This window comes from Diadema antillarum, unplaced genomic scaffold (genome assembly GCF_040938485.1).
Source record: "Diadema antillarum isolate AM-2024a unplaced genomic scaffold, OU_Dant_1.0 scf00000066, whole genome shotgun sequence".
Lineage (NCBI taxonomy): Eukaryota > Metazoa > Echinodermata > Echinoidea > Diadematoida > Diadematidae > Diadema > Diadema antillarum.
The window spans coordinates 1021035-1161696 of record NW_027270955.1 but is presented as its reverse complement, the minus strand read 5'-3'; the positions used below and the strand labels follow the sequence as shown (position 1 = coordinate 1161696).

General features: G+C 36.9%; 2 protein-coding genes across 2 annotated transcripts; one reads left to right on the top strand and one right to left on the bottom strand.

Moving 5' to 3' along the window:
* The first annotated feature begins 18982 nt into the window (after window positions 1-18982).
* LOC139716500 (MAM domain-containing glycosylphosphatidylinositol anchor protein 1-like) lies at window positions 18983-81128 on the top strand. The gene is made up of 13 exons (XM_071628041.1): window positions 18983-19049; window positions 36138-36290; window positions 43920-43943; window positions 45836-45976; window positions 46935-47123; window positions 51861-52061; window positions 69387-69509; window positions 70073-70229; window positions 74331-74431; window positions 75311-75468; window positions 76618-76816; window positions 79305-79358; window positions 80998-81128. The coding sequence occupies exons 1-13, from the start codon at window positions 18983-18985 to the stop codon at window positions 81126-81128; spliced, it is 1698 nt and encodes a 565-aa protein (XP_071484142.1).
* A 10681-nt stretch (window positions 81129-91809) lies between these two features.
* Window positions 91810-118821, bottom strand: LOC139716498 (neuronal growth regulator 1-like). Its single transcript, XM_071628040.1, has 4 exons — window positions 118659-118821; window positions 100998-101180; window positions 99462-99593; window positions 91810-91964 (listed from the first exon to the last, which is right to left on the bottom strand). The coding sequence occupies exons 1-4, from the start codon at window positions 118819-118821 to the stop codon at window positions 91810-91812; spliced, it is 633 nt and encodes a 210-aa protein (XP_071484141.1).
* Between the last annotated feature and the right edge of the window lie 21841 nt (window positions 118822-140662).

Below are 140662 nucleotides of genomic sequence, written 5' to 3'. Positions count from 1 at the left end.
TTATGTGAAAACTATTTCATGTCTGTTTAACATACTGTGATTACAAGCCAAACTAATGTATGTACTTGTAGTATGTTTATGCGACTTACTGACTAAATGGGCTGTGTTTAATAGGTTTTCATGTAATGAAGTCAAAGTTAACATTTGTAACATCTATATTTTCCTTCTTGAACACCTTGATTTGATTCCATCCGTGCCTAATTTTATTCATGTATATTTCGTTATATGCAAGGAAAGGTAGAATATTTCAGTAATATATGGAATGTTTCATGTACCACACTACCCATAAAAAACACGAATCTTCATATTTCTTTTATACCCTTTGTTGCTTGTTTTTGGTAGGACTGAAAATCGTAAATGAAGACTGGACTTAATAAAGAGCAGTGATTGTGCGCTACAACTTTTTGCGCTGAACATAGTTTGAGATTCCGAGACATAGGCAGTTGCAACTATTGCAAACAGATTCTGCTACTGTTTACCACTCATTATGTGGTGTCCACTAGGGTAGTCTTACATTCTGCTGTCTCCCAGGTAAAAGAAGTAGTGGTCAATTTGTATGCTTGTGGGGGCAGTGAGTCAATGCAAAAGTATACAATTGAATGCATTGTTATGTGGCTGTTGGTTAAATAAAGCTCTCCTGTGTGCCAGACTGGTTGGCTATGTGACCCACAGTAAATCACCCTGTAAGCCCAACAAACCTCAAATCCTGTTGATATTATGTATACAAACATGTTGCTAAAATGAGACTGAACGAGTTAGATAACCACCTTGACATGCATCAGCAGTTAGGAATATGTATGTGTGTATTTGGGGAGAAAAAGGAGATATCTTTTAATACCGAGGCTGTTTTATTTGATAGAGCAAAATGCCATTCTTATGTTTTGCAGTGAGATAAAATTTGCTGAGCGTGTAGCAATCGGATTGATCCTATCACCTTGATGTTTTAGATTACAATTTGCATGCAAATTACTGGTTGAATTGGAGCATGCCTTCCTCTCCTTGTGTACTTAACATCATCTTCAGGTTTCAACTAAATCTTCAGCGTGTATTCTACAAATGAGGTACTATTTGTGACTGTGACTGTACTGTATATTTATCTCTTTCTGTGTATGAGGGGAAAATGGTGTACAAGAAACTTGTAGTTTAAGCATTACTGTACTAGTTCACATATATTTTCCCCAGAATGCAGTATTGCTTCTGTCGGAATGAAGTAGCATTGCATTTTTATTCCATATCTTATATTTTTGGCTGTTCTGCGTAGCAATGGTGGAGGGAAAAATGTGGATGGGCTACAGCTATGGAAAGCGTTCAAGATTCGTAGAAAAATTGCGCCATTCTGTGGAACGTGCATTTGTAAACTGCATAATTCTATTTCTTCAGTGTCTTTAATTTTATGGGCAGCCTAGAGATAGCTATACTTAGTGAGCATGTACAGTCAAACCTGTCTGTAGCGGCCACCCAAGGGAGATGAGAAAATCGCAATATGTAGCCCAAATGACTTTTAGTTCAACTGAGGCTGTTTTGTTAGTTGTGTCTGTGTCAGTTGCATACACTGTATGAGGACACGACAGTAGGCCTATGCTGTTGTGCAGATTACTATTGTATGTCTGACAGGAGAAAATGCAGAAGACGTTTACTGCCTTTTAACCTAGCTGTACAAGTTCAAAAAAAAAAAAAAGCCTCACATCCAAATCACTAGTAGCAAATTTAGAGGGAAATGCAACTTGCGAGTGCTTTGTTTCCAATGAACTATGGAATGTGTCATTTGGGCCAGATCAATTACAAGCGATCCATCGGCCTTATTGTATCGCATGTACAAGTATTTGTACATGTGCTTATTGTACCAGAGAGGTGAGAGGTTCACAGTAGATGACGTGAGCACTACTAGAAACAAAAGAGGGCGTGTTACTTCAAATTGTAGCGCGGTGTTGAAAGCGTCGAATGAATAACAGTCAGTCCGCAGCGCGAGCGAAAACGCACGTATTTATTCAAGTCGTATGCACGGCTGAGCGGTGCTTGCATACGTAATGAGCAGATACATGGTCATGAATAAATCCGTGTAGAACGAGTATTTCTCGTCAGTTTTCGACACTTTTAGTATCGACTGAAAGAGAAAACATAAGCAAATATGCTCATGATCAAAATAAACGGAAAAGAAGAATATAGAATATCAAAATCCCTCTCGAAGTTCGGTATTGTATTCAAAAATATTCCTTCACGTTTGACACCAAAAAACTAACCTGAAATCTTTCATGCCCCTCTAAAATATGGTAAAGACTATGTCCGCTAAAGTATATAGTATCACAATAAGGGCACGTTTTCCCATCTTCATTTCAATACGGGTCAGGAACTAGCAAAATTCAGAGACATGTCTAGCGTCGAGTTTAAAAAGATTATCCTCGCATTCGCACCGGAATTCCGGGTCTCTGATTGGTCGAAATCTGTCGCAAGACGCGGCGTGTCGCATTGCGTAGTATCCATTGGCTGCTGACTCAATGCTGTGAGTTTTAAATGTTAGGTTCCAGATTGTGATCGAATTTTCACTCTCTATACAAAACTTGAACTTTACACAGGAACCAATGATGTGTATGTGAGTGTGCACTTACAATGACCCTGAACAATGGACCTGGCTGCCACCTGTCCCGAGCTCTGCTGCAAGGCACATGAATGCTTAATCAATTATTCATGTGGATTGCCCCGAGCACTGCTAGTCTGAATTCTTGACACAGGGTAAAATGCATGCACATGAAAGAAGTAAGCACATGTTTCCATGTGCTTGCACACACCACATTTCAGAATGAACAAAGACTAGCTGCGATAGTGGAATTCCTCATGAAACATTCCAATCCTGGCCATTGTCCACGACCATTGTCTGGGTATCAACAACACATTCCACACGTGTTCATTCACTATACCCCACTTCCAGTAAGAAAACATAATTTGCCTTGTTTTCAACAGGAAAATTCACAACCTTAAAAATGGTGCCCCTCTTCGTTTTTTAATTGATCATACTCGCTCAAGTTTCACGATTGTGAAATCGAAGAAATTACGGAGATCTATTTTCAATACCAGTCAGGAACTAGCAAAACATCAAACTATGATCTAAAAGCTTCTTGAACATTGGCAAAATAATCGTTTACTTTGATGCTAAAATGGACTACTATATTGACATCAAAAGTAGGGAAATTAGGTATCAAATTAATGAGCATAATCAGCTCTATAACTTAACTAACCATCCTGGGTCAAACAATGCACTGCGAAAGCTATGAAAGCTGTTGTTACGACCTCTGCAAAAACTCTCTCAAAGTATCGCGAAATCTCGTCAGTCTCAAGGGCACAAACTGCGTAAACGTGATTCTGAATAAAATTGTCGTTCGTGCCTCATTATCGCACACGCTGCGGACTGACTGATAACGGTGACATACTGGTAGTAGACTGTCTATTGCCTTCTGCAATAAATGAAAAGGCCCGTCCAGTGTGATTGTGTGTTTTGATTTACCTTTATTATTATTATTATTATTTGTTATTATCATCGTAATTGTCATCATTGTTATTATTGAAGTTTGTTATTGTATTATTATTAGTATTATTATTGTTATTATTATTGTTATTATTATTATTATTATTATTACTACTACTACTACTACTATTGTCTACTACTGCTATTATTACTATTATTGATAGGGGCAGAATTTATTTCATTTATTTATTTATTTATTTATTTATTTATTCATATCTAGTAATTGTCATTTGACTTGCTTGAGTTGTGTCAAATCAATTTAAGGCTTGTTCATGCGCAGTGGTTGTAGTAGACGGATTGCTTCAACAAAATAATTTATTTTTATGTCACAAAGTTCAATGTACATTGCGAGCGAGAAGTTCCAACATTTTGAATAATAATTCTCAACGTCAGTTCAAAGCGTTTAAGAGAAGAACATACCGTTACCATGGTTACGTCATACTTTTCTGTGTGTTCTATTGTAGACTGAATGTTTTAACCTGTTCATACCCTCCAAACACCTGGTGAACGTTTGCTATACATTGTATGATTTTTAGTGGCAGCTTGGTGTGATCTCTTTCAGTACTAGTACAGACAGACTTACAAATTTTTGATTTTTCTGTTATATTTTTGAAGAAACCTTTGCTGTTCTGCATTTGAAGGTGTCATAGATTCTTCCATCATGATAAAGTCGTTTCCTACGATGTAATTTGACAGAAAAGTTGGAATATAGTGGAACCTCTATATAACAAGAACCTAAAACCATGACAATGACCCTTATATCAAATATCTCACCATATCTGGGAACGGGGGGGGGGGGTATAAAAAATGAGCTTGCCAGATCGGCCCATTATATAAAGAGGGTTTTGCTTTATCCGAACTCTTTTTAACGAAGTTCCACTGCAATATAGATTGAGGTCTCAAACCCCATTTAGGTTCAAGTTTAGCGAATATCTAGGGACCCTTTGGACACCCAAAAGATTTCGCAAAATTCGTAATCTTGTTTCATAGGCCTTATGTCCCGGGCTGATATTGCTACAATCAATTGTATTTTCTATGCTACGTTGTAATCGAAATCTCTACGTTGCCGTCCAGTGACACCGTACTTTGTTATTTGTTCATTTTCATGCAAGAGCTTGTATTCTCTTAGTTTTGATGCATGGCATGTCTGTAGGACAAAATGGAAATGTAAGTGAATAATCGTGTTCGTACTCTATCAATAATGCGTCGTGTCGGGTTTCGATATCACACACGTCATACAAACGTGACCTGTATTGCCTTAACAAGGCATCATACGGCTTACGTTGTCAGAATGTTGGCCATTGTGACGCTATTTGTGCATAGTTTGTGAATATTTTACAGACGTTGTTTTGCTTTGTTGACGTAGGTACATTTAGTTATGATTCGATCATTGCTAACACTCAATCCTCATGGAATCGGTGATAACCAGACCTTATCTATTTCGACGGCAATATTGTAAATAAATCGGCTTAATCATTTTGTGTGAATCACAGAACTCTGCGGTAGTCTGCAAATCTTTTTTAAAGAATTTATTGCGTGCATGCATGGTGCATGAATTATATATACGCTGATTTATTTGCTGGGCCTGTTGATGACGTATGCGTGTGGAATGCGTGTTTTAAAAGAATACGAAGAATGTTTTGATGAATAACGCGTTTTGAGCGAGAATTTTTTTTTTCTGAAAATGAGTGACCTTTTGATGACGAGTTTAATGATGCAATTTACAATGTGTTCATAGAATGTATCCATATTTTATTTTCTCACCTTTTGCATGTAATAGATCATCAATATAAACTGGAATGTTGCTCTCTATCTATGGATGGGATAAACCTCCGGTTTTCAAGCATAGCGGTGCAGAAATGTACATGCGATCTATACTACAGAAAGAGCGGTCTTTAAGGAAACATTACTAGAAAAGTTTAATCATGCACTCGACTCTAAAATATGTATTTTAAACTGAATTGTATACAAAATTTTGTATGCTCTTCATCTATATTTAAATATAATTATATTCCTTTTACTTTCCGTTTTACCATATATACAACACTATTAATCGAACAGTAAAATTATTTCACAAACATTCAAGATCATCTAACCTTTCTACTTCCTATACAGACGCAATACACATCTCTACATATAAAATTAAGACATCAGTCACCTCGACACATTAATAGGAAAAGAGAGACTATAAAAGCAAAAAAACAAATGTTATTTCTAATTTTCCTCTTTTCTTTGTCAAACGAAGAATTCATTTCAGATTTGGATATTTCTGGATTTCTTTTTTCCTGCTGACCTGTTCTGTATGTGTGTAAACATAATAGTTCAGACTGTATGTATATAAGGGCTCGACACTAACGGAGGCCCGGTGGCCCGGGGCTACCAAAAATGAAAGTCGGGCCACCAAATTTCAAAAAAGGCAAATTTGGTGGCCCGCCTCGGGCCACCAAATTTTTTTGAAAAGTATGTCAATAAATTCGTAGCTTTTTGCGCCGGAAATTAGCAGTTAAATTTGTTTAAAGGATGGACGAATAGGACTTAATGAGTGCCTGAGAGTGAGTGTTGCAAGTTTGTTGAAGTTCATGTATGAGTAGATATGTCAAACTTCTAATTCTTACTATCATAAAACTTAAATATTTGACTCATTAAAAAAAAAAGGACTTTTAATGTTTTTTATTGTTTGTTTTTTTTTTCGGGCCACGAAATGTTTCTCTCGGGCCACCAAAAATTTGAAATTTAGGATTTTGGTGGCCCCATCGGGACACCAAACAAAAAAGTTAGTGTCGAGCCATGATATATATATATATATATATATTAATATATGTATATATATATATATTATATATATATTATATATATATCATATATATATATATAATATATATATGTATATATATATATATATATATATATATATATAATATATATATATATATAAACAATTGATTATAAATTGGATCCAAAATGACTAACTAATTGAGCTTCTCCTATCTGGGAAATGAATTCCAAATTGAATTTCTTCCCAGCTTCAAACTGAAAGAAGTACTGCAGCTTTCTCCTACTTTCCTTGAAAATTCGTATGCATTCATAATGTTTAATAGTCTTTTCTACTCTTTATGAAAGACATGAATATCATTCTATACGTTCAGACTTGTATGAATGATAATTTTGCATACACTATTCTTTGCAGTAATCTAAATTGAAAATCCCTCAAGGTGGAACCCAAAGTACTACTTCTATATCTACTGAAGATCGATATCATGTCTGCTTTTAGAAAAAATCATGAAAAACGTTAATTTCTCATCTTTTTTTTTTCATTCTCCAATAAATCATCACGTATTATCTTCACTATTAATCCAAAGTAAAAAGACATCTTTGGAGGTAATCTTACCTAAAGAGATTTTCAAGTCGTTTCTCAGAAAAATCATTTCATCATCAGTTTTATCTTTATCTCTCTATCTATCTATCTATCTGTCTATCTCTCTATCTATCTCTCTATCTATCTATCTATCTATCTATCTGTCTGTCTATCTTTCTATCTATCCATCTATTTATCTATCTGTCTATTCGTTCTATCTATCTATCTATCTATCTATCTATCTATCTGTCTATCTCTATTTTTATTTATCTATTTATCTCTATCCTCCTTTTCCTCTCAGAGGGAAGTGCATCATATATTTTTCTAATACTCAAATCATCTCAATAATTCATACATTTTTCATAAAAATGAGTCATAGATTTTAAATCCCCTTTCATATCAAGTATGTCTTTCAATCTTAAGCATTTTTTTCAACTGCAAAATTTTCATCATTAATCAATATTCCGTCAACTCGAATCATTATTCTAAAGAACCTCATCCAATACGTAATTACAATCATTCTCGTGTTTTTGCCAAGGTTACGAGCATATTCATATTAAATTTTGGAAAGGATAACTTAAATATTTGGAAAAAAATAGAACAATATCAAACAATATCGACGCTCGACTGCTCATCACGCAACAAAACCAAAGTACATGTACCATGCGTTACACGCTAATGCTGTTGAGCATGCAAGTTTTGTCGTGCAGGCACGTAAAAGATCAACTCTTCATTCATCCATCGCAAAGTGCATGGTGCATAACCCGATGAAGTGGTCCCGCCTCACATCCAACTTGACCCCATGGAAGAACAGCTAGTAGGCCTACAGCTGAATATGGGTTACATCTTCTTAAAAGTGAAAAATGAAGCAAACCAATAAACAAAACATGCCCTACAGCGACGTAAATAAGGTAAAAAATGTTGTCGCTGCTACGTTATTGTGTAATGAGTAAAGTTTATTAGTTGATGCATGGAGCTAGATTTTCGCATTCGGTGAATATGAGGCACTCCATTCTTGGTTCTTGGTAAACAGCAAGGAAATCGTCGAATTTGTCACAAATGTCTCTAAAATGAAAAAAAAAATAATAACAATAATGATAATGATGATGATAATGATAATTATAATGTAAATGATAATAATGATAATAATGATAATAATAATAATAATAACAATGATATCAATAATAATAATGATAATAATGATGATGATGATGGTAATAGTGCTAATGATAATAATAATAATAATCATAATAATAATAATCATAATCATAATCATAGTAATAATAATATCAATGATAATGATATCAATTTATAAAGCGCAAAACCTATAGACATATATATTCTTTTGCACTGCAAAAGCTTCTGATGTACTTGATGACAATAAACAGTTAAATGAAAAGATGTGTTTTGAGTCGTGATTTTAAAAATGCTACAGTTGGGGATTTGCTTGTCGGTCATTCCAGAGTTTGGGAGCTGCACAGGCAAATGCTCTGTCTCCCAATATTAAAATGCATGGAATAGAATAAAATGGGAATAAAATAAAGTTAGCCAGTATCAGCATAGGACAAGCGTGGAACAAATCAAGTGATTATCTAAAAAAAAAAAAATAGAATTAGATATATATACATATAAATGCGTATATATATATATATATATATATACATATATATTCATTTATTTATGTATTATGTATATATAATATATGTATTAATTCTTCCGTTGCTTGAAGTCAAATTTGAAATTATGTTTCTTTAGGTATTTTCGATTAAACGCTGTGTTGATATAGATTAGCTGTCAAGTATGGTAAGACTTGATAGTCTCCTCGTACACAAACCACAAAGTTATACTTCTATACTCATTTTGTATTGTTTGTGTGTAATTTGTTTTTGATATAATTATTTTGATTCCCTCTTATGTTGTGACATTCTTCTTTATGCTGTTTGTGCACGAACTCTCTTGAACATGCCTAGTATTTGATCTTCAGTACCAATCAAGGAAAACTCGCTACATCGACCCATCAAAAACCATGGCAATTACCTTATATCAGGTTTCTCACTTTGCTAGTAAACAGACGCAAAGAAACATAAATAGCTGGGCCTACAAGATGGCCTTCTTTTAAGAAGACTTTGTTATAACAGACCTCTTTACAACGAGGTTCTATATACTGTATTGGTTTCCCGAGACAAAGTAGCTTACGCAAAGTCATAATCCAAACACATAAAATCGTAACACTCCCGGCAACGTCATAAAAAGTTCAGTACTACAAAAGAAAAAAAGCACTTCATCACTACTGTCATAATTGTCTCATATGTCACAATGAATAATTCGAAATGAAAACTGATGGAAGAGAAAGGGGGGGGGAGGGAGATACCTAAACATCCAACGAACAGGTGACGAAAGTCGATAAAACTCTTCGAGGGTCGTTGCAGAAAGTAGCACCTGTACGCCGCATAAATTTGCACGCCGGGCCGTAAGAATCAGTTCAATTTTCACGTCCCAGGCGTCAACGAGATAGACTAGTCATTAATCAAACTTTCTCAAGTCTTAGGTTAGTTGGTTGGATGCGGGATAGGGTGGGGGGGGGGGGGAGGGGGTGAAGAGAAGAATAAAGGGAAAAGGATAAGAAAGTTATCGTTTTCCGCATAATCTGACAATCTAATGAGCTCTGAATCATTTAGGGCACGTGCTTGCCGAAGCTCGGCGACATTTCACTCTTATTTCTTCTCTCTCCCCTCCCTCTCTCACACACAACTCACACACACACACACACACACACACACACGCATACAAATGCACACACCGTCTCTTTCTGCTTCTCTCTCTTCGCCTCTCTCTCTCCAAGCTTGGGCGCGAAACTCCAGAGAACAGACTTTCGCAGCGAGAGACACAAGTCGTCTGGAATAATCTCAGCTCATGGTGTGTGCAGCCCATACCAAACGAGATACACTTCCTGTTACTATCCTCACTAATAAATAGATAGATAGATAGATAGATACAAGTAAATTCACTCTTACTGAAATCAAGCAAATGAACATTCCATTGTATATGTGTGTTTGTGTCATTCTATTTACATAATTATCAAATATAACTATAATACATTACCTCTAGTCAAAATCAAAAGTAGACAAAGTAGCCAAGAAAATTGTGCGTTTATTGTATTCGACGTCACAGTGGTGTAGAGACTCTACGAATGCCTTACCATTATATCAGGCATCGACTGACCGTGACTGAGGGTGAGAAATAAGGATGCATGACATATATATATATGTATATATATATATATATATATATATATATATATATATATATACGGGAGGGCGGGGAAAACAAACACACATAAAGCAAACACAAAATCTTTCAAAACGTGAGATCGATATGTTTAGAATTTATGTGGCATTATGAGGCCAATAAGGAAAGCTGAAGTTAGACAAGATATTTAACTTCGGTTTAGGATGCTATAGTAATTCATCATGTTATGGGGAGAATATTCTTCCAACATAATGTCCAATGAAGTAAATTTTAGTAATTCACAGTGTTTCTATCAAAATATAGAATAAAGCAAAGTAACATGTTGTGCAGAGAAAATACAATTTTTCTCCTTATAGATACAACTTTATTGATACTATGTAATAGGGAACACATAATACTATTCATTATGAAAATCTCAATAACATTCAGCCATAGCAAACATAATTATGAAGCTTTCTTTACAATTTGCATGAAATTCACTTTATATTCCTGCAAGTTATCTGATCTATAATATGGGTTGTCATTTCATATTTGCGCAGGATGAAGTACTATTAGAAATTGTTCAAATTTATTAAAATTCTTCCGTCGAGGTGTTTTTATTGTAACTGATTGACAAATTGCCCTACATCGACGTAAATAAGCACTGAATTGATCAGTGTTTTAGAAGTAGCCATGATAAAAAATCATGGGCGTACATACTCGAGCAGGATTCGAACCCACGACCTCCTGATCTCCGGACAGGCGTCATCTCCACTATATAGACCATCGAGCTTTTGCCCGACAACAAGTGTTGGTTCTAATCTTTATAGCATGCAGCTACTACTAAAACACTGATCAATTCAATGCTTATTTACGTCGATGTAAACAGGGCAATTTGTCAATCATTTGCGATAAAAACAATGCGACGGAAGAATTTCATGAATTTGTACGCAGTGCCCGCTGAATTCTATAAGAATTAGAACCAACACTAGTCGGGCGGAAGTTCGGTGGTCTTGTGGAGATGATGCCTGTCAGGAAATCAGGAGGTCGTAGGTTCGAATCCTGCTCGATTACGTATACGCCCATGATTATTAGAAATTGTCTATACACAAAATATTTGTTTGTTTAAGATATAATCAAACATCTTAACATTCGAAAGAATACATAAGAAATAACCTTTATGGTTTGCCATCAATTTTATTTTCGTTTCAACTACGCAGTAACTGTCAGGCTTGCAGGAAACTATCAGGTTAAAGACTACAAGCCAGTTCAAAGCACAATTTTAACACCAATAATAAAAGCCTGCAAAGCTTTCACAGTCAAATAGTCACATATATTTGATAACATTCGAGCAGGGGGTATAACTACCATAGTGAAATTTTAACTTTTGAACAAATATTAACTTTCTCCTTTTTTTTTCAGCCAAATATAATGTATTTAGATGTTTGTTAGTTCAGTCGTCTACGACTTGACTAGAGAAAACGTGCTCACTGTTCTATTTGATTAAACAGACACACACTATGCATAATAAGGAAGAGTGCAAATGCATTTTTTTTTTGTCAGTATAAGATGTTTGAGATTTTAGCTGAAGAGAAACACAACAAAAAAGGGAAAATTATAGTATAATAATGATTTCAATGCTATCTTAAAGAATATTTCTTGCCTTGTGACGAGTGCAGTATTTTAAAGACTTGTTTTTTTTTTCTATTTGATGATGACCTTGTTCAAAAACACACACATGAAAAACTTTGAAATGCGTTTATGCATTCATTTTCATACAATATGTGTGTGACATAATTCATGTGACGCTGTTGTGTAAAATATTTCATTTGTGGTGTTTTTAAGCAGATGTTACTCATAAGCTTTAATCAAGTAGTTATGTCGCCTGTGCATTAGGTTGACTTTCCCACCATAATACTGCACAGATGCGTACAAGCAGCTGTGTGCTGAAATGATGATATGTATCTGTGTCGTCGACCCAGGATGTCACGTGACTCACTAAATTTTCAATGGCGATGACAATCCTTCAAGCCTTGATCATGGCATGGATGCCGAGACATTACTATCTCGAAATAGGAAGAATTGTTTATCAAGAATGGACAGGGATCACAATATCTCAAAATCTAATAGCGTATTCATATACTTAGTCTGCATGGAGAATAATCATATTGTTTCGAAGTATTTTTTGTCTTCATTTCATCATATAATACGAGGCAAGTCATGTTTTACTATTGATTTAAGCGGATACGATTATCCGAACGCTTACATGTCCATTGAATGCACTAATAATGATACAAGCAAAAACATGATAGTAACACTCAGTAATGATAATAGTTAAGAAGTGTAGCGTTGTCCATTTAAAATGGAGACAGGGGCGCCACGTTCAAGATGTCGTAAGATATCATTTTCAGACATGAATAAGACGTTGACGAACACTTACTGTGATGATAGTAAAATACAATGTGCCTTTGTATTCTTATACATGGTCGTCTTTGATCATTGCTGGATGTTCCGCCCAGCACTCCAAGAGTTAAGATCCGTGTTACCACGTCGTCAACGTAGAGCCATTTAAGACACTGCAGCGGGCCATGCGTGACTCCGGCACGTTCGCGGCATGCAGCGCCCCAGTCGCTTTCCCCCGCGTGTCGCCACGAAACGCCGATAAATACTTGATAACTAACTGCTGCTAAATTATTGATGCGCTTAACGCTAGCAGACTAAGGCGAGAAGCCTCGGGATCAGCCTCCGTTGGATGAAGAAGATCGGGCAGTGCGTGGGTTCCCCCTTTTTTTCCCTGCATGACCTTTGATATAGGACTCAACACAGATGATTAATTACTGCTCAGATCACTTCACAAATGAAAGTAATGACACTAGAAGGGATCTTAAGGCCGAGGGATGTTATAAAGCTATCATAGTTCCTTATGAGCCATCGTCATGAGCAGATTAAGAAAACGCCCTGCCGTTATCGCTTTGGTGTCAATGTAAAGGTTTGCTAATTGCTTTCACTATTTTTTTTGCTGAAATGTGTTCATTTATTGTATACTTTTTGCTTGTTTGTTTGTCTTTTTATCTGCTCGTTCTTACCACCGTGACATGGGAAACCTTTTTACCTTCTGTTTACCAAGTGAAATATCAATGTGCCAAGTGTTGTTTTGGATTCAGTTGGTTTTAGAGTCTGAATAACTGGCCAAAAGTAGAATGCGTCATGTAGGTAATAACACCATCCGGTGAACTCTAGAACTAGCAAATATGTAAACTCCTGAATCATAAAGATTTCATTTTTTTAATCTCCTTAAGAAAACAAATTAATGACTTACATAAGTTTCTGATAATGACAGACGTCAAAAAAAATGAGCAAGTGAATGGCTGCGATGCTATTACACGTATTATACGATATAAGTTGACATCAACAACGATCAACTCATCCTATGGCATCTATAACCCTTCAATATTCTTTTAGCTTGTTTCTGTGTGTGTTTGTGTGCGTGCTTGTGTGTTTGTGTGTGTGTGTGTGTGTCTGTCTGTGCATTATAAACCAGAATCGACACAAATGACATCGATTCTTATCTTGACTTGTTCGCCTTTTGTTATGAGTTCCAGGAATTCTGGTCAGAGAGAGTGAATTTAAATGAGACAGAGAACAACAACAACAACAACAACAAAAGAAATCAATCGGTGAACAGATATGTGAAACAAACACAGACGAAATCAATTCTAGTTTTATGTGACATGCATGCAAAAATAAATGTAGAAAAGAATACATGAACGGAACAATAACAGCAAAAACAAAAAGAAAAATCATCACATTTGCAATCCCCTTGAGATGGCTCAGTTGATATATTTCCTAGAAGATTACGTCTGTTACGTTAAAAAATAAAAATAAAAATGACTGAATATCCTTCTTCCTCGAATTCATACATAAAATTCATCTGAAAAGGAAATACAATCACAATGCCGAAACAAGTGAAAGAACAACAACAAAGCACTTTAATTGTGTTTCTGGTGATATGTCATGAAAACGGACTTACTGATTGAAATGAGATCTTAAAAAGCTAACTGTGCAAAAGGTCTTGATAAAAGGTAAATCACAAAGAAATCAAAAAGTATTATTCTTGCCTCCTATTTTTCCACAAAGAGCATATAATAACACGCCAATTTCAAACTACAACTGAACTAACAAAACGCGTGTGATTAGTAGGTATTGAGTATAATTTCCGTTTTAAAACACCCCTCAAAATTGCAAACTAAACGTCAACTCAAGGTAAGGTAGCACTGATGCTGAAACAGATACGTCCGGCTGATGGTATACTTGTACAACACAGCTTTGAGTAAACGGATTTGACACTTATATTGATGACAAAAATACTAAAATAAAATCGACAAATTCAATTGAATTCCCTTTCTTTTCGGAAACAACAGACCTTTTCTTCTTCTTTTTCTTCTTCTTCTTCTTCTTCTTCTTCTTCTTCTTCTCCTCCTCCTCCTCCTTCTCCTCCTTCTTCTTCTTTTTTCTGCACATCACGTGTAAGAATCCCACACATTTAACCCGCACTCGCACACATCACCAGGTCTGGCATAAACTCAATGTATACAGCATGGCTCGTATGATAACCATGCACTCTTTCCAGGAAATATTTACGGAATATTAACAAACTAAGTGGAAATCCGAAAATGTCCTCAACCTTTGAACACTCACAGGTGGCCTATCTGTATTTTAAGTTGAGAGCAAAACAACGCCAACAATACCCTAACCTAACCCTAACCCTAACCTTCACCCTAACACAAAAACAAACAAACAAACAAACAAACAAACAAACAAAACAAAACAAAACAAAATAAAACAAACAAACAAAAGCAAAAGAAAACAAAATCCCCCAAATGTGCAGTATTGCATGGGGAAGTGTCTTGGTCGTGGAGATGTCGTATGTCTTGGTCGAAACGTGGTCTGAAGTATTGCACCTTTTGCTCTCAATCTGAGAGTCCAGGGTTCGAATCACGCCAAGATATTTGAGCCCTGGAAAAACTTTTAAAGATGAAATCCACCTCAAATTGTATCAATAATTGTATCAATTTGTTAAGAAAGAGAAAATAAATTCCTTTGGAACCATGCAAACGTGACCAAAATTGGATAAGAAATAAGGAAGTTATGACATTTTAAAGTTTCTTTTTTTTTCGGAACACACTTCTTGACCAGTCGCTATGAATATTCAAATCAACAAGTTGATGACATCATGCTCTCACAATTTCTAATTCATTATGTTCATATACAGAAATGACAAAAAACTCACATTTCAGCTGTATAAACAAAGGTAAAACTTGTCTTAAAACCACCCAAAATAAAACAGAGCAAATGTGAGCTCTGATATGTTTTGGTATGGGAATATGATTTTACTAGTAGTAGCTTCGAAATAACTATTTTTCCCGAATTTCATAATCCATGTAAGATAGGCCTACATGAAGAATTGTGAGGGCATGACATCATCAACTCGCTAATTTGAATATTCATAAAGACCATGGTCAAGAAATGTTTTCCGAAGAAATGCGGAGTTTCAAAATGTCATTTATACCTTCCTTATTTCTTATTCTATTTTGCCTTTTTTGGAACGTTCTGTTGGGATTTTTTATTTTCTTCTAGAGTTTGCTTTTGGGCTGGATTTCGTCTTTAAGTTTCTGTAAACACAAAAAGATAACGGGGGGGGGGGGAGAGTTCGGCGGAGGCAATATGACCATTTGAATTTTTATAACCAAAAACCTGACTTGCAGTCCATCGCTCACATTGAAATAATCATCAACATTTGTGGCTTTAAAGCGTTTTTGGCTGCAACTTATGGCCGTCTTTCTTTTGCCCTTTAAAAATATGTATACCCAAAACATTAAGGGGTTTTCAATTATCAAGGACCTTCTGAGCATTATGGGTAGAATTCTATCTCACAAAGTATAACCATGTAGTTCATTATGACATCATAGTCACGAGTCAATTTGAACGCTTCTTCATTGCTTAATGCTTGCAAACTATCACGTACGCATCGTTTTGAATTCATTCATTTTCCCCCAAGACCCATTCCCCAAGTAAGTGATTTTGTCTTTTTCAAAATGCCACGTATATATCATAAGTCATAGATCATTTTGATTTCACATATTTATTATTCCCTTATGTCTCACTTGAAAGGGTTAAGATTTTTTTTTTTTTTTTTTTTTTTTGCTTTCTCGGAATTACCTTTGACCGATGGCCAAAACAGCGTTGTCAGATAATGGTGTGCGATATTTGTATTCTACTTTTGTCTGATATTCAGTAGTCTGAGTGGCAGTGTTATAATGCAGGCGCAAAGGTACCCCTGAGTCTTTATGATGAAACCCCGCAGTTGCTTGAATGCAGTTTCAATGTCAGGTATTCTGGAGAGAGGCGTCGAAGTAATATTCTCTGTCGCTAACCACATCATCTAAGATGCCTCTCTTGTGTGCGCATCCGTCAGCTCCTAAGTTTCTTCCTTTCTGTAACCTTGCCCATTAGTCTTGCTCGCAGTCGACTCGTACGCCCGATTCCAACAGACGTGTCACGCGCGCGTACGCTGGCTGCAGATTGGTGTCTACATGCGCACGTTTCGCTGCGCAGTCGACCCAGCCGGTCTTGTTTATCCTCACTTTGCCGTAGCGCGCAAGAGGAAGAAACATAAGCGAACTGTTACAAAGTGACATGTGGTCAAGCGGCAAACGATAACCGGCTTTTAATGAGACTAGCCTCTGGTGGTATCAATTCGTCTCCCCTTGGAGTTACACGCTCACGCTGGTCGGTCTCCTGCTCTGTTCTTCTCCATACAGCCACCCGATAAACTCTGCTTACGAGGTTTGCATTTTGCCTCTCGCTGGTAGTTGCTAAACTGGCTTTCCATCACGGTCAGCCCTCCGATCATAACAATAAGCTACGTGTAACCTTGGCGTGAAGCGATGAGAGGAAAACTCCCTTGAATTCGTTGTGTGCCTGAGAAGGATCTTTTGGAGGACTCTTTATCCAGTGGGTTCCTAACATAGTAAGCAGGCAGTTTGGCCCTGGTGAACTAACGTTGGAGTTGAAAAATCGGGAGAGCTTCTAAGGTGCATCGGAGAAGTAAGTGGTATGTTTGTATTGCGATAGAAATTAGCTCTCAAAAAAAAAACCAGCAAAAAAAACAACAACAACAACAACAACTAAAATTAACAAGTTTTGTCTTTTTGATTACTATTTTACCGTCAAGTAGGAGCCTGCTTGTCCTACAATATCCAGTTTAAACAAACAGAAATGCGGGACCTAATAGTACATCGATCCTCGTCATGACTTTGAGAAGGATATCTAACATTTTCTGTAGAATCTTATCATTATGTGCAATTTCCTCTTATGTTGAGAGTGCTGAACAGGAACATACATGTACGTGTTGCCAGATTCGCAAGTGCCTTTTTTGGCTGTTGCCGTGGTAACGAATAATGATTAAAAAGAAATATTAGTATATGTTTCCAATTATACAGTATAAAAATTTGATTAAAATGACTAAATTTATGATTCAGAGTTGACCGTTCTATTGGATTCAAATTCCTAGTCATTCGAAGTCGCGATGATATACTCAGAAATGATCGCTTGCATATCATCCAGAAACTAACATGTATTAACAATGATACAATGTGAAAACACAATAGTATAATCTGGGTTTGTCTGTTTTTAAGTTAAAACTTTGTTTGCCATCAAAATCCTGGTTAGGAATGTCATCAAGTCATAGACCTGTTATCTCAGAACACGGTTGTTGCTTTGGCAACGACTTCGTATAAATTGCACTGTGGGGAAATTTTTTGAGCATTACTGTGTTAAAACACAACATCAATGACTAAGTACACAAAGTTCTAAACTGACGCTTTACAATAATATTCTAGATGTATGTTTTTAAGGTCGCGGTCATATCTCTAGGGCAGCTGTATATTTCAAAGTCACAGTGGAAACTTATAGGTATGCTTGGTTTACGAAATCCATATTAACTGCATGTGCTAATGCATTTATAATGTACCCCATCATCTTTGACACGATATCATCCGATATGTTCTCTTTGGTTTCAGTTCGTTATTCCGATAATTCATTATTCCGAAGGTTTGTTAATCATAAAATGATGTAAGATTCGTTATTTTAACAATTCGTTAATCCAGAAATGAAATAAGGTTCGTTTGTACGCGTCTCGCTGTTTCCTATTTTCGGATTAATGAGCCATCGGAATAACGAACTTCATCCATCCTTTTTAACCTAGGTGGTATTGATATCCTCATCTGTCTGTCTGTTCTCAAACTGTAAAGCTATCATGGTGGTAGGTAAATATCTCAAAGACGTTGTCATTGTAGCAAATCTGTTTAAGTAATGAAATTCTTCAAAGCAAAAGGGAAACATAAGTGTGTTTGTGTGAAATTTAACAACATGAAAGCACACTGGCAATGTCTAAACACAGTGGTAAGTGTCCAATTTTATTTCATTTTTTTCAATTTAAGCGTCTGATTGCAATACAAATCTCATTAATGGGGAACTATGGTTACACTCGAAATTGGTAACTGCCTTCGTAATATCTCAATCCTCAGAAAATAAGGTGAAATAATTTTATCAAGATAAACCAAAATGAAATAGTAGTACCTAGATATTTCTATTTCATTCTGAGAGCTTGCTCTCCTGATTCTTTAAAGTTCCATTTTCATTGCATGAATTTTACATTGCTATGTTTTGGAAACAATGAACATGACATTCACTCTCTCGCATCTCCCAACAGACACCTCAATACCTTCGTGACTCAAGAATAATAAGAAGAAGGAAAACGGAGGAAACGACAGCATCGAAAACGAAACAACGCTGAAAAAAAGAAGAAATCAGACACAATGAATGTGTGGATTCTAGATTGGGCATACCTCTGCCTGTGCCTCGCATTTTATCGCGCTGTTGCAGGTAAGTCCATACATGCATTCATTGTAAAACGCTTTTTGCATAATAATGTTTCATGTCAATGCATCATTTATATAATACCCAGTCGTTCATTCAGTCATTCATTCATTCCTTTTTTTTTCATTTTCATTTCCAAGCAATGTACAGTATGTCCCCCCCCCCCAAAAAAAAAAATATATATATATATAAATAAAAAAATAAAAAAAATAACAACCAGATTTTTGCATTGAAAACTTCCAATATGATTAGACTGTCTAAATGCTGCTTCAGGGTCTTGAGATATAACATCTGAGCTATATTTTGCAGAAAACCCCATTCAATTTGGTTAAGTTGTCACAGAGAAATGTGCATAGATCTTTGTAAAGCATGTCATGGGTCTGATTCTTCCAAATTTAGCACTCACGGATGCTCTAGGTAGAGCATAATGTGTGAATACAATTGACAGAACTTGGAGGGAAGGGATTCCTGACATGCTCTACAAAACTCCTCATTTCTCTTTGACCACTGAAGCGAATTGGATGGGGTTTTCAGTAAGATGTGGGTAATGAGTTATATATTCCATACCTTGAAATTTTATTTGGATTGATTCACTATTTCTAAAGTTACCATTGCGGAGGGTCCCATTGTATTTTTTATTGGGGGGGGGGGGACTTACGGTACATAGATATATAATATAACATTTCATGTAACTTTGTATCACAAAAGGGGAATGATTCCAAGTGGTATAAACTAATCTTGGGATACTTTGATTAAAACTTTCTTTAACCTTGTGTATATTACGCATAACATTGATATTGTGAGTATTTGCTGTAAAATAAGAAACTTTAACAGAGACATGGTAGAGAGAATGTTGTTTTTATTTCACAAAAAAAACTGATGATATTATTTGTAAACATTCTATACAATACGAGTATGGGTCCTACGAGCATGACGAGTATTATACAGCTGCAAGAGAGACGGAGTCGGTATGGTAACTGGTAGTCAGTGCTTTTAATCATTATGTAGACATTCATGATAAACAGGACTATTTATCACATCTTCTTCATTATCAATTCCACAGCATGGTGTGTACCATACAATGAATCAGCAATGCGTTTAATTCGTTGTTGATTTTTTTTCTTCTTCAATTCCTTGTTAAGCTAGTTTGCAATGTCAAACTGATTTATAAATTTCCATATAAAGCCCAACGTCACTAACCACACGACAGTCATCAATAAGTATCATGTTACCACTAATTACATATTCGACGATGATATTACAGGTATACGAAGCTTGATATTATGAGTTGTATTATGTAGTGATATGCATCGTTATGTTGTTGATGATTATTATGTTACCAATTAAACATGCGTTATGAAGTCCACTTCATTTTAGTTGGAATATTCTTGCCGAAACGGGAAACACTCATACTAGGTGTGTTAAATGCAAGAGAATGCACGTTTTGTTTTTTTTTCATGAAACCTATAGGATCATACTTGCTACAATCAAAAGCTTGCCATATTGTGTTACGTGTAAATACCAAGGTCGAAAAGTTGTTGTTCAAAGATTTGATTACTTTTGCTTTGTAATGATTTTACTGTATTCTATAGTATGGTGGGCAAAATGGTCTTGGCTAATTTCGAAAGGCTGAAACAGGTTTACCTTGATGTTCTGAAACTATAATTTGTTACTGTCTTTCATCAACGGAACAATCAAGACACTGCAATTCTTTTCCCTATTCATCCTGATTAAAGGGTAGGATGTATAAACGATGTTAGAAACATAATGTATTATAAAATGGGTTCAAGAATGTAGCCAATAGGAAGCGCTGAAATGAGTCACGTGTGCTTTGGTTATTCTAGTCGCATCATCCTATTAGACAGGGCAGAGCCAGGCAAAAACTGCCTTTTTTTCCAGTCAAGGTTTTCTCACTTGATTCTGGTACTTTAGACCATACTTAACAAAATAAGCTTCTGCGCCATCTTGAAATCTGTTCCAAATCCAAGATGGCCGCCAAATATCCAAAATGGCCGCCAGAGGACCTAAAAAGTGCCTTCTGTGGTTAAGATTTGTCTGGGGATGGGCTTTTTTTACTGTATTTGATGATAAATGGTAAAAGGAATAAGATTCAGTGAATTAAAATTTAAATCAGTTTCTTTTTTATTGCGAAAATCCAACATGGCCGCCAGACGCAGCTCCCGAAATTAATAAATGTCATAATAACCGGAGGGTCAAACCCTAAAAACTTGCTTACTTAACGAGTGAGTTCCACTCTCTCTACAAACTAAGTAGACCATACTTATTTTCAAATTTTTATTGTAACAAACAACATTCCACTGGTCTACCTCAAAAAATTTGTTGAGAAAGCCTCCAAATCCAAAATGGCGTCCAAGATGGCCGCCATATTTACTGAATTTGCTATTTGAAAGATAGAATTTGATAGAAACATCAGATTTCAACAAATGTGATGTCATATGAAAGAGAATAAAATTTCCTACAAGTTGATACCATTTTGTGGGCGATTGTGGTAACTGAATTGAGATATAAAGGAAAAATACTCATTTTTTATATTTTTCTGAAAAAAGGAAAATCATGAAAATGCTTGATTCAGCATAAATCAGAAAAAGACTGAAGGATTATCTTGAAACGTTTTTAAGAATTTTGCTTCACATATAATCAATATTTGGAGAAAATTAGGAGTCAGTACCATTTGCGGTTCAGGAGTTATAATTTCTCAAACTTGAAAACTCACTATGTAAAAATTTCCACTTTAGCTGTGACAAGACCTTGTTGGTCGTGAAGAGAGTCTGCACGCGCCAAGACTACTACACGCACCACTGGCACTGGCGCTTGTAGCAGTGCCAGTGGTGCGTGTAGTAGTCTTAGCAAACGCAGACTTTTTCTTTGACAAACAATGGTTTGTGCCTGCAAACTAACTTTTCATACCAAGTGGTAGATCAGGTGATGCTGATTGCTATTATTTCAAAGTAGTTTGTTCTGAAGCAGATGAGATGAAGCAAAAAAATATCTTTCAAATAGAGGTAGAAGCTTGAAACAACCATGCTATAGAAAGTTTAAAACAAAATTTGGATCAATCACTCAAAAAATTCAAGATTGCAGGCCATCAAAGCTGACATAGTTTATTGCGCCAAATTAAATGTATTATCTTAATTTTGGTACAATTTTGTCTGTTGTGCTATCTATTTATCGTTTTTATATATTTTGAACATTGTAGTGCTATTTCAAACCGTCATGGGTTTTTATGGAGATATTTTTAAAACCAGTGATATTCTACTCCGAAAAAGAAAAAAAATCGAGTGGAAGTTTCATTTTTGAAGGAGTTAATAACGGAAATCAGTAAATTTAAAGTACAATTTGAGTGAATTTTGAGTGAAAATTTTCATTTTCACTCATTTCAGAGTGACCTTAGGGATCACTTGTCACTCTTTGAGTGATCCCTGAGATCACTCTAAAAGGAATGAAAATGAACATTTCCACTCTCGAGTGATCCTGATATCTAAAATGTGAAAGCATCTACCAATGGCATTAGTTCAATTCAATTTTGACACTATAACCCACATGAAATCAGCTTAAAACGATGTAAGACAAATCTATTCACAGTGAATACACTTTCAGCATGCTTATTTGTCAATTCAATTCAATTCAATTCAATTCAATTCAATGTTTTATTTCATTTTTTTCGACAAGAACATATAAACATCACTTCTTCTTTTTGGGTAACAGAAAATCAGGTGCTCAAAACTATGTAGGATGAAAAGAATACAATCATTGTAACACCTTACAATCATTACAGATTATCATAAAACTCGAGTGATTTGAAGTAAGTAAACATTGTGGATAATTCGAAAAATGGAGGGACCCACTAAAAAGACAAGTCTTGTAGAATGTGGGCCCCTCAGAAATGTGAATATACAGCATGAATAATAATTTTGGACGGTGTAATTTGAACAATATACTGAAAAGTAATTTCGCACAACACATTTAAAAGCAACTTTGAGAAATTTCAAAGTAGATTGTTCTGATATGTTTTTATGCCTCCGCCAACGAAGTGGCCGGAGGCATTATGTTTTCGGGTCGTCCGTCCGTCCGTCCGTCCGTACGTCCGGACGTCCGTCCCGTTTTGTTTTTTGTCGATATCTCAAGAACCGTGTGGTGGTTTTACATCAAACTTGGTATGAGGGTATATCCTGGGGGATAATACTTTGTTTGGAATTTAGGGTCATGGGGTCAAAGGTCAAAGGTCACAGGTTATTTTGTGAAAAAAAGTTGACATTTCATGTTTTTCTCCATATCTCGCATATGGTTAAAGGTATCTTCATGGAACTTAGTATATATATGCTTGTACCGATGGGCAGTGATTATCTAGAAAAGTTGGGGGTCATGGGTGAAAGGTCGGGGGGGGGGGGGTCAAAGGTCAAGGTCAACTCCTCAAAATATCACTACTTATATTTATGCAATGCCTGAAGGTTTGCTTTTTTAACTTGATGTATGCATGTATATCTGTGGGAAGTTTTTGCCAAAAGGTCAAAAGTCAAAAGGTCAAAGGTCAAGTGAAAGTGCTTAATTGCACTTTTTCCTCCATATCTCGAAAGTAACTCAAGGTATCATCATGAAACTTACATATTTATGCATGTTCTACCTGACAGTGATTCTCTTTGGAACTGTGAGGTCAAAGGTCAAAGGCCAGGTTTAGATAATGCCAATTTACCTTTTGATACTGAAATTAAACTTTTTCTCAATACCTTGAAAATTACTCAATGCATAAACTTATAAAAGGGTCAAAAGTCAAGTAAAAATCATCAGTTCCCGAAATACCTGCACTCTGACCTTTTAATCATTCATCCAATTGAACCTAGTTCTAGGAAAGTGAACATTCAGCACATTTGTGGCAAACCTGTCATTTTGATATTTTGCCAATTGTGTGAAACTGTCATCACACATTGTCAAGACATTGTACTATAGGAGAACCATGCATTATGGCGGAGGCATACCAGTCGCCGTAACGACATTTCTAGTTTTTTATACTACTAGTATGCTGTCAACAGTTATCAATGTTATGGTTTCTTGAAAAGAAATGGTGATATCTCCGTATGTCTTAGGCTTCATTATATATATATATATATATATATATATATATATATATTTACATGGTAGAATGTTTTGTGATACAACTAATCTGCACATATAAATCGAATGTGATATCTCTTCCAATGGTAAACGATACCTTTAGTGTGTTGCGTCAGAGTCAAATCTTGATTAATTATTTGATATGTTTTTAGAATTTCTTGTATTGCTTTAAACCATATTGAGGGTTTATTTTATTTTTTGGGGGGAGGGGGGGGGGGTGGAGCTCATTTTAGTGTTTGGGTAAGGCCCGATCTTTGATTTTAAAAAGAAATGCCTCTGTATCAAAGATATGCTTTTGTACTTGTACTCTGCTGTTGTAGAAACGTGAATGATGATGGCATATGTGTAATAATATCTGATCCGTACATGTCCATGAAAGCCCTTCTGATCCGAGCACCCCCCCCCCCCCCCCACGAAAAATCCGACATGGCGGCAATTTCTCAAAGTTGCTTTTAAATGTGTTGTGCGAAATTACTTTTCAGTATATTGTTCAAATTACACCGTCCAAAATTATTATTCATGCTGTATATTCACATTTCTGAGGGGCCCACATTCTACAAGACTTGTCTTTTTAGTGGGTCCCTCCATTTTTCGAATTATCCACAATGTTTACTTACTTCAAATCACTCGAGTTTTATGATAATCTGTAATGATTGTAAGGTGTTACAATGATTGTATTCATTTCATCCTACATAGTTTTGAGCACCTGATTTTCTGTTACCCAAAAAGAAGAAGTGATGTTTATATGTTCTTGTCGAAAAAAATGAAATAAAACATTGAATTGAATTGAATTGAATTGAATTGAATTGAATTGAATTGAATTGAATTGAATTGAATTGACAAATAAGCATGCTGAAAGTGTATTCACTGTGAATAGATTTGTCTTACATCGTTTTAAGCTGATTTCATGTGGGTTATAGTGTCAAAATTGAATTGAACTAATGCCATTGGTAGATGCTTTCACATTTTAGATATCAGGATCACTCGAGAGTGGAAATGTTCATTTTCATTCCTTTTAGAGTGATCTCAGGGATCACTCAAAGAGTGACGAGTGATCCCTAAGGTCACTCTGAAATGAGTGAAAATGAAAATTTTCACTCAAAATTCACTCAAATTGTACTTTAAATTTACTGATTTCCGTTATTAACTCCTTCAAAAATGAAACTTCCACTCGATTTTTTTTCTTTTTCGGAGTAGAATATCACTGGTTTTAAAAATATCTCCATAAAAACCCATGACGGTTTGAAATAGCACTACAATGTTCAAAATATATAAAAACGATAAATAGATAGCACAACAGACAAAATTGTACCAAAATTAAGATAATACATTTAATTTGGCGCAATAAACTATGTCAGCTTTGATGGCCTGCAATCTTGAATTTTTTGAGTGATTGATCCAAATTTTGTTTTAAACTTTCTATAGCATGGTTGTTTCAAGCTTCTACCTCTATTTGAAAGATATTTTTTTGCTTCATCTCATCTGCTTCAGAACAAACTACTTTGAAATAATAGCAATCAGCATCACCTGATCTACCACTTGGTATGAAAAGTTAGTTTGCAGGCACAAACCATTGTTTGTCAAAGAAAAAGTCTGCGTTTGCTAAGACTACTACACGCACCACTGGCACTGCTACAAGCGCCAGTGCCAGTGGTGCGTGTAGTAGTCTTGGCGCGTGCAGACTCTCTTCACGACCAACAAGGTCTTGTCACAGCTAAAGTGGAAATTTTTACATAGTGAGTTTTCAAGTTTGAGACATTATAACTCCTGAACCGCAAATGGTACTGACCCCTAATTTTCTCCAAATATTAATTATATGTTAAACAAAATTCTTTAAAACGTTTCAAGATAATCCTTCAGTCTTTTTTCTGATTTATGCTGAATCAAGCATTTTCATGATTTTCCTTTTTTCAGAAAAATATCAAAAAATGAGTATTTTTCCTTAAAATCTCAATCCAGTTATCACAATCTCCCACAAAAATGGTATCAACTTGTAGGAAATTTTATTCTCTTTCATATGACATCACATTTGTTGAAATCTGATGTTTCTATCAAATTCTATCTTTCAAATAGCAAATTCAGTAAACATGGCGGCCATCTTGGACGCCATTTTGGATTTGGAGGCTTTCGCAACATTTTTTTTTTTTTAGGTAGACCAGTGGTATGTTGTTTATTACAATAGAAATTTGAAAATAAGCATGGTCTACTTAGTTTGTAGAGAGAGTGGAACTCACTCGTTAAGTAAGCGAGTTTTTAGGGTTTGACCCTCCGGTTATTATAACATTTATTAATTTCGGGAGCTGCGTCTGGCGGCCATGTTGGATTTTCGCAATAAAAAAGAAACTGATTCTAATTCTAATCCACTGAATCTTATTTCTCTTACCATTCATCATCAAATAGAGTAAAAAAAATCCCATCCCCAGACAAATCTTAACCACAGAAGGCACTTTTTAGGTCCTCTAGCGGCCATTTTGGATTTTTGGCGGCCATCTTGGATTTGGGACAGATTTCAAGATGGCGCAGAAGCTTATTTTGTTAAGTATGGTCTAAAGTACCAGAATCAAGTGAGAAAACCTTGACTGGAAAAAAAGGCAGTTTTTGCCTGGCTCTGCCCTGTCTATATTGCAGATCGTCTGTGCGCGCGGCGGCTCCTTTGAATTACATGCATACATACAGTACGCGCTGTCAATCCTGTAAACAACTTCTAGTTCGGGCTGCCGGCCGGCCGGCCGGCCTTTCTTCCCTTGTGCATCTAAACATGATTGTGTGGCGTACGTATACTCTTATATACGTACACTTTGTACAGTACAGTAGACCAAGCGTTGTGGGACCGGACGCGTACATGGAGTCACTTTGAAGGGCAAATCCAACGATTTAGCAGGTTAATTCTCACGCCGTTTTCAGAGTATGTTGCCTAGTAGGCCTATATGAGGAGTCTATATCAAGTCTTTAAGGTAAAGGGTGCATATTCTATGTAAAATAAGTAAGTTTTCATGCGGGAACTTAAGTGTCCGGAAACCCAACCCCCCATCATACTTATACTGGTATGTGCGGGATTTCCGAGTGCGACGTGCGTAAATGTTTGGGACGAACATCTTCGGACGTCTTGACCCACAAAGGTACGTGAAAAACGCTAAAAAATGCTGTTAGTTTTCGAATTTTCGACCCATTTTATAAAACAAATGATGCACAGGATTATTTCGTGGCGTTAGTGGAGGCGTAGCTCACTCTCGGGTATTTACAATGTAGTGCAACATGCACTCGGCTTCGCCTCGTGCATGTTTCACAATTGTAAATACCCTCGAGTGCACTACCAGTATACGCCTCCACTAACGCACTCTATCCTGTGCATCATTTGTATACAATCGTTTAACCTAACCCTGCCGCCAAGAAATTATTGCTGTTTGAAGGCCAATTGATTTCTATTCTCCTTCGTCACCGCTCATCAATGGATATCACTTCATTTTGTTCTCAGACATCCTAATTATCTGTAACATGGCTAAAGTGAGGCCCCTGTAGTCGAATTAGGGAATCATTTGGAATGTTGTTTTTTAATGCGTACGACAAAAGAAAATTAATGCACTATAAAAATAGTGACCATGGCACAGTGCATTAACCAATAGAATGTTCTTCATATACACACACAAGGAAATACACAGCAAATAAACTTCGTACGTACATGACACCACACACCATACATGCACACACACACACACACACACACTCAAACAAACTAACAAACACATTCATATGACTATGTATACACATAATATCACGTTATATTCATGTTGGTTAACTATCCCGTCGGCCATTGGTTTCTTTTCGTGCCACGACGCTTTTAGGGACTCGACCTAAGTAACATTCATTGTGTTACATTATCTTCATGTTCAGATGATGTTATTAATAGTGGTCGAGTCCCGTTCGGATCCGAGCGCGACCCGATTGTGGTCGTATAGCTTGAAATAGCTCTAGTATCCGAAATGTTGGTGTTTTTACCTCAGAAAATAATTATGTTTCTCTTTACTAGGTATATATCGGCGCAGAGAAGGCAACTTAGATAGGATATCACAAATGTTGACGTTTGTACATCAGAATGCCTTTACTATAGGTAACCGTGCGCCGCGAGAAGGCAATTTAGATAGGATTGGACAAAGACATGGCCATGATAATGTGGCATGTAATAGAACACTCATTTGGTGCTTCAAACCTCCCACCCTTTCGGCAGAATATCCGGCGGCATCTATGACACTGTATCATCCTGTGCAATCACCAAATCCTTCCTTGACACAGACATAGCAATAGACAGGAACACGCGGCAGGGAGATAGCTAGAGAAGAAGAGAATAATATGCAAAAGACACTGCTGTCTATTACCATAATGCAGCCACGGGGATTTGGAGGGATAAAAGGAGCACAGATAATGTTACCTGACTTGAAGGTGGATGATTCCCTGCCCAATCCGATGTCACTTCTCCTCCTATAGTCTCTACTGTGAATATAGCCATAAAGACTGACACGGATTTTTTTTTTTTTTTTTAGATCAATTGAAGGGTAACTTTACCGCGATTGAAGGCAGGAAATATTTAAATCGAGGAAATATCCACCCCCTTTAAATTTCAAAGGATGATTTTTCCACCTTTATAATATACATTGCTCCCTAAATAATAAATGGAAAGTAAAGCGTTACTGTCAGTTAAAGGGATGATAACATATTATTGGTGGAGATGAGGATTGAACTTTTAACCTTTTGCTAGAAACCAATAAACCACCTATGGGATAATACAGAGCATATAACATTCAAGAGGAATTCAAAGTTTATTTGATGAAAATCGGTTTTGGAATGGTGAGACATCAAAAAACAAAGTAAAACAAAGCGATCGTAATAAAAGATGGGTCCCACTTTTTATTAGGATTACTCTGTTTTGGGTATCTCAGCCATTTCAAAACCAATTTTCATCAAATAAATTTTGAATTGCTCTTGGAATTACACGCTCTTTCATATTTCATAAGAGCTTTCTCATTATCTTACCAAAAAAAAATGTAAAAAATCTGAAGTTACGTCTCAACCAATTTTTCTAAAATCCTATGTTTAATTATTTTGCCGTAATCATTTGAAAATTTCTGCATACTCAAATGATGCCTCGCTCGGATGACTTCAGTAGTTTGATCAACTTGCTACTTTTCTTAGCATTTATACCTTAGGTTTAATCAAAAACATCAGACTATACTTTGTACATTCCGTGAACTTTATAATATTCTCGATATCTTGTATTTTTGCATGTTACGCCACTTTTTGACATTGATATAATGTACTGAAAGTCTATGTTATATTTTTGGAACCCACATCCTACTAGCTTTGCTTTTTAGTGGGTTCCTCATAGTACACGCCAATTATACGTCCTTATACATTTGTGCAATTTTGGTTGAAACTGACCATTGTGTGTTAAAAACATTTCTTTTTCAAAATCAAATGGAATATAAAACTTGTATGAAATGTGGAATATGGAACATAGATTAAAAAACAAACAAACAAACAAACTATACGATCCCTTTGATTTGCTGAAGAAATTGACTCATGACAAGTCCCTTGTTCGCGTATCTATAGGAAAATATTTTGACAACTTAACAATAACATAGATTAATTTTTTTTCGGATTTTGGAAACAGAATGCACTGAATGCGCATTATCGGGTGACGTGGTATGGAGGGGGACTCTTCTCTCTCTCTTAGTAAGACTGCTGAGGAGAAAATAAAAAGCAGATTTTGTGTTAGATACGTATACGGTTTAATGCAAAATTGAGGACAGTCATGGGGACGTCATGATAGCTTAACACCGCTATTTTGAGATGATGATCAAGCACCACAGTACATTATGATGTTGACCTTTAGATGTCCATGATCTTTACGAAGGCGATGTTCTTACATGCTGACGTTTGACTTGCCATTAACTTTCTTGTTTCACCTTGATTCATTCAAGAATTTACTTATTTTTGTTATCACCGTTGAAATAATAATAATTTTTAAAAAGTCTGTTGGATTTGCAAAGCATATTAAAGAAGGACCACGCATATACATCCCGAATATTCACTCTCTCTCTCTCTCTCTCTCTCTCTCTCTATCTATCTATCTATCTATCTATATATATATATATATATATATATAGAGAGAGAGAGAGAGAGAGAGAGAGGGAGATACATGTCGTCACACATAAATAAGAAATTTTGGTTTGTTAACTGAAACATGTAATAAGAAAATGTACGAAAGAAAAGTGACTATACCTGGAAAATTACTGTGACAAAAAAAAATGTGCATTACGAAATGATTTAATCACCGAATGAAAGCAGTGAATTCCAATCAGTATGAAAATTTGCATTTGACACTGTCCCCAACTTTTTCCGAACAAATTAATTGCCCGATGAATTAGGTGAGAGCATATATAGTGTCACTCAGGGGAAATCAGAAATCACGAGTTGAATTCCGTGTTAAATCCTCTGCTTGCCACATTTTGACCTCTTGTCCATCCTGTCCATATATATAGGTATATGTGGGTGAATTTTGGGCATGCTTGACTCCTTGGTACAGAAATGGTTAATCGAGCTGACAGCATGTTTTAAGTCAGCAAACAGTCTATAAAAAGGTCATGGAAGGTTGTGACCGATTTCCATTTAAACCCTAGCAATGGCGGTACAGTCAGTTGATACTAAAAAGATGAATAGAAGAGATGCAACTGCGAAACCTACAGGGCAACAGTTATCTGCCTCTGTTTTGGGTGTTTTTACCCTTTTTTTAGGGAATGAGAGCAAGTAATCATGAAGCTTTCATAATGTATCATAATCATAAGGTAAATATCGACGTTTCACCCAAATTGGCTCTGATGATTGCGTCGCATTGGCCGTTTTTTTTTTTTTCGTCGAGCAACCGTGAAACCAGAGTTCGTTATATCATCATAAACACAACGGTCCACAACGGAATCTGTTTATTCACCATTAATTGGCGCCGTGGATATTGTTCTACTGGTATTCATCAGCAAAGAGGAATATGGCGTACATTGAGACTTTTCACTCAAATTAGTAATGGAAATAGTGATAGCGTGTTTCCTTGAGGAAAAAAAAGTATCTGACAATGGCAGCTTTCCTCTCTGATAACGTAAACTTCTACTTAATCACAGGTGTCTTTCTCAATATGGTTAATAACCTGAAATAGCCGGCAATGATTTGTTATTGTAATGTAATATCGCTGAAAGGACGGTGACTGTGTAGTGCCAATGAGGGTGTAGTGAATCTATAAAACGTTTTGTGTCTTGTATGAAAATGTTTTTATGATTATGATAATTTGTGAAATTAACCATTTTATTGTGTGACCAAAAGGAGAGGAAGAGGAAGGAAAGCAGATACATGATTCAGAGAAAAAGGCCAACAAAAGGAGTGTAGTTCCTAGATATTATATTTCTCTTATTTTCTAGATGCTTATACTTCGCTTTGTGTATAATCCATTGAAAGATTATACAAATACTCTTAAATTTTGTAGAAATCCTCGGGTGGAGCTGCTTACACAATGCAAAACTCAAGATGTGACATTAGTGCATTAATTTTGTGGTGTCTATGTACAAATTATATGTCTTGTGAAAGTGCCACAGGAAATGCACGAGTCAATCCTCGTAAACAGAGCTTTTACTTGCCTGGGATTGGGGCATCCGTCAGCCTCCATAATTCTATTCTTTTTTAACAGTTTAAAGGCGATAAAGTGAGGTGTAATGCATTCTGAAACAATTACCTTGTACTTTGCCTTTACACCTCTCCTTACACTGCAAAACGCAGCTCGCTTCTCATAGGAGAATATTTCATTATCGCCTTTTTGGGCAGGAAATTGCAGGAAGATCTGCACATGCGCAAAGCATATCTGCCGAGCTCGTTGGCACGGAACTTATAACCGTGTACCCCTTTTTTTGCCACCTGCAAGAAACCAGTGGTATTCTGAGGTTCTTCCGCGGTCTCGGCGGCGTCACTGGGACAATTTTAACAATTCATAGAATACCTTTACGTGTTGACCACGGGTGATATGCTCGTAAGCCAAAGTTGTCCTCGAGGTAAGGCATTCTCCATCATTCACACGGCAAAGGGGCAACCATGGGGATGCCAGGAGGGAAAAATACGATATTCCAAATTCTTAACTCATTGCCTTCAATAATCTGTTGTGCAGTGTGCACGGTTTACTGCTAATGCAAACTTACCATCTCTGGGAAGAAATGGGTTAAAGTTTTACACCTGCAGACGGAGAACTGACATCGTCCCTCTAACGATATACTGTCACATCTGTAATACTGACTTTTTCTCACGATGTACGCTCACAATATCTTTTATTTAACTCACTTTTAAATGTGAGAAATGAATGTGAAGCAATCAGCCCACGTTATCAGCGTCCCAAGAAAATGAAACGTGACAGTCCTTTAATGATATATTTGAAATTTAACATGGTAAATCTTCCAACTCGAAATTAAAGCACGTTATTACAAAGGTATCTATCTGTCTGTCTATCTATCTATCTATCTATCCATCTATCTATCTATCTATCTTTCCATCTCTCTTGTCCTACATTGAAATAATAATTATTCTTTACTTCCTAAGGAAAACAGGCTATGCAATTGAATAATGTATTCATTAAATCTACACATCGGCACTCCTTTTTTACGTATATTGAGTCTTCTGATTTTGAATTAGAGCACGTTATTAAAAGATTAAAGATTACTGTCCATCCATCTATCTATCTATCTATCTATCTATCTATCTATCTCTCTTGTCCTCCATTGAAATAATAATCATTCTTTACTTCCCAAGGAGAGCAGGCTATGCAATTGAATAATGTATTCATTGAAGCTATACACCGCACTCTTTTTTTTTATGTTGAGTCTTCCGACTTAGAATTAGAGCACGTTATAAAAGGATTATCTATCTATCTATCTATCTATCTATCTTTCTTTCTTTCTTTCTTTCTTTCTCTTATGTCCTACATTGAAATGATTATTTACCTCCCAAGGAGAACAGGCTATGCAATTACATAATGCATTCATTAAAGCTTCACATTTGTACTCTTTTTTTATCACGTACATCAAAAAGTAAGGTTAACAAGGAGACCATTACATTTTTCTTTTGGTTGCTTTTGTACGAGATTGACTCGCAGATTTAAAAGCGACAACAAAAATTGAAACAATCAAGTGGACAAAAGAGGAGATGAGAGTTGAAACAAGAGAGACAAGATAGAATGTCTACAACAAAGAAATATTAAAGAAGGGGTCATTGTTCTTTTAGTGTGATTGTGTATATTGCGTAGGAGTTGCGTATCAAACGAACACTTCTTGGGGTTTTTTTTCCAAGAATTATATATGCACTTTCACTGAAAATGTCTTACAAAGTTTCCCATGCCGACAGACTTTATCGTTCCGCTGTTCCCATGGTACTTGTTTTCTCCGCCTTATGCCATTTCATCCTGATGATTTTTTTTTAATGATACTAGTAAATCATGCTGTTTCGTTGAAATCAAAGTGACAGCGCATAACATCGTTAAATGCATTATGGATTAAACGTATCAACACTTATAATCATTATATCATAATGCATGCAGTCGAACTGCCATCTAAGTTCTATACAACAACTTACAACTATATTGGGTGAAAAATGATGTGTTTAAGGGATGGTATGGTTTTGGTTTAGATGACCGGGTTCAGGTTTCCAACTTTTTTTTTTTGTGAGATAATGAGAAAGCTTTAATGAAATATGAAAAAGCATACAAATCTAAGAGGAATTCTAAGTTTATTTGATGAAAATTGGTTTTGAAATCGCTGAGATATCAAAACACAAAGCAGTCTTAATAAGTGGGACCAACCTTATATTAGGATCGTTTATCGCTTTGATAAATTTACTTTGCTTTTGGATATCGCAGCTATTTCAAAGCCGATTTTCATCAAATGAATTTTAAATTCCTTTTTAAAATTGTATACTCTTTAATATTTCATAAGTGGTTTTGTAGGTTTTGTAATTATCTCGCAAAAAGTTAAAAGCTGAATACCCTTCTCAACCAAAACTATACCACCCTTTACAGACCATGCATAAAGTTTAAGACATGCATGGCAACGACTGTGTTGACCCCGGGTAATTTTTTTTTTTTCACTGCCTATTTCGGTCAGTGTAAACACCTGTCTGCATTTTAATCGTTACTACTAATTCTACAAGAGTTCGCATCTCGTATAACGGCTTCTGCAAAACTAAATTGATATTCCGAAATAAAACCCGAAGTAAAAGAGGACTATAACAATGCATTGTGATAACATTCATTCCTCATGCATGACCGTGCCCTGCAAATAAAACCAATGAATGAAAATGTCATTTGCTGTCATTTAACTACAAAACATATCAATTGCAAATAATTTCCCCTTTATAATGTGTAAATAGATATGTATTTTTATCATTACTATCTCTATACGAATATCATGATTTTCATTATTTCATGTATTAATGTGTGTGTGTGTGTGTGTGTGTGTGTGTGTGTGTACGTGAAGAGAAGAACAAAGCGTATAGAAGACAGTGGACTAAACAAGACTACGGTCTTTGTAAATCCAGCATAAGATTTTATGTGAATTGCCTCTTCTTCATAAATATTCTTTGAGGTTAGCCGAACGTAGTGCCAATGGCATGGATTTTACTGTTTGTGTTGAAGTATAGATGAAGAGAAATCGCAAAATTACATGACCAAAGATCTTCCGGCCTGTGTAAGGTGAGGCACCGACAGCAATGAGAAAATGCAATCATTACTTTAAAGGGATCGTATAGTTTTGGTTGAGACTTAACTTCAGGTTTTTATCATTTTTTGGTGAGATAGTGAGAAACCCCTTATGAAATATTAAAGAACATGTAATTCCAAGAGGGATTCAATGTTTATTTGATGAAAATTGGTTTTGAAATGGCCGAGATATCCAAAACAGAGTGATCCTAATAAAGTATGGGACCCACATTTTATTACGATCGTTTGTTTTTACTTTGTTTTTGGATGTTTCAGCTATTCCAAACACGATTTTCATCAAATAAACTTTGAATTCCTCTTAAAATGGTATGTTCTGTACTACTTCATAAGTGTTTTCTTGGTATCTCGTAAAAAAGTAAAAACCAAATTTTCATCTCCACCAATACTGTACCATCCCTTTAAATCGTCATCCATTTGCTGAAAAGGTTTCACAAAAAGAAAGCTCACACAATATAGAGTTTCACGTTTGTTTGTTTATTTGATCTTGGTTGGTCGAATTTTGCAAGAGACAGCAAGTTCTGGACAGGTACTTTACCATGTGAGTTCTCTCTGGGTAGAAGTGCGTGTATGTGTGTATGCGTGTGTGCGTACGTGTGTGTGTATGTGTGTATGTGTGTATGTACGTGAGGCTGTAATGGATGTATTTTCTGATCGGACTGGCATCATAAAGTTCTTTGTACTTTAATATTATCTGTCACAAATAAATGACTCGGTAGCTCAAAACATAGGCTAGAACTGTGTGAGGAAATAGTTTTGTGACACTCACATGAACTAGTTTGTTTTCTCACTTAAGTGCACTCGGCAAAGGAAATACATGGTATGTTATCATACGCGAACAATAATATTGCAGGAGATGAAGTACTTTTTTTGTCGCTGACGGAATCATCGAAGGATAAAGCTGCGTATACCATGTCCTTGTTTGATGCAAAACCCAGACATTGATTAATCAACACATTATGTTGTTTTTCCACAACCTAAACCTCGACTCAATCCCTGCAAACCGATCCTATTATACCGTTTTCGACCCCCACCTATTATGTCTTTTATCCATCCCACCCCTACTTTGATAACTCCTCCCTCCCCCCCCACTCTTTCTATTGCATCCCTTTTAACCCCACCACCACCACCACCACCCCTACTGGATTCTCCCATATCCCTCCCAACTTTGTCAGACCAGTTTAAGGGACGAATCATTATCGGCTCCACGGCTTTTACCGAGCCGATAAGCAACAGCAAGTGCGCCAATGTGGTCGCGATCTCCGACACCAACATGCCGGGATCCATGTACAGAAACTGTACGAACGCCCCGAAGTCCACGCCTCCAGGTAGGTACCAGCAGATCGCCCGATTCTCCGGCGGTCCTCCCCCAATGCAAACCCCTTAAACCCTCCTAGTCTGGCTCTTCACGATTTGTTTTGAAGACAGTGACATTGAATCAGAAGCTGTGAGAACTAGACATAAATAGATGCACAAAACAAACCGAAAAAGATTAATTGACTGAAGAAAGCCATAAAGATGACACACCCTTACGAAATTCAGATAATGCAGCTTTAATGATAATATAAATAACAAGGTTCTTTTCTAAGAAGAAAAATGAAAGCTATTAAATGATCTGACAAGCCCTATCCACTTCATTCTCGATTTTTCTCTGAAATGTATACCGTGGGAAAAAAATATCATCGAAACCTAAAAGCATTCTAAAACTTAAGGAATTCATGAGAAAGTCTTAAACATTCCGTAATTATATGTATGTTTATTGTTCTGTTTCATGTTTGTGTACTAGCATGTGGTTACTATTTGGCTGACAATGAAAACAAAGTCATGTAGAATAGTGCATCTATGCGACTGAAATATTCTTGTCGCTCTTACAGAGGTGCATATTTCCTCATTTGAAGTGACAAAAAGGATGCTGCGACTACATCCCCCAACTTACATATCCGGCGTGTGTGCTGTCTTTGTGCTGTGTGGGGTGAAATCTTAGATGCTTAGATAATCAAATACGAACTCTTTCATATTGCACGCAAACAGAAAAAAACCTCTTTATTTCTGTCATCGTTAAAACTGAGAGACCATCGTCGTGTTTTATTTGTTATTGAGTGAGTTTTGGATCGTTAGCTCTTGTCAAGTGTATGCATTTTATAACTACGGAGGGCATGTTTATGAAACCATATACAGTTTGTGTGTGTGATTTTTTTGTTTTAGTTTTCACGTACCATATAAAAGGACATCGGTTGCAGTAACGCAGTGTATGTTCATGATTGTCTTAAATTTCTTTTTTTTTTGTATAAATGATACCATAACAATTTAGCAAATGCCATCCATGACCGAAGTTTTTCTTTTCGTTTTTTGCGCAAGTGTGTTTTAGCACTGTTTAGAATACTTTCCACAGATGAACAAGAGCTTGTCTTTTCATGTTTTAGTTACTATGGTCATGATGATTCAGTCAACAAAATATTTTATTGTATCTTTCCACATATTCGAGCAAATAAAACGCTTTCCTTTGATTCAAACTTTTCAGTGATAAAGGGAGACAAAACTGCCGTCACTATGCAATTTTTACTCACGATCCGTTTGAAATTCATTTCTCACTTATACCTAAACACCATCCATCAAAATATCATCAATATAACTTTCGGATATATTCAAGGATCATTATCATTTTGAATAGATTTTGAATCTTGGAATAAATGTCATATTTTTCAATTCCGAAAGAATCTTTAACTTTCAACTTTATTTTTTTTTTATTTCCATTAAATAAACAGGGAAAATTATGTACGGTGTATTAACAGAACATATTTGTAAAAATTTCAAAAACGTAAATTAACAAAATCTTGAATAGCATTCCTACTTTTGCAAAGTATACATGGTCCTTCTGTTGTCTCTTCTTTAACAAACTTTCATTAGGATGTGTATGAGGAGATAAATTGGAATTATTCATCACACAAACAAACAAATAAGTAAAATGAAAAAGAAACATCTGGTCATTCAGAATCTGTCGCAGCATTGATTGGGGTTTGAGGTTGCAAACTTCTTTTCAAGATGAATCTTATCGTAGGCGATTATTGCGAGATCCGGTAATGAATTTCAAATTGCATGAATAGATACATGATGAGAAACAGTTAAATGCGAACATCATTTCCGATCTCTAAGGGCAAGTTCCGCTATTATTCATCACACAAACACCAACTTATTTACACATCATAACTTTCTTTTGATAATATTGAAATATCTGATATATGAAATTTTGATAGAAAAAAAAATCTACACATTTTTCTTTAACTTTGTTCAGTAAAGATGGTTAAAATTATACAAGTTTCATGATATGTTTATATAGATATAATTATGTATTCTGTATTTTTTCATAAAGAAGGTCTCTGACACTTACCGCATAACCGTTATGGCAAAATAATTAATTTAACTGTTTATCTTTCATAATTAACTTTCTTTCGATGATATTAAGATATTCGATATATGAATTTTTTGTTTAAAAAATCACAGAACTTTAGCTTCGCTCAGCAAATGTGATTAAAATTATATAAGTTTCATGATATGTTTTTATAGACATATTGTATCATATATTATGTCTTATAAAGAAGGTTTCTGAAACAGGCCGCATAACCGCTATGGCAAAACAATTAACTTAATAACCGTGCCTCTCAGTGTTATTGGATGCTCTGTATCCATGTGTGTGTTCGATATGTTAAACAGGAAACCATTATACCGGGAAGGAATACCCCTTGGGGGTCTTCAATTGTCGATTAGTTCGAACGGAAGGCGCGACCAACACGCCCGTTACAAATGATCCTCTCTCAAACATTGATGACTCACTTAAAGTCATCGTATTAAACCAAATTTGAAGATATTCAAATTTAACCGTAAAACCAACTCGGAAAAATAAAAGGTTTAACAAATAGAAAATCCTGTTTTCGTGTGCCTTGGAAAAAAGTGTAATTTATGTCGATCGCATCATGAGAGGACCAAGTAATGGAGAGGAATATGGCAAAGGTGTCCTACTAGTATGTCTTGACTTTCGGTGTATAGGAACAGAAGCACTGCCTGACAGTATTTTGCGACGAAGGCCAAGGAAAGGAAATATACACTTAAATTTTGGAGCGTCCCTAGAGTGCTGTAGCGGGCCCAGTTTCCCATACATTGTTAACTCCCGCCACCATTTTCCATAGTTACTAAACATGACGAAAAAAGAGAGAAGGTTAGAGAGAGAGAGAGAGAGAGAGAGAGGTGGAGAGTGGAAGATAACTCTCAAAGGAGTTTGCCTTGCTTCTTTTCGCCCCTCACCGGATCTTCACCTTCAAGAGCCGGTGAATTATGCATGCGAAGAGGTTAATACGTTTGACGGTTCTTGCACTTTCGCCGCGGAAGCGTCAAATTCATTACGTCGAGTTGCGTCGGTAATTAATGCTTGGGGTGAAGAAGTAGAAAATGTGTTGCCTAGTTGACTGACAAAATGTTTTGCTTACTTTTGAATAATATCAACGCCACACTCTGCAATGCAGACATACGATTATATTTGCCCAGCAAATCTTTGTCAGAGAATGGTGCAATGTAGCAATATTTTGTGACACCTGACTATCGAAATTTGTCATGAATTTATGGTATATGCATTTAAGATTTCTTAATGCCATAGTTTATTTGTTTTTTCATCCATTTCTTATAAGTAATAACTACTTTAAAGGTAGTTTTACTTTTTTATATAATTATTTGATTTGACATGTGAACATTTAATATTCTGTTCCACAGCACCATGAGAATCGATCTTTTTTTTTTTGCCAGAATGAGCATTTTATGAGAATTTCTCTATCGTTATAATAATTGTTATAATTATCATTATTGTTATTATAGTTAGTAGTAGTATTGCTATTATCATTATCATCATCATTATCATTTTTATCTCATTATTATTATTTTATGGCGCATATCATCAGACTGTATTTGAACTAGCCCTTGAAAATCCCATTTCGGATGTGTATATTTCCTTCATTGTTTCGATTGCTCGTCTTCGCTCCAGTAAAGATGAAAGAAAACATTGACAAAACTCACCTTTACTATAAGGAACTCTATAGGATCCCACTTTGTGCCCTTGTCCTTACCGCGGGGGGCAATTCTAATGAAGACGGTGATTGTTTTTTAACAAACTCATTAACTGCCAGGTCTCATGGTCACTAATGGAAATGAGCACCTTCCCCTTCCTACGTCAATACGTGACTGGTGAATTTTTTTGTTGAATTTCAATCCCCTTTTCCAGGTACATCAAGTTCATGCTACAAATTTAGATGATATTTCAATTTGGATTTTTTTTTTCTATGGTGTTTCTTTATACTGTTGTGTTATATCCTCCAAGGTGGTTTGGAGAAGTTATATGATTTCTGTGAACTTCCTTCCTTGCAACATCCAAGGTAATTAATCTACAATGGATGGCGAAGACAGAATACTGGTTAAAAGGGAAAGTGTCCCCAAATATACATGTGGATTGAGTAAGTACATTGTACAACTATATTAGTAGACCACATCAGTGAAAATCTGGGGAAAATTTGATAATCCCTTCCAAAGTTATGAATTTTTAAAGTTTTAGTGCCTCTTCAGCTCGATGAGAAGAACACAACTGTTTTTGTATCACTGTATAGAACAAAAAGAAAACGATGTAAAAGAAAATGTCACTAAATTAGATTTCTTATGAAAAGTACTTCATTATTCGACTTGTTGTTGACATAATGAATTAAGAGTAATATTATTCCACCTGCTCTCTAAAAGAGGTAGGACAATTATTGCTCTTTCGATATGGTAGAAAAATGAACTTTTGTGGAATTCTCTTTATATCTTCTTCATATCGTTGTTCTGCAGTAATGTCATCCAATGCTGTAGTTCTCCCATCCAGCACTAGCAGCTTCAGAATTAGTTTTGAACGGATTGTCCGATTTTCCTCAAACTTTCGCTGAAGTGCTCTACTGATGTTGCTGCATTCACTGAATCTACATGTGTATTTGTGTAATGTAATGTGTAATGTCATTTGGGCAAAGCATATAGCTCCTGGGAACTCTGCCCAGCAATACTACATCGAAAGACAAAATACTTCTAGTTGTCTTTGTAACTGGATTATACTTCTAGTTGTCTTTGTAACTGGATTTTTTGGCGGTCAAAAGGCATGATAACGGATATTATGCCTACATAGCATTTTTTTTTCCGCCGGAGGTTTGTCATTGAAATTGATGTCATTTATAAGTAAAGTTTATTTTCAGGTTTATTCCTGTTTCTGTGCAGTTACGAGTACTCACACAATGAGTACAGATAATGCAACGATATCATTTAGAGTGCACAAATGGGTACAACTGCTACTGTTAGTGAAAGTTTAGAAATTGTGTGATAAGAAAACCACGAGAATGTTACATTTTGAAAGCTGTCGAAAGGTATTTGGTAATGTAATATCGCGTCATCAAACTTGTGCAAAACGCGTATACACGTATGAACTAAGTAGGCCCAGTACGGGTGCACATCACGAGATCGACACCTACGAGTCATACAGCCCACGAGTCATACAGCCCACGAGTCATACAGCCAACGAGTCATACAGAACATGGATCACACAACCCATGAGTTCGTCACTAAGCAAACATGGCCCACGAGGATATAAATGTCGACTCGTGGGCTGCTGGCTGTACGTTTTACCTATAAGTGTCGAACTCGTGGGCGCTATTTGCGTCGTGTCGAATTCATGGGCTGTATGACTCGTGGGCAGTAATGACTCCTGGGTGTCGGCCACGTGGGATGACCCCGACCCTACAAATGGCAATACAACATGGTCGTCTCATCTGAAATAATCATAGTTAAGCAAATCAGTTGCATCTCTGAATTTGTAGGAGGGAATTAAAAGGAGTAGGAGAAAAATCGACGAAAAAGGGCAAATGTTTTATGTATACGACAGAGGAAGCACATTTTTTTTTTTCATTTGAGTTGCATGCTATTCATATGAATGTCGTCTTGCTAGACGTTGAGATTGTTGGTATTCGGGATGGCGTTTCCGTACCCCCTCGTGAACCACATATTAATAACAACGATAAATACCCTCCTGCAAAAGAACATGTTTACAATTGGGTGTATATTATATCAGTAATAGTAGGCTGCCTATTAATCTGTTGATACGACTTACACAGTGGCAGAAAAGTGGTCTGATTCTTTGATTGCTCAGGGTATACTTATTATGTTGCCATGCCATCATTTTGTGTTTATGAAACAAACAAATGTGAGTCAATGCAGATGAACCATGTAATTTACTCATATAAGAGCAGGAAATGAAACGGAATCAATATCATGTCTATATATATCTTCCGGGGCACTTGCAGCAGCAATGTACAGCGGATCTACTTATGGGGTCTTAAATTTTCGGCGCTGTTTAAGAAATTGCAAATGATAATACACCCTTGCTTACTGACTATGAAATGTCCAGCCGTAGATTGTTTGCATGACAAGAATACCAATAACCCCGAAAAATAAGGGGCTTTGTTTATGTTAGACTAAACGCAATGATGATCTCCCTGAAATTAAAGATAATTGAATGTGGGCGTCGTTTATAGGAAGGACACATTTTCTTTGATAATGGGACAGTGTTACCGACGTCAAATGCTCCAAGAAAGAGGTGCTGGGAGTTGGATGATAGAAACGCAGCATGATAGGTGAAATTGTTGTCCCTTGATGACGTCATTTTAGACATTTTTTTAACAATCTAGAATGTGGATGTTAATGCGTTCATTATTATTCTCAGCACCAAATATCATGGGAATGATTGCGTAACACTGACCAGATCAACTCAAACCAAAAACTGCCAGTATTGCTTCTCCAGCAAAGATGATCGTTAAAATGCAATACTGGAATAATTTGATTTAATTACTCAAAAACTTTTTCACTGCGAAAGTTTTTAAGTGACCCAGGCTGTACTCATTATAAGAATAATAAAAGACCCAATAACTTTTCGAAGACATAGAAAAAAATCAACTTTTTTGTATCATTCATGTGACAGATATAGTTTTGCAGGTTTTGATTTCTTTTCTTTTTTCATAACTCTTTTGGATTACCCTTGAAGGGCACGTACCCTGTAAAGGAAGGATTTTGCCATGCCTACATTTATTTAAAAAATTGACAGTCTTTTTACATATTTTGATAAGGAGGTGTGTCCAAAGGGAGATATGCATTACCTATACGTGCAACACTTTTTATGTATAAATTGTTAAATCTTGTTAAGAGAATCTTTTGCTGATTTCTTCTTTCGAGGTTTATCGTGTTTTTTACCTTTTTTACAAGCTTTATTTCTTCAGAAATAAAAATATGACGACTTTTCAAATTTGTGATAACATAGCTCTCCTCACGCAAAAAACAATGCACAAATTTCACCGAGAAATCCAACTGACCGCCCAGCAAATTGGTATTACGTCGAGACCACATTGTGAGTACATCCTCCGCTACTACTATTGACGCGATAGAGACGCTTTTGGCTTTTTTTTTCCTACCTGATCTTCTGTCTTTCCATCTTTTCGCACAGAGTCGAAATTGATTTCCTTTATACAAGTCGGGAAATAAATCTTATACTGAAACTGAAAAAAGATACGTTAAAGGAAAATAATTTGACTAAAGAAAGCAATTGAATGGCAATATGTGCAAACTTCATTCATTTTTTATTTGTTCTTTGTTTTTGTTTTTTGCATGCTTGGTGTTTGTGTGCCCTCTTTCCCTTTCCTTTACGTTTCTGAAGTGATTTCGAAGGAGACAAAAAACTCTTTTCGCTCTGCATGAAAAACACATTTTGAAATCTGATTATCTGCACGATAAGTTTGCTGTTTATATTCGAATTTTGAACCTCACCAGATTTTTCAATATTTGATCATTACCTCTTTGTTTTGCACCTTTTACCCCCTCAAACACTTGTCAAAACACATAAATCTCCACAGCCCCAATAATTCGTCGTTACTCGGGTAAGATGTCCACAAACTTCGAAGACGTGTCTTATTATCAGTTACTACAACGTGTTGACCGTGCCTTATCTTATTTTACTCTCGCATATCTTCTGCTCGGACGCACTCTTGTTCAAAATGCTTCTTTCTTATCAAATTTGCATTCTTTGACGTGTATGCAAGAAGATGTTGTATTTCATTGTGAATAGGCTGGAATATTACTGCGATTTTACCAAGAGGATTTAGGTTAGCCGTTAAGTGTGAATTAGACCTCTAGATTCCGCAGACTAAAGCAACTGCAACTGCATTCCTCAGCAAGCTCTTTATTTTTTTTTGTCTCTCTCTCTCACATTATAACTAAAGTTCTTCATTTGTTTAGGAATCACAGGTTGTGCTCTAAGTTATTTAGCATGGAAACTATTACAATCTTGCAATGTATTCAGTATGATGTTTTGCATTATACAGAAATGCTATATTTTGTAGTATAGTCTCTGTTTGCAGTAGTCTGAATGATGTTTCTATATACATTCTGCATGCAGTGAATTGCAATACCTTTCTTAGGTAAGGGAAGATTAAGTTAAAGCATATAATAGTAGTAATGAAAATAATAATAAAAAAATATTGCAAGACTTGAATTTTTTTCAAATCCATTCGTGAGTACACGTGTTATTAAACAACGTGAAAGTACATCCTTTCAAAATGCCCATCTGGGCAACACGGTTTTTATATCTAAAGTTGATTTGGCACTGATCTAAAAATGATTTATCTATCATCAGCTCAAATAAAGTTAATTAGTGTCAAACATCGGTGAACTCCTGGTAAGTATCACAAAAGACTCATTTTCTAATGTATGCAGAAGTTGGTCTCCTCATCTTCACTTGTCCTGGTTTCTTGTTCATCTTCGATCAGAACATATCATGAGAACTAACTGTGCTGTTGTGTCATGGAATAGTTTTTTTTTTTTTTGAAAGCACGATCTCGTCCCAAAGTTAGAAGTAATCAACTTTGTGATATATATATATATATATATATATATATATATATATATATATGTAGAACATTTTGTACTATCTGAGGCGCCACTTTGTGATATTTAAGTCAATACTTAATGAAAGAGAGGTGATTACAAACGGAAGTTACAACAAGAAATAAGTAATCATGTCCTATATATATTATATATACATGTATAAATATGTATCAAGGAAATTTGTTACTGGATGTGTAATAAGAGTAACAACATCAATTATCTGAGACAGAAAAGGAGATATCACGTTAAAAAAAAAATTATTGATTTGTTGTCATTCTGGTCCACCCTAGGTGAAAATGAAATTTATCTGGAAATGTCGACAAACTTTGTCTGTTTGTGTTGCTCCAAAGTCTTAAAAGACTTATCCTATTATTGGAACATGAGAATCAGTTTAGAGTAAGATGACCCTAGCATTCTGATGTGACATTTGCGTTTATGAGTGTATACATTTGTTAACAGTAACCATGCATTATTTTTCAAATACCGAGATCAGAGATACAAAAATTAATGTGATGTGCTCTTTGATATGTAGTTTGTACATGTAGAATGTGTCAATAGCAACAACATAAAAGGAACATTTACGCAGAGGAATTTCTGATACATTTTCGCGATTATATCCAATTTTCTGCTTCCATACGTAACCAGGACACCATTCTGAAAGTGTAACAAGCTCAAAACACCGGTTCGCTTTCAAAGGCTAATGACAAGAGGTGATCAATAATTTGATACATACGACCAATCAACAGCTAGGTGACAACATATCAGAGGTGATAAATATAGATACAGCACAGGGGACCAACGGTAGACTCTACGACGCCATGACCTAACGCTAGAAAAGTGTGCATCCCCCCCCCCCCTTTTTCCCCTCCCTACTTTTTTTTCGCAGCTCCCGGAATGCCGTACTTCATCACGCACAACGTCCAGGTCATGATACGGGTCAACGAAGGGGCCAACGCCCTGCTGAAGTGCCGAGTGGCTGACGTGGGGGATAATCCTGTAATTTGGTACAAACACAACAACGGAAGACGTAAGACACTTGGCATACGTACTTTCTTCAACATGGCCAATTCCAAATTTCTCCCAATGTTTCTGTCTGACTCTTTACCTGTCTTTCTTTCTCTCTGCTCAACTTTTTCTCTCTTCTTTTTTCACAAAGCAGTGTTATCAATCAAACTTTAGGAAATGCTTCCATCAGAGTGATTCGTCAATCGAAATGTTAGATACAGACTTTCGTAGGCATTCCAGATTCATTATGATTATCTATCTATAGGGAAGGTGATCATGACCTTTAATTGCCATAATGTTATATAATCCATTGGACCCCCATGACCTATCCCATACTCACACCCTACCTTGACAACAAACATGAACATGTGCAAACAACAACGGTAGCTGTTCGAGAGTCATGATGGGCAGTGTGGCCTTGCTTGATTGTTTTTTCCTATTGCGAGAGGCATATATCATTACCTCCGGCTAGCCTCCATTTTTCCCTAAAGAGAAGACGAGAAAAACAAAATGTATTACAAACAAACAAGATCCACAAGCGTGAGAACTCAATGAGCTTGCGATCACAAGAGGTACCATCCCGATTTCCTCGTGTTATATCGATTTGATGATATAATAAAGAGAATCTCCGATCAGTATCCGTGTTAAAAAAGAGAACACCAGAAATTTGATTTGGAAATGACAATCCCCTGTGAAGCTGTTTCATCTCAAATTGATGATGTAATCACGAGTTAAATAACTTTCGCGATTCTGGGTATCTTACAATGTCACTGGAAGATGACAGTCATAAGGAAGAATTATCTGCATGTAAACTGCAGTAATCAACGTATTTGACATAATTGCAATACAGTATATATCCATTCCTGATAAAAATCTAGGTCACTGTTTGTTATGGCGCCCAAATCAAACTCTGTCAATCAATGATAATGTTCTGTATTTATTATTGACAATGCGTTTGACGTACTTTTGCATATTTCCAGGAAGGGTTCTTTCAGTGGGGGACCAGCTGTTGGACCAATCCGGGCGTATATTCAAAGATGGAGACTTCTTCAACTCGAGCTTCGATCTGAGGCTAATCAGCGTGCAGCGATCGGATGAGGACATGTACACGTGCACAATCAACACATCTCCAAGCCCAACAGAGCTGAACTTCACGCTCAATGTATCGTGTAAGTGCGCGCTCGCATAATATTCATAACCCGACTCGCGTTACGCATGATTTCGCCAACCGTCACGGACTCGTGAGGTGAAGCTAGGGCGGACTGGGTGTGAATGTTTGCATGCGTAGCTGTCCGCCGCATGTTTTATTGTGTGCGCGATATCTGTAAGTGATATTTCTGTTTGGTCCTATGTATATTCATTGACTTCGTAATAGATATCTGAGCGGTTTGCAAGTGTTGATAGACCCAAATATAAATCTTCTAGTGAAGTGTGGCGCCTTCAAGAAAACACTAGTTTCATATCTATCTTAGATGAAGTCATGTCTCTACTACACGCAACATAGTATATAGGGACTATTGCCTCCGCCGACAGACAGAAGACAAAACAATCATGTCCTTATTTTCTGGATGAATTATTCATGACAATCGTCCAGTCAGAGCGTATATCGAGAGTTGAGGATTGGGTGCAGTTTGACAGGCATTTTAAACATTTTAGATCGGTACTCGCGAAGATTATGGCGAACATTAATGTGATGCCTTGAGAAGTGCCAGTGCTACTGCAAGTTACCAAGGCAAATGGAATGCTGTGAGGGCCACCACAATCCAATTGCTCTCCACTGGCTGATGACTATTGTATCTTATAATTTTAGTGTATAAAAGTGACCGTCTATATCTTAGGAAAAAGAAATACAGACTCAAAAGCATTTCATTACATAAGTGTGCATATGACAATATACATTGTGAATACACGCAGTATTTTGCATCAGCCCTTGATTACGCATTAGTTGGTTCAGGAAATACAGTAATGCATGTAACATGATACTGTATTATTACTTTAACATTTGATATATCATATATACAGTATGTGCAACAACTACACATAAACATTATCTATATAGAAGATAGCAGAAAGATAGAGGAAGAGAGAAAAAAACAACAACCTGCGAATCATAATTTACCCTCGTTGCATACTTTATGTACGCTGGCAACAAACGACATGCGGCGTGTGGGTATAAAGCTGACGTCACAAAGTCGCCCCCGTCTCAGTTGCCTCTTTCGGAGGGCAGGCCTTTAATGAACTTCACCCTTAACACCTCCGTGGGGACTACTTTTCGTCAGGGATGCCCCATTTGATGCTAGAATCCATACCCAGTGAATATCACCTTTGCGAAACCATCTCAGATAAGTCAGCCTCATACTGACAGCCTTGGTGAGATCTGCATAAAGGTAGCTGTGTGACCGCTGCTATATGGCAAGAAAAAAAACGGAAGCAAAAGAAGGCAAGTTACATAGGCGAAAAGCATTGTATTTGTTGCTAATATTCTGTCAAACCTGTCAAATTCATCTTTTGCAGAGTAAACAAACAAAAATAATATTTGAAAGAAAGATATTATTGAGAGGGGTGAAGGTTCAGGTGTGAAACTCACACCTGAAAAATAATATTCATGATTATAATTCCGGTGAAGCGGTCTAGTCTATGCTCCAGTATTGAATGTAATGCCAATTAAAAGATAATGCGAAAAAATATATATATATTGTAATTATAATATCTAATCCAGAGCTGAAAACTAATGATGATGAAATATATCAGGTTATGGTAATAATTTTATCTTACAAATTCGTCGGATTTTCTCATTCATTGAATCGTATTAAATGTCCATGGTAAACAGGTAAACGAGACAGAAAACTGATTCCTTACAACGTCATGATATCATAGAAAAATGTTAAAGACAGAAGCATTCCAATGACAATTTCTAAAGATAAAAACCACTACGAAAAAAAGATAAATGAATGAAGTTGACCTGAATAAGCTTCCGTTATTTTTTTCTCCAAATGGCAGGGGCTATTAGTGTGATGCCTCCATCGTAGCTGTAATTGGTATATCCATATATAGGCAAAAGAATGTCAAACAAAAGGCACGTACTTTCCCTGTGATACTGTACCCCCCCCCCCCCCCCACCCACCCACCTTTCAAAGGCAAATTCACGTTCGTTGCGTGCCAAGTGTTCTGGAACCGACTTGTGATTATATTGATATCTCCAAGGCTGACCGTTGTCTTTCACCATTCAGTGAATGGGCTCTTAGTATGAGAAGGTTGTTATAGTAGACTAATGCTAATTGCACGCCCCGGCTGATATTGGTTGAGTTCCACTGACGCTTAATGATAATTACGCAAAAGCACAAAAATGTATTATACTACTTAAACGTATGATAATCGACAAAGATAAACTATAAGAGACATAAATATGTAAGTACACATGTAATGCATATGACCTACACTTATCATACACACACGCACGCACACACACACACATATTATATAAAACTGATATCATATACATGTATGTATGTATCATATAAACATATATACATATATATATATATATATATATATATATATATATATATATATATATTTAGATAAAAGAGAGAGAGGGAGAGAGAGTGAGTGTGAGAGGGAGCAAAATTGCCTAACTATATTACATAAGGCCCTCACACGAAAATTACATGTATATTTCACAGATTAAGTCAATCTAACACTCGAAATGACAGAGTCCTTTACATGATTCCGTTTAAACCCACATTTTATCTTCTATTCCATTCAAGCGCATTATAACATATTGAAATACGAAGTGCGAACTTAAAGATCTCATATGCATGTGACCCTGCATAGGAACTGCACACACACACACATACACAGACAGGCGCAAGAGGCGATTTTCCTGTAGGGCTTATAATGTGCTTGATCGGGTCAACTCTACAACTCTTTGGTGCTCCCGATGTCCTGTCACAGAGTTGCCAATTTTCTTTCTAAATTTGATATTTCGAAGCATAAAGTGTTGTTATAAGTGTCTATTAACATGATAAAGGGTTTTGTAGATTATTAAATGCTGTCACAAGTTTGCATATCTCGACTTTCCATCCACGAGGCATTTAAGAAAGCTCGCATGAAAACCTTGAAAGTACTTTTTTTTTGCCAATCGAATTTGCATCTTGTAGTTTAGCATGTTAAGTGTGATTGGTTATGAACATTCGATTTTAGATGAGTTATAGAATTCTCCCCTTCACTGCAAGCAATTAAATGCAGTCTTTTTCTGCTGTTTATGATGTCGGGTATCATTATATCATATATTATGTATGTGTGTGAGTATATATATATACATATATATTATTATTATTATTATTATGTGTGTGTGTGTTTATGTTTGTGTATGTATACATATACCCAATAGAATTTAAATATGTATATAATGATGTATACAAATATATGACGTACGTGTTGTGTACAAAAACGTAAGCAACAAAGAAAAAGCAAGAAGAAAACGAAGCAGAAATTGTCGAGAGTCTTGAGTTGAATGAGAAGAACTGACAGGCAGAAGCAGCCTAATATGGCGCCGTCAATATCTATCCCTGTTGGTTACACCTGCCGTACCTATCCAGCGTCAACAAAACACGACGTGCTGTATCTAGGACAATTACGCTCCTGTTGTTTCTTTACGAGCGTCATGCATTTTGGCTCTACGTGCTTTTAGCTCCTCGCGCATCCATTACAGTGTTATGCAACTCTCTTGGTACAAAATAAAACTAAAAAGAATATAAGTAGAAGAAAACGAGAGAATTATAATCGAGGGAGTATGCTCTACGCCGATTAATTTTATCGTTTATTGTTCTTCAAGGGTTGGGAGACGCACTTCGTTAGTTCTTTTGATCTTATATTAAAGCATGGCATCCAATATGATGTATAGAGAAAGCTGGTACAACTTTTAAGCTCGTTGTAATGCAGTATCTAGCCTGTATTATATCTAATTCTTGCAAACCTGAATAAATATATTGTATATAACGTACGTGCCTTTGCTTCTAGTAAATATAGTACGTATCTAACATGTGCCTGTAGATATGCATAAAGAAATGGATATAGAATAGCATAATATAGAATAAAACTTGCATCCGTACTTGTCTTCCATATTCTCTACATGTATGTCTCTATCTACCTTATGATGAATATAGGTATACCCTATTTTAGATATCAAAAATTATGAAAATATGCATGGTGTCGTGGAAAATCATGTTTTATGCCTTTGTTCCATAATAAATGCATTAAACTTAGTGAACTTAGTTACAGTCTGCGCCATTTTAAGCCCGTGAACATACCTGCAAATTTTCGCATAATTATCAAGCTTTACATTCATTTTAATATTTTATCAAATGATTTCATTTCCTAATGTTTTTTTTCCCTTTTAGTCACAGTACATGGTATTTGACACTCTTTGTTGTACCTTCGAATTTTCACATAATTATCGTGATTTGATTTTATCAATTCAATGTTTTATCAAATGATTGATCTTTTATGCTTTTCTCTATTTTCATCAGGCCACCAAACTTCATTATCGGGCCACTCAAAAAAAAAAAAGAAAAAAGGGCAATTTGATGATTTGGGTAGCCCGAACGGGCCGCCGAACGAAAAAATTAATGTCGAGTCGTGTTGTAACAGATATTGTGTGCGTGTGTGTGTGTGTGTGTGTGTGCGCGTGTTTATTAAATGATTGGCACTGACAATCATGTGAATTCATATGAATTATCAACATACACGTGTGTGCGACAGTGGCAAAGCAAAGCATGTTGTTGTGTAGACGTCTGGAATTTATGTCTAATCTCTTCAGTATTCTAGTCTAGTCTAACTGTATTCTAAATCTAGCCTAAATCTAGTCTAAATAACTATGTGTATTATATTTCCTTACGGTTCAGATCCAGCACTGGTCAGCAGGATTCTTCCCGATCAAGCCCCCTTCCGGCTGCCGGCGGAGCCGAACAAGGTCTTCTTCAATGAGTCGTCAAACGCCACACTGACCTGCCGAAGCAACGGGTCGCCACGCCCCACTGTCACGTGGTGGAAAAAGGACAGACCTACCAGGAACTCCAGAGTTTCCTCGCTGGTCAGGGCGATTGGTGAGTCTTCCATCCGACTCCTGCTTAATTTCAGCAGTTTAATTCAATTCAATTATTTTCCAATTCCATTATTCACTTCAACTTTATTTTCATTTCCATTAAATAAACAGGGAAAATTAATGTATATACAATGCATTAACAGAACATATTTGTAATAATTTCAAAAACGTAAATTAACAAAATACATGTGAGCATGAGTAACAACATAATTGCATTTTTTAAGGTATATGCATATGCATATAGTACAAGGATGGGAATGGAAATGGAGAGTCCCACTAAAAAGCAAAGCTTGTACGATATGGGACCCTCAGAAATACATAAGAGAACGAATAATGACTTAATGAAACTACAAACAGATATATGAAACATAATCAAAGAAACCAATGTCAACTGACATAGAATTCAGTCAATTCAATAGAATTAGAAGTCATTCAATTCATTTCATTTATTTTCATTCTTTTTTCAACAAAACATAACACAGCATAAATCAGGAATCACATCATAGGTATACATTTAACTGTGCAAAGGATAATTAATGATAGCTAAACAAGTGAAGATAATTCATGCATACCAGCAAAATACAAAGTTATGTTTCGAGAAAAATAGAATAAAGACGTCCATTAAAAAGCATTTCTGTATATTGTGAACCACTCAATTATGTAACATCTTACACTACACAGGAACTATATTTTGTGTTATCTCGTTCAAAGCATGTGTGACTATGTAAACTTCATAAAAATGAACTATAGATGGCTGATATTAATAGTCCTCAACCTTCATCCATGTTTTGTATCACTTAATGTAATTGCGTCAATTGAAATAACTGTTATGTTTAAATATTTTTGAACTTTGTTTGGAGTATAATGTATATTATGTACTATGCATAACCGTATTTGCAATACAGTAATTTTATCACATTTTACTTGAATAAGTTATAAAGTAGAGGAAATATCCGTAAAAAACAGAATTCTACTTTTTTCCCGCATTTCAAGAATGTAGATTTTCATCAATATGTTCGTCAAATAACAAACACATCCGCTTAGTCCCAGATATGACTTTACCTGTCGGGGATAGCAATATGTGCTGAAGCCAAATCATCTTTTCCTCCAACCACCCCCCCCCCCCCCCCCCACACACACCCTCTTTTACCCTCTTATCTCTGGTCATCCAAAATTAAAGAGGCAATGAAGGGGAAGTGAAGTGCTAATAGGAAGATAGAGAGAACGAGGAAAAGAACAGAGAGGTAGATAGATAGATAGAGAGAGAGAGAGAGAGAGAGGGAGAGAGAGAACGCATATAAAGTAAGAGAGAGAGAGAAAGAGAGAGAGAAAAATATATAAAGTAAGAGAGAAAGAAGCATATAAAATAAGACAGATGAACACAGAGTGTGTCAGGGGAAGTATATAGCCGCGGGGAAGTCTTGAAAGTTAATGATACGGAGAGATTGGGAATCTCATCTGAAGCAAAGCATGAAAGATGGACCATTCATTTCAGGCAAAACCCTCTGTCACCATTAAATACTATAATTATCATGTTTTATGAACCTTTTCAGATTTAGGAAACTATGAAGGGGTATAGAATAAAACCTGCTTTAATCGCAGAAAATAAGCGACAGCTTTTCTTACCACGAGTTTTATCCAGTCGAGATGCAACTTTTTCTATATGCCTGATGAAGTGTTTGCATGCAAAAACCGATAAACTCATTTTGATCAGTTTCAGGTATCTGAGATTGAAGCTGAAAAAAAGAAAATAGTAGAAATACATACATACATATATATATATATCAATTTCGATATCTTCAAAAATATTTCCTGTAATGTCACGATTGTAATATCATTGAAAGTATCATAGATTTTATTTTTTATATAACAAAACAGAGAAAAAATAAATCAGTCCTAGGTTAAAGTCAGGAAATGATCAAACTTTGATGATAACGTCACTAAAAAAGATTTGAAAATAGCATCAATCTGTCTGGGATTCAAACTCTTTATGTCATTTGCATATATGCTGGTAAAGTAATTGATGAACTGTTCAGATTAAATAACAGCCAATAAGTACCCCCCCCCCCCTCCTCCATCAAAAGGGGTTTACATTTGGATATATCAGATATACTTTAATACATGAGAGCTAGTCGTATGCATGAATGTACGTAGGAAAGATTGTATTGGCAAAAATCTTGCTTGCCTGTTTCTTCTTTTATTTAAGTATATCGAAGTAACAAGTTTGTCATTTCTCTTTTGAGACCAAGGTTCATGATGTTTATAATCATTTTCTTAAATGGGAATACTTCTTTTTTCTTATCCAGTCTGCAGTATATATAGTTCCACATGGTTTAAAACTAACATGGAATGTTACGAAAGATAAATTGTCAAAAATACGGCATTTATATACTTCTAGATGATTATATCATTTTGCAGCAGTAAGCGTTCAAATCATTCGTTTAGAGAATAAAGTTCATTATTGTAAGCCTGCACTGAATAATTTAAGTAAGGATCAGATCTTCATGTGGCATTTGTACCATCAATGACCAATTCTTTGTGGGGGTGAACTTGTGCTAGAATCTTTTTTTATGCATGTCGCCAAACTTGTTGGACGCCTCATTAATCATCAATAAATCTTCAATAAAGATCGCAAAAAATCTGAAGTATGAATATGGCCTTTTCGTTCTCACATTATCACGTTGACACCCTCTTAATCGCAACCATGAGTCATCGGGTGTCACCTCCCATGTACACCTCTCACCCCATTAAAGAAATGAGATAGTGCTGGTTGAGATGAGGATTCAGCTTTAAATCTTTTGCGAGATACTTAGAGATCACTTTATGAAATGTTAAAAAGTACATAATTGTAAGAGGAGTTCAAAATTTACTTCATGAAAATCAGTTTCGAAGTGGGTGAGATATCCAAAAACAAAGTCAAACAAAGCGATCCTAATAAAAGGTGGGTCCCACCTTTTATCAGGATCGCTTTATTTTAGATATCTCAGCCACTTTAAAACCAAATTTCATCAAATAAACTTAGAATTCCTCTTAGAATTGTATGCTCTTTCGTAATGTTTCAAAAAGGTTTTTCATTATCTCATAAAAAAATCATCATAAAAAAGTTGAAAACCTGAAGTCCCATCTCTCCCAAAACTGTATCATCCCTTTTAACACCCACGCTCCGGATTATTCGCGTCAATGCTTGGCTTTCGCCAAACAAGAGAGGGAGAGGACAACTCAGAGAAACTAACACTGTAATTCTCCCTATACCCCCAATATTATAGCTTGAAACTTTCGTCGAGGTTTTGACCTTTGACCCTTTGACCCTTTACATTTTGGCGATACTATCGGCTTTTCGATATGCCTTATCGAATATCAGGTAGAGAGAATTCTGCGATCAGAAGTCCTTTATGTTCCCCTATTTACAGATTATATATATATATATATATATCTACAAAGACAATTTGACTATCCAGTCAATGATGTAGAAACACAAAGTCTTTTCATGGGTTAATTGAATCAGACGCACGTTAGGTCTATTAAAGAGCTTATAGAACTTCACTGATATATATATATATATATATATATATATATATATATATATATATATATATATTTTTTTTTTTTTTTTTTTTTATGTAAGACCCACTGCTAGAATCATTGATAAAGAATGATGTAAGCCAGTCAGGAAATTGATCATCGCTATGGCGTTATCGGGACAAAGCAAATATCTATGATAAGAAGAAGGCGTTGGAGGCGCCTGTAGCCATCACACATGTCAAAAGTGCGACGCTATTATAATCCAATGCCGCCAAAAATGAACGTGGTGCAGGGGAAAAACATCTCAAAGCGGTCCCCGTCAGCCGCCCTTTTTCGTCACTATTCCTGGCACGTCGACGACTGAAACATAAGTTACCCCATCGCTGGCTCTCACCGCCAAGTCGACTGTCTGGCCCCGGCGCGATAAATACCGAGCCCGTGAAGATATCTCGCTCACTTTTCTCTTGCGTTCATACGGTATAGAATATTCCAAGAACTTTATAGAGAAATATCATAACAACAGAAAGAACTCAGATATAGAAAATGTACATCTAGAGAAAAACTGGAATTATACGCTATCAGAGGGCTCTGATGTTCTTAGGGTTGAAGAAATGAGGGGAGATTAAGATCAACAAGTGATATTAAATAATTATCATATTAGGAGACATGGGTAACACAAGAGAATAGCGATCCTCACAAGCATATTACACTCACACACACACACACACACACATACACACACACACACGAGCACAAGCACACAAACATACATCCATGCAGACAAAGACACAAAGACAGATCCAAGTAAAGTGTAAATCAAGGGATATGATGTATACGAAGAAGTATTTGAAGCAAGGCAAAAAGCAACCCGAAAAAAAATACATATGCATATAGAAAAGCACACGCACAGACAAACATATAATTGCACACACACACACACACACACTCTCTCTCTCTCTCTCAGGTCGTTATATAAACGCAATTCAGCGGAGCCAATTTCTGTCAGTGTTTAAAGTTAATGTCAGAATTTAAACAAAAGAAATATGGGGAGATTAGAAGAGGGTATATACAGCAAATCACATAAGTTTGCTTCTCCCTCTAAGTGTAATGTGTATGTATGCTTGCATGTAAGCGTGATTTCAGGTACACTACTAGCATGACTAGTATACGAAGGGTTTTATTGCAAAGCGAATTAACTCCATTTCTGTCAATTTGAGATATTTGCAATAGAGCCTGCTAAAAACAGAAAACGACATGAAAATGTTTGAGATGTGAATTTTCTTCAATTTGTCTCCCTCTACTTAATATTATCTTGCTTTCAAGAAAATATGTTATATAATTCTAATCACAACTTAAGGAAACTACTTGTGATGTAACAAGTGAGGTTCATCGAAAAGATTTTGTTTTCTTCTATAATAAATGATAAATTTCCTTTTCAAATGATCGAAACTTGTGCTAAATCTGTTCTTCGATCAAACTTTTCATTTATTGGTAATTATCTAAACTAAATAAAACTATCTTGCATCTCAATCTATCTCATTTCTTACATCGCTTATCCATCCTTGGGAAATATAAGCGTTCCCCCTTCTCATAACCACACCATCATCTACAGTATAGTGGAAGTGCCAAAAGCAATTTGTGACGTCACCAAGGTCTCGTAGGTGTGAAATAGCGTTCAAGAAGGTTAGGTCACTGTTGCAATAAACAGCGTGTACGCGGGTGTAGGCCCTCCTTCATACACATAGCTGTTGATGTTCGATGGCTGTACATATCGCGTACACTTATACTCTCATTATTACGTCATCATAGGCGCATTATCTATCGATTTTCTCCTGACGATTTTAGGAACAAACTAAATGCCTGGAAAAAAAAAGAAGAAATGTGTATCTACAAAACAGAACAAAAAAAAAAACTTCTTAAAGGCACATTAGCAGCATCCAGGTTTGACTCGTAATGATCATGCAAACGGACACATGGTATTGGAATTTGAGGAGGAACGAGAAAATATAGATATGATTACATCAGTAGAAGACTTTGAAATGAGAGACACATTCTGCGTATCGTCATAACCGCAACGGGGAGTATATCATCGGCTATATACTATTCCAAGGTCACGGTCGAAGTGAGTGTGTGTCTTAACTTATCACTTTGTCTCGCAGCGAAAGGGGCATCTCCCTGAGGGCGCCTTTCACTTCACATATCGGTCTGAATAATGGATGAGAGATGGCTCTTAGATGACTATGATTACTCCCTTAACACAGGTCTGCAATTATCTTTAAAGGCGATAGCCGTTTATTGGCAAATCCCCAGTCATCTTACGAATGACTGCACTATAATAATAACCAAAGGTATTAGATGAGGTGAGGTATTAGATGGAATAGCCCGCCGGATAATGGAAGTTAAAGTCTTGTATTCAGTTTAGATATATAAATGTGTTTTTACCCTCGCAGAGTTACCATGGCTACAAATTACGACGAGAATCAGAACAGGAAAAAAAAACCGCTAAGTACTGACTGGCATGTCGAAGCGACTAAGTGTTGTTGGTATTATAAAATACTGGCGTAATGATTGATATAGTTCTTACAACTGTACAATGGCCGAATTCGATGCTAAGACATTAATGTGTGTGTTCAGTCCCAGTGTGCGTATGTACCATTCGTCACTACGATAACTGTACTTGAGCATCTATCTCAAATCAACTAGTGCAAGGAATAATGTTATATCAACGATTAAGTCATCATTCTGTGTGCAATAACGTGAGTTGATCCTTTCGCCAGCATCCGTCGTGACTTATAAGGCAGGCTGCTTCCTTTAACGGACGATCCCAGCTCTATCAAGACAAGGAATCTTAAATTGAGGATAATATCGGCAGAATGCAGGAGGAGAGAAAAAAAAAATAGTTACCGCATCCCATGCATAATTTGGCATGTAATCGACCCCGCCCGCTCAGGGGAAAACGCTCCTGCATTTTAAGTTCGCGACGCACTACTACTGGGAACAACATGTTATATAGTGAGTTTTTGTCAGACATAGTCCCGTATTCAATGTCAAAAGGAGCTTACGACGTTTAAATGAAGTGTGAAGAGATGTAAAATGTATGTATACTGTTCACGCTGTGTGTTGGCATTGCGATTATCTTGACATCGTTAACGCCCTCCGCTATGTGCGTATGTCACGTTAAGTTACACTTACACCCTACCCCTAAGGCTACCAAACAAATAGCTTTAACATATGTAATTGTGTATACAGAGGTCAACAAACCACATACGGTTAGTTTGCCACACATTGGAGAATGATGAGACATTTATACTAATAAGAGGGGGTGCGATACAGCTTTATAGGTAAAGAATTACTCGGGTATAAATTCGGACAACGATGTTAAAGAAGGAAACCACAAGATACGAAACCAAAGACCAACAGATAGATTATGTACGTAGATGGGCAGACAACTCAATAGACATGCCAGGTGGCTCGGGAAAAATGATTGAGGAATGTAGAGTCAAACCTGTCTATAGCAGCCACCCAATGGAGATGAAAAAAGTGGCCGTTATAGACAGGTGACCATTATAGACTGTTTCTTCTTCAACATGCTTTGTCTTTCGGAAGGACTCTTTTTCAATGGTCGCAAAACGGCAGGTGGCCGCTAAAAACAGGTGGTCGCTAAGACAGGTTTGACCTCAGAAGGAAACAAACGCCTGAAGAACGGTAAGGAAAGGTACGAAAATAAAGTGGGACAGGAAGATAGAAAAATAAGAGGTAGATTGAGGTCGCGGCGCTAAAAAGTACTGCTGAGCTCACTTCGTTATACGAAAGAAATTGGAACGCTCAGGCTACAAAACAGTTAATTACCTTTTTCAGCAATTGGAGGAGGGGGGAGGTGCGAGGGGGAGGTCTAAGTCATTAACATGATTCCAGCAACTCTTCATTGAAATCCAGCTTTTGTCGTCTAATTGCGCCCATCGCCATGTACAGTAGATATTCATCGTCGAAACTGATTGATTCTTTTCCCTTTTAGGGTATGATGTGAAGTTAGCGTATCTGTGTCTGCGTGGAATACTACCTGCCTGAACTGTTTCGCGTCACATGGTTAACAAAAGCAAGATCACCAGTGTATGTATGCATTGTATTCAAGTGGTTTTCCATTATATTAGGCATCTTATACGTAGATGAGCCAGAGCGCTGCCCAAGTATACGCCCCCTCTCTGGTACTAGTAGTTAAGACCTCGCCCTCGTTACGTGGAGACAACCAGCCTGGACAAAAAGGCGCCTTGTTTGGCACAAGACCAAATGACGTGAAAACGCGCCCAGCCCCAAGCTAAAAAGTACAAGCAGTAATTAAGTTTCAATCAAGGTTGCAACTGCTATAAAATTGAGTTCAAGGTTTACAGATGAAGGACAAAGTCACGTGCCTTTCATGGGCTGAAATAGAATGCTTCCGGCAATGCATGAAGCATTACCGCCATTAAAATGACACGCAACAAAGGCGATTCTGCCGTAAAAGAATAATTGTTGAGAAAATGCAAACCGGGTTCACACTGTCATTCCGCGTGCAACTATGGCGTCGACGTACTGTAGAAAGCTATCGTGATAGATCATTGCGTATAGGCGAATATGTATCTAGACAGATTGATGGATATATAAGGAGATTTGGAGGTACAACGGTGGACAGAGACAAATGGGCAGATGAATGGAAAGGGACACGAGGTAATGATAGGAAGAACGGTAACGAGATGGGATGGGATAATAAAAAGAATCGGAGAAAGAGCCATGTAGAGTTGCACGTGACACAGACGGAGGAAACAGATGGACGTAGAGGGCGTTTCATAGACAAAAGAGACCAGATGGTAATGCACAAGGAGGCTTAAAATAATGAAAAGAAAGACAACAGCAACAGCAACAACAACAACAACAACAACAATAACAACAACAACAACAAACAGTAACCAGTCAAAGTACACAAATACAGAAGTTGATATAGAAGCATGCCGTGGGGAAGGAAATATCAGACTATTAGTCAAATGAGTACCTATTTTAAAGTGGCTTACTAACGCTTAGTGACGGTTTTCATCAGTTGTCAATCTTGTAAAGTTTTGATTGATAGAGAAGCGTGCGAGCGCAGCAGGTTTCTTTCAAATTAAATTACTTAATGAGATATTTCACCAGGTTACATCCGAAATGAGGATAAAGACCAAAGGTAATTAAAGGTGGTATGTAATTTACTCGCGTATATGTATCAGCGTACGTACTGGCATGTCGACACAACTCTGGAACAAGTCACGTAATACTTACCAGATCACCGGAAGAAAACAATCGTCATAATATTCTCGGCTCTGTACTCTGACTCTATAACATTTGCAGAAATGTTGTTGTCTTATTCCGAAATATATTTTGCTTGGCTTGTGTATGTGTTTATAAAGCTCATCAGTTTTTGCCCTCTTTTTTTTTTTCGTCGGGGGGAAAGTCGTGTCTTGTGAACTTATGGAGGGCAGGTGCAATTTTTAGCATTGGTGCATGGAATTAGCCCGTGTCACTGCTAAGTGGCGTTCTCGAAGCACCCCTTTAATTCATAATGAGTCCAGATGCTTCCACGTTGGTTCTGGCGGAGAATAGAAATTAAAAGCAGGCCCTGTGCACGCTCGTGGTTGCTGGGAGAAAAAGGCGCCTCCAGAACACAATGAATAAATGATCATCGCTGGTGACACGTGTGGGTAGCGCAGACCTCCCAACGCGCCGATCCCGTACTGCCGGGCGCGCCTCCCCTGGTGCGCGGCGAAGCGATGCCTCGTTTATCAGTGAGCCAATGTCAGAGCGTGTAGTCGTATAAAGGAAGCGAGCGAATCTAAGTGGTAAATAAATGAAGTCACTCCAATTTTTGTTGAGTCTCTTTCCCTCCCTGTCAACAGATTTTTGCTCGTGATAAGCACTCAAGCTCCCAATACGCGCGTAAGCAAAACCAAACTGGGGTCAGAAGATATACATCGGGGTAAACAGCTTCGAAATCTATGAGAGACGTACTCTGAATACTTATTACGATATCAAGCTGATTCTTTCTTATTTTTCCAGACTTATTTAAAAACTATCATACTGAATTGTTTTAATCTGCACGGCATTATGGCATTGCATAAGTTATGTTCATGGTTATCATTATCATCAATGCTCCCTTTCATTTCATTTTATTGTTTCTGCATGGTACAAGTTATCATTAAATCACTTTCGGAAATATACAACGAGCTTAATCATAAATAATCATAAGGCCTCATTAAATGCACAGAGAAATAGATAAACAAACTATCGACTTGGCTTATAACTACGTCAAACAACAAACTATTTAACACAACAAAACATACATAGTCATATACACATGTGATGCTAAGAAAGAAAAGGGAAAAAAGAAGGGGGTTGCGATAATAGAAAATGGTGATTGCTATCATTCATTGTTTTATTATGAGATTGATAGATGGTGTTATACTGGCAGAATGTTGGCTTGAAAGATTTTCTGTGGGCGTATACAAGTAATATGAAGAAAAATCGTAAGAATATGATTATAAAATGTATGACACATATTCAAGGGGACATTCCAAATAATTCATAAGATTTTACATCATGCAGTACATAAATTGATACTGCCATGTATCGATTTGTCGAATTTATTGTGGCGCCACTTTATCTGACAAACCAACTCTGAAAAAAAAACCCGTCCTTCCGTAATCAATTTTGTGGGCAGGATAACTAAAAAACCGTTTGAGGTATCCTAACAAAACTTGGTATGTATATGAATGAGTGGGCAAAGTTGTGCCTATCAAATTTTAGGCTCACATGCTCAAGTTCAAAGGTCAAAATTTCACTATGTCCCCATATCCACTCAATGCCTGCAGATGTTTTCTCTAAACTTAGTGTATACATCTACTACCAAGTAACGATTCTCCAGAGAGAGTTTCGGGTGATGAAGTCAAAGGTCAAAGGTCATAGGTCAAGTCGAAATGTTGACATTTTACGCTTTTTCTCCACATCTCGCAAATGGTTCATGGTATCTTAATGGAACTTAATATATAAGCATGTACTGACTGACAGTGATTACCTAGGAAATTTGGGGGTCATGGGTTAAAGGTCAGGGGTTGAAAGGTCAAGGTCAAGTACTCAAACTGTCACTTCTTCCCTCATATTTATGCAATGCCTGCAGGATTTTTCTTAAAACTTAATAATTTATATAACTGTATCACCCAATGGAGATTCTTTGGGAAGTTTCTTGCCAAAAGGTCAAAGGTCAAGAAGTCAAAGGTCGAGTGAAAGTGCTAAATTTCACTTCTTCCTCCGTCTCTCGAAAGTGACTTAAGGTATCATCATAAAACTTAGTTCATTCAGGGAGATGGGCCGCCTCCCTGATACACTGCAAAAAGTCCGGTGTTAAATGTGAAACACCGAGCTGGTGTTAAATTTCCGGTGCTCATTCATGGTGTTAGATTAACACCTCCGGGTGTCATTTCAAAATATACAATTGTTTTTTTGAATAGTTTCTTAGTTACTGCACTTCTTGTTAATTTTGAACTTCAACAAGACGATAAAGAATTTTCCGATGAAGTACTTGATTTTTGAAAATATGTGTAAACTTATTTACACCACAGTAACACCAGTTGGTGTGGTCTCCCATTGAAGCTGGACGGGTGTTATACCACTGAAATTAGCACCACTAATATCAAATCAACACCATGCGGTGTCATTATTGAATCAACTCTAGCGCAGTGTCAAAAATATCACCAGCCACAGTGTCAAATTAACACCAAGAAGTGCCAGGTGAACACTTTTTAACACCGTCACAATACATACACCTGTGGGTGTGGTCCTCTATTGAAGCTTGATCGGTGTTAGATTTAACACCTATGGTGTTAAATCTAACACCGATGTTCTTAAAGTGTACATTGTAGTTATCCATGTTCTTCCTTACAGTGATTCTCTAAGGAACTTTAGGGTCATAAAGTCCAAGGTCTAGGGTCAAAGGCCAGGTTTAAATGCTAATATTTTACTATTTGATACTGAAATTACATTCTTTTCCATACCTTGAAAATTACTCGAGGCAAAAACTTATAAGAGGGCAAAAGTCAAGTAAAAAAATAAGAAAAAATATTATGACGATGTTTTTAAAAATACTCAGAGAGATACTCGGAAGACTTGGTCTCATATAAATGAGTTACTTGGGAGGGGGAAGAGAGATCTCATGAAATGTTCCATGGAGACACACACTTAAAATCAGACTTAGCTAAAGCAGAGTATTTTGATAAGTATTTCATTAATTTGCCTGCAAGAATAAGCAGAGAAATTCCACCTGTGCAGACATCATTTGTAAATTATTTGTTAAATCAGGATAACTCGTCCTCTTTATTTTTGAGACCAGCATCTGTGCATGAGATTGTGAAGTTTGCCTTGGCCTTAAAACCATCCAAGTCATCTGGCTCAGATGGTATTTCTCCTAGAATTGTAAAAGATTGTATTCATGTTATTGCAGATCCGCTTTGTGACATATTCAATAGGTCAATGTCTCAAGGTTTGGTTCCTAACAAGTTAAAGATAGCAAAAGTAGTTCCTGTGTACAAAAAGAATGATCGTAAATGCATTGAGAATTATAGACCCATTGCCTTGTTTACCAATATTCTCAAAGATTCTGGAGAAAATAGTTTATAAAAGATTGAATGACTTTTTGCTTCTTAATAATATTTTGATCCTCCAGCAATTTGGCTTTCGTAAAAATTGATCCACTAGTATGGGTGTTTTAAATTTAGTAAATACAATTATTAGTGCAATTGATGATGGGAAGTACTGCCTTGGTGTATTTTTAGATTTGTCAAAAGCATTTTACGCTATTGATCACAATATACTCTTAAAGAAACTTGAACGCTATGGTGTTCGAGGAATAGCTTTGAATTGGTTTAAAAGTTACTTAGAAGAAAGATTACAATTTGTTGTTGTTAATGGTGCCAAATCACAATCCAGTAATGTAACTTATGGTGTACCACAGGGATCTGTTCTTGGTCGGTTATTGTTTTTGATTTATATAAATGATATCATTAATTCGTCTCAGTTATTTACTTATTCTCTTTTTGCTGATGATACATGCTTGTTATATTCTCACAGGAATATTCACACTCTAATGCAGACAATTAATTCTGAAATTTGTAAATTCTTTGCATGGTTTTGCTGTAACAAACTGTTATTAAATACTGGTAAAACTAAAATGTGTATTATTTAGATCCAGAGGGAAGAAAATCCCTGAAAATGTTATTCCCTTAGATGTTGGTGGTCATCAGGGGGGTGTTTCATCAACGTTTGTCAGCGCTGACAATTTCAGCAAAATCCTTGGTTTTGATTGGCTGAGATGCTCTGGTCACTGACTGTTACTATAGTGATTCAGGTTGTCAGCGCTGACAAACGTTGATGAAACACCCCCCTGATCAACCGCAGTCAACATGTGCTATTCCTTGGGGTTACAGTTGATGAATTTTTATCTTGGAATGAACAACTTAATAACGTAATATGTACTAAAGTGTCTCGCAGTGTTGGTGTAATATCCAAACTTCGTTTCTTCCTTCCCCAGTATACCCTAGTTACTTTAAACAATCCAATTGTTATGCCTCATTTGAAGTATTGCAATATTGCTTGGGGACACACATTTAGGACTCATGTACATAAGTTGTATGTTCTTCAAAAGAAAGGTGTCAGGTACATAACAAATTCAAACTATAGATCACTTAGTACTCCTTTGTTTTTGCAGTTACATATTTTGCCGTTTGAAGAAATGGTTTCTCTTCAATGCTTCATATTTATGTTTATCTCTTCAATATACATTTTTGTCTGATGTGTTTGTGGAAAATTCTTCCATCCATCGTTATAATACTCGCCAGAACCTCATCCATCAGCCATATGCAAGAACACAAACTACCTTAAATTCATTCAGAATAGTCTGTGCTAAAGAGTGGAATAAGTTACCCCGTAACATAATTAATTCCACTACACTGTCTCGATTCAAAATTTTGTGTAAAAGACACCTTTTCGACAGATTGAAATTAGGTACATGAATGTAGAAAATGAGATGAGGTAGCCATGTTTGAAGTGGGCATGCATGTTTGTATGCGTGTGTGAGTGTGTGTGTGTTGTGTTGTGTATGGGGGAGGTGGTATACGTGTACTTGTCTGCATTTATTATCTTGTATAATTTGTACATATGTTATACTCCATGTAAATATGTTACACCTTGCCATATACTGTAGTGTACTGTGTAAAGGGGCCCCGACCACAAGCTGTGCTTTACTGGGGTCCCAAACCTATCATTCTGAATTTTTGCAGTTATGTCTTGTATTTTTGTTATGTTTGATTTGGTTTGAATAAACTGAACTGAACTGTTAAGGTGCCTTGCCTGAGGTAACTAAAAAAAAATCCTCAAATTGCTAAATACCTGTACTCTTAGGCAATTTAGCCATTCATCCAAGTAAACCTTGTTCAAGGAAAGTGAACATTTAACACATTTGTGGCAAATCTGTCATTTTAATATTTTGCCAAACATGTAAAACTGTCATCACACATTGTCAGGACATTGTACTATAGACCTATTCGGAGAACAATGCATTATGGCCATTATGGCGGAGGCATACCAGTCGCCAAAGCGACATTTCTGGTTGATTATGCTTCCATGTGTACCCAATCATACATTCTTATGTACTTGCAGCTACTACGTGATCCCCCTTGCTCAATATGGGTTGTTTTGAAATTTTAACAGATTCTCATCATTCCTTATCCCAATCACAGTAAATTCTGTAACTCTGTAGGCCCTACCCAATATTACCGATTTATAGATGCTCAAATGCAAAAGTTTGAAAAGAATCCGGATGTCTCCTTTGAATATTATTCTGGCCACATAATCGATGAGCAGGGTACATGTATTATGAAGGAGTGGAAGTCAATGTACATTTGCACTGCATAGTTCCTTTAACGCGTACGATACTTCATGCGTTTTGGAATCCATTACTTAACAGCAAATTCGCTTTGGACAACCTTTCATAATGAATCACCTATCCAAAGTCATTACGGACCTGTTGTAATAGCGGATAATGATATTATCTTCATGTATCACCGCGATTAGTTTTGTTTTCATTTTGTATGTAATTTGTTCATAATTGATTATCGGCGTGAGTTTAATTTCCAGTAGGCGTGACAGGTGCCATTGTGACCAATGTTGTCACTACTACGGTCGTAGACTACATACAATTACCACCCTTTCAAGCATGCATGCAGATGCCTCCAGTATTATGGAAATTTCGACTAGGGCTAGTAAACCCAGCAACCATGACGACAGGTTATGTTATTGAAATCGCCATAATAATGGTAATAGTGCTGGCATTATCACTATTAGTAGCAGAATATAACAGGTAGATTGGTATTATTAGTATTTTAACCAAAAGGACAAGTGCACCTTACTATAAATGTAGATTGAGTGAATGTAGCAATATCAGTACAGCACATTAGAGAAAATCGAACAGCCGTTCAAAAGTTATGATTTTTTTTTTAAGTTTCTGCGCAGTTACTGCTGGATGAGGAGATTATACAGCAGTTTATGATGTCACAGGTTTAGAACGATATAAGGAAAATGATATACAGAGAATTCGACAAAATTTCATTTCTTTTTGAAAAAAATAAGTACACATTCCCTCGACTTGTTACTGACAAATTTCTGTTAAGGGTAATCTTATTTTGTCTTGCCTTCTGAAAGAGGCAAGTCAGGTGTGCTTTGATTATGCTAGAAAAGTTTAAATAATATGTTGAGTTGTCTTGATAGTTTCGTTATATTGTTGTGCACATGTGACATCACAAGCTGTAAATAGTCTTCTCATTTAGCGATTGCGATACTGAAACTTCAAAAATTCATACCGTTTAAAAAGATTTCTGATTGTCTTCAAACTTTCATGGATGTATTCTACGAATATTGCTGCATTTTCTCAATCCTTATCATTAAGGTGAATTTGTCCTTTCATATAATGATAGTAATAGGTGAATGAGAAAAATTTCCCAAATGGCCTGCTCATCAGTCATTGTCAGTGTTAAGTCCTGCTGGAAAGAACACAGTGTCCCTCAGTGTGAGAAACACAGTGTGAACACAATGTCAGGGCCGGCGCAGTGTTTTCAAAAGTGTGGGCGCCCCAAAAAAAAAACAACAAAAAAACAAAAAAAAGCTCAGCTCAGCTCATCTCTCCCCGTCCACTTCCGGGTTTCTTCGGCTGACAAGCAAAACAAAACAGGTCCTCAGCTCATCTCTCCCCGTCCATTTCCGAGTTTCTTCAGCTGACAAGCAAAAAAAAAAAAAAAAAAAAAGGTCCTCAGCTCATTCTCTCCCCTCCCATTTCCGGGTGTTATAAAAAAAAAGGTCTTCAGACAAAACACATACCCTTACCGCCGCCATACTTCAAGATCTCGATCTATTTCTTTTTTAGTGCCACTTACGTACTTCCGGGTTGAAAAAAGTGTGGGGGCCCAAAGTAATGACACCTTATGTATTCCTTTGTATGGTGCACACAAAGTGTGGGGGCCCGAGCCCCCACGACCCCCACGGCTGCGCCGGCCCTGATGTGAACACAATGTGAACACATCGTGGAATCTCTTCACACTGTTAAATTCGAGCGTTTTAACAGTGTGAACACAGTGTGAGTCATCAATTCACAGTGTTACACGGAATATTACAATGTGAACACTCTGTGAAAACCAAACCACAGTGTGAAATCACACTCGTGTCTGTTAAATTCGAGCGTTCTTACATAGTCGACTATGTGACCACACTGTGGGACACTGTGCTCTTTCCAGTAGGCAATGAATAAAGGTGGCTGGAGTAAAATTTGAAAAAAAAGGAAAGAAAATTTAATGTTTCTCATCCAATGATAAAAGCTGAGATCCTTCAAAGTGAGAGAGAGCCGTGGTCATTGCACAGCCCGACGTTGATGTTTGAAATATAAAAAAGCGGTAATACACAAAGTAAACTGCAGCGTATTCGGTTGCGACTGGTCTTTTCTGTTCAAAATATGTACAATATCATATGTAGAATTGACTTAATTTCTTTGTCTAATTTCAGTGTAACTTTCACTCTTTTAGGGGGTTGATATTCCACCAGTTTTATTGTAGTCTGCATATACGAAAAGTGGAGTTTTCCCTAACAGCTTTAACCTGCCCCTCTTCCGACTCGCAAATCAAACGGGCAACCGTCCCATCCCGCATGATTTACCGCCATGAGGAGGTCTAGGGAGTAATACATCTAACCCGGGAAGGAAAGAATTATTCAACGTCCGAGGCCGGGGAGCGATGAGAGGGGAAACGCCATCAATAATCTTGGAGCTATATGATACCGCCCCCACTCGACTAACCTTATGCAATTTGCGATCTTGATCCGGTTTCAGTAGACGTACGTGTATAATGTTATAATGTACATCTACGGTATAGACCTTTATTTCGGATTTAAAACATTGTAGGCCTATTTATGTAGGCCATAATGGGGGCGGTGAGGGAGGCTTCCAAAACAAGAAGAAAAGATGATTCAATCGCCTATGAAATGAGTTAGGTGCATTTTATGCCAGTGCACAAATCAACTGTTGTTATGCAAAGTAAAGTACCCCACCCCGTTATGGCTGAAATAGACATTATTGACATAGCAGCGTCCAAATCGAACAGGTCTGTAGCTTCTCTGTTCTTGATGCGGGTTGTGTATTGCCTCCCCTACCCCCCCCCTCCTTCCATGTACTATCTTTGTAACCTATTTCCACCCTTTTTTTTTTCAGGTGAAAATTTGACATTTGTGAACATATCACGTGATCAAAGTGGGGTTTACGTCTGTGACGCAGAAAATGGAATCACCGGACGAGACCCCCCGGACAGTCGTGCAGTGGAGGTGGTTGTACAATGTAAGTTGGGGCAGTCAAAAGACCACTTTCTTGTGCTCCTTGCTTTCTTTGCTTGTTTGTTTGTTTGTTTGTTTTTTTCAAATAACGATTCTTTCTCCCTTTCTCCCCCCCCCCACCCCCCCCCCCTCCCCTGGTGAATTTACTTGGATAGTAGTGGCCAGATTATTGACGGCAATCACATGATTATGATCATGATAAAGTTATGATTATGATTTTGATTATGATTATGATTATGATTATGATTATTAGAACAGTAAAATTTTGTGAAATTCTCTATATATTTTTCTTATATCATTGTACACATGTGACATCATACACTGTAGTAGTCTTCCCATCCAGCAGTGACTGCGCAGATACTTTAAAGATTCATAACTTTTGAACGGACTGTCACACTTTCCCCAAACTTTCACTTATATGATATCCTAAATGTAGTATCGCTGATGGGTATTGATAATTAGTGGAGTTGTTAGCCTAAGTTCATGTTGCTATTGTTGTTGTTGTTGTTGTTGTTGCTGCTGTTGCTGTTATTGTTGTTGTACTGCTTCTCTTCTCTGCCTTTACAGATCCACCGGAAGTGACGCCTACGTTCACGGACAAACGTGTCGGCCCCGGGAAGTACATCTTGTTGCAGTGTGACGTCAGCGCCGTGCCCCCCGCCAGCTTCTACTGGATGAAGGACTATGTGAACGCCACGCAGGATTCGCAAGTATTGCAGAACAGGTAGCGGCACGCGCGGAGTGCACGCTTTAAGAATATTGCATCAGTGCAATATACACTTGTTCCCTTGTACACTTGTAAAGACGATTATTTCCGTATATATGTGGAGACTCCTAATTTGTGCTACTGTTCTGTGACTCCTACACAATGACGTGCACACATTTTACACGACGAACGACGAACGTCCACTACTCATTTTGAAATGCTTTGCCTTCATCAGGTTTTCGTGTAGAAAGAGGGTCCTCTATTTCTATTCGTGTGGAAAATAACCAAATTGCAATCTAAACACATTGTTTCCGTTCATATATCGACAATATGATTGTCACAGTATGATGTTGATATATTTCCTTTCAAATGAAATGGCAATCAACGATGTAAAATGATATACTCACACGTGAGCATGGGGATTGTACTTGTCAATTCAGCCATATTATTTATCATCATTACGTTGTAAGCTATTAACGATGACGAAGACACTAAGTGTCTTCTTAATCCATTGAAGAACGTCATGTTTGGGTGACTACATACATTCTTGAGTGTCAGAATCCAATATGAATACGAAATTAGGGATGAGAGGATCTGGTATTTTTTAGTTAATTAGTGACCCAACTTTCCTATAGTTTTGCGTTACGTGTTGTTTCCTTTTATGTTTTGTTTTGTTTTGTTGTTTAGATTATTTTTTCCTTTCTTTTTTTGTTATCAACCTTTTACCTCCTTCCGTTTTTAATCGAGACTGGTCTTTAACGTAATCAAGTGAACCACTATCCTCGAAGTTTAATTGTGATATTGCAATAGGCTACTCATTTACGTCCAAGGGTTACAATGTAAAGAATTGATGAAGCCGAGCTATAGCTTTCAGATCCTTCTCATAACATGTATACCAGTAATTAATTTGGTATGGATATTCTTAGCTTCGATTTTGGTTGTTTCTTTTTCATTTAAACAAAATTGTGAGTACTATGTTGTAACTTTCATTCAAATGACTCGCGAACAATGAAGGAACAATCAAGTTTGATTCCCAAAGATGCTATGCTGATATCTTTCCTTTCAAATATGAATACAACGTAGGCCTACGCTATCTGATAAGCCTTAACCCTAAAAGGGCCGGGCTTTTTTGGCTATGCTCAGACCGGGGGGGGGGGGGGGGATGGATTCCGCCCCCCCCCCCCCCCCCGAGATCTCGGCCATCGGTGGTGCGATCGCGATGAAATTTTGCATGCGTGAGACCCACGTCATAATCTACAAGATTGTGTCATAAGATTTTTTGAAACAATCAATTTCTCATTTTAAAGATAATATAAAGTTTTGGTACCTCAAAACTTTCCCTGAATTTCCTTGTCTTACTTTGTGTTTCTGGTTAAAGTACCTTTCATATAACTAACACTGTGAGACTTACTCGCCCCAAAGTGCTCTCATGTCTTAGTAATCATGCAATAATGGTTTCGTACAATACGTGTATATTGATTGTCGCGGTACCGCGTCGAGTCAAACTAACGGCTCGTTCGAATTTTTCAGAGCCCGCTCTGCTCTGGTACGAAACCATTATTGCATGATTACTAAGACATGAGAGCACTTTGGGGCGAGTAAGTCTCACAGTGTTAGTTATATGAAAGGTACTTTAACCTGAAACACAAACTAAGACAAGGAAACTCAGGGAAACTTTTGAGGTACCAAAACTTTATATTATCTTTAATTAATTAATTAATTATGCAAATTAAGCTCAAGATCATATTTTAGCCTAATTAAAAGCATTGAGAGTCTAATTTTTGATCTGTAAATCTGTTTTAGCATATTGAACAATATTGTACATCACAAAAACTTCCAAAACTCATTTCAATTCTTATGTATTTTATTGTTTTCAGAATTTCTTATGTATTTCTTTGTTTTTCAACTTTTGTTTTTTCTTTTTTTTTTTTCATTGGAAATTGTCACTGACCACTTTTCTACCATAATTAGCACAAAATTAATCAATGAAAGTGATTAATTGTAAAAATAATCAGGTTTTTATGACTTTCATGACAGAGCACTGTTTTCCATAGGAAATGTACACAAAATCACAAAATTGTGTCCGTTTTGGGGCGACATTCCGTTACAAAAATGGGCGTGGCTTCGCAAAAGTATGCGCGGACGTCACAAATTTGGTCTCAAAAGTTGCGCGAGACTTAACTGAACAAAGTCAAGAAGCCTCGCGACGAGGCCTTCTCGCGTTACAGAATTATAGCGCGAAACGTCGACGAAGTCGATGAAGGGTAATTTGTCAATTATTTGCAAATCTTAACTTATTGGTCAGCTGTATGATTATTCATGGTAGGTGAGATGGTTGAACCTTATGATAGACAGTTATTGAGTCACAGTTCATCCCTAGCTACCAAACAACGACAAAAAAGAGTCTTAATGTTTTTCTCGTTCTTGTAAATTTTCTCCTCTCATGAAATAATCCTTTGAAACAAATTGAAAACACGACAAAAAGTCGCTATGCTTTCAGTCCCTGATTTTTTTCTAACAATTTCGGAATTAAAGACTCGTTCTCTATCTCTCTCGCTATCTTTCTCCTCGCATGGGCTGTTAAACATCTGGCGTCGTTCATACTAACACGTTCTCTTTCCATGCTGTTATGTCGTTTTTTTTGTATGTTGGTTTGTGTGATACTAACCCCATTTCTCCTCTACCTCCGTCTCCAATTCTTCGCTCTCCCCGATTCTACTAACACGCACTCCCGTGGTAAAGGATCCCCTTGCTATGTTTTGACAGCTATACTAGGCAAGTAACATGATTTCTATGGACCGATCCGATCTATGGCAGCAAAATCCGCCATCTTAACTGCGGTGTCCCATGCGCGCACGCATTATGTGAATGCATGATTATTATAGTACATTGCGCCCGCCGCACCCGCCGCAATGGACTGCATGAATCATGCGTTCAGCATACGCGTGTGCGCTTGGAACACCACAGGAATGGCGGATTTTTTGCCAGGACGGATCGGTCTATAAAATCACATCACGACCCCTACGCGCATGCCTTTCTCTCTCTCCAAGAAATTGCACAATCTGAGCATATCCTCTTTTATTTTCCCTTTTTTTCCTCACTTATCATCAATCATTTGCCTGTCCAGCAAACAAAACACGCTTAGTGAGTTACTTTAAGGCATGCTTCAAGATATAATTTCATAAGACTGAAGAGAAGATGGATGCATTTTCCTCATAGATGGTATATTATTTCTCTTTGATGTGGAACGACATTAAGTAATCCTCTTTTGTTTCCTAGTCGGCTCTTATTTCCAGTCCTAAAGTTTTTCGTTCTATTTTTCTTCAGTTCAATTGAAACACGCTACCGAGTTAAATAGCAGCAAATGATTTCAACTTTTTGTGAGACGAAATCATTGTACATTCATGACAATGTATCGGTATTTTCAGCGACGATTTCACACAACATTGAAAGTGTCATGAATAGAGTAGAAAATGTGCAACTATTGAGAAAACTTTTTTCTCATTCCCTCTACATTTTGATAACGTTACCCTTAAACTGTAAGCATCAATCTATATCAAATAAGACTCCCTTGGTCATGTTGGTCTTCTATAAAACTTTGCCAATCCTGTACATACTCATTATTACGTTTCTTTTCATCCACAAAACGTCTCTGCATTGTCCCCTTCGCACGGTTTCTTTTTTTTCTTTTTACTTGGCGGCAGACAGAAATGTAACTCTTCCTTAGGCTTCCTTTTTTATTATTTACTTTACGAATTCGTCGGAAGAGAGTGTAAAGACTCACACATTGTATGTACACTACGACATGCGGTATTTTCCTCTTATTATCTTTTTTTAGGGATCACGAACTTTCAAACCACGTAATGCACGAATAAAGAACGCTTGCGCCATTTTGTATGTTTTGGGGATGTTTTTTTTTTACCGTGTTAATACCTGTCGTCATTTCGTCACGCATTATATAAGCATGAATTCAACTTTGTGTCTTCCTCACCGCTAACCTTGCATCTTGAACTAACACAATAATCTCTTAATGGGACTAAGCATTTCATATGATGAGACGAATGGTAGGGAGACGCTCATGCAGAACAAAACATTTACTAAAAACCTTGTATTGGACAGGCTTGTGATCATTTCGCTGAACCCAAGACGAGATTACGGGAATTACACATGCGTTGCCTCCAATGGACTGGGAACAGCGAACGCCACCATAGAAATCAGTGGTGAGTCACCTAAAGAATATCACTTGTTTTAGTTGTTGCTTGAATTATGTTTTTTTTTTTTATTTCAGTCAATTTTCAGGAGTTCGAAAGTACTAACCATTAACCTTGATAACAAAATGATCAATGGGGAATAAAGTTTCTTGGTTTCAATGTAACGATCATATTCAGGCAACCTTACATTTCCCCTTTTTGCTTTGTGGACAAGTTATCCGTTTTAAACCTGTAAGTTAAGAATAGCCCTACCATCGAAGTTGTGTCGACGATATCGCCGGAGTTGACTGAACTAATTTCTCTTTTTCTCTCTGTCTTTTATCTCCTATTATTTGTTTTTATGCATTCTTTTATTGTTATGATATAAATACACACTCATACATTACATAATGATTTGTTTTAGAGGCCACCATCACAGTAAGGCAATAGCTCAGATGAATGCCTCCAGCAACTTTTTCTTCAAACACCTTTTCACATTTGCTTCCTTTTTGTGTCCCATGGACGCATAACTTTGTGATGATAAATTTGATTCATTATGTTCATGTGCAATCACGTAGGCTTTTTATTGTCGCTATACATTCGGTTTATTAACATTTTCGTTCATTGTATGAGAGAGTCACAGCTCATGCACGTAAAAGATCCCGCTTCATTCATTCATCGCAAAGAGCAGGGTGTCTAACCCGGTGAAGTGGTCCCACCCCACATCCAACTGGACCCCATGGAAGACCAGCTTAGTGTAGCTGAATATGGGCTATCCAGCCATCTTCACAGATGGAAACTCAACAACAACAACAACATTTGTTTTAATAAAATCGTCAAATTTATGTCTAATCAAGTTAGATCATGTCAAATATGTTTTTTTTTTCTATTTCCTCGTCCGCATCTTAGGGCGCCCATATCCGCCCAAGGTGACGAGCAGCCAGCTAAGCACGCGCCGTCACACGTACACCCTGCGGTGGACGCCGGGACAGAACCAACAGGAGGCGCTGCAAGATTCCATTAGCATCGTCGTCTACGATATACGCTATCAAAAGACGTGGATAGAGGTATGACATGATAACCTGTGGAAAAAGGTGGAAATGTTTCCAGAATCTTCAAGTGGGGTCCGACCTGGCAGAAAATCCGCCTAAAGGACCTACTGCGTAGCTTTGGTCCATTAGAACAAGCGCGCACACGTATGCTGAAAGCATGATATAATCGCAGCGGGCGCGAGCAGGTCGCTATAACATGCACTTGCATGTGTGTGCGCATACAGGGCCCTGCAGTAAATCCGAATTTTCTAATAAATAGGCATAGCTAATGTAAGGTGGGAGCCACCTTTTGTTAGGACCACTTTATTTACTTTGTTTTTGGATATCTCAACCACTTCAAAACCTATTTTCATCAAATAAAGTTTGAATTCGTCTTAGAATTGTATGATGTTTAATATTCATAAGTGGTTTTTAATTGTCTCGCAGAAAGTTAAAATCTGAATCCACCATCTGAACTGAAAGTATACCATCCCTTTAAAGGTTCTGTTTATCTTTGGGAGCAGTAATTTAAAAAAAAAGATGTTCAAGATATCACATTTGATGCATGTGTAGGTCTGCTGTATCACAAAACATCCTACCATAGAAAAATGTTGCGATAAAGCCTAAAATATAAGGAGAAATCAGTATTTTTCTCATTAAACCATAACTGTAGACGGTTTAGTCTAGAAACATTTTTATCATAACTATTATTCACATTTTGTGTATTTAACAACACTTAACATCAATTATAAGGATTCAAATTTTTACAGTGTTTGTTTCTATCCCTAACTCACATTTGAGAACTATTTGAAAGCACTAACGCTGGGTATTTGTTTCTTCTGCAAATGGTAAATCATGCCTTTAAGGTGGAGCATAGTATAGCCATGCCAAAGTTTTAAAAAGTAAGCTGGCAATATCATCAGGTAATATTATGCTACACTACATCGATACAACGATTAAACATAAACTGGCAACTTGTTTATAGATTACAAAGAAACTGGGTGATGGAGGTTATTACTGAACAAGAAAGAAACAAGAATAAATGGGCTTCTTTATTGTTACATGACCAGGACGAGTCAGCTGTTATAAATTTTATCATTATCATTATGTTATTGCTTATCACCTTCCTGCTTCCTCTTCCTAATCCCCCTCCCCTAATCCCCTCTCCAAATCCCTAAACTGAAGATGGAAGAAGGAACCAAGCGGGTCATGTACTACCCATCCGAGCCTCTACTCGAGTCGGTTTATCCCATGCAGCGGGGAATGCCGCAGAGTTTCGTCCTACGTGACCTCTCCCCGAACAGCACGTACTCGGGTACGATCTCCGCGAGGAATGAGTACGGCAGCAGTCAGCAAACGGCATTCCGCTTTCAGACGAGACTCGGTACGTTGTTGCTGGGGAGTAAAGGTTTCGGCACACCGAGCACGGCAACGGCAACGGTCCTGTTTCTTGCTATGGTGCGCCAAACGGAACCATGTCTGGTTCTGTTACAATATCACTTCCCCGCTAATAATTTGCTGCAAAATAAATCTATAACTGGTGATTTGTTGCTCTTGATTTGAACATAAGAATAAAATTTTGGATGATTTTATACCGAATTATTGATTGTTTTAACAGAACCAGCTATGTTTCCTTTTGGAGCACCATAATATAGCCAAAAGGCGGACCGTTGCCGTTTCCGTGCTGTGTGCCGAGGCCGTAAAGCTAACAAGGGCCCTGTTCCACTAGCATGGTATCTATACTGAGCGACAAAACAATGAAGACAAACTTGGGTTTTGATCAGGTCTATGTGAAAGAATACATAGACATTCAAGGTCTATTCTAGATTGTGGTAGGGTGCGTATACAGATATTGTTCCCAAATGGCTCAGTGAAACGGTTCCTTACTTCTGAGAACTTATTGATCCCAAAATTGTTCCTGTCAATGATCCGTCGAATTGAACTTAGGATGATATTAGAGTTAAGTGAACATCCCTCTGGACTATAGGCCACTGCATAACACTACTACTTCTGGCAATTGTGTCGTACAAGTTACCGCTAGCCTATTGCTGGACCAACGGGACATGTGAAAACCTGTTTTTAGTGTTTGAAGAGGAACAAGTATGAATCAAGAAAAGATACCTTTTGAGATGTTTCAAGTTACAGCAGGTGACAAATTTTACGTTCAATCAAAAACATTGAGCTAACTTTTAAGAAAAACGAACGACGTTAAATCCTAATAAGACAATTACGAAATTGTTAAGAAAATCGGACAGGCCATAAAAAGGTAATGAAATGTTGCATGTCAGTCGCCATCCACTTTTCCAGCATGTCCCTCCACCAAAAAGGCTAAAATCCAGGAAGAGTTTTCTACACTCAGTACAACCCCTGGATGGCAATCTCCAGAGCTGCAGGATAGAAGCCTGGTCAAAAGATCTACAGCAGAAACCCCATAACCTCTCTTTTGAGTCAAAGGAATCCCTCCCAACAGGTGCCAGCGAGCCATGGCCAGATTGGCGCTGATTGAATCGCCTTAGAACTGGAGTTGGGAGATGCAAAGCCCTGATGCAGAAATTGGGATACGACCATGATGGATCCACCGAATGCGACTGCGGGGAGGCTCCCCAGACAATGGAGCACGTACTAAACTGCACCTGCTACCAGAACCCTGTACATCACATGATCTCCACGATTATACCCCACGTGCCAGAGCCACAGAACTCTTACACCAGAGCCTGTGTTCCGCAGTGGCTGGAAAAGTGTAGCGACACGAGAGAAGAATGTCTTACATGGGAACGCCTACAATTGAGCTAATTTGCATTTAAAGTACAACCAGCGCTGGTGTTTGACAAAAACAGGAGAACTTAAAAACTCCTCAACTTTATGGGCGAGGGGGTGTCGTCTATTTCCAGGGAAGTTCCACCATTGCAAAATCAATCTGTATCTGTCTTAAAGTGAATTGATATTTGTCACTCTTTGCAGTGGAACTAGACTTACTTCCAGCGTTCAGAGGGGGCCGACGCAAGTCCATCATGGACGACCGAACGAGAGAATGAAACTTTATATAAAGCCCATCTCGCACAGTGCGATTTCTTGCGATACAATAGGGAGCTTTAGATTTGCGGCGCGGACGTTTGAGACTACGAGTGCGTTGGACGTTCTCCTCTCTCCCTGCGTCGTGCTGAAAAGTAGCTGATTACGCTGGGACGCAACGTATAAAAAATAAAATGGCGCCCCATTATGATCGGTGCGTGAAGTAGCTCTCTACGTGGTGAATTGAGCGGACGTAAAAATAGCCGAGAACGCGTAGTGAAAAACTCAGACGACGCGAGCTATAAATAAATCGACTTGATGCGCGCTTCTGCGCAGGCGCAGAACATGTTTTTCCCTCTGAACGTCCCCGTCGCGAAAATCTAAAGCTCCCTAATGTCGCATCGCAGAAGACGGCCAAATGTCCCACAGTGTGAGGAGCTCTGTTTCCCAGACACCACCCAGTGGCGGTGGCGGATGGGGAATCGGGTTAGGGGGTTTAACCCTCCACCCACCTTAGCAAAAAACTAGATCCGCCCCTGCCCATCGTCTGTGGAACTAATTGCTCCAGGGTGCCATCAGCTCACTCACCTTCAGCTGACATCTTTCACGAGAAAATTAGACATCTTGTCTTTGGCAACTAGTTGTTTTTCTAAGCTAGACTTTTTTGGAATTGTACAAAGACCATCAAATATAATTCATTTAACATTTATAAACGGCCAAGACTTTCTGCATTAATGAGAGGAGGGGAAGAAGAAGAAGAAGAAGAAGAAGAAGAAGAAGAAGAAGAAGAAGAAAAGAAGAAGAATAGCTTATCTTATAGGCTGAATCACTTTCTTCTCCACACTCTCGTTTCCCTACAGAAAACGTGAGAACTACAGTGGCTCCCGAGGTTCGGCGCCAAACAACGGAGTCAGGTAAGAGTCAATGGATAGTGCTCTGGCTGACGGTCTTTACTAATATATAGTGCACTCCCGTTATAACGAACACGGTTACAGCAAAATTCCGGTTACAACGAAGTAAAAATTCAGGCCACAGCATTATCGGCTTTACATGTATGCATTTTCATTGTCTGTTTGTTCGGTTTTAACGAAATTTAGATGTAACAAAGAAAACTGCCGGTCCCGAGGACTTCGTTATAACGGGAATCCACTTGATAGCAAAAGGCATTAAGCGCCATTTTTAAACATTTCAAAGTAATTCCATCATCAGATAGAGGGAAATAAAACCTTTCCAATGATGTCTCACTTTGTAATTTATCAAAAAGTTATATTCTTGAAGTTATGATTAAAATATTTCATATTTCCATATCATTTTCTTTGCTATTTCGCAGCTTTAATCGCAATATCTCAAATTAACAAAAATAGAATAAACTCGATTTGCGATCAAATTCTTCATTTGTTCATTATTATTATCATTATCATTATTATTATGATTATTATGATTATTATAATTATTATTATCATCAGTGTTGTTATTATTATTATCATTGTTATTATTATTATTATTATTATTATTATCAGTGTTATTATTATTATCATTGTTATTATTATTATTATCATTAGTAGTAGTAGTAGTAGTATCATTATTATCATTGTTACTAAATTCCTATTATCATCATTATAACTATACTACTCTTTCTAGTTGTGGCATGGTTAGTGTTTTCATCATCATCATCAGCAGCAGCAACATTTCTCTTTTACTTTTAAATGTATTGCTTCCCTGCAGTGCAATCACCGATTTACTTTAGTCTTTGGTTATAAATTAGGTGCCACCAATAGAGTAAAAGATATACATATCACAATTGCCCCATATTTGAAGGGATATGAATCCTTGAAAATATGACAGTATTATACAAAATGAGAGTCATCGTGCGATAAAAAATCATATTCACGGGTAATCTCCATTGGCATTAAAACTATAGCAACTTCAATTGGTGTAGAGTTTATCGGCGCACCCCCAAATTTTGTTCCTGTTCATGTTGTGTCGAGAGAAAATCCCCATCATTATATATGAAAAGACTTTATTAGAGAGGATAAAATCAAACAAAAAATACGGAAGAAGAAGCTGCTGAATTGAAGTCGGATACAGAATAAAAGGTTTGGATTTACAAAATGATTTCACTCGTTTTCACGAGACAGTCTCATTGGTTACAATTCTCACGCATGTTACAAATTATAGATTTGCTTTGACACGTCAACAGTATCTCAAGCATCATAGATCCACCCTAAGTAAATGAAAATGAAAGTATGGTAACCTCATTTTCTTTCACATTGCTAATCCTTTTGCTAGTTAGATCCTAGTTATGTGATGTGATATACTGTGTTCTGAAACAAATTCCATCTTGGAGGCTATTCAATTCAAATGAAATTTAATTTCCAATAACACATGATTGTTGTCGATACAAGAGGCCGAATGGGTGAACGCAGCTGCGCTTCTTTAAAGAAAGCTTAGATTATTCGAAAATGTCAGAAAAAGTCATAATCCTATCACTTAAGATGTCTGTCACAATATGCTTAAGATAATAATCGTTTTGTACTTTTTATTCTCTCTAAGATTACAAGCCGGGAACATGGGTTAAGGACCCGCCAAAACCTCAGGTCGGTGGATGTGCCGGCAAAGGAACGCCCTCTATCGTCGTCGTGATTACAGTTCTTATCATTTCCATCCTTCAGTTTCTGCATTGATACTTTGAGAGAAGTAAATTTGTCAAACGGAATAGACAGGGCCCGAGCTTTGATTTGATTGGATGCTGGAATGCATGCGTCTTCTGCTTGGGATATAGACATTTCGAACGATGTTTTTACACAGAAGCAGTGCGAGGATATTATGAACAGGAAAATTGCGCCTTTCACATCAGAGCCATACGTCAGCGTGCGTGCGTTTTGATTTTCTTTGCCAAAAAAGGAGTACTGAAGTGACAATGGACTATGTAGCCATGCCGTATTTGTTTTTATGTCAGTCACGTGGTTATGACTGGTGAAAAGGATCATCGCATGACGTTTACAGCCACTCAGCTAGTGAATAATGCGCAGTGTAAACGTAAGCTCTAATGACGGATTGCGCCAAATTTCTTCCTTAGTCGAGCAGACAGGATTAGTTCAGTAAGTGCTGACGTTGGACGTGGGAGCCAGGCTGAACGCTACGTGCCATTTATTATGAGTGCGCATGTAGCGTTAACTACGTGTGTACATAAGTTGTATATTTCATGAAAGATAATACACGTGATATATTTTGTCCTCGCTTAATGTCACTACGTGTCTTAATATACCCCCTTTCCTCTCTCGTTTGTCGTTGTTGTCGGGAATTTGTGAATGACGACTTTTGTTTGGTGCTGTGAATTTTACCGGCGGATACCTACACGCATTCTCTGCAGAGATCTGCGAGGAGAGAATGTGAAGCGGTTAGTGAACTGAAGGTGTCGTCGTCTAGTGGACGATAGGCATTGCACATATATGGTTTGCCACAAGGACCTGGGTTCGAGCCTTGCCTCGACACTCTATTTCCCTTGTGAGCTAGATAACACCTCGTCTCTAGCTAAAGCTCTCCTCAACCTCTGGTGTATGTGATATCTTGGGATTTAGTAGGTGAAGTAAAAGTCTTCTTGGAACGCAATGCTCTCGAACATGTAGAGCGAGAGTGGGCAGACACAAGCCGATCGAATTTCGTTGACGAGTCAGTGTAATGTATAAGGCTCTTTAAAACGCAGCTACGTGGTGGAAAGCCGCAGTGTAATGAATAATTCTCGTTATCATTGTTACTCTTTTTCCCCCACTGTAATCACTCTTGGAACGAGCATATCATTTAAGAAAGGTCGAAATCTTTTTATGATAAAATAAGCATTGTACGTGATCATTCTGGTAGTAGATAAAGAAATAATTTAATGCAAACACAACACACCCCATAGTGGCACATTTCGGTAGTAGGATAGTAAAAGTATTAGGTTGATTTCGTGTTTGCTGTAGTCAAATTTCTTTGGGAACCCACAATACATACGTTATATATCATATATATATATATATATATATATATATATATATATATATATATGTCTATATCGTTTCTTTCATAATTGTTAAGAATATTTTCACAAGGAACTCGTCATCCCCGCTTGTTTGATATCAAGAATGACAGACTGTCTATACATTCGAATAAAGCCTCTGAAGTTACGCATGCCCTTATTTGAGTGTGTTCTGAGGTATCATCACGTTGAGCACGATATACTACATTGTAAAACTCTACTAATCCTGATCGTTACCCGTCAGAATGTACAGGTGGCTTTTTGTGTCTACAAAGGAAGAGTTGCACATATCAACCTAATATACACGAAATACTGTGAAGAATAAAAATGTGATATGCATCGTGAAATAGAGTGAATATATAAATGTCTGCAACGCTTACACATTTTTGTTTTAATGAATATAGTTTATATATCAGATTTAGTAAACAGATTGTAACATTGTATCTTTTACATCGAAAGTTTTGTGTTGTTGATGCGAAAAGTATCTATTTACATCAGTCGTGTATCTAAAGTCATATACTCTCTAATGTTGAATATTTTGAACATGATTTTATTACATTCTTATTTTGATGTGTCTCAAAATGTTCTTGTGTAGAAACAATTTTATATAAAAAAACACAAGTTGCAAGCAGGACATAATGTATTAATAGCTAGAGGCCTTTGTTCCACTGCACTAATGTTCTTTCCTTTGCGAATGATTTCCTGTATCTGCTGAAAGCTCATTGATGCACCCGGAAAAAACGCGAATCCGAATTCGTTTAAAGATGATGTAATATTTCTTCACATTTTTTTTTTACATTTTAAATCAACTTGATGTTCCCCAGATGCAAAAACTTCCCAGTAGATATAATAAGGGACACGCACTGGTGTTTTGGATACGAAGGTCTGCCATAACAATCAGAATTCAACATTGACAGGGTAGTATTTGAAAAGTCTAGAAGTAAATCTCTCCAATTTGTAATGGATTGATAAAAAAAGAGGCAATAGAAAAATATTCGAAATGTTGATCTTGTGCGCTGTCCCATTACCTAATCAATGAATTCATGTTGTGTGTAAGATAAATAAAAGTAGTTTCTTTTTTGTGAGAATAACAAGCCGCTTGTATAAAAACGGATGCAAAGTATGGGACACCATTGAAAACTGCGGTTGCAGTATTCGATTTGCAGATAATATATCCAAACAAGCCAAAAAGTTGGGAAAGTTGACGCTGGCCATTACACTATCATAATAAGATGAAATCATCAGCTCTAGCCATTATGAAGTCTTTGTTTATCATATTGTGATGCATATCCTCCTGCTTTTTGCCAAGAAAACAAGTGGTATACCTGCACTATATGCTGTATATTCAGAACCTGATTACATATTATATGATCGACGTTAGAACGTTTAGGTTATCATTAACATTGCACCCAATTAAAATTCCCACACGCGTCGTGACAAGTCATGCGATTAATAACGGTGTATACTAGTAAACTAGTATTCCTTTCTTTCTAGTATTCCTTTCTTTCACGCGTACAAAGAAAGTCCATACTCGCTCTCTCTCTCTCTCTCTCTCTCTCTCTCTCTCTCTCTTTTCTCTTACTCTCTTTCCGGGAAGAACAGTATTGCTAGGCAGTTGTGAGATAGCCCTTATATGATTTTACATTGTCTCTTATACTGTAAACTCTTTTCGTTCCGTTTGAAATATATTTATCTGTCGCGTTCGGTGTTTTTCTTCATTTTGACAAATTTTGTATCATAATATTGTGAGCAAACACGATTTAGTGTTTTCAATGTTTGTGGATTCAGTGATTGTGAGACAGTTATTCAGTGTTATGATATAGGAATTTTATGATGTTAAATTCTCACATCTTGCCCTCTATCTAGAAATAGTGAAGATCTTCCTTAAATTTTTTTTTTTATATATATTTTTTATCGGATGGCAATTATATTCTAATCTTGTATTGTCTGTCATATTTTCTATGTCCCCGCAAACTATATCAGTTGAAGGGATGATATACAATTGGTTGAGGTGAAGATTCCGCTTTTAATTCTTTGCGAGATGCTTAGAAACTTCTCTTTATCAACTGTTAGGAAACATTTATTCTATCAGAGGAATTCAAAGTTCATTCGGTAAAAATCGGTTTTGAAATGGCTGAGATATCGACAAGCAAAGTAAAACAAAGCAATTCTATTAAAAGTTGAGTCACACCTTTTATTAAGTTAGCATTATTTTGTTTATCTCAGCCATATCATAATCTATTTTCATCAAAAACTTTGAATTAATCTTAGAATTATTATGCTCTTTCATATTTCATAAGAGATTTCTCATTATCTAATAAAAAATCAAAAAAAAAGTTGGAAACCGGAAGCCCTATCTCAACCGGAAGTGTACCAGTTCTTTAAACGATCAACCTTTGACACTTTGGGATGCTTCAACATCCAATACCTTCTACACCATATATGGTAGCTAGGCATCAACTCTACTCTTACAACTCTCGTTTGCATAATAATATATCCGATATTGCATGGCAACCTTAGCTGCGCTCTTCTATGATTTGCTGTATCATATATACCGAGAAAATTACTCGCAGGGTTTCCAAGTATAGGAGATACGTCTTTTATATTCCTCTTGCTATTAATGTTTTTCCAGGCGTTTGTTCGCAAATTTATAAGAGGTTCTCTTTCTCTATATCAACACATCTAATTTGGTTTCTAATAGTCGACGTCGTTCACGTCGATCTTGCTTAAAATTGACTTAGTTGAAGAAAGATTCTACCCGGATTGATGTAAACATGTCCTATGTTGTGTGAGTCAAAATTCCCGCAAGTCGAGAGATTTTTCTCCGATTTCTTTGGATGCGACTTAGGTTGACCGCAAGGCTGATTATACGGATGATGCGAGGTGATTCTTTTCTCGATCAGTAGTTACGTAGACAGTGCAACATTTTGTGCTGTGAAGTCCAATCACATAATACAGTGTACTACTGTTACAACGAACACGGCTGTAACGAATTTCCAGTTACAACGAAGTAAAAATTCAGGCCGTAAAATTACCCACACCATGTTTTTTAGTGTTTATTGTTTTGTTGGGTTTTAACGAAATTCCGATGTAAGGAAAAAAAACTGGCGGTCCCGATGACTTCGTTATAACGGGAGTCCACTGTATGTGCTTTCAGTGAACTTAAAGAAATTACGAAAATATTTGATAATACTATACTGGGGATTCCCCCTCTTTTCATTGCACGAAATTACAATGGCCTTATTATCATTATACACGAAGTAAAGCTAAGCCAGCATTCCTTGTAGATGTTCTGTATAGTTCGAAAAGATGTTGAAATTGATATTGTAGCTAAAACAGCATCAGCAATACCAAAGCATAGTGAGTATGTTAATATGATATTGTACTTACACCTACCTTTTTTTTTATAGATAGAAGCCTTTAAGGGGTACAAAGTTGCGCGCGTACCCTTTTCATTACGAGCTGTATAATCTAACTTTGAAGAATATCGCGATCCTGTGGCATAGTATTATGTATTTATACAGTGGAAGGCCTAATCACGTTTTGATTTGTTGGGCCATTTCTGACAATTTCTCCTGGCTTCTAAAATTCATTGATGACTCGGCAGGAAATGAAATAGAAACAAGAAAGCGATCTGTCTGACACAGAGAGGCGCCGTCTACCAAGAACTCGGCAATATATATAAATATATATATATATATATATATATATATATATATATATATATATACATATATATATATACATATATATATATATACATATATATATATATATATATGTATATATATATATATGTATATATATATATATATATATATATATATATATAGTGTAATGATGCTGATATTCCTACCGCACGCCTCTGTCATCTTAAGTGAAATTATAGTTGAGACAACGTAGATAACAGAAGATGTCGCATGAAACCGGCAGAGTTGTGAAGCTTTCGACCGTGGTCTTCCTCAGCTTTAATATCTGTTTGTGAAACGAAATATGTTTTTGAGCATAACAAATCTGAAGTCATGAACACAATATATTAGATATAAGTTGAGCATGAGTTAATAGTTACATGACATACTTGGCAATATTTTTTGGCACTTTGCAACACATTCAACAATGTATAACTGTAAATGAGTGTATAGTGAGTATATGTAGCATACAAACATATCATACAATAAAAATTATCAAACATATATCATAAATAAACTAAATAATATAATTACCTGCTAAGCAGACGTTTGAGTTGCCTGGATGTCTTGTGGCTGTCTTGTGGCGGGATGTGAGTGATCATGTGATATTGGGGGAAGGTTTGTGTGCGGTGGTGCATGTCAGGCAGGAGTGGGGTAGTATAAAGAATTAGGTTCAGTGTTACAAGTGTGTCAGTCGTGTCAGTGCAGATAAAGGATTGTTAACAATATCACATGATCACTCACATCCCGCCACAAGACAGCCACAAGACATCCAGGCAACTCAAACGTCTGCTTAGCAGGTAATTATATTATTTAGTTTATTTATGATATATGTTTGATAATTTTTATTGTATGATATGTTTGTATGCTACATATACTCACTATACACTCATTTACAGTTATACATTGTTGAATGTGTTGCAAAGTGCCAAAAAGTATTGCCAAGTATGTCATGTAACTATTAACTCATGCTCAACTTATATCTAATATATTGTGTTCATGACTTCAGATTTGTTATGCTCAAAAACATATTTCGTTTCACAAACAGATATTAAAGCTGAGGAAGACCACGGTCGAAAGCTTCACAACTCTTCCGGTTTCATGCGACATCTTCTGTTATCTACGTTGTCTCAACTATATATATATATATATATATATATATATATATATATATATATGACACCCTTAATAGAAAACATATGCATCGATAAATATCAACAAGTGTGTACTCAACAAAATCGGGTAGTTATAGCCTTCAAATCAATCAACTGATTTTCGAATCAAAGTGCTGCAAAGTAACTTAATAGCTCATTATTCTAGCTCACTCAAAATGATCTACGGAAGATATGAAATTCCAGTACTTCGCCGTAAAGATTAGGTCAATAACATAATATATAATATGCTAGTCCGTTGGTAGGCTTGAAAACGAAACTGTACTATACTCCCGTTGAATTGTAACCCATGCCATTGTTCGCGATATTTTCTTCCTTTTTTTGTCCCAAGAGATAAGCATAAGAATATGTTTTCACTTTTGATTTTAAAGTATTAATATGACACAAAAATAATAATTGTAGCTGGCTTTAAGCGTTCGTTTACTTGCCATGAATAGCAGGGCATGAATTGAGTACGTGACTAATAACATATAATAATGTTCAATGTTAACATTTTTACATGTATCAACATGCTTCTTCTTTTGATTTTCGACGGTGTAGCTTCACACTGATTTTGTCAACTGGTTATTCATTCAGCATTTGTATGTTTTGTTTTTCTACTGTATGCTAGTCGTTCGGGATTTAACAATAAATTCCTATTATACACAGTGATATTTTGCAGAGTGTGAACGAGTGTATAATTTTATAGTGATTTAATGCAATAAGCTGTATGAATGTTTTTCGCCCATTGACATTATCAAGAGCAAAGGTGAGCAATGAAATCTGTATGAGTAGAATTTTACGACTGTACATAGTCCTTGAAGAGAAGTACAGTAGAGGGAAAGAGAGAAAGAGTGAGACATGAGGGAACTTTAGATTTGCGGCGCGGACGTTTGAGACTACGAGTGCGTTGGACGTTCTCCTCTCTCCCTGCGTCGTGCTGACCAAAGTAGCTTCAGATTACGCCGGGACGCAACGTATGAAAAATGAATTGGCGCCCCCATATTATGATGGGTGCATGAAGTAGCTCTCTACGTCGTGAATTGAGAGGACGTGAAAATAGTCAAGAACGCGTAGTGGAAAACTCAGACGACGCAAGCTGTAAATAGATCGACTTGACGCGCGTTTTTACGCATGCTCAAAACATGTGGGGTTTTTTCCCTCTAAACGTCCCCGTCGCGAAAATCTAAAGCTCCCTATTATGACGAAGGGGGAGGTAGACCCCACGGACGGACAGACATATTGATATTTCAGACAAGAATAAACAAACGCAATACTTCTGATTTTTCTTTAGATTAGAAATGACTGTGTTATTGACAGGATATCTGTATAGTTACTGTAACTACAATTTTTTCTTTTACCAGATTCTTCCAGTCAAAATGTACGTACAGTCAACAGACACACAAAATACACAGTAAAAAATTACCATATTGAATGATGTGCATTGAAATAGCAACCATGCCCCTTATTTTGAATTACCATAGTAATGTATTAATACATATATGTATCAAAATCGAGAAAATTCTGTCAGCCGAAATTGAACAATAGGCTATACTTACAGTGGTGTGAATATAAATGCCTTAACCTGTGTGTGTGTGTGTGTGTGTGTGTATGTTTGCGCATTTTCTTTGTCCCATATTTTATTAATCACCACCAAAGTGATATTTTAATCCCCCCTCTAATAGTGAAACCTATAAAATAATTGGAATCGTACATATTTATTGAACATGTTGAAATGATTATAAAATGTCCGTACTTCGACATAGTATCCTGTGTACATCTAAACACATATTATACTGAAAATCATTCTAGTCTTGTTATGTGCAATCTTCCATCCTTACATGAACAAATTTTCACTTTTTGAACGCTTTTAATTCCCATATATACATTTGCTTGCAATAGAAAAAATAACCTCATTGTGAATATAAATGGCGATAATGGCGCATATCAAAAAAACAAATACAAGACGATGCAGTGTATTAAAAACAAATATCACATATATATCTGTCTACTATATAAATTGGCGGAGTCCCACTGTAACATTCCAGATGCCGTATCAATTCACAAACATTATTCGTGTCTTGTTTACATAAATAGAAATAGCATTTCATTTACACCGGTTTAAATCTCCTTCCAACTAAATTGTCTTCCAGTCGAATAATACTAATCTAAAACAGTTCTCCAGAGAACGACGACTTCTTAGTGAATTTTAAACAAAATGATTGCGCCTTAAAGTATTCTTTTCCACAGGGAGTTTAATCTCAAATACCCGCTTTGTCAATCAACGATCAAACACGTATCATTTCGACATAAAATTGTAGAAGAGATGCATGTTTTTGCCGAAAATGTATATGGACATAACGTTTTACACTTGAAAATCGCTATTCACAAACAAATCTAAACATCAAATTAGTGTTCTTTTTCCCTCTTTGTTTTGTTTGGTTCTTTTGTACACATTGTAAAGGAAATCTTGGTGACAGGGACGAACATGACGTAACACTGAGAGATTGAACTAGAGTGTTGATATACGTGCTTACAAGTTACTATACAGCGTTTGTTTCGGTAAACTCGACTATACACAGGTGTACAATTTAAGAAACCCACAGAAACAGGCACAAAAGTTAGAACTTGCGATACCAATTAACACAGAGACATACGGTTAAATGGTAAAAGTAATGGTACATAGGTTCAAACTTGCTACATAGAAAAGGTGTATATTTGAAATATTGTGTCTTAGATTTCGTCTTTTACCACATAACATCATGCATAACGTATTGCTATACAAAATATTAAATTTTCTAAAGAGTGACTTACCTTACGCCTATACATTCCCTCATTACCGACTCATTATTGCTTTATCAAAGTCATCGAAAAATCGTTCATATCACATTTACAGCACTAATATAGAAAAATACACACGCAGTTCGCTCCCAACATTTTAGATCCTCCACGTTTGATCCGGAAAAAAAGAATCAGTATTCGGTTCTTTCAAAGTCATGAAAGTGTTTTGCATGAAAGCACAGTATCTATGAAATCCCATCGGGACAATATCAGAAAAGCGACACAGAGTAAATTGTTAACGATCAAATTACGTTTTTTGGTTTAAAATGGTGAAAGGGAACAATGGGATGGTACTCCAGAATGCTAACGTCCGTCTTGGTAGCTCTTACTGATTTCGTCGATTGTTTTTGATCTTTTTTCTTTTCCACCTTCTTCATAATTATCCATGATTATGTCAAACGAACCATTTATCAGTTTATTGCATTACCATTATGTTTTTTTTTCTCGAATTGCAATTCCACAAAGAAATAAATAAGAAAGCAGAAACTAAAATGCAACCTACGGCACTAGGTTCTCAATAAAATGAGAAGCTCTTTTTTCTTAACTTTTTATCCAAACTGTATACTTGTATGTATAAATGTATACATAATCCATTTAATATTTGATATGCATTTATGTTACAATCAAGACAATAAATGTCGCAGGATGCCATCAGCTTTGTAGTAGGAGCTGTCGACCCTAGCTCTATCTCAGATTCTTTGTCTGTTTAAATACGAACATGGACGCAACAGAAATCTTGAGCGTATCAAACCATAATTATTGAGCAATTTGTTATGACCCAGACTTATGTTCCATCCAAGTTTGTTGTTAAACAGACAATACAACTGAGGAAAACAGAAGGTCACCAGCTCCATGCTACCAAATTTGGCATCGTGTAGCATCTATTGTCTTAATTGTTACAATCATCCCTCCCAAGATTATAAAAGCGTTTGGTAAAAATATCAGCATCATATCACGATATATATACATATATATATGTATATATATATATATATATAATATACATATAATATATAAATACATATATATACATACATATTTATATATATGTATGTATATAGATGCATATATATATATATATATATATATACTTATATACATTTTTACCTAAACACCCATTTGAAAATGTAGTTTTGTCAAGAAAAAGTTCACATTATTATCGCTTGTATAGCATATACGTAATGGTACATTTACGTTCCATTGTGAAATATGTGTATAACACTCCAGGTTTAGTTTGTATCGTCTGCGTCACAATGTTTGGTCCTTAAATTGGTATCGCGACATTAAAAGACAAAATACACATTTTATCACATAAAGAAATACCACGGAATGAAAAAAGAGAGAAAGAAAGAAATCTGTTTCGCTGGAAAATGCAGTCCCTTTTGTAAACCTTGGTCTTCTGGTCTGTCGATATGATAAACACCAAGGAATTACGACTCCAGAGAATGAAGAGTATTTCAGCACGAAGTAAAATAATTGTAAGGCAATGGGTGACGTCACGGCTGCAGCTGTGACATTGTTACAAGGTCCTTGTCACCTCCACTTTAAACAACTTTTCCGACTGGACACATCTGGCGCCGACGACGAGGTTATAGCGGCATTCCCTGCATGGAGGAGTGACTCCGATTGTGGTACCTCCTTGGATCGACTTTTGTTTTTTCATGGCTCATCCGTCGCTGGATGTCATCAGCGTGTTACTCGATAGACGTGATGCCAGCAGGCACGCGAGGAGCAGGGAGACCAGAGGATGCGGACAATGGCCTGATCCGTTGCCGGAGAACCGTTGCCCTTTTCGCGGACTATCTGAGCTGGTGAGTGACCCTAGTAAAACAGCATGATGGGAAATCTTGATGATCGCTTCTGAGCTCTGCAGCTCTTGAGTGCTTTGATAGTCGCCGACAATAACCAAGTACTGTATTCATTTAAGACTTCACAATTCTTCTGTAATATGTTAAGTCTTTTATTTGACTACACTGCAATTTCCGCAGAAGTAAAATTCTGAAGCTAGCGGGTCATGGGTATAATGCATGGACAATATACACGAGTATTATTTAAATCATTCAATTTTACTCAATTCAATTCAAATTCAAATTCAAATTCAAATTCATATTCACATTAAATTCAAATTCAAATTCAAATTCAAATTCAAACATGAATCTAAATTAGATTCAAATTCAAATTCAAGTTCAAATTCAAATTCAAATTCTCACAAAACTGACAAAATAAGAACTTACCGAACTCTCTTGTAGTTGTCGACGACGTTGTTGTAATGTCTTCTGCAAATGCACACACATGATTCAGGACAAAAGTATAAATGAGACAGCATGGCATGTAAGGCGTAGGATTAAAAAAAATCATTTACTATAATACTAGGAATTTATTTCTATAGAAAATGAAGCAGGCAGCAACTCTGTTTGGCATCACAACAAGCGCTCAATGACGAAAATGCTATTCCTATTATCTGTCAATATTAATGCCAGAATGATGTTTACGCATTTCATTCTTTTGTGAGAAGTGGTTTAGGATTGCTTTGTAATGTTTGAGGAAAGATCATATATTGATGATGATAACAATAATAATAATAATAATAATAATAATAATAATAATAATAATAATGTCTTCTTTACCCAGGGTATATATAGTCTCTTTAGTGTTGCCACAGCGCCCCCACAAAATATGACTTTTGGGGTAAATGTTTCATCTATACCAGATAAGACGGCTGGTCAACCTTTATTCAGCTGCACTATCATAGGGCAGCTGGTCCTCCATGGGGACCAGTTGTATGAATAATTTTGAGTGTACTTAGGGCTGACCATGCACTTCCCTGGGATATGCACCCTGCTCTTTGTGATGAATGAATGAATGAATGAATGAATGAATGAATGAATGAATGAATGAATGAATGAATGAATGAAGGGGGATATTTTGGGTTGTGACTCTTCCACACACGGGACCTGCATCCGACAGACTGAGTGTTTTGGCTCTGATAGAGAGGACGGTATGATAACACACAACATTGCTCAGGAAAATCACTGGCACATGACTGGGCAGGGCTTCGAACCCGCGCCCGAACCCGAGCCAGCATGCGGTTGCAAGCCAGATACGGAACCGAATTAGCCACCTCGATACCCTTGTGTATTTTGTGCCCTTGTGTTGTTAATACGATGCGGGTCACTGGTATAGCTACACATTAAATAGCTAAATGCATGTATAAGAAAGACCTAGCTCCCTTTGAAATAATTTTGGAAAAAAAATCATAACACATTTATCTATTCTTGTATAGGAAGTTTATGTATACAAATTGTTGTAAAACAAAATGTATACATGTATCCATTCATCAAATTCAACATTATAATAGTAATAGGGGTCAATAAAATAATTGTAATGGTATGACGTAGGCCCTACATGAATCAAAATTAGTCAGAAGATATTTCCAACTGCACTGAAATCGAATCGGCACGAGCAGAAAGGAGAGAAAACATTTAAAAAGTGACGACATCAATTCATACTCACTCAAACCATGACAAAGCCTCCAATGATTGTGAAGCAATTCTTTACCATACAATTGCATGTAATCTGATACTTACGTCTACCTTATTTCTCTTTAATTTTATATACTAGACCAAACAAGGCAAGTATAAAACTCTTACCAGCGGCAGTAAGGAAAGTAGATGTTACGCAGTCCCCTTTGCCATAGCCGTTAATCGGACATACCTCTGCGCAGTACGTGCTGTTTCGACGCAGATTTCTCATTGTGTAACTCGTGACGTCACCGCCGACAATTGTTTCCATCCTTTCTCTTCGGTTCTTAACGGAACAGTCTTTGCGCAACTGGAAGAAAATTGAAGAATTTCAGGGCAAAATGGGCCAAGCGCCATTTTAAAACATTCTTACGCAAGTCCAAACTTAGATGAAGTGAAATAAAACTTTTCCAGTGATACGTCACCAGTAACATACAAGGAATATTTTTGAAGTTGTGATCTTAAATATAATATATTATTATATACATATATCAAAATATGAAAGTTCTGCGTCGGTGTGTCTAAATAGATACCAAGTGTAAAAACAGTCGTATAAACACCGCAGGAGCCAAAAAAATTGGACTGACGTTTCGGTCAAAGACCTTTATCAAAGACCTTATAAAGGTCTTTGACAGAAACGCCAGTCCAATTTTTTGGCTCCTGCGGTGTTCATACGACTGTTTTTACACTTTATATATATATAACACAACATCAAGAGCAACGTCTGCCTCCAGTCTAATTTCTTTCACTATAATTTGATTTGATTTGATTTGATTTATTGGTTTCTGTATCATCATTGTACATGCAAATTCATGTACATACATAAACATAAGTTGTTCACAGAATATTTTTTCTTCATTGCCTTTGCACAATGTACAGCAAAACGTACAACAAACATACAACAATTAATAATACAGTGGGGCTATAGTATAAGCGTCGCTTGATTATGATACATAATCATATATATCTTATCACTAGTCTTTCTTTATATTACAATCGCAGATAATATCTTAACCTAACAAGAATTAAAGGGGAAGGCTAGTAACTGATCAATGGGAATCAGTGGAAATGCTGGGAGATGATTGTTCCAATCCTTATGGGATTCATTCAACAGTTCATTGTATATCTATTGTTGTGTGAAAATTGTTTGCTTCAGAATGGTCTCATATTCAAGTAATGTGCAGTTTAATGCTTCCAGGTTAGCGTCCCTGGTCAGTGATGGAGCATTAATCTGCACATTACTTGAATATGAGACCGTTCTGAAGCAAATAATTTTCACACAACAATAGATATACAATGAACTCTTGAATGAATCCCATAAGGATTGGAACAATCATCTCCCAGCATTTCCACTGATTCCCACTGATCAGTTACTAGCCTTCCCCTTTAAGTTCGTTTTGAGATAGAACTCTAAAAATGCATAAGAAGAGATTTACAATGGCCACATGTGGTACGTTTCGCATATCAGACTTTTTCCATATATTTCATTTTTTAGATTTCGAAGCTAGACTTGTATTAGTATCATTGCTAAAACAAACAAACGAACAAACGAACAATATTTCGTCTTCTTGCATCAATAACATGAAAACATTGTGCTATCTTTAGAAGAAAAAAATGTAATCGGAATGGCGGTGTCTACTAAAAGTGTTTGTAAAACTTTTTTCACGAAATCTAACATTCTTCGCACGGAAGATCACAAAAATAATTTATTATTGTAAATACACTAGGATCCTTTTCATTTTTTTTTTGTGTGAGTAAGTTTGCGTGTGTAGTTTTAAAGATGTTAGGAGATCGTTGAGCTGTACTTTCAGGTCAGTTGCAGCATCGCATACATGTTTGTTTGTTTGTTTGTCTGTCTGTTTGCTTTTTACATTACTGAGTAAAAATCTGAAATATCCCCTGTGGTGTAATCATACAAAATCAATGTAGATCTATTGATATCTATATCAATCTCAGTAAAATTCGAATTATTTTCACTGAGCTACTAGTATGTATTGCAATCAACATACATTAGGAGAACATATGAACAGCGCCCCCTCTCTCCCGAAATGATAGTCACACACTGTAATAATTTCAATAGTTGAGGTAAAAACTAAGGGGAAAAGAAAGGAAAGAAATGAAAAACAGATTCCAATGTGAGTGTTGCAAGTGATACTAACCTCCCAGTACGAGACTGTGTATGATTCAATCGATATCCGGTGCGAGATACTTTTCTCTGCTGACCAGCGCAATTCGAAACGACGACTTGACGTTCCATTTCTTTTCGAAGTGATGACGGGCTTAAGAGGGCGCCCTGTATGAAAACGAGCGAGGGATGATGACGAAATCTAGTGAAATATTCAGGAAGCCGCCTTTGTAGGTCTACATGGTGTGCAGTTCAAAGCACAGCGAGAAAATAGGCGCATTAATACCAGCGATTAAACTCTGCGGTTTGTTTTCTAACTTTACGAAGTTACGATGAAGGTTGCCTAGCAACCTTGCAAAATTAAGCTCTAGAAATAATTTAATTGCAAACCGCAGTGCGAATTTTCTAACTTCGCGAAATACCAAGTGTAAATTGCAAACTTTGAAAAGTTTCTCTTTATGATACTAAGCTGCCTTAAAAAACTTCGGGTTCAATATAGAATCAAGAATCTACAAGACATGTAGCGCCATGCCAAAATGTATGTATATTTATTACCGGTCCGTAAGAAAAATTTCGAAGTTTCTGCGGTGAGAAAATGTATACACAAAACTTCGCGATTTTCTCGGCCTCGATTTTGAAAGGTTGCCAGCCAACTTTCATTTTATCTTCGCGAAGTTAGGAAAAGACAGCGAAGTTTCATCGCCAGTGGAAATTGAAGGACCAAAATTCGCGATTTCGAAAATCGCAAAAATTGGCAGTGCACACGGACAGTAAATATTGAAAATTTCAGAAAAATTAGCTGGCCTGTATTGCCAACCTTAGATTAGATTTCATTGGTCACAATTTTGTTTTGTTTTGTTTTTCTTTCCATCATCCAATGAAGACAAGCTCATACATACACATACTGCTTTAGTAGTTTGTAATAAAATGGAATGCAATAATAAAGCAGTACTACTCACTATACACGCACTAGAGGCGGATCCAGGAATTTTGTAAAGGTGGGAGAAAAAAAAATTTGGCGCTACTTACGGGTTTAAACAGCTGACAAGCAAAAATAAACAACAAAAATATAAATAAACAAACAAACAAACAAACAACCCCCCCCCCCTCAAAAAAAAAAGCAACAACAACTTCTGGTGAACAAAATTAAACGGGAGGGGGCAAATGCCCATTTTCAGTTATTTCTTTTTTATATCTTTTAAGGGACTGACGCGCGCTCGGTGCCCCCCCCCCCCCCCCCCCACAGAGCTACCAAGTCTCACGCATTCTGCGTGAGACTCAAGTATTTAGGGGCAATCTCACGATCTCACGCATGACACCCATTTTTCTCACGCATTGGGCCAAGTCTGCAACTTGGGCCTATGATAATGAGTATAACTCAAAAGATTAAAGTGATAGTCGCAAATGAAGGTATATTTCCCTTTTGTCTTTCAAAATAAGTAAAAAATTGTCACTTAAGTATGCACCTGATCCACCATTGAGAGCTAAAAATTGAAAAAGCTCCCTACCGTGAGAGGCCACAGGAGGGAAAAACCCCTCCCACACCCTCGCTCGCGCGAACATTCGCATGCCGAGATGCCGAGTCATGAAAATCTCACTCATAAAATCTTTTTGAACTTGGCATCCCTGCCCCCATCCGCCACTGCGCACACCATATCCCTTTCTTTGCCCGTCAAACTTACCAGAAATTACGAACGTTACATTCACTGATCCCAGGACGTTACTTGCGATGCAGGTGTAATTACCGTAATTTTTTTCAGGATTCAGGTCAATTATAACGAGCCTGTGGTAAATAATGAATACAACGCATAAAAGAAGGGAACAAGCCATAAATATTTCGAGTTTAAATCATAAGGAACAATGGTGGTAAATTGATTCTTTGAGAAATCATCGGAGTAAATACGGCTGAGAACGTGCTCAGACATAGCTCAATTTCTGTAGATTTCCCCATATCATAAAAAGACTCAAACAATATCCGTGGGGAGACAGTGATGCTACTACGTAGTAGATTATTTTGTCTGAACAATTGTCGTCTGAGATAGACAGAATAACAACACAAACTATACAAATCATTTCTTCCTGTAAATGTCGACTAAATGATTTGACCAGAGCCGCACTCCGATACCCTCCCCATCCGAATGAAATAAACTTCAATTCAAAATTACCCTACTTCTCTCCTTGACACTTTCATAAATTAAAAGATGCTATATGCTGCAGTCAAACCTGTCTATAGCGGCCACCCAAGGAAGGTGATAATGCCCGTTTTATACAGGTGGTTGCTAGAGAGGTTCTTGAACGTGACATTTCTCTTGGACGGAATTATTGATTTAGTGGCAGGTGGCCGCTAAAGACAGGACTGGTGGTCGGTAAGACAGGTTTGACTGTACGATACAAGGACAAAACTATGCAGTCTTACGATTTTCCCGATTCCAGTATCGGCTGAGAGTCCTTTAACCACATGAACGACGACGGATTTGGATTGGCGTGAACAAACTTGTCACATTCCAGATTTCGATAGCTCCTCTTTGAAGCACGCTTATCAATGGTACTATTCGTTGTCGTCGGTGGAACTACACACACAGAAGAAACAACATGAGAAGTAATATTTCTAATTTCTAATTCATTCTTTTTCCTCCGCATACCTACGTGATTCTATTCCCAAATACAATCCGACACGTTCATCATCAGATGCATTATTACTCCAAACACCCAGAGTAAAACATGGATGGGGGGGGGGGGAATCATGCTTTCTCCGATCCGTTATGGGACCAAAATTGTGGAATCACTCACTTAGTCAGTTTAAGCATCTGTCTTAAAGAAACTTTTAAATCCTAACTTATATAACGTATCTGTTCCTCTCACACTGAGGACTATAATACTGCAATATTTTGAAGTAATTCTATATCTACTATCACAACATCACTGATAAAATTATTTCAGTGGTTCAGTCCCTTATACCATTAACCTCACTATACTATTGTACTTCATGTACAACTACTTGTAAAACTGATATTACCGCTCTTACCACTTCTACTATCATTTCCACTACAAGAGGTATGCATACACGAACTTCAATTTATACTTCAATTTTTCTGCTACCACGAAATCTACTGCTACTACACTACTGTTATTTTTATTATTATTATCATTATTATTATTATCATTATTATTATCATTATTGTTATTTCTACTATTACGATTATTACTATCAATATCTTTTTTATCATTACAACAACTACTATTGCTTCTCTCGCTGTATTTATAAAAGACTCACGTTTAACAATCATTGATATTAACAGTTCAGGACACATTTTCTATGGACTACTACTATTGCTTTTACTACCTCTAATACTAATACATGTACTACTAATTTTCTTACTACTACTACTACTACTACTACTACTTCTAACATCACTTGCACTGCTACTACACTATTACTATTACTACTTTTACTATACTACTATTCCTAATACCATTACTATATATGACCATACTATTACTATTATTATTACTATTACTATTACTATTACTATTACTATTACTATTACTATTACTATTACTATTACTATTACTATTACTATTACTATTACTATTACTATTACTATTACTACCACTCTTCCTTTATTACTACTACAGCAACTGCTATTGCTTCTGTCGTTGTATGAAACTCACATTGAACATTCACATGAACAGTTCGGGACACATTTTTAATGGACAGATTGTTGCTTGCCACGCACTTGTACCAGCCACTCTTATGCCGAGTAATATTCGGGAGACGGAGGACGTTGGGGCGGCTTGAGTTGTCTGCCGAGGAAAAAGTTCAAAGTCCAAAGTTCAAAGTTGAAAGGTCAAATGTATTTTAATATCCATAAAAAACAGAGAAAATTCTATACAATGTATAAGCAGAACATATTTGTAATACTTGTAAAACCGTAAATTAACAAAATACAACAATGTAAATGATAATGAGCTATGTGAGTAACAAAATGAAGAAAATATAATTGTATTTTTCTTTAAAACATACATATGCATTATAGTAGTACAAATTAAATAAGGGTGGGAATGGAAATGGAGGGTCCCACTAAACAAAAATACAAAAGATACAATGCGGTAGATAATGAGCAAAGGGAAAGAGAGAGAGAGATGATGATAAGATGAAAGTAAATGGGCAATTCTATGAAAAATAAAATTTTTCCTAAAAATCATAAATCAGCAATAAGTTGAAAATACATGGGATGATACAGGGACAAAGTAAGTTTCAAGAGCTAGATCTTGTGTCAAGTTTGTTCATCAGAGTGGTTCTTTGATACAACTGAAGTATATTTAGACACTTAAAAAAACCGGGGACAATATTTTTGATATTGTGGTAAAAAACGCAAAATTTTTGAACCTCATTATTCAATCAACACTTCAGGATTTTTAGCCTTGTCTTAGACAAGAAATGTGTTGACTATTTATGAATATCAGGACTTCAAAAAGCTGACAAAATTGTAATGTCCGTAACGCTATACATCTGTGAACCTGAAAATAAATGCTAAATCTGTTCTACACAATAATCTACAACTTGAATAGGACTCAGCACTAAATTTTAACTTGATACTCAAATTCATAAAATTCTCAACACGTCCACATGGAGGTAAATAATCATGTTTAAAAAAGTAATGTCCGTAACGGCAGGTACTTTGTGTAATAGCTACTAAATGATTCGTTGTAACTTAACTCAGGTTGTAAACACTTCAGGATGACCGCTTTAGAATAAACTATAAATGGGTTTAGAATGATCATGCTGAGTTGTTGATATAAGCTCACAAAAGTCACAAAGAAAGGCTTAGATTAAAATCTAAATCCGTGTTATTACCGTATTTCAGTTGGTACATTGTTTTAAAAACAATCACAAATAGATAAGTATAAAGAAATAATAGAAGTTAGATAGTACAATAAAGTCAACCTGAGCATTTTACAGAGAGAGAGAGAGGGAGGGAGAGAGAGAGTAGAGAGTGTAGTACTCCTTTCAGCGCAAATGCACGTGAAACAAAGGGTCACAATTTCTTCTTCCGAAATTGAAAATAAGGTTTGTTAACTCGAAAGAGAAAAGCAGGTGCGTACTAACGATCCTCCCGAATATAGATGAACCTTATTTCATTTTTCGTTTTAACGAACCTTCGGAATAACGAATTACATCACCCAAATAAAGCTGACTATACAAACCAATTTTGAGGCGTCTGTAGGGTCTCGTCTTTCCGTGATACCAGGAAACTGTGGGGAAGGGTTCCCCCGTGACGTTACACTCGAGACTCACGTCGTCCGTTTCGTTGAAGACCAGGACATCTGGCGACATCGAGGAATAGTGTGGTGGTCTTTGCGGACCAATGCCCTCTATCCTTGCGGCGTCTAAATCGATCATTGCAAAACAATACCAATTTATCAGTCTTCGTATTGCGACTCCTGAACGAATACAATATTTATTTTTAGCTTGATCACCTTTTGTTTTTAGTCTTTCTGGGTGATTTATTGTCATTTTACTCTAATTTATTCAATTTGACTTTATTTTGTCTGATTTTTTTTATATATAAATATATAAATTTCACTTCGGCTTATATATCGTTTTGGTCATGTTAGCTTAACCTCATTCATTTGTTTATTCTATCTTACATTTTACAAGCGGTTTCCGTATGTACAATAACAAATAATTTTTGGAATAAACCTTTACAAAACATGGGAACATTAATAATTATCTAACATCTGTACTTTTCGTCACAGCAATAATCGTGCTTGGCAAAAGTTCATATCAAACTTTGCGTTTTCCCCATTTAAGCTAAAAGAAAATATCTTCAATCATTCATAGTATAATCACTGATAACCTATACATTAAGGAGACACTGACGCTATAGGGAGACAACTCTGAGTCTCCTTAACGTTTTTAACTACATCGTCATACGTCATTCAATCCATGCTTTACTGCTGACAACTCTTACTATGCACTGTCCATGCACTGTCTGCCATAAGCTGGATTCAGAGTTTATATATCATATCATATAATATACAATCAATCAGCATATCAGAAACTATGAAGACCTGTGAAAGTAAGAAAAAGAAAAGTTCAATGGTAAAGACTCATGACAAGAGCTAGCGGATTATCAAAGATCCCCCGGGACCCAATGGAAGAACAGAATCATTGTAATAATGAATGTGAAAATGGGCAATCTATCCATTTTGTAATCTTTCTTTGATTTATGTAAGATTTATGTGTTGTTCTGTGTACTTTTTGATGTGAAATGAAAAATAGATAAACAAACAAACAAAAACAAACAAACAAACAAACAAAAAACAAAAGACCATTCTCTACGAAGGTATAGCTAAGGGAGAGAAGGAGAAAGACGGACAGACAGAGAAAAAAAGGGGTCTCCCCACGAGACCGACACCCACGAGTCATACAGTCTACGAGTTTGACATTGGAAAAAAATGGTCCATGAGTTATGCAGCCCAAGAGCGTGTCAGGCCATGAGTTCGACAGTAGGCAAATAAACCCATGAGTTCAACACTAGGTATAAACAGTTCACGAGTTCGACAGATACAACACGGGGCTTAATGTGTCGTTCTCGTGGGCCTTGTATGCTCAGTGTCGAACTCACGGGCTGTAAAACAACTCGTGGGTTGTAATGACTCATGGGCTGCATGACTCGTGGGGGTCAGTCTCGTGGACGGATAGCATTGCCAAATGGACATCAGGGAAAAGCTTTGCCTCGACCCAAACCCTTGCTAATGATCGTCATGAAGGTGGAGATAGCTGGTGAAAGAGATCGACAGTGCAGTGCCCCTATAATGAAGACCCTGTCAGGGTTAAAGGCCCTCCGCACACCGAGCACGGTAACGACAACGGTCCGGTCTTTTGCTATAGTGTGCCAAGAGGCACCATGTCTGGTTCTGTTGCAATGTCACTTCCTCGCTAATAATTTTGTTACAAAATAAGAATTTCAATGGGCGATTTTGCTGCTCTTGATTTTGACATAAGCGTAACATTTTTTTTTTTTTGGGGGGGGGGGGTGATTTTGTGTCAGAATTATTGATTTTTCAAGAGAACCAGACATGGTTCCTTTTGGCACGTCACAGCAAAAAAAAAAAAAAAAAAAAAAAAATCATGATTTTGAAAAAAAGAAAAAAAAAGAAAACAGACCATTGCCATTAGCTTGCTCGGTGTGCCAAAGCAAGTCAAGGCAAACATTGGTACACACACACATATAGGCACGTACACACATTTTATACATGGGAAAACAACTTGTTTTTGACAATAGAAACAAACTTCATGAAATAAAAAAGGAAAGTATTATAACATTATAAACACAAAAGAAAATTTTATCATACATGTAGTGGCTTTTCTCGAATGGGTGTAGGCCTACATGAGAGTTGGTCGAAAGCTAGACACCTTGTGAGCATGCGTCCCCCACCCCACCCCATCGCTATTGTTGTGGGTGTGTGTGTGTTTCTGAAGTCTCGTGTAATGAGAGTGGTGTGTTTTAGCTTTACAACCTCTTGAGACGACAGAATTACGCACATTATGTACATAATAGCACGTTCAAAGATCAGCATTACGGTTTCATCTTCGCCGACTCTAAATTTCATGAAATATTCAGATGATGTCAACGAGAAGTAGGTTTAGGTCAATTTCGTCTGGACTAGTGACAGAAACAAAAATGTATTGAAAAACAAACAAATCGAACAAAACAAAGCTAAAGCAGAGATGGAGATAAATGACTGAGTACTGAGATGCCAGCACAAGACAGAGAAGGTCCTAGGCTATAGAAAGCGAATGACCAATCACGGAATCTTAAAGGACAAGTCCACCTTCATATACATAGGGATTGAGAGAATGCAGCAATATTAGTAGAACACATCAGTGAAAGTTTGAGGTTGCCTAGCAACGAGGAGATATCATGAAATAGGAAGGCTGGTCAGGGCCCTGTTTCATGAAGCTGTTCGCACGACTTTACCAACGATTTAGATATGGCAAGCCAAGTGGGTTTCCAAATCATTGTTATTAAAAAAAAACACGTTTTTAGTTGTATGTTTTGCCCCAATGTAGATGAAATGTTTATACAGTCGTACTTTGTCAAAACGCATGGAAAAAAATATGGGCACAATCATTGACACTTCATGCTCCATTCGGGCGTAAACAGAGGGACAGAGTGTTTTTTTTTTTTTTTTGGCTCTCACTACTAGGGCAGCAAGATTTGCATACAACATAAATAGACTCAGCCTGGGACTCGAACCCGAATCCATTCCACTGCAAGGAGGACTCCCTTCCGACTGAGCCACGTTCCTCACCGCCCTAATTGGGTATAGAAAGCTAATAAACATGAAGGCAGGTACTACGCATATCATAATTATCATTAGTATTTGATGTCGAAGTTGTGGTAGTAGTAGCAGCCGTATAACATTCCTTCATATAGTCATAGGACATAACAGATTCGATGTCGAATAGGATGGGAGGATTGCGGTTCTGAAAAGATGGAAATCAAAATTCTACAGGCATTGACAGATTCAAATCTCCGGATAAATTCGTCTTGTTTGGGACCTTCCCAACCCAAGGAAGAATTTAGGTGGTGCACCGCAACACTGTGCAAGCGTTTCGTCTCTCACCTTCACAAAACAAAACTTTCGCCTTACAAATCACATTAAAGGAGATCTGCAATGCGAATACATGTTGACTTGTATCGATTCACAATATCCTGATCATCACTTACGTATGTGACCAAAAGAAAAAAAAAAATGTCTTTACGTGATATTTATCTTAAAATGGGTTTTATTTATTTTATATAAATCATTTTTCATCTTATGCACACAATTACCTTCCCAACCAATCAAGATTCAGCCAATGACATCATCTGTCAATTACTGGTGAAGTACTCAAACAAAAGGCATTGGAATGCACCTTCCTGTATACAGATCGAACATAACCTGCATGCTTGCCTGCTGTGTCTTTTGTCAATCATAATTATTAGTAAGAAAGAAAGAGAGCAGGAGAGAGAGAGAGAGAGAGAGAAAGACGTTTTAATGGTGGTTCTGAGACTTAATGGCTTTAGCCATGGCCAGGTGATTCACAGACATTCTAGCATGTTTCCACAGATCCCAAAATTACTGCGGATGGATCTCCTTCTTCACGATGTAGAAATGACTTGACCTGCTTTGCAATGGGTGGATTTTTTTAAAGACAATAAACACGTCTTACCCTGCTGGAAAGAACACAGAGTAAACACAGTGTGAACACAGTGTGAACACAGTGTGAACACAGTGTGAGCACAGTGTGAACACAGTGTGAGCACAGTGTGAACACAGTGTGAACACAGTGTGAACACAGTGTGAGCACAATGTGAACACAGTGTGAAATCTCCTCTCACTGTTGAGTTCGAGCGTTTTAACAATGTGAACACACTGTGCATCATCCATTTACAGTGTGAAGCAGGTCATCACTATTAGGGCGGTGAGTTGGCTCAGTCGGTAGCGCGTCTGCCTCACGATAGTCTGGGTGCCAGAGGCTGAACCTTGTTTTACCGTCCATCCAATGTTTTTTGATGGTTTTACCCTATTTCGGGGGTGCTGAATCCGAATCCGGATGATGCAACTCTTGCATCCTTGAGGGTTTTGAGATATTCAAGATGGCCGCCAAGATGGCCGCCAAAACCGGAAATTCCCACGTATTTCCTTCTAAATGGTGAGATATTGAAAACAAGTGATGGTTTTACCGTATTTCGAGGGTGCTGAATCCGAATCCGGATGATGCAACTCTTGCATCCTTGAGGGTTTCGAGATATTCAAGATGGCTGCCAAAATGACCGCCCAAACCGAAAATTCCCACGTATTTCTTTCTAAATGGTATGAAATTGAAAAGAATTGATGATTCTCCCTATTTGGAAGGTGCTGAATCCGAATCTGGATGATGCAACTCTTGCATCCATGAAGTTTTTGAGATATTCAAGATGGCCGCAAAAATGGCTGCCAATTAAAACCGGAAATTCCCATGTATTTCCTTCTTAATGTTGAGAAATTAAAAACAATTGATGGTTTTACCCTATTTCGAGGGTGCTGAATCCGAATCTGGATGATGCAACTCTTGCATCCATGAAGTTTTTGAGATATTCAAGATGGCCGCCAAAATGGCCGCCAATTAAAACCGGAAATTCCCTCGTATTTCCTTCTAAATGTTGAGAAATTAAAAACAATTGATGGTTTTACCCTATTTCGAGGGTGCTGAATCCGAATCTGGATGATGCAACTCTTGCATCCATGAAGTTTTTGAGATATTCAAGATGGCCGCCAAAATGGCCGCCAATTAAAACCGGAAATTCCCTCGTATTTCCTTCTAAATGTTGAGAAATTAAAAACAATTGATGGTTTTACCCTATTTCGAGGGTGCTGAATCCGAATCTGGATGATGCAACTCTTGCATCCATGAAGTTTTTGAGATATTCAAGATGGCCGCCAAAATGGCCGCCAATTAAAACCGGAAATTCCCACGTATTTCCTTCTAAAAGGTGAGATGTTGAAAACAATTGATGGTTTTACCCTATTTCGAGGGTGCTGAATCCGAATCTGGATGATGCAACTCTTGCATCCATGAAGTTTTAGAGATATTCAAGATGGCCGCCAAAATGGCCACCAAAACCGAAAATTCCCACGTATTTCCTTCTAAATGGTGAGAAATTGAAAACAATTGATTTTTTTTACCCTATTTCGAGGGTGCCCCCTGGATCAGAATCTAGATGGTGCAACTCCTGCATTGTTGAAGATTTTGAGATAGTCAATATGGCCGTTAAAATGGCCGCCCAAAACGGAAGTTCCCATGTATTTCCTTCTAAATGGTGACAATTTGAAAGCAATTGGTGGTTTTTATCTTATTTTGAGTGTGCTGAATCCGAAGCTCAGGATACAACTCTTGCATCCTTAAGGGTTTTGAGGTGATAAAGATGGTCGCCAAAAATGACCGCGAAAAACGGAAATTCATATGTAGAACCCCTATTTCCTTCTAAATTGTGTAAAATATAAAACAGTTGATGGTTTTACACTATTTTGAGTTTGCTGAATTTGAAGCTCCAGTATACAGCTCTTACCTCCTTGAGGGCTTTGAGATAATAAAGATGGCCGCCAGAATGGCCCCTAAATGGCCGTCAAAAACGAAAATTTCCATGTGAGCCCTATATTACCTTCTAAATGGTGTGAAATTGAAAACAAGTGGCGGTTTCACTCTATTTCGAGGGTGCTGAATCCGAACCTGGTTGATGCAACTGTTTTGAGCTGTCCAAGATGACCGCCAAAATAACTGTCAAAAATTGGTAAATTTTAGGCCCTATTCAGCACCCTCGAAACTTGGTTGTTGAAATTCGTCCATTCTTTAGGGTTTTTAGACGTCCAAGATGACAGCCAAAATAAGTGGCAGAAATTCCAATGTCAATATATTTTTTCTTAATGGTAAAATTTTTAAAATAAATTGATGGTCTTACCCTATTTCGAGGGTGCTGAAGGTCTTTGAAGGTTTTCGGACATCTATAAATGTCCTGTATGAACGGAAACTCCTTAACATGTTCATATACTGAAATGGTGAAGTATTGTGCTCCAACGCGAAGCGGGAGATTAAACCCATGCAGGGTGAAAAGCAATAATTCGTATTCTTGAATTCAACTCAGTTGAGCGAATTTGTCAAATCAGCCAAAATATTTTGAAAGTCAAAATGACTTTCACAATGGTATTGTAATATACTGAGATATTCCGATATGTCTCAAACGGAACTTTAACACGTACTGGAAAAAAGAAGAAGTGATATTGACATCATACTGAAACGTACAAACGCAAAGAAAGATACGATTGAAAATGTCTTTATGCATAATTGTTATGAAATAATACTTGTGGTCTCCAATAATATGGCTCCATAGATGTAAAGTTAATCCTTTTCGGCTATCAATAGAGTAAAATTAAATTATGGCATGTTGGTATTTGGTGTTGAAACTTGTCTTGTATTCTCTTGAGTCTCGCCTCGTATTCTTGTGAAACTTGTCGCATATTCTGATTAGGTCATTGGAAATGGTTGCATCCATGACCACTATAGTAGATATCAATAAGGGTAATTTCAAAAGCACTCTGAGCGATTATGATATTCGTAAGTACTGGATTATCAACTATTACCTTCCATGCTGTCGTTTGATTTTTATTTAGTTTTTTTTTCCAAGGCGCGTTACCTGTGATTTGTCCGTCCCCTCGTATGTGTTTGTAATAGATTATATATACATATATACATACGTAATGTTACATCATATTGAAGAAAAAATTGAAGCATAACAATAAAAATGTCCCACTCGTGTCTTCAACAATGTCATCAAGACCACCAATATAAATCAAATAACCAATTTGAGTGTTCATGGATAAAGAGATTAAAAATGCTCATGGATTAAGGCAGGTAATGTTGGGTAATTTCAGTACACTTCTCTACATCACTATCACAATATGATTAAGATGAACATGTCTTGTCCATTAATTGTTAGTGTTCAAAACTTATCCATTATATGTAGATGAAACAGTGTAATCTTGCAATTATTCAACCGCATCTGTAGTCTTGAAGGGTTAATTATTGCTGGCACACTTGTATCGTACCAACTCAAAGATATCCAGTACAGCTGGTTTCACTGTATATACAGCAAGTGCAAACTGTGCCATTGACGAAGACCATCAATTGTTATCAATTTCTCACCATTTATGAGAAGGAAATACATTGGAGTTTCCGTTTCGGCGGCCATTTTGGCGGCCATTTTGACTATCTCGAGGTGCATCATCCTGATTCGGATTCAGCACCCTCGAAATAGAGTAAAACCATCAACTGTTTTCTATTTCTCACCATTTAAAAGCTAATACATAGATATTTCCGGTTTTGATTGGCGGCCATTTTGGCGGCCATTTTGGCGGCCATTTTGGCGGCCATTTTGGCGGCCATCTTGAATATCTCAATACCCTAAAGGATGCAAGGTTTGCATCATCCAGACTCGGATTTAACACCATAGAAATAGGGTAGATCCATCAATTGTTTTCAATTTCTCACCATTCAGAAGGAAATACATGGGAATTTCCGGTTTTAATTGGCGGCCATTTTGACGGCCATCTTGAATATCTCAAAAACTTCATGGATGCATGAGTTGCATCATCCAGATTCGGATTCGGCACCTTCCAAATAGGGAGAATCTTCAATTATTTCCAATTTCACACTATTTAGAAGGAAATACGTGGGAATTTTCGGTTTTGGCGGCCATTTTGGCGGCCATCTTGAATATCTCAAAATCCTCAAGGATGCAAGATTTGCATCATTCAGATTCGGATTCAGCACCCTCGAAATAGGGTAAAACCATCAATTGTTTTCAATGTCTCACCTTTTAGAAGGAAATACGTGGGAATTTCTGGTTTTGGCGGCCATTTTGGTGGCCATCTTGAATATCTCAAAATCCTCAAGGATGCAAGAGTTGCATCATCCAGATTCGGATTCAGCACCCTCGAAATAGGGTAAATCCATCAATTGTTTTCAATATCTCACCATTTAGAAGGAAATACGTGGGAATTTCCGGTTTGGGCGGCCATTTTGGCGGCCATCTTGAATATCTCAAAACCCTCAAGGATGCAAGAGTTGCATCATCCAGATTCGGATTCAGCATCCCCGAAATAGGGTATAACCATCAAAAAACATTGGGTGGACGGTAAAACAAGGTTAGGCCCAAAAAGTGGCTTTGGCACCCAGACTACGATCACGCGGCCCGGGTTCGAACCCGAGTCTGGACCGAGCAATGTTGTGTGTAAGCATACCGTCCCCTCTAGCAAGAGGCAAAACACTCTGTCTCTCGGATAGGACATGAAATGGAGGTCCCGTGTATGAGAGAGTAACAACTCATGCACGTAAAAGATCCCGCTTCATTCATTCATCGTAAAGAGCAAGGTGATTAACCCGGTGAAATCTAACTGGACCCCATGGAAGACCAGCTTAACGTAGCTGAATATGGGCTATCCAGCCATCTTCTCAGATGGAAAATGAACAAACAAACAAACAAACTCTCTGTGAAAAACCAAACCACAGTGTGAAATCATCTTCACACTGTTAAATTCGAGCGTTTCGTTTTCACATAGCCGACTATGTGAACACATTGTGAACACACTGTAGTGAGACACTGTGTTCTTTCCAGCAGATATATACATGATGATTATGTGTATCATACACATAAATCATTTTTCTTTTCATTCAACGCCCTGTTTTTCCTGCATAACTCCTTGTCATAGCTACTGACAAAAACTAGCACAGCGTATAACCTATACTTATTTTTAGGAAAGACGAAGATATAGTTCACTTACTCCGCACGTTACCCGTTAATAATTAACTAGCATACCGTGTCCAAAACACCTCCTACTTTTTACCCTGTCTAACGGCCCTTGATCAACGCTCAAAATAACCCGTGCCAAGCTATGAAAGCCAAGTCAAAGAGAAAAAGGGAAAAGATGGTCATCTGAATCATTTATCATAATGAGAGATGGGGTAATCCAGTTCAAGCTTGTCGCATGGGGTCTGAATTCAATATCAGTTTCTTAGAGGCTGACAATGAGAAATTATGGTTGTGGCTACACCCGTCTATTCCCTTTTGAAAATGTTCAGCCGCGGCATGCGTTGTGACAACTCGGGAGCAGTGATACAACTGGGACGAAGTTCAGTCAAAATCCCGCCAAAACCAAATGGGACAGGGTGAAAGCAACAATTCATAATGATGTTATAAGGGGATGGCTAGTAACTGATCAGTGGGAATCCGTGGGAATGCTGGGGAATGATTGCTCTCCAATCCTTGTGGGATTCATTTAAGGGTACACTATATGTCTATTGTTGTGTGGAAATTATTTGCTTCAGAATGGTCTCATATTCAAGTAATGAGCAGTTTAATGTTTCCAGGTTAGCGTGCCTGTACAGTGACGGGACATTAAAGTGCACATTACTTGAATATGAGACCGTTCTGAAGCAAACAATTTTCACACAAGAAGAGATACATAATGTGCTCTTAAATGAATCCCACAAGAACTGGAACAATCATCCCCTAGCATTCCCACTGATTCCCACTGATCAGTTACTATACCATCCCCTTTAACGTAGAACGCTCCAAAAAGAATGATTGTCCTTGATGCATTACGGAATGCGATATAGCTGCGTGTTTACACGGGGCGCCAAAACATTTTCTTTTTTTTAAATCCTAGGTCTGCTTTCTGATATTCTCAACTTCCATTCATTCCAAAAATGAAGTGGTGAATCAACATTTAAATTATTGTCACTTCTCCAAACTTTTCGTATGTTTGATTAAACACTCAGAATGTTGGATATACCATTTCTGATATGGTAGTTAGACTGAGTGCTAAATCTACCATTCTGAATGTTGAATTGAACATTTTACCAAAGGTTGAATGGGTGACAACATTAAAAATGTTGATTTTAAACCATTTCAATTTCAGAGTGTTGTAAGACAAACATGACGAGTGAATTATTTGGTCATACAAGTATAATGCCACTCCTGGGGGACATTTCACGAAGCATTTTAGTCGGATATTTTTCTGACAAACTGTTATAAGCTTCTGAAATCCTTGCATCTGATTGGCTGAGGGCAAGTTTAAAACGCTTTATGAAATGCCCCCCCCCCCCCAGATCATGATACAAGGATAAAGAAAGAAGGTTCTCCCAAAAAATAAATAAACAAAAGGAGAAGGTGAAAAAAAGTTACGTGCGTTTTACACGTGGACCTGATGAACACTGAAGGCAGAACGGCATGGACGAGCGTAATTTTACAATGGAAACACTGGATGAAAATGTATCTGTAATGTGTTTACTCTGTGCTCGTCACAAGTATTGCGTGCATGCATGCGTGTGTGTGTGTGACTGTGTGTGTGTGTGTGTATGTGCGCGGGGGCGTGCATAATTGCATATATAATGCTATATATATATATATACATATATATATATATATATATATATATATATATATATATACATACATATATATGTGTGCGTGCGCGTGTGTGTGTGGTGTGTTTGTTCAATGAAATACATATAATCTCCTTAAAAGCAGCTGAAGATTAATATGCCCAGATGCCAACATTTGGTTATCACCCACTGACATCTTTACAGTTACGTCACGCTTCTCCATAATTTATACTATTAAAACTAGACGCTTCGATTGAGTCGTGACTCTATATAGGAGAATCCGTTGTTGTTGCTGTTGTAGCATTCTTATTAAAATATCCGTATGACCAAAAAAAAAAAAAAACAGTAAAACATTATATCTTGAGACGGGGAGGCATGTGCAAAATGCAAGGCCGCCCTGCTAAACGAGGTCATAACACCTCTGCGAATGTTTCCGACATTTGTCTCACCGCCTACCATCCCAACTATTACCCAATATCTCCAACTCCCCCCCCCCCCACCTTCCCACTTTAATACAGAATGAATGCGTATGCACCTCCTTCTCATTTGCGTGCACGTTCTCTATAAAGTTTCAGACGCCATGGAGACGTGCATCGCAATCTAAAATCCTGAATGTCCCCCAATGGCAATTTCAACGAAAGCAGTCCCTGCTCCAGAAAAGTTTGGCCCTCGACAGTTTATAAACTTGGTGATAAAATCGTGACATCCTAACATGCGAACAATGTGGAAGATTAGAACGAAATCTTTAGAGATTCCCTCACATACACTACGCAAATACAAACAAGACCCGCAATCGCTGTCGGGTATTTCAAGGAAAATTTTTACTTAAAACTAATTTCCTGAGCCACTCCCCGTTTCCTATGTATGCACCATAACATTCTGGGATTTTCCTTCTCTTGTTTTGTTTTGCTTTGTTTTGTTTTCCAGGTAGGTTGCCTTGTATGAAAATGAAAAAACTGTAGAAATTTCAATTCAGGATGTGTATGATGGTAATTCCGCGCTTTAAAATCACATTAGAACACACCATTAAATGACGTCATCAAGATAAATGAACTTTGAAGTGAGCAATCCTTCGCGGGTCATTGAATAATCATTGGAACTGCCAGCTCCTTCAGAAGGAATAGGTGGAATGGTGTGAAATCAAAGGGACATCGCCCCTTCCTTTTCACCCATTTACGCTTCCCGTCTTTATAGACAAAAACTGGGTTCTGCGGAAACCGCCGACGAACAAGTTTTAGATATGCCCCGCCTAAATAGAATTTGCGGCTGATTAGCGGTACATCCAAGCTAGGTGTCTGCTACATGTTCGGAGCAAAGGCCGTAAATTATGGAGCGTCTCGCGTGCTGCATACATTTTAAATGATATTGCTTGTAAAATAAGACATTGATATTTTTGCAGGGGCTAGCTGTTTATTTTTCACCTCATTGTAACGCAAGTTAATAAGCTAATCATTTTACGTGTCAATCTATTCTGCAGGGAGCGAGTGTCACCTTCTTCAATTTTCTTTTCCGCTTTTCATACTTTTTTTTGTTGCTTCCATGACTTCCGAAATGAACGTGAGGGTTTAGATACAGTATGGCTAGCCCGCAGCGCACTGGAAATTGAGAGAGAGAGAGAGAGAGAGAAAGAAGTAGAGAAAGAGAGGGAGATAAAGAAGGAGTTCATGTGCTTTGAATGCGTGCTATACATGTATACAGCGAAGGACTGGTACCCGCGTGCACAATAGACACTCCCACACATTAAATAAACATTCATGTTAGATGCACGCTGCTGCAATCAAGAAAGAAACAAAGAATAATAATACAACCCATATGATTAATCTTTCATTGGAGCTACACACACACACACACACACACACACACAACACCCTCACATACATACATACATACATACTCAAAACAAAGAGTGTGATTTAAAACAAAACTAAAGATCTCTTATAGTATATCTAACTTGATGATAGTCACCGTATACGAGAATCCCCGTGCATTCTTACTTCTTCAAATGTATCAGTTTTTCGGTTACAGCTCGTTATTCCGAAGGTTCGTTATTCCGAAGGCTCTTTATTCCTAAGATTCGTTATTCCGAAGGTTCATTGTTCCGAATTTCATTGACAGATTAACCAATCTTCGGAATAACGAACCTTCGGAATAACGCCACAAATTTTCGAATTAACGAACCCTTTTTCATTTTCGGATTAACGAACCTCTAGGTATAGGGAATTTGCGTGTTTCGGATTAACGACCCTTCGGAATAACGACCCTTCATGATTGTTGTCTATTAAAGCTTCATGTGCATTACGTGCGCATGTGGAAAAAATGAACGCCTGGACATAAACTTTACAAAATACCCGCTTTCATACCCAGCATGAGCACAAATCAAGAAAGCACATTATGAAAATGTGATACTATAGTAATGAGATCATAATGATGGGGCACATCTATAACATCATGAGACATCAAAATCATTTACCATCTAACAGGGTTTTCATCGGCGGACGCACTATTTTATCGGTAACAGGCTAAATTACAGCAATCTTCGTCTTACATTGGGTTATATTGTACCATTACATATCAACTCTGCGGGATACTCGTTTCTCTCTCTTTTGGAAAAAAAGGGGTACAAAAGTCAAACATTCGAAAGAGAAAATATAAAAGAAAATTATGTATAATCACTCTTGGCCACATATGTCAAGAGAAAATTGTCGGCTGTACTGTATGATGCCCCGTGCAGTGAGACAACTCAGTTCATTTCAATCCCATTCAATTCAATTTTATCGTCCATTTCTTGAAATTTGGTTTGTTTGCGTCCATACCAATTACATCGGTGCATGCATCGAATGAATACAAACATCCTGCTATATAAGCGACGAATTCACATGAGGAACGTGTTAAAAACTAAGATTGCTAATGAGAACAAATCATCTGCGTCGATTGCTCATGGTAGAACTGATGAAAAAAAAATATGAAAAAATGCATAAATATACTATTATACGAATAATTTTTGGTCAATATCTTGCATTGCTCAAGAAACATTCCTGAATTATGACATACAATATGATGTTCCCCACTTACACACAAACACACACACACCTTCAGAAAAGAGATGTATGCTTTCGTCGAAGTAATATGAGCTTTTCTCAGAATACCAAGAGTGCAGCGAGACTTTACAATAGACCAGTCACGTTCAGATAAGGAAAGAGAGCTTAAAAAACCAGCAGAGCTCGTACTCATTTCAATTCAACATGTGACGCGGTTATCATTTAGCATTCCACCACTTAACCTAACATGACTTCTATTCAGCATGTAACACGTGTATTATTGTTATTTTTTTTTATTTGTTTCTTCTTGCTGGTGCGAGCTAATTCTCTACATGCAACAAACTTTTAAAAAAAATTCGTTCATAGCACTGAAATCTATCCACTCTCTTTGGAAGGAATCTCATGAGTACGTCAAACCTTCGTCAACAACACTTATCACATGAATTTTGTCAACTTGTTATGCCGGATCACGCTCGATAGCCAGTATTTAACAATGATGGTGTGCATTTTTAAGTCGGCGACTTGACAAAACCCATAGAATAGTGGCCTTGTAGCATGTGGGAGCGCGCGAATGGGGTCATCCCACTAGACCGACACCATACGAGTCATACAGCCCACGAGTTCGACATTGAAAACAGGTCCATGAGTCATACAGCTCACGAGTCATACAGCCCACGAGTTCGACATTGAAAACAGGTCCATGAGTCGTACAGCTCACGAGTCATACAGCCCACGACTTCGACATTGAAAATAGGTCCATGAGTCATACAGCTCACGAGTCATACAGCCCATGAGTTCGACACTTATAGGTAAAAACAGCCCACAGATACAACACGGGGCTTAATGTGTCGGTCTCGTGAGCCTTGTTAGCTTAGTGTCGAACTCATACCATGGCTGTATGACTTGTGAGCTGTATGGCTCGTGGGCTGCATGACTCGTGGGTGTCGGTCTCTTACACCCGCGCGAATGCACCTGCGATACATGATTTGAAGAGTGGCCTCGTACGATTATGGTCCATGGGAACGATGAAGCATTCCATAACCCCTCATAGATTAGTTCATTGAACACTCAGTGCATCCTCCATGGGTGTTTGCTTCTTTACTCTTTACTTCCTGGACAATGATAAATTTGTTTGTGCTACTTTTATCAAATCTGCAAGAAATACTGCTTCATCACAATGAACTTCAAGTGAAAAATGAAAACACATTATATGAATTGTGCTGAATTGCTGTATATGCGAAAGGGACAACCTATTCAATATTTTTTCTCTCTTTTTTTGGAGGGGGGGGGGGGGCTTGCATTTAGAAAGTACAAAAGGAATTTATTGAATTACTTAGCTAATGCCTTCGCATTTGGGAATCACTCCGCCAGCTCATAGAAGTATTCAATACTTCAATGATTGTTACAGCATTAGCTACCTCTACTTTCTTTTTTAACATACAGTGTCGTTTATGAATATTGGTTCGGGTCGTAATGGGGAAGGAATTCTTTGGAACATGGTGAGACAATCGAGGTTTTTGCTGATTTGAGATTCTATCTCGTATTGTGTTCTGCAGGGAAACTAACCATGATGTAGCGATCTTTTAACTCCACGGCGATCGTCTCGCCTCGTTGGATTGTTGGAAACAGACTTCGACAAGAAATAGAATACAATCACCGAAATCCCTACTCGTGCCGCAAAACCACACGCTTGCCGAAAATCATGCTAGGCATAGTCGGTACTTTAAAGGAAAACTTCACATCTCATTTTTCATGATCGAGTTATAACGTTCAAATCAGCGAAATTAAACGAACGGCAAAGTTTCTTTGAAATCGAAAACAATGTCACGAGGTTTCTAAATTTCCTTACGTTTGCAGTGAATAGTGTTAGTGACCACAAAGTATTGAATATGGTAAACGATGATGTCACTGCCATGAAAGCGTTACATTGATTTGGGAACACAACATTGTTGGGAAACTTTCTCTTTTTTTTTGCCAGTGATTCAGGAGCTACAGTGCAATTTTAAATGGGACACACGACAGGAATTTGCCATGTTTATTAACTTATGATTCTTATTCTTCAAACACATTCTATAATTTACATAAGCATATCTGAAGAGTTTCGTCACAAAGTGGGTAAGGCACCATTTCTAAATATTTTTAAGTAAATTCATCATCACTCGAACAAAATAAAATCTTTCCAGCCACACCTCGTTGGTTGTATAACAGGAAAATATTTTTTTTTCTTGAAGTTATGATTGAAAATATCCTGTTTTCTTTTTATTTCCTATGTTTTAGCAGGTTTACCAGAAAATAGTAATTATGCCAAATTGACGAGAAGGGAATAAACTCACACATTGCAATCAAACTCTGTATAAAGCATATATACCGTGTGTGTATATATATACATATATAATATATGTATATGTAGATATAATATATATATTCATCATATACATATAAATATATATATATGTATATATATATATATGTATATATATGTATATATATATATATATATGTATATATATGTATATGTATATATATATATATATACATCATATACATATATATATATATGTAATATATATATATATATATATATATATATATATACACATACATACTATATGTATATATTTGCCCGATTGTAATAAAACTTTTTGGTTGAATTTTTTTGGTTTGATTCAATGAAATAGAGTCACTTTAAAAAGAAAGACTGGAGATGCACTTTAAACATTATGCTCTGATATTCCTCCGGCGAATATGATACCGCATGGACATGGCTATGCACTTTTGAGGTTATCATGAGGCGAGGCTCAAGATTGTGGTGGGAGTTCTGTAATCCTTGACACGCTTTTCGTCAACCATTCCGACAACCTTTTTGGGGTAACCTTGAGGGTATAATGTTATACACACACACACACACACACACACACACACACACATATATATATATATATATATATATATATATGTATATATATGCCTATATATATGCATATATATACATATATATATATATATATATATATGTGTGTGTGTGTGTGTGTATGTCATTGTTATTGTTATCATTACTGTTATTTTTGTTGTTATTATCATTATTATCATTATCATTATCATCGTTATTATAATTATTCTACGCATTGTCATCCGAAGATAAAACATAGCTTCAATGATAGAAATAATAATTGTTTTTGGATTGGCTGTTACTACTTACAAAAAGAGGGACAAATCCAAGAATAGATGAACGAACAAAAGCAAAGGAGAATAAAAGAGAAGCGAGAAGAATTAAAGAATATCATCCCCTTTTTTGTACCCGTGGAAAGTGACATGATTATTTGGCTCAGCTTCGAGCAAACCACGATATAGAAAAAGTGTGAGTTTCAAGTACAAACTGAAAAGATGCCGAGGTACGGCATTCTTATCACTCCTTTACTCTCGGTTGCGGAAACAAGTTCTACATACAAATAGACAAACATACATGCTACATAAGCTTGCATACATACACACACACATGCATTTTCACTCAACACTTGAATGTTTATTCACATTTCCATTACACGTACATGTGTGTGTGTGTGTGTGTGTGTGTGTGTGTGTGTGTGTGTATACATAATTATGTATATATAAACGAGTTTAATAGTCAAACCTGTCTATAGCGGCCAACCATAGGAGACAAAAAGTGGACATTATAGACATGTTGCCGCTATAACAGGGGCTTTAACATGGCTTTTTGCTCAGAGGGGAATTGGTTTTAGTATAGCTGTATATCTACGGCAGGTGGCCGCTATAGACAAGTGGCCGCCGAGGCAGGTTTGATTGTACATTTTATATGTGATCGCACATATTGATTATAATGTAGGGCCTACTCACATTGTACGTTGACATTGTAGAACAGGTCCAGGTCCTTGATGAATATGCCAGAAGAGGATTTGATGGAGCAAGCGTACCTTGCTGCTTGGTACCTCCTAATGGATGAGAACTGCAGATCTGCCCGTTGGGTGTAGTTCCCCGTTCGTTCCACCAAAACGCTCATGTTTGGGGATGCGTACATATCACCATTGGAGTAAATCAATTCTGTTGAGGGATTTTTTTTTTCATGGAAATTACTTTGTTTCAATCATAAGAACCTCTTCACTCCCCCCCCCCCCAACATGTTAACATTTTACCTACAGAGCAGGTGATTTCCTTAATTCTGTTCTTAAAGATTTACACTTTACCTCATTCTCTGTAGAAAGGTTTAAGCACATAAATGTACGATGAAAAAATCTAAAAGTATTCAGCGCAATAAGAGAATCGATCGTATTAGTTTCCATCCTCCTTCACATGCTTAGCTTTGAACCGCATGGAACATTCCATTACTTGATGGTGATGTACGAAATGACCCCCTCCTTTATAGCTTTCTTTGTCAGATTCAACGCTCCTCGCTTCAACAGAGCTTTTGTGCACGAACGGCAATCCTAAACTAATCGCAACAACAAAACATCCAGTTCATTAATAGTAGATTCCTTATAGATCTACCTGCAAATCATTGTTTAACGACCCAGATGTGAGACGAAGGTGATGTGGACGTTAGCGTAGAGCTACTGCACAATCGCTACGACAGTATACAAGCGATCTTACCTGTTAATGTATTCTCCGTAGCTGGGATCGTCCATATAATACCGTGCGACATATTCGCGTTGATAATCCGGCAGGGGAGCAGTACACTTGTACCCTCCCGAACAGTAATGAAGTTTTCCAGTGTCGTTGTGTTGAAATACGGCTGAGATATATTTGCTGCGCAGGTGAGGAAAAAACAAACCAGTGTATAAAATCGAAGACACTTATATTGCGGTAATAGCTCAACACCAAATCTATACGTTTACTACTAGATTGGAAGAGATAGAGGCTTCATCTCCTCAACGTTAAGACAACTCCATATTGAGGCTTATTTTGGTATTTAAGTAGGCAGATAAATAACTGATTTAGTAATATAAGTCAGAAACGATAAAGGAGCAGGTCATTAAAACTAAATCGAGTGGGCATACATACAATGGTCCAAGTGTTCATTTTAGAATGAATAATTGATGCAGCCCCTATTGTCTTATATATCACTTGTGCATCGCTTTCAACAGGTTTGTGTCCAAGCTGTCTCACTGTCGCCAAGATCATTCCCATTTACAATAGAAAGAAGGTGATTCCAAATCAGTAACCAATTACAGGCCAATATCATTACTACCTCTTTCTTGTTTCAAAATTAAATGTTCTTCCATTTTGTAATTTATTGTATGATTTTTAAACAACACGGACTCATAGTAGAACAGCTATTGGCTGATGTAAGCGGCCCGTGGTGACATAAAATAGACTAATAAACTTAAAATCAAACTCAAACCAATTGTATTCTTAATTCTAGAAAAAAATAACAGCACGTAATGAAATCTGTTCGACTGGCCTTACACGTGAAATTCACGGAGAGTATTCACTTTAGTGATTTGTCTGAGTCACTTCTTCAGCTCTGACTTTCTGGCGAGAATTTTAACCGTCAAGTATGTCCAGTCGAGCATATCTATTTTAATTACGTGTGGTCATCATACTCCCTGAATATGTTATCATAATGTAAATCGAAATAATGAGAAAATAGCTTTAAAAGGTCTACACCGAGTTTTTTAAACCGAAAATCGATATATCATTTACAAAACCAATTTGGATGCAGTAGCTAACATTCAACAGACAAAAAATAAATTGCCTTCCTTAGTTACAAAATAATCGAAGCTTTTAAAGAAAATGAACACATTACACAATGTTACTGACATATAGACTTGTCGAAAACATCCTACACTAATTGACCGTGAAAATTAATGTTGTACATTGTACTTATTTTGGACAGGTTAAAAACACAAACTCTGTTTTAGAACAAAGCTTATCTGCAAATCCGTCAACATCACTTGATTTTCTTTTTCTTTTGATGAGTCTCATAACCTTGGCAATAAGAATACGATGCACCTTCAGGTGGTATTTAGGCCTTTATCATTCAATATAATACACCAATGATATTAATATTATTACAAAACCGTCCCCACTTCTTTATACTTTTGCTATCATTATACATGCACTACACCTTCATACTAATGATACAAGATTTTTGAATTGTGAAATATTTGAAGTATAGCAATGGCTGAAATTTAATTAAAAATATTAATCATCTTTGATCTTAAATGTGAAAAATTTCAAAAAAAATTGCGCGATTATCAGCTAGCATATACTGAACGAACGTATATATCCTGCTCACAAGAAATTATCATATAAAGAAACGTCGGCATGCTTTTCAAATTTAAAGATCTCTTATCTGAATCATCCGTGGTCATATTTTACAATCTTAGATATCGTATATACCAAATTTTGGAGTTTATACAATGTACTGCGTATTGTGTGACGATACTTTAGTACTTACAAACTGAAGCCATTGTTATTACTCCAAAACAACCTATTTGTATTATTCGACAATCATGTTTATTTAACGAGGTACATGGATTGGTGGAGGTAGTTGCGTGGTCAAAATGACTTGACGATTCTACCAATGTCATTTTTTCGGACTACATAGTTATCTATAAGTTATCTGGTATTCGAGGTTTGGTGGGGTTTATCACAATGATACTAAACCAGATATGCTGAGCCATTTGCATAAAACCTATACAACGTTTCTGCGGGATCTTTCGCTGTTTCCCACGAAAGTGCAGATGTTATACTCTTGTAGTCGTTGGCCTTGCTTGCGAAACGCTCTATATTGCCTCGTTATTATCACACTATGATACATCTGCATTTACTTCTTTTGAAAATCACTTTGAGAGAAAAAAAAAAAGAAACGTAAAGTCTGTGATGTGAAGGGCATGAGGAGACTCGCGAGGGTATGACACCGTCATCGTAACAATACGTACAGATAAATCAGTTACATTTTATGGATGTGTATTTGAAAAGTTTGATCGCAAAATGCGCTATAAGCGACAATTTAAACCATTTATAAATGTAAAATTCCATCGTCAAAAAGAGCGATATAAAGCCTTTCCAGTGATATCTCACTAGTAACACAACAAGGAATATTCTTGATGTTATGATTACAAAATATATCACACTTTCTTTCTTTTTTATTTCAGGTGTCTTTTTAGCAGCTTTAATGAAAAATATCTCCACTTAACAAAAATTGGTTTAAGTCTCTTTTCGACCAAAACCTCTATCTGGTTTGATTTACAGGTGATTTGATAATGGTGTGACTTTACCAACTCGCTAATAGAATTTAGGTTTTGCCTGACCATTTTTTTCTTTCTCCTGAATTATGACATTTAACTGACACGTTGTTATGTATCTGAAAAGAATTTTGTAAAATGTATCTATTCTAGTTACATAATACGCCTTCAGTGCATGATAATGTAAGTGGGTGGCAACTCATGACTATTGTTTTTTCACGTGTAATGCACTCTACACTCGTATCAATGGCACAATCACTGTCTATAATTCACTTGTCTTATCACGATATGCATACATAACTGCAAATAAATGTATACACACATATAAAGCCACACCGTATACATGCATATTAATCTACATAAACGTGTACATCAAATTAAATTTATAATATACTAATTATTTACAAATATATGTACATACATGCACTACGTCATATATAGTGCAGACACGCATATTTTAATTTCATTCAATTCAGTTCAAATTCCATTTCATTTTTTGACAATTCCGAATTGTACTTTCTTTTGTAACATTATCATACAAGCAAAACAATGTGAAAAAAAACAGAGTATAATAACCAGATTATATAAATAAACGAATAATATATATATATATCCCATATTCTCATGTAGTTATTGTGTCTCACTAGGTCGATGACTAGATATACATGCTAAGACACATGCACAAACAAACATAAAAAGAAACAACAACAAAACCAGGCGGCAGGCATGTCGGGATTTCTTCCATCTTACGCGTTTCTGTCGGAAAGCCATAGAGGCGACAGTGTAGCAGCACCTGCCCCGGCGTTTTACTATCCCCCGGCAGGCTGTTGATGCAGGCTTTTGGTACGCACGGAAACGCCGTGGAACCAGCTATAACACCTTCGTATCCTTCTGATTCGCCTTGAAAACAATAGGGGAAATACATACTTCCAGCATTTTGCTGATATAAATATTCACCTCTTGGCAATATCAGGTGTTCGATTATGAATGCTGGTATTAAGGAAATATATCACCTTGTCAAACAATCATGATAGATTTGTACATAATACTCAAAAGTAAGCATGGTAAAACTTGATATACACGTATATATATTAATATATTAATACATCTGTATATACATATATGTACATAGACACCATAGGTGCTAATTACATATCCATATATACATACGTATTATGCGTATGTCCACAATGTCACGTGTGTATGTGTTTGTATGTATGTCTAGTACCTTTTCTATTTTTTTTTTTCAAAGCTATAATATAACACATCAGAAACATTTCCACTACCCAATTGGCAAACTCACTTTTACCGGATATCATTTTCGACCGGAAAATCTTCCTGCGTAAAATATAGGAGACCTCCGGATGATTTTCAGACTTTTGCACATGAACAACTATGAATTGGTTATGCTGGGTACAGAGTTTCAGAATTTTTAGTGATTTGGGATGAGGAAATAGAATGTCCTCAAAATTTATAACAAATCACAATGAACAAGGATAATGACATGGCAGCCTCACCATTGCTCACTATAAGAATGTATGACTAGGGGCTCAAGGAAGCAGAACAGAAGAATAAAGTATGTACAAATTCTACACAGGTTAACTTGTCAAGCACGTGGTATTGTAATGGTGTTACATTGCTACATTTCTGAAATATGCGAGGCTCCTATGTCATCATCCCTGTTCAGTGTAATTTGTTTTAGGTTTTTCAGAGTATTGATTTCTTCCCTCAAGGACCCTAATAGATTTCACAAATCTATACATAGAACTGTTGATTTATGTACTTCATGATGTGAAAATATGAAAATCGTCTGGAATGCACCTTTAAGTCGCAAGACACCAATGTATTCAAAATAAGACTAAGCGCTCTTAAAACATATGCAAAATAACATACTCTCGTCGGCTACCGGGAATAGTTAGGCATATATTCATGCACCCATTATTAAGATTTCTCTATTTGTCTATTAATCTATTTTGGAAACGTAAAGCAGAGATTCTCATTCAGTAGTGTGAAAAGACCCTGCATATATGGGGCGCCAAGTGTCGCATGGTCTATTTCGTTACGAAATTACTATATTTCGAAAGGAAATAATCATATTTTATAACAAAATGAACATTTCGTCGACGAAATTATTATTTCATTATGAAATACAGTCATTTCGTAACAAAATGAGCAGTTCATCAACGGAATGATCATTTCGTAACGATATAATACATATTGTCATTTCGTCAAAGAAATAACTATACATCGCGACGAAATTATTATATTCAAGGAAATACAGTCATTTTGTTACGAAATGAACGTTTCGTCGACGAAATAAACATTTCGTTACGAAATTGCTGTCGACGAAATGACTGATTTCGCAACGAAATAGATCATGCGACACTTGGCGCCCCATATGTATATGTATTAGCGATGGGACATGGACAAACTTTCAATCAAACATATAGGAATATTGAGGTGGACACAGAGCAAAAAAAAAATAGACAATAGAAAACAGTGATATTAACAAACAGCGTGAAATATAAGGGAGGTAGCAATTCAAAACACTTGCCTAGTGTCCGACTCGTGAACCGTATTTGCCTGGTGTCAAGTTAGTAAACCGCATAGCTCGTGGGCCTATTTTGCTTGATGTCGAATTCTTTTGGGCATTGCTCACTTAACCCAGAATTCATGAAGGTGGTACAAATGAAACCATGGTTTAAACCATGGACAAAAACCATGGAGCGCCAAGTGTCACATGGAATATTTCGTTACGAAATCAGTCATTTCGTCGATGAAATGATTATTTTGTAACGAAATGACAAAATTTTGTCACTAAATGAATATTTCGTCCACAAACGGTCATTTTGTCGACGAAATGACCAATTTCGTAACGAAATATTCCGTGCGACACTTGGCGCTCCATGGTTTTTGTCCATGTTTTAAACCATGGTTTCATTAATTGTACCACCTTCGTGAATTCGGGCCTTAGTGTCTATATAGCTTGCGGGCTGTATGACTCGTGGATGTTGGACTCGTAACGTGATAATGAAAAAACTTTGTCATTGTTGATTCCACATTCTTTGGAAGAGCTCTCAAATCAAATTTTCGAAAGGCAAGTTAAACGTAGAATAGAGGTACCCTTTATTGTTCATGAACAACAACATACCGGTTCGACACACACCATGACGGACACACATTGTGTACGCATGGAAGCCGCTGTTGAAAATGTCAAGGCAAATGACGAATTGATTATAGGGGTCTGAGAAACAAGTAAAGCAACTACATTTCCTTAATGATCAAAATCGAGAACCCATGAAACTTTGAAATGCTGCAACTTTCCAAATAATGTAGATTTTGTTTTAGACGAACTTAATGAAACGTTCATCATTTGACTTTACTCGATGAATAAATTAAAAAAAAGTAAAAAATTTGTTTGAATCTATGTAATTGAAATAAATTGAACAATTAGAACAGCATTATCCATGGTATCTATTTGGTATGCCGACCTACATACGGCATTTACCAGTATTGTTGTCTTCGATATTGATACATGATGAGTAACTTTTAATCGAAAGTAAGAATTCTTCTGTATTGGATTTAAGAATGAGACGATTTTGTCTCTATTGCTTTGTGGGGTTTTTTTCAAACGTCGTTGCCCCCCCCCCCCCCCACTTCTCCCTTGTTTCTTTAATGTTACTCAAATAAAGAGTGATATAGGATCGTCCCCTTATCGTCGGAGGAAAGTGAGGATTAGTTTAAATGATAGGTCCTTGCCCTGAGAAGACAGCAGCAGCCGAAGCGAGACGAAAGACAAGTTTCTGGCTAGAAGCGACATTTAATTGCCGGTGAACTGGGAATGAGCTCGATCTGACGATGGAGAGCCCCCAAGCTGACGTTTGTTGAAAACAAAAATGGCGGACTTTCGAAATAAGTCACGTGGTACTCAGGCAAGCCCTTTTGGCAGACATTTTGACAAACACCCGCTATGCATTTGACTCGCCCGAAATGTATCGTCCCAGGTAGACACACAAGCATGAAAACGCATGTAGAATATAGGCCTACCTCTGCGACCTGATCTCAGAGTTCTTTTGGAAATTAAGTTAAATATACATGGGTTGACTTGTTTTTTTATATCGCTGGAACATGAAATTAAGAAGCCTTTGCCATTCAAATTCAAATGTCAAATTCAAGTTAAGAAAAATCAATGCAAATGTATAGGAGTAAACAGCTACTGAATTGTGTCACCTTCAAGAAAAGACAGGTTGTTTATAATTGATTAGTATGTGCATGTCATAGTTCCACACGTTGTCAAATTATATTTGACAGTAATGTCGTCTACCATTGTCGGCGTTTTCACAAAAATATTCTCTTTTTGAATACTGCAATATTATCACTTCATCACAAAACTGACCTTCGAACTAATTCCATTTCCATTGTATTTCAAAGAATATCAAATAAATATAAGATTCAGAAGACAAATAGGAACTTAAAATGTCATTTGTAAAATGCAGTAGGGTCGTAGGTCCACTTTCAGGATTTGGGCACAAAACTTGGGGATATCTGCGAGGGAGCAAACCAACCGAGAGGGGGAGGATGTGGACGGTGTTGTACCCCCTGCCGTCACACTCTGGACTTCTTGAATAAAGTACGTAGGAGGAATTATATGTTTCTAAGCATGATAAATAGATGTTAATTGGTGTGCAGGATTCGGGAAGCTGATCGAAGGGAGCAAAGCAACCGAGCGCGGGATAGTGTTGGACTTTCTAAAAATAGGACCTACGCGTGGCAAATATTGTCTTTGAAGTCATGTTTAAAAGGTATAATTGAATAGAACTTGATAGAGATTGTCAAGATTTCAGGCAGATACGGTTTGATATCGGGGTAACATGATATGAATATGCAAGTAAAATAGAACATATCGTTAAAAAATGGTGGGGCAATTAAGTTCATGGGGGGGGGGGGGTATAAAGAACGCCCTTGTTCGATGCTAATATGTCAATAGTGTATTTAAACTAACCGTAAAATAATTCAACCTATATATTGTATGTCGATTTCGGTTTACCTTATAGATATTAGAAGGGAGATAGAGATGCATGTAAGATAGAAGTGCCTGAGCCATTAAGAATACTTCGGCACAATCTTGGGAAACTGATCGCAATTGAAACAGGTCATAAAACACTCGAAAATGTGCAGAACGTGTTTGTTAACAATTTGTCATTATCATTAACATGTTTTTAGCAGTCTACGCCTCTGACACGCAGAATACAGCACAAACCGCCGTCACAGTGTGTGTTGACTGTATATCTTTGTGTTTGCTATTTCCTTCCTTTTTTTCCTCACGGTAAAACCTTTGACAATAGAAAGCTCCTATATACTGTTATATAGGTGATGACTGGCGGGGGAGGGAACATACCGAATGTTCCACCCGAAGGGTTCGAAACGCTATTAAGGGAGGTTATAAGTCCCGAGACGAAGTCGAGGGACTTTTATCCTCCCGAAATAGCATTTCAAACCGTGAGGGTGGAACGTTTGGTACTGTACATGTTCCCGACAACAAAAGTCATTATCTGTTATATTATATGGGTTAGTCAAATCCCACTTTCGTACGCATTACAATAATCAGTCATCTGCTTTTTCACATTGTATGGAATAGACCAATTTATCCTATCGATTGGGTGAAAAATATGATCGTTCAATCTTTTGGTATCTTTTATCATTTGTTACGTGAAAATGTTTCCTCATGGGAGAACATTACAAAAATGTTCTGCCCATGGGCGATCATAACCAATGTGCCTCCATCACGTGACTGTCTTTAGCCAATCACTAACCGGTATTTGACTAACCCAATTAATATAGTTTCTTAAGGAATGTTAGAAAAAGATACTTATTATGATATACAATGAATGATAGAAATAAGGTAAAAGGAATGGGACGTACGCAAACAGACCACAAGTTACACTCAGCTTAACTTAATACACATAACAGCGATGATTAGATTCACACACACGTGCAGAAATAGAAGGAGATAAAGCACAACACACTACCCTCCCTCGTCCGTGAGCACACTTCCTCGAACACACACAGTCTCAATTATTATTCATTCACCACTCATTCTGTCACCTGCATCAACCTCTTCCCCAGGATATTTTGAAAGCGCCATGCAGACTTTGCCCAAAGGACCCACAAGCTTCCCCCAGGCGATGTGTTACTACGGGGGAAGAGGTGAGGACCGAAAAAGACGGAAAAGGGGGCTGAGACGATTTTTACAAAGAAAGCGATTGGACTTACATTCTCGTCTCGCCAGTACGACGGTGAAGGCAGAAAGGCAGATGAGAAGAAATGCTGACAGATTCATCTTGACGAATGCAACCTGGAGGAAAGAGGTCAATGAAAACGCTAAATAGACACATGCACATCAATCGTAAAATAAAATGATATATCCTCTTTGGCAGAGTTTTATTGAAGATCCTACGCGGATACATGAGGATCTTTCCTCTCCCCTCCCCCCCCCCCCCCCCCCCCCCTTTCTCTCTGGAGGTCAATAGAAAAAAAAAATTAGACTGAGAAGACAAACGGATAATATGTCATTTTTATCTCTCGAGTTGGCCCGAACAGTTTGATTTTGCCCTTTTCACCCCCATCCGATCTGCATGATAGGTCAGTGGTATTTAACCGAAGTGGTCCTGTGAGGGATACTAGTACATGCATACACCAAACAGCATGATCACAAGGGGAACGCCCACACGACCATGGCTGGCATCATACCCTAATAGCTACATCTCCGTGTCCTGGGTGTCGTGCCATTCATATGTCATGATCATCATGTCTGTTCGTACGTGAAATGTCACTCATTTCACATCCATTAAGGTCTACTCAAGAGAGAATCCTGCTTAATATTCTGTACATGAAGACATCACATTCTTTCACATCCTCGGGTACACAATTTATTTATCTATTCATGTATTTATATTTTGCTTAACACATTTCTTCACCCTCACGATTTTCCGGTGGAACGGGGGGCTCGGGCCCCCCACTTTTTTTTTTTTTTTGCACTATACAAAGGAATACATAAGGTGTCACCACTTTACCCCGGAAGTGCGTAAGTTGCACTAGAAAGAATAGAAACCTTGAAGTGTGAGCGCGGTAAGACATTGCTTTGCGCTGAAGATTTTTTTTTTTTTTTTTTGCTAATCAGTTGAAGGAAAGCTCATGAAACCCGAAGTGCCCCCCCCCCCCACACACACACACACACTTTCGAAAACGTGGAGCCGGCGGTGGTAAATGTTCATGAACCATAATCCAACTGCTGAAATAATTGTTGTTTTCCTGTTGTGTTTTATTTGATTTGTTTCGTGAACACGCAAATTTACGCGTAAAGAAAATACAGGAAATTCAATATGGGCTATTATAAACACTTGGCAAATCTAGATATATATGTTATCATCATTATTACCTCCGCCAAGGGAGGAGGTTATGTTTTCGTTACCGTTGCGCGTTGGTTTGTGTGTTCGTTAGTTAGTTAGTTAGTTTGTTTGTTTGTCCGTGTGCAAAATAACTCAAAAAGAAGTTAACGGATTGGGATGAAATTTGCAGAAAAGGTTGAGAATGACACAAGTAACAAACGATTAACTTTTGGTAGTGATCCGAGAATTTTGGGGGAATTTACGAAGAATGTTTGATATTTTGGCAGTAGGGTCAATGAACTTGGGAGTTCAGCTGAGGCTGCACCAAAGAGATTGGGCTGCACGTACTAGTATGTTTGAGGTTTGCATGCGCGCACTAAAGTGCGTGCTCTAGTTTCTGCCTAGGGCGAGCGCGCCGTGCAGCTGAGGGCTTATGACATAACAAAAGGCTTCTATTTCATTGGCAAATCGGGCGACTTTCAGCACACTATTAAACACTTTTATAAAATGGGTTCAAGAATGTAGCCAATTGGAAGCGCTGAAATGAGTCACGTGTGCGTGCATTAATTTCTCACTAACATGCACGGCCTGACGTCACAATGTTTACACTAGCAGTGCGCACTCAATCAGTTGTTACAAGTGCGTCGCGCGCTACTATACGCGCTGTCAGTCCTGTAAACAACTTCTAGTTCGGGCTGCCGGCCGGCCTTTCTTGTGCATAACATGTGGCGTACGTATACTCTTATACGTACAGTACTTTGCGGGATTTCCGAGTGCGACGTGCGTAAATGTTTGGGACGAAACATCTTCGGACATCTTGACTCTTGAGCGAGTGCTATATGTAGCTGACTGGCATTGACCCACAAAGGTATGTGAAAAATGCTGTTAGTTTTCGACCCATTTTATAAAACAAATGATGCACAGGATTATTTCGTGGCGTTATAACGCACTCTATCCTGTGCATCATTTGTATACCAGCATGGTGCCTAAGTACGTATGAGTGGAAATCACTGATATCTCTATGGAAGAACAAGATCAGTGGTGTAAATGAGCTGCATGCTTGGCGGAGGTCTGCGCTTTCAGAGTGCTTCTCTAGTTATTATTAATATCATCATTATCATCATCATTACTATTTGGCCGTTTTTGTAATTCATTTTGGCTTGTGAATTCAAGAAAATTTGATAAATTTGTACCGTTCCCTGGAGTTCCGCAATAGCGATCAATCAATTTACTGTTTCCCTTTCATGATCAAAATTATATCATACTCTATGGACAGGAGTGACAACATTATGACAAAAACACGAAGAAACTAAAACAAAAACGATTCATAACGATAACATGTTGCCGAATCTCATATGGTTACACCGAAATCGCAATAATCACTGATTTGAAAAAAAAAAAATAGAAAGCAATGCATTGTATATTCTGATAAGAAACAAACCAGTTCACACTCCAAACATATGGAAAATGAACTTCACATACATTGACGTATGGTTGTACTTATATTTTCAATGATATATAGACATATAGTATATTTTGTATATGAACTGAACCTAAAAGATGTACTCATTATATTACGTACGTTCTTACTCTAAAAAAAAAAGATCGAGTGAAAATATTCACTCTTGAAGGAGTGAATACAAAAAAGAGTGAATTTAGAGTGAAATTGGAGTGAATTTTGTGTGAAAATGCTCAATTTTACTCTTTTTAGAGTGACCTCAGGGATCACTCCAAAATCTTCGAGTGATGCCTGAGGTCACTCCAAAACGAGTGAAAATGAACATTTATACTCAAAATTCACTCAAATTTCACTTAAATTCACTCTTCTTCTATATTCACTCCTTCAAGAGTGAATATTTTCACTCGATTTTTTTTAGAGAGTAAGAAGAAAAAGAATAATATTCTTTTTATATTGTATCTTAAATATAAATATTATTTATATTTAAGATACAATGCTTCATAAGCAACGCAATATCATGTTTAAGGTTATCCATACAGAGTCCCTTCAAAATTGTCTTCCCTTTGTCACGTTAGCATGGTTAAAATGAGAAATATTAGGTCGTTATTATTACATTTGGACCTTTTGATATTAGCAAAGGATAAGCTCCACCTCTATTTCTTTTCTCATTCACTTCGGCATCTCCTTGGCATCTTCAGGCATTCACCCACGCACATTAATCACCGCCCAGACAAATTTCTCTCAATCCTTATTACTTCCATTTGATTTCCTCTTCTGACCGTTTTTCCCCAATGGCATCCAAACAGCGTGAACATTGCCACGAGAATTATAATTGCGAATGCGAAGCGATAACAATTCGTGCCATGTACAGAATTAAGCCCTGCAGCGCTTACTAACAGTGAGATGAATATAATCCAAATATCAAATGAGAAAAAAGAAAAGAGGTGGAGGCATCTCCATGAAAATGTAAAAGGAAGAAGGGAAAGGTTAGAGATTGAGGTGGAAGATCAAAGGGGGACCATCTGAGTCAAGAACCACGACGGAGGTGCAGAGCGCCACGCCGGCCTCCCGTCACGATGATTGTAGCCAACCACCTATATGACTTAACCCCATGTATGCCACATTTATTTCCTCTGTATGAATGTATGAGTGTGTGTGTGTGTGTGTGTGTGTGTGTGTGTGTGTGTGTGTGATTTGTGCATACACACATTGGCACAGAAAGGGTTAAAGCGGGAACGCTGACGGTGAAATGACACACACAAGACTGGACTCTGGGAGGGATTCACTTTACACAGGGCTACCGGTTTTCAAAAGATACTAAAGAAATGTTGTTCGTTCTTGCATGATACACAATGCATTTGGGGTAACGCTCTATATGCATTAAGCACCTAGTCAATATAATTTAGGATGTGAGATGTCACTTTAATACGTGCTACTCTATCTGATAAGAGTATAATCATATGGTGAATATGAATACAATTTCCAGCTTAGAATTTCCACAAGGAATCTATTGCTTTCGTGTAATTCATTGTGAAAATATATTATATTACTGTAAATATAAAACTGAATGTAAACTTACATTTGAATAGAAATGTGAATATGAATGAAAATATACACATTAATATATGAATATAGATATAAATATAAAATTCATAGAAACACATAGGCCTACACACGTACACACATATTCATTCATATATAAAATCATACATGTACATATTGCTCTTCCATTGGTTTCCAATGTTTATCAATCTTCTGTGTAATATTGATAACGCCATAATGATAGCACTTTGATTGTAAAGAATTTTCCGAATACTAGTAGGCCTACTTTGTTCCTAAGCCATTATAATGATGCTCTCCCAGCAACTGCTCTAGGAATTACCGGCTTATCCTGCAGGTGGGATCACAGCGACCTTTCAGGACCTTTCATTTCCTTATCGCGTGTCCATTTCCATCATTCTCACCCTGTTGAGCAAATGAATATCGCTCGTAACAGTCGCCGAGTTTTCTTCCCAGAACGAACCCGACGTGTCACTATACGGCGCGGCAACGCGGAAGCAACGCACGTCAGTCGCACTGGCAGCTTTAGCTTCAGACCTGTAATTGCACTGAACGTCGACTTTTAGTAATAGAATATAAAAAACAGAAGACAGCGAAAGGGGAAAGGCGCAATTAAGCGTAAATTCCAAACGCCTGCAAGCGTCAGCAGTTGATAACAAGATGCGATATTGAATCATTGCTAAAACACAACCCATTGAGATTTTCACTGAAAGCAAAATATATAAACGACTCTAATCTGGCGTAAAAGATTACACACTTGATATATCAGAGGGTTCATTTAACCTTCCAAGAACTATTGTTTCAAAATGCTGTTGACATCCAGACCTGCATAGAGGGATTCTAGGTGGTATTGACGGAGGTCAAAGTTCTTCGGTTAGTTGAATCCATTCGGCCTATATTTCTCATCAACATTCTGCACAGTGAATGTCAGAACGAGATAAGCGAAAGGTGATATAGCGTCATTGTGACGTCACATCGCTTGAGACCCGAACGAGCAAGAGAGACTCTCCCTACCGTTGATTGCTGAAAGGCTGTTTGACCATTTGAAAGTCTGAAATTTGAATAGCTTCTTCTCCGAACTTCATCCGAATAGAACATTTGGAATACGGAACTCTTTTTTCTTCTTCAATGAAGAATATCGCTTTTTCATTAGTATTCTCCATTTTTCTACATGTATTATGTTTACTGGCCAATCTCGAGGTAGCTCGATTGTAACTACACTAAAAGCCCATTTCAAAAAACCATACGAATATATGGTTCGGCATTTAAAAATCCAAACGCAGAATGTGTGTGTATGTATACATATATGTATACATATATATATATATATATATATATATATATATATATATATATATATGTATATATATATATGTACATATATCTATATATATATATATGTGTATATATATATATATATATATATATATATATATATATATATTTAAAGTATTATATGTATATATAATATACATGTTGTAGAGTCTAAAGAATTTGAATGGAAGTAAAAGTCGGAAAATTCATTACGTTCATATAAAACAGAAATAAGCTTGAGAAACATACAGGTAGTTTTGCAATCAGTAAACCTTTAAATTGTCAGAGATTCAGATTTCCCAAGGATCTTCAAACACAAGCTCCTTGGAATTTTTAAGCCATCGAGATCACGCGTTCACTCGAACATTCACCTTCCGATAAAAGCATAAAGTAAAACTTTGTGACACCCGCAACAGAAAGGTATAATAGCATGTATAACCAAAACGCCTTTTTCAGGGCGCAACGTGTAGGAAGCGCCCGTATCTAGATAATGCGGTTGTCGATTTATTAGTCCCCAAAGGCTCTATGATATTCATTCACAACGACTAAACGAGTATTCATCCGCGAAACCCATCGCAGTTTCAGGCGACAGTCGACCCGGGGGTACTGGCGTTTCGTTTATTCAACGCCCTCTTTCGTTTGCAGTAACACAAATAAACAGAAGGATAAAGACACGTGCTTCCACCACACACACACACACACACACACACACACACACACACACACGCATTCCCACAAACATGTGAGGCACGAAGTCAGTTCAAATCCCTACGCTAGCAATATCTACATTCATAAAAGCGTTACATTGCTATACATTCTACGTGAATAATATCTAAATCCAATAGAGCATAACATTGTCTTACCATGGAGTTAACCCTATAAAGCCCAAGGGGGGGGGGGCACATTGTGCCCCCCCCTACCAGATTTTCGTTTGCCACTCCTTCGTCCTTAATCCGATTTCAACCAAATTTGGTGACTTTTCCTAAAATCTTATTGCGAACATTTTGATATATAATTTAGCTATATTTGATGTTGCTGGTTGCCATGGCAACCATAAACTGACAACCATGTCAGTCAGATTTTGCATCTTTTTTCTGTTCCCATTTCATTTTACAGTATTACAGTGTATGAAATGGGTGTTTCTTGGCTGAAATTTGTTGAAGAAGCAAAATTTTGAAGTAATCGTGGTCCTGGAAAGTTTTTCTTATTATTTCCTTTGTTTTTATGTGACAAAGGCATAAAACAATAGATATAATAGAGATAATTGAAAGCAATAATATTTTCTACAGATTGCCCTTATATTTTGAGTTATTTTGATTCCTTCACCCAAGTTATGCCTCTAATATCATTATTTTATCATATTTTCAATTTGCAATCTCAAAATTCCACTATTATGCAAATATGAAATGTCATAACTATACATGTACCCATCCCAAACATTTCATCTCAGGTCTCATAATGTATCGCTATGTTGATATGAATAGCGCCCCCATGTGGTGACCTTGAGAAATTTCAATTATAACAAATAATAAAATTCCACTTGCTTATCATTTGTGGCAAATATGAAAATTATTAGTCTATAATAAGACATATATAATGGGGATAAAGAAATTATACCGAAAAATCATGTTTTTAGCATATTTCCTATGTATTTCTTTATATTTTTGTAAATAGCGCCCTCCATGGGTGACCTTGTGAAAATTCAAATGTACGGCCATGTAGAGTATGAGTTACTCTTCCCACGTGCCAAATATGACGATGATACATCAAATAATAAACAAGTTATATAGGGGGGGCACAATGTGCCCCCCCTTGGGCCTGCGAGGGGTCAAAATAGCTTGGGCTTAATAGGGTTAACGCGAAACCTACGTTGAAGTCGATACTGGTTATAACAGCCAAAGAAACACTGCATAGCAGCTCTACACATCACAATTCTAAGTGATATTTTTGGGTATCTGTTTATATACACGGGGAACCAATATTTAATACATTACACACAAATCTACTACACGAACACATAATAATACATATCCATGAACATGACAAATATAAACAAACATATAATTGGATTAGTCTTATCAATGCAATAGTAGAATGCCATTTATGATTAGTTAAAAGAGAATGATTTGATAAGGATTGTATTGATTTTCTTTACTATGCAGCTGTGTCGTTAAGTATTTCGAGTTACAAAAGTATACATCCGAAATAGCTGTCATGCAAAACATTGCATAATAATAATGACTGCGCTAAGTTTGTGTTTCTATGATTTCTGTATCAAACACTGAGAATGAAACAATACAGCGCGTGAAAGGGGGGCAGGGCAGTTTTTGCTATAGTTGTAAAATAATGGTTTATGATAATTATCTTTAGTACTTTACCTGCTTTCGAGATGTAAATACTGTCTAATTAATTCTTCTTTTACTATAAAATGAATGTATTCCATTACTAAAAGCTGATCATTTTCTTTTCCACTTGAGGATTAGATTTATAACAGTATAACAGGGGAACTATTAGATCATGAACATAAGGCAGCATAGATTCCACTCGCACACAACTTTCAAAATGTTCATGTTTATTTCAAATGCCTCTATTCGTCCTGCTCCTGCGCTTAGATGGGTACAAATATTATAATGAATGGGAAGTACATGGACTAATGAGAGAAAAAAAAATCAATGTAGAGAGAGATCAATGATAAATGAACAGTTTGAGAGCAATAAGAAGATAATCAGGAGAGAGGACACGAGGGGGGGAGGGAAAGAGTTGAAAAAAAACAACAACAACAAAGAGAGAAAACGGGGAGGGACAGAAACGGAGAGACAGACACACACACAGACAGACACATAGACACACAGACATCGATAAACAGGAGAGGAGGTTACAAGGTTGTTGTTGTTGTTGTTGTTGTAATTGTTGATTCATTCCCAGAGTCTACAGCATCACACGAGCAGGCATTAGGACTATGAAAAGCGTATTGCTATCCAAAATCCAACAATTTACCGAAGTGACCTTGCGTTCGACTGGATAATGACAATTATGGCGATTAGTATAAAGTAAATTATTCATTTTCTAGTATCTCCCATTATCTCGCCTCATTCAGGGAATTTAATTCCGTAATGGCCCTGTTTTCCGGAATGGTAAATGCAATATTTTTCCAGTTTATACATTTTTTATATGGGTATTGATATTGCATCCATTTCTCGCTTCCTCTTCGTGTCATTTACATTATCAATATAATCATATGTCTAATATATATCATTGTATTTGTCTGTCAATTCGACATATTTTCTCATATTTCTCAAAGTGGGTTTCATTCTACATGTATATATATATATATGCCATTTCATATGTTAATGGCTGTTAATTTTGAATATATATGTTCTTAATTTGTCAAAGCAAAATATCGGTCTATGCTGATAGTAAGATAGTAATCATAATAATAACCCGTTAATATCAGAATCATAAAGATTATTGGAGTAATATGGCGGAGCCTATTATGTACATAAAGGCAATCTTGTTAAATGTAAGCACTTGCATATTTCAGACAAACCCGGATAACTAATAATACTACTAATAGATAGAAGGAAAAAGAGGTATCATGGTGATGATCATATATAAATAGATACGATGCAGAAACAGATATATCCAATTTTATTCGTTTGAGATATTTGACATAAAACTACTGGCAAACATAGAAAATAATAATTTATGTGATGGTGTTTCAAAATATCATTCAAAATACTGTTATGTATATAGAGTGTAGTATCATTGCATATTTCTCTTTTTGATAATGACCTTACTTAAAGAATCATCAATTCATGTGACGTTTATCTGTTTTCACATTTAAACTTCTTATATACCATTGTATACACATAATATTCTATTCAATTCAATTCAAATGATTTAATTTCCATGTAAAGTAATACAAAGCACTATACATAACGATTGCATGGATGCATAATATTTTCAGGAACTTTGAATCATATACTGTAAGTTTCAACAAAACATGAATACAATATTATAATGATATCAACTTTGGTTCGGATAAATAAACAAGTAAGCAATACAATCTTATTTTGTAACTCTACATGGAAAGAGGAATTCACAAGAAAAGCATAGCTTGTAAAATTTGTGAATTACTCTAGAAGATGAGGGCATAGAAGATAAGGGCATCTCAAGATCCGTCAATACTAGTAGGTGTTTGTTGGTGTTTTTTTTTAATGAAATGATTCCATCCATTCGTCTATACGTTTATATCTGCCAGAACTGAATAATAAGCATAATCAAAGTATCAATATTGATACCGAATCATTGCTCTCGACACTTCTCTATAAGACATTCCATTTACCAGTATATCAAATCAAATCAAATCAATTTCGGTGATATGATAACTCATTGCTCGCTCATATGACGTTTATCACTTTTTGTTGTATTTAAACTCCTTATACATACTAATAGGTGTTTGTTGTTTTTCGGAATAGAATATGAACTGATTCTAATAGTCTATAAGTCATTAGCTATTAGAACTGGATAATAAACACAATCAAAGTATACATTGTAGAGGCCATACACTGAGCGGCTCTCGACACTTCTCTATAAGCCATTCCATTTCGGTGATACGAGAACTCACTGCTCCCTTTGTTCGAATAGTAAGTTGTATATGAAGAGCTCATTTGCAAAAGGGGCTAGATCCATTTTTGATGAAAATCGAGTTATTAGCATCACTGCACAGAATTCCATTTGAGTTAGTTACAGTGAAAATTTCACCACCAGACAGCCATTTGAATAGAAATTATCGCAAAATTAGAATTTGATTTTCCATTAGTACTTCTGTACAAATTCTCTCCAACAAACCAATTTTTCTCTAAAGTACTAAAAGTAGATCTAGTCCCTTTTGCAAATAAACTCTTCATATGTATGACATTTTGTGAACTTACGAGTGAGGTCTTAGACTCCGGAATACTTTCTCGAGGGAAGAGGTCCCTCGACAAGCCTTCGCATATATTTTACTTATCTTTTATAACATGTACTACGATACCTGTCAAAACGATGATATTTTTGTCTGTCTGCATTCGATAAAGTCATGCGCGTGTTCAAATGCAACCATAATTTACGGTATTCACAAAGCCTTCTGTGGAGGACATGCCCAGTGCATGAATTTCGCTGACAATAATGCAGCTTCCAATGTTTATGATGTTTGAAGGTATCTACGAAAGGAAGAAAGGAATTTCTGTCATTTCCGATCTGATAGAGGTTGTCTTGTTTGCTGCTATTTCACACTTGTCACTATACCTCCAAATATGATTTGAAACGCTAAGCACCTCTTTCGCAACTGCCACTGTACTCTGAAATGATATAACAAATTAAACGAAGTGGAAATAGAATTTGGTTTTACACCTTCTACTGCTGTAAAGTTCTGCACCAATTTAATTTTGTTGTACATAAAGAAAGCTAATCAAATTATGCAGATTACGACTATCATACAAAATAAATATTCTAACTGTATTTTTATGCGGTAATCTTTGACTGACATAACATGTTTACTCCGTTTCAAAACTCAAAAATGAATATACATGTACATGTGTGTGTGTGTGTGTGCGTGTTTATTTTCAACCTTGTATGTATTTTGCCATTTCGTATCGTGCTGGTTAATTTTGAATGTGTATTCACGTAATTATATCTATTCCTGAAAAGTACTCTTTAAGAAGTCATATTACGTACTTATTTGATGATAACTTAGTCGATTTATCATAAGGACTTCATTTGTACAAGTGAAAAAATCATACAAACTGAAACTAAATTTAAGACAATCAATGATTGACCATTATACCAGTTCCAGCCTCTTCCAGATATTTATGAACTTATTCAGATCTCCTTTCTTTTCAACTTACAACGCATGGTTATATGTCGTCTGAATTGATGTAAAGTTCAGAAACATATTTCCGTCATTTACATCAGACATGTCAGAGACATAATATGAAACAGCAATTCCAAATATGTCTTCACAAACTGAATCTGAGGCCCCGAAAAACCACCTTTAAAGAAGTTGAATATGGTCACCGATGGTAGGGAATTTCTACAGTGACGGATGCGACAACAATATCATGGTGGCGCCACCATGGGAGGACACCCACGGCAGTGAAAGTTATGAGTATATATGTGATGATTGAAGAATTACATCCTTTGTGATATCGTCACACCTACAGAATTAAAACGATATCGGTACTAGGTACAATTCTGTACCAATTATCTCAGAGGGACCGTACATAATTATCATTTTATTCTCTCTTCATTACATTGATTTTTCGCACTTTAAGCAACGGTATGCATGTACTTCACTTCGATCACTTCTGTTTCTTTTTTACTATACAATGTATGATTACTATAGGTTGTTGTACAGTCTTTTCATTTCACTATGTTCTATTTACCTTTTTCTCTGTTATCAAAAGAAGTGAAACATATGTTTTGTCGAAAAATGAAATAAACTTTGAATTGAATTGAATTGAATTGAATTGATTGTACAGTTTTATGACTCTTTGTAGAAACTGACAGAGAAATCCTGCCAAGTCGTGAATGTAATGGAAACTACATTCACCTTCTTGTTAGATGCATTAGTTACGGTGACAGAATTAATTAGATTTCCAATATACTCAATACAGTGTAAAGGCAAAAATGGTATTACATTAACTTATTTCCTTCGTGAACCTTGAGGATCTTTTACACGATCACCGGGATTTTTTTTTTCTCCATTTCTTTGTAAACTGGTCGAGCAATGGCTAACAATAATTATGGCAAAACGAAATCGTATCCAATCTAATAAACATTTATCTTTTCTATTACGTAAAGATGGTGCCATCTGTCACGACCGAAAAGTGTGGTTGATTGTGAACCGGATGAAAAAAAAATCACTCTTTCCATCTTGAACTGATCTGTTAC

Excerpts from the sequence above, each read along its gene's own strand:
- LOC139716498 (XM_071628040.1), bottom strand. The coding sequence starts at position 118,821 with ATGAGCGTTTTGGTGGAACGAACGGGGAACTACACCCAACGGGCAGAT. Across the intron at positions 101,181-118,658 it reads CTACAATGTCAACGTACAAT|ACGCCGCAAGGATAGAGGGC; the intron begins GTGAGTAGGCCC and ends TGATCGATTTAG. Across the intron at positions 99,594-100,997 it reads CTACAGACGCCTCAAAATTG|ACAACTCAAGCCGCCCCAAC; the intron begins GTTTGTATAGTC and ends TTTCCTCGGCAG.
- LOC139716500 (XM_071628041.1), top strand. The coding sequence starts at position 18,983 with ATGAATGTGTGGATTCTAGATTGGGCATACCTCTGCCTGTGCCTCGCA. Across the intron at positions 47,124-51,860 it reads CTTCACGCTCAATGTATCGT|ATCCAGCACTGGTCAGCAGG; the intron begins GTAAGTGCGCGC and ends CTTACGGTTCAG. Across the intron at positions 79,359-80,997 it reads GCGCCAAACAACGGAGTCAG|ATTACAAGCCGGGAACATGG; the intron begins GTAAGAGTCAAT and ends ATTCTCTCTAAG.